This window comes from Lathamus discolor, chromosome 2 (genome assembly GCF_037157495.1).
Source record: "Lathamus discolor isolate bLatDis1 chromosome 2, bLatDis1.hap1, whole genome shotgun sequence".
Classification (NCBI taxonomy): domain Eukaryota; kingdom Metazoa; phylum Chordata; class Aves; order Psittaciformes; family Psittacidae; genus Lathamus; species Lathamus discolor.
Window position 1 is genome coordinate 31,139,444 of NC_088885.1, and position 144,179 is coordinate 31,283,622.

The 144,179-nt window shown below is 40.6% G+C and overlaps 1 protein-coding gene and 1 pseudogene across 1 annotated transcript; one reads left to right on the top strand and one right to left on the bottom strand.

Moving 5' to 3' along the window:
• Positions 1–28,831: 28,831 nt before the first annotated feature.
• LOC136009018 (large ribosomal subunit protein eL6-like) lies at positions 28,832–29,443 on the top strand (annotated as a pseudogene).
• A 32,714-nt stretch (positions 29,444–62,157) lies between these two features.
• MACC1 (MET transcriptional regulator MACC1) lies at positions 62,158–108,162 on the bottom strand. Its single transcript, XM_065669221.1, has 5 exons — positions 108,079–108,162; positions 77,682–77,796; positions 73,456–75,494; positions 70,980–71,168; positions 62,158–62,370 (listed from the first exon to the last, which is right to left on the bottom strand). Exons 1-5 carry the CDS (start codon positions 108,079–108,081, stop codon positions 62,158–62,160), a joined length of 2,559 nt encoding a protein of 852 aa, XP_065525293.1. The 5' UTR covers positions 108,082–108,162.
• Positions 108,163–144,179: the final 36,017 nt, after the last annotated feature.

Genomic DNA, 144,179 nt, shown 5'->3' on the forward strand with positions numbered 1-144,179 from the left:
GAGTAAACAGTTTCCTGCCACAGACTGGATTGTCAACTCTTTTAAAAAACAGATTAAAAATAAACAGCAATATGATGAGGAACGTGAATCATCCTGGTCAAGCTTTACACTGTGAGGAAACTTATTCAGGCAAATCTCTATTTAACAAAACGTTGGATTTAAAATAAGGCAAGTTTTTCCTTTTTTTTTTTTTTTTAAAAAAGGAAAATAACAGTTCCTCTGAACTGATTCTTTCATTAGAAGTTTTGATTCTTTCTGCTTCTGCCAGATATATTTTCAATTTTTTATTAAACAAATTGGCAGTCTGAACAAAGCATAGAACTGTATATTTAAAACAAAAAATTCAGAGATTTGTATGTACATAAAAGCTTTAAAAACATGGAGAACATAGCAAAAGAAAAAGTCAATTCTCTTTTTCCAAACAGATTTTAGCATATAGAGTAATTTAAAAGATCCATCACTTCTTTTAATAGTAAATTTCTTTTTCTAATAGCACTAATGGTCAGAGGTTTCGTTCTGTATAGGAAACGGGGAATTGCTCACTTCTTCCTTGGTTGCTTGGGGTTCTTCTTGGTTGCTTGGGGTTGCACAGAATATCTTGAAATATAAATATTGAAATCTCTAAGGTCATAACAAAGGTTGTCTGTAACTTCTCAAAAGGTGTGTTACTGGAGACCACCATCCTTTTTCACAGAGATAGCTCATAGATGAAGGCCAGCAGCAGTCTTATCCTTTAAAATATCCTGGAACACTTCACACTTGTAACAAGTGACATTAATCCTCTGTTAGTACAAGAAATACCACAACCATGTGGGAAACATTTACTGTCCCAAGCAGCAAAGTTTTGGAAACAGCATACCCAGTGTGTCTATAATGAGATTTATGTTAGTGGTAGGAAACATGGGTGTTAGATCACGAGATATTTACACAAACTTCATTTTACTGTATATTTAGCCTTGTTACAAAGTTATTTATAGGTATAATTTACTTAACCAGTGCTTCTGTGTTTGGCTTCTGTTTCAAAAATTCATCAAAAATTCATCATGTCTGTTCAATAATATGTATTTTGAAATGGAAAGCAACAAACTATAAATGATATAGAAGGGAAAAAAACCCACATGCTGCTATATATATTCACTTTTAATGGATAAGAAGCATGAAAGTGAGTGCATGTAAACTAAAATGAGCACTGGCTTGCAAGATAATAAACAGAAAGAGTTAAAAGATGTTTCTCTTTCACAATTTCCAAATTCACAATTACTGAAATTCAATGAAAGAGGATATTTCTATGACAGTCAACATTAGGAATCATAACTGAGGATCATTCTGCCATGCTGCAAATTGTACTTGTTTGATCCTTGTTTGATGTAAAGAGACAAAGTCCAAAGAAATTACATACAGCATCTGGGGAGGATCAGACCCTTGGATGTCATTGCTTCTGTACTGGTAGATAAAGATTCGCTGCAGAGGACCATTCCTGCATTTACAACCTGGCCCAAGGCAACAGCACAGAAATGGTGAATGGATTTGAATACACTATTTAGTGTAGATTTTTGTAGACCCTTACTACCTGAAGGAAAAGTATGCATTGAAACCAGCTCAAATACTGTTATGAGCAGTGAATGTGGTGGGCTTTCAGACTTACAGGTTTTGGTTTTATATCTAGGAAGTCTTGTGTAAGAGAGGCCAGCACTGAGCAAATGGGGAAATAGGATTTGGAAAAAAGCCTTGGATAACCTTTGATTCATCTTTACTATAAAACTCTGTTCATATCATTGTTTGTGACAGGAAGATTAATGTAATCCTTGTGGGATTTATCTGTTGGTGAGTCTTAATCACTTTTCCTGCAGACTACTGAAGGGCTCATGTCAGCAGCCAGAGTGCTGACAGTGACGTTGAAACTTCTTTAAAGTCTCCCTGGCAAGAGTCCTTATATTCCTTATGGAATATCCAGTTACTGTCAGAAGCACCAGTGAAAAATGAGAAAGTCCCCAGGCACTTTTTTAAGTAATCAGGTGAAGATTTCTCCCAGAGGAAGATGGATGAAATTAGAGACACACATTACTTTCCATTAGGAGTGCCATGGACTCAGGAGAGCCATAACAGACCTTTCCAATCAGCCTCCAAAACTGCAGCAAGTAACTCAATGTCAGAGAGCCTTATAAAATAGTGAAATGCACAGAAAGGATCTCTGTGAAAGCAACCAGCATTTGTAAACTTGGAAGAAATTAGGTTATTCTACTTTATCGATCCAGGTTCAAGACAACTGCAAAGGCAGTACATAAACCTTTCCCAAAACATTCAAGCTCAGCTGCAATGTAGAATTGAAAGCCACATTTTTTGTAAACTAGTTGTCAAAGCTATGAAATAAGACGCTTAAACTTGAGCTGGGACATCTCTTGGTAAAATTCCAGGGTGCTTGTCAACCTTGTTACATACCAGTGTGAAGCTGTGAGCTCTGTGGTCTGAAGAAGCTCTAAGCTAACATGTGAACTTGGATCTCTCTGCTTTGGTTTCTTTCTTGCTGTTTCAAAGCCACTTCTTATATTTGTTCCAAATGAAAGAACTATAACCGCTCTCTCTTTTGTCTTTCCTCCCAAACCTTTCTGAGGTGGGCACAGGCTCTGAGGAGCTGTGAAACCACACTTTAGCCAATTAGACAAATAGGTCCGATAGTTGTAGCAGCATTTCTAAGTCAGAAATCTGATAAAGGGATATTCTAATCTCTGGACAATTTTGAGGGTTTATCATGGCCTTTTGACTCAGAAGGCTGGTATTTACTGATTTAGAGAATAGAGGTGAAAATGGTCAGAAATGTCATCCTGTCATGGCTCAGTACAAAAGTTCAGTATGTTTTTTTTACAGTCCCTTTGGTTATGTACATGCATATAAAACTAGTTAACTAAAGATAAAGTAGGGCAAGTTATATATCTTAGATAATTAAATATACCCAAATGACATATACTGCTTGGTGGAAAATCGGTTCTGAAAGAGTTGTTTCATCCCAGCATTATTTAGACTGATCTTCAGGAAAAGTTATGAATAAAGTGCTAAACAAGACTTCTTACTGGGAGCTTAAATAAAAAAGCATCTAAGACACCAAGAGTTAATTACTGAGCTCAGGACTATGCTCCTTATCATCTGTAGTATTTCTGGGCTGCTGCTTTTGTTTTCTTTCTTTTCCTGGACCTTCTCTTGATGTTACTGTGTAGAGCATGTGCAGCAGTTTCAAAGTCCAGGAAAAGAAAAGCCTGTTCTTCAAGGAAAGACTGAACCTCTTTGTTATGGAATAAAAAATGTAGAGCTGCTTCCCCAACACTTTGACACTTCACACTTCCACGTATTTACCAATGTGCATGTTGATAAGCAGCAACAGTAATGAGAGTCCATCAGATTCTTGTTTCCTGCATGAATCAGTCCTTTTCTCTTCTGTAATATTTGCAATTAAATGCTGAATGTGTCAGTGTCTTAAGCAGCATGCAATCAGGCATGTTTTCTTCTGATTTGACTGATAGGTATTTTTATTATAATTAAATTGCAGACTCCTTCTCTCCCCATTCCCTTTAACATGCCAGAAAAATTATGGGTGAAGACAAATTATTTTTTATCTTCCCTTGTAAGCTAATTGTTCACAATGGTAGAAGGATGATTTATGTATTTCTGTAATGGTGGGCTTGCTGGGCTAAGTCAGAAAGCAATGCGAATATTAGTATACCAGTGAGAGGTTTCTGCCTGCAGCCCCCATGAATCAAACTCCAGCTCTGTTTCTGTGAGTGATTATGTGCACATTTTAAGATGCCTTTATTGGATTATAAAAATGTAAATATCTGCAGATTGGCTGTACACAATTCATTGTAGGGGGGAACAAAAATCCCTTTGCTTGGCTTTGTGTGTTTAATAAGAATAATTAATGAGCCTGACAATTTAATTCTGCATAATCATATTCCTATAAGCAGCTCTACAACTCCTCATTTATCAAATTCTGCAGGACAAGCAGAAATGGTACGAAAATAGGCATGAAACAAACCCTGGGCTCCTCTGAGTGCTGCCTGCACACGAACTTTCAAGAAAAAGCATGAAAATTAGACTCTTCCATCATAAAGCCAAAGATTTTGTGCTACCCATATTAAAGACTAGGTAGTAGATTGGACCCTTCACACATTTCAAATTAGTGGTGAGTGAAAATGAATAAGAGTAACAGGAGTTAGGGGATGCAAACGGATGATATAGCCAGTACCAGCCCCTAGGAAAAGTGTTATCTCTTTAAAGACACCATTCGCTTTCCTGCTGACATTTTTCCTGTTGAGAGAGACCAAACATTGCCCAGTCACAAAGTCTGGAGATTCTCTCTTAACATCAGCCAGATGCAGTTTTCTATTTATTGTTGTTAGATTTTTACAAAAGTGACTTAAGCACTTTGAAAGTTAATTGTGAATGGAAGACTGTGGGATATGTAGCCTAATGGGAATTGATGAGTGATTATTTATTATATCAGGGTTTAAGAGCAAGTTGCTTTATATTGTATTTAAAAATCTATAAGAACAAGTGCTGCATCACATGGTATATGAGCTATTTATATAGCACAAATTCTGATGTTATACATTTTCTGCCAAGGTACAATATTAAAACTCAAACCCCAAATTTATCAATTATATATAAATAATTTTCATTCTTACCAAAATTATCTATAGTATTTGGTTATCTTCTGAGGGACTACGTATTAAGCATGCAGAGTTTATGAAAGATACCTGGTCTGCTGTTTTTTTCCACATATTTCTACTCAGGTCTGGTGTCTCTGCCTGTTATTAGCAGTGACTCTCTTGAGCAAAGTGACAGATTCTGTTCGCTTTATGGTGTGTCAGATTTGAGGAATATGTCACCTATTTCTGGTAGCATTGTTTGTTTGAAGTGACAACCCTACAGACCCTGGGGCAACCTATTCTGACTCACAACTGTTCACAGTTGTTGTGGGGTTTGGGTTTTTTGTTTGGTTTGGTTTGTTTTCCCAAAAGAAGCATAGCAGTTTCATGATTCTAGGACATCAGATCATATCAAATGGTCTTTGTCTTGCCTTTTCTGTATTTTTATTCTCTTTATCCATACTAACCAGGGTCACAAGTATTTTAACAGGTTCTTGTTGCAAATTTCCTTTAAACAGAAACAGTAAGTGCTGTTTTGTGATAAAATCATGCTCAATACAGATCAGACTCTGACTCTGCATTCTATTTAAGATTCTTTTTAGAATTAGGTATGATTTAGAATTATGTATGATTAAAGAATCTTAATGAATCTTTAAGATTCTATTCTTCTGTCATTTTAATTTCTTACCAGAACATTGCACACGCATTATAGAGGGTGTGCTTATCCAAGATTCTATGCATGTTTTGCACTGAGATTCTAGGGCCCAGATTACCCACTCAATGGATATTAATGCATACCTACACTTCACACAGAGATGAACTATGTGGCTCCTTTTCTGAAGAAGCCTGGACAAGAGGTTAATCCTTCTTTATACTGTGGCAGTCTTGAACCTTACAGGTTTGTATGCACCCCAGTGATTGCAGGCTTCCCTCCTTTTTAATGTAAGTTATCCTCTCCACAGATCCATATATCACTGCACAAATTGCTGTAGTCTGGGAAGGACAGTGCTCAAACTGATATATTCTTGCACCAGGCTTGTACTTATGTCTATGCTGAAGGAAGATTTATTGTTGGAATTTAAGGAGAGAGTCAACAAGGCAGGTACAGGGTAGTTTATAGGAACCAGCATGTCATGCTGGATCAAATTTCAAAAACTGATAAGGATGAATGTCTGATGTTTCAGACAAAACCTTTTATTCAGACGCAAGTCCATATTGCTTCCAGAATCTGAGACAATAAACACCAAGCGTCTGGCTGTATTTTTCTACCTTCCTCAAAATAAATACATAAGACTTGCTTATGTCATGAGCACTAAGTGCATCGGCCTTCCCCTACGGTTTGGCTGCCTGGACTCAGCATGCACATAGATAATGGTGCCTGGTGTCCAGCCTTGAACTCTTTGAGAGTGGCCTGCCAAGAAGCCTCTGTAAGCACTTTTTCTCCCTGCTTTCATTCTGCTCAGGAATTGCTTTTAAGCTGTGTTGCAGCTTTATCTGTGGTTGTTCTCTTATCTCCCTTGCTCTGACCTGATTCACTGACTTGACTTTCTGGTTTGACCTCACACCTGCCTCATCACTGTGGGCTTGCTGGATGATGACTGGACTCTTGATGGCCTTTGTTAACATCTCAGAACAGTTCTCTGAGCTCAGGCACTGTGGGGCCATTCCTTGATCGTTGCTTCCTCCACTCATGGAGCAGCACCTGCCCTTGCTGCTCCTTGGTAATTAGAAAGAAAGACTGTCTGTGTGTACCCATGGGGACAGCTGGGTTGTGAACATTCAGGCATAATTTATTGGTCTGTATTGCTCATCATACTTCATCATCTCCAGTGACTGGCTATGACCTGTAGGATCAGGATTTCCCATTCATGTAACTGAGGGTTTCCTGTAGTATGTAGCATATGGGGAGGTACATCACTTACACAGTAGTAAAACGCCCATGAAGCAGACTCTGAAAGCCACATGAATGTTAGTAATGAGTAGCATGAAAACACGGACAGTCTGTAAGATAGCATCATCTACCTTCTCTATGAGAAATCCAGCAGCAGATTTGTAATTCTGAACTGGTTCTATAGAGTTAGTGGAGCCAGTGCTCCTGCTGCTGCCCTGGAGGATGAAACTGTAAGCACATGGTGGGAGAGCTCATGCTATAGCACAGATACCAGGATCTCTAATGCAGCCTTTTTTTTTTTTTTTTTTTTTTTTTAATCTTGGAATAATTATGATTCCTGCTAAATATTCCATCTGCGGTAAGCAGTATCCAGACTGGGAGAGTTTCACTCTTGCTGCAGGTTTAAGACCTACGGAGAGGACCATGATGGAAAACTGCTTTTTTTTGGAGATTTTTCTGGTCATATCTAGTAGGGCATGGATAATGACCTTGAGGTCATTGTCTGTGATTTGCACTTTGCAAACCTAGACAGCAGCAAGAGGCATCACAGCTGTGCAGCAAGTGGGAAGAAAAGTGGAAATGTATTGTACAGTCCTTTTCATGAATCTTGCCGCTGGCGTCATGACGTGCAGGGAGCACACACATGAAGTCAGAATGCTACAGGGCAAATATTGTTGAGGCACTTCACACAGGGTAGTTGTGTTGCTATACACTTTTGCCAACGTGAATAATGTCCATGACCTCTCTGATTCAAAGAATCCTGAGGTTTTTGCAATACAGAGGAATACCTGTACATGTTATTTGTTCCATAGGAGTGTGAAAACTCTCCAACAGAACTACCAAAGAACATGCCCAGATTGTCTAAACAAGGCAGTTTATCTGCCTCAGAAAATTATCATTGTTCTGAGTCTTACTGTTGTTTCTATAATTACTCCAAATTCACTTAATCGTGTATTATCTCCAGACTAAACCCTTTTTTCCTTTTTCTCAACCCAGAATTTGAAGCTGTTGGGTTTGGTTTTGGTTCAGACCACTTGCAAACTCTTCTCTAGCTTCATTTTCTCACTATACAAGCTAATTAAGAGAACATAAAGATAATTTTTATCTACAAATCACTGTTCCTTTCAGATATCATACTGCAGTTTCAGCATTAATCTTTCAAGGTTATGTAAAAACAGTTGCATATTAGTTCTCATGTCAGAATCATCTATTATTTACATTTGGAAGGCAGCGTCCTTATTTTCTTCCCTGTTCCTGTGGAAAGTGCCCTTGCAGGTCAAATGAAGCACTCTTTGAAATTTCTCAAGTTTTTGTTTTCACTGTGTAAGTCCTAAAGCTTTGTGGTTTGTAATAGTTCTGTTCACCTGCTTTCTCGTATATAGTTTTTTGGCTTACTTTTAGTTCTGGCCTATGGTCACTTAAGACTTGCAAGAGATGCTTTGTTGTGTTTCAATCCCAAGTCATGCATAAGAACAAGTTGTTGCTACTGCTACCTGGATCTGCATTTCATTCCCTGCTGTCACCTCCCAATTCTCTAGGAAAGTCTACAATTAAAGCTCTGCCTGTGATGAAATAGACTAGGATGAAAAAGAAGAAATGCATTATGTACATATACCTGTCACAGACTTCTTTAAAATCTACTACCAGGGAACACAATCAATTTACCTTTTCAGAGAAAGCAGGTTGGCTTTATTAGCAAAGAAAATAAAAATCTAACAGCAGTAAGTTTATTTCTTGGGGTGTTATGGTTTTTACCACAAGTCTATTCATCCTGTAACATGTGGGTCCTATTTCCCAAACCACTTTTATCCTTCCTAAACTGGATATAGTGAAATTCTCTCTGCAGCGAGTCATCAGGATCTGTTACTCCTTCCCTAGCAAGACCTACATATGCTAAAAAGGAACATTTCTAGGAAAATGTTACAGCCTGTTATGGTTTGGAAGAACTACTGTGTACTGTCTTTCTTGGGATGTCTGCCAGTTAGAGGATAATACTTCAAGAATGGGAATTGGGAACATTGTTGTGGAAACAGTTGGCACTAAAAGAGGAGCAATCAGTGAAATGGGGAACTAACAGCACAGTGAAGGGTCTTTAGCTGGTCATGATTCAAGAGCTGATGATAGACCTCAGTTCACATATTGCTGAAGTTCTGTAATTACATTGAAACTGTTGAGCTGTACCAACATCTAACTAGATCAGAAAATACTATATATTGTTTCCCTTGCAAGTATGCTAAATTAAATTCAAAACATTAAAACATTTTTCAAAGATTAGCAGAGACTTTGGAAAATCCTCATAATGGTTTTAAATAATTAACCACGAAGGCACATTTAACCAAAGCGCTATCTCAGGTAGACAAGAAATACAGCCAGCAGGAGAACACAATGCGTTCCATTTCCATAGAAATTTACTCAAAGGAAAAAGGAAGGTAAGCACTTGTTCCATATATAAGGCAGTAAAATACTCTTGAAAAAACATCATAAAGTCACCTGGTCTGCTATTAAAAAAAAAAAAAAGGAAAAGAAAAGAAAAATAGTAAAATGCAATAGCAATTTTCACATTCTGCACCTATAAAGATAAGCAGTGTGAATTTCTAGAGGCAAAGCAAGCAAAGGAGGAGTTTAAAGCTATACCTGTTAATACGTTTGTGTAGTATCAGGAACAGTCTGCTGAGTGAGCTAAAGCTGTCTTTGCCAAAGTCCTCTTTTTAGAATGATCACTGTATTCTGCAAGCTCATTTATAACTTCACTGGCTAAACCAAAACATCATCTAGCCTGACAAAAGCCAAAGCCGGATAATTATTTTTATGACCACATCTACAAACTTGAATGATGCCTTAATGACCTTTTTTATTCATCTGTTATTTCATACTGGTGATACTTGTTTTTGTTAAAATAAAAATAAAAATGCAAAGTCCCCAGCTCAAGAGTGGAAACAAAACATCCTTAGTAAAGAACACAACTACCGCTTGCAAAATACAAACAAGAGGTTTTTATGATTTTCTTGTAATCAGTGATATATTTGTTGCTCATATACTTAATCTCAATATTCATTTATCGGTTTGTTTTGACTGTGCGTTCATGCTTTTACATCATTTATGATGCTATTTTTGTCACCTGCCTGGAGTCTGAAATATCCTGAGGGAGTTAGAATGAAATCTTCTACAAACAAGGTCTGCCTCAGCTTAGTTATTGGTCAGAAACATTCAGAAATATAAATATAATTTTAATAAATTGTCATTATTGCAAATGCTAAATTCTATAAACAAGTGGTATAGGAGGTGATTAGTAAAACACAGTTTCAATGAATCACAGTCCTTCTGATATCATCTCTGTTACATTAAGTTTACAGTTATTAGAACACTGAGAGTATTTTTCTGTGATGTCACATTCTAAAGATAAATTCATCTTATGTACCTTGTTGAATGAAGGCCTCATTGTGAGATTTTATGAGAAATAGCCCTTCTCTCATGTCTTTGCTTAAGAAGCAAACAAGTAATTTCTGGTGATCTCATATCCATGGCAACAATAGTGTAAGCCTTCCTTCATCCCTTCTTTACATTAATGAAGTAAAGCAATTGTTTATGCTCTATTATCAGATCAACCTACTTTTTGGCAACAAGGGTCACATATGATAAACGCCATAATTTCAGCCATAAATGTTTAAACATACTACTTCAGCAGCTGAAGTTTTATTTGCCTCTCATTTTCCATGACATAGATGGTGAGTTTTTCATATGGAGCTATGCTAACATGAAACCACAGTAAATAATTTGATCCATAATCTTCCTGCAGAGATCTTTCCATTTCAGTTAGCTACACTGGGAGTGTATGAGATCCTAAGATTTATGTAGTAATTATCTTTTGCTGTTAGGGTCTGATCCAGCCTCCACTGAAGTTAATGTACATTTTATCATGCCTATAGCAACTGACTTAAAGTTTTATGGGTAAACTTATTAAAAATAATAATAATACTTAAAACTAAAGCATCATCTTGCTTTTGGATTAAAGTAGGAGATAATTATACTTGATGAAAAGGCAATAATGATGGGTTTGGCAGTCAAATGTGAGAACCATTTTGGAATAAGAATTCTATTTGAAAAAAAACACAAGAACATTGTTAGTCAAAGAGAAATCATGTTAGGTCAAAAGACCAAGTTGAGAGTTTTGCTAACTTATATTTCTGTTAGCTTTTGGAAGGCGTTGGGATTTGTGCTGAAACAGAGCTGTTTCTACCTGAAAAAAACGTTTATACAAATGTTTATAGTCACACTTTGTGACTGGACCTTTTCTTTTAGTTATGCAGCACTGCCACCATATTCAGTAGATATAAACAATGAATATAATATGTTAGCATGCACATTGTGTAGTAGATCTGGTGAAAGCATGGAGTATCCCTAGTGCAGTGACAAAAAACATTTTATTTCATATCTTCCTCAATGCTGAAATAAACTGCTGTGCAATTTCACGGCATTTGGCAAGCAAAAGTATAATCCTTACAATGCTGAGGATGCCTTAGCTATGATGTTCCCATTTTAGATTATCCAGAATGTGTGTGGCATATTTATTCGTCTGAATAACTAACCTACTGTTTTAATTACCTAATGCAATGCTCCCCCCAACCAAAAAAAAAACCCCAAATTAACTTCTCAGATGCAGATAATGAGAACAAATCAATAACACCATTGTGAAATAGTACTAGCTTCAGGAGACAGCTGCAAGAGTAAATAGGTTCATCTGTTTTGAAATCCTTCCTGAACATCATGACTCATCTTCTGGATCTATTTTAGGCTCTGTCGTATGTGTGTGTGGCTGAGGTCACACAAGCAAGCAATCCAAGCAGCTGAAGCAGTGTGAGCTGCCAAAAGGAATAGTTTATTAAGTGGATTTGCTGTATAGAAATGTCTTTTCATGGTCTGCCTGACCATAAAAGGATCTGAGCAATAATCTGCCTTGGCTGCAATGATTTAAATCTTCTTATTCAGAATCAGAGAGAGCTTCAAATTCCTTCTCTAGATAACGTCAAATCTAATTCCCTGGAATTACCAGGGAAACTGGGTAAAAGTAGTTAGGATGTCTTTTTATTTTATCTGGAAATCAGGTTTAGGAGAGGTCAGAGAAACAATATATATTTAAAATAGAAATATATTTCTAGGTTTAAATACTAGCTTTTTCTGTAGCAATGCCTCCAGAGATTAAAAAAGTCACTATTTGATCTCTAACTATTCATCCTAAACTGAGGAAAATTCAGTATGTATGTACTTGCTGATAAGTATGATCATGAGTGGGGTTTTGTAGCTTTTTAACTTTGAGGGCTGCAAAGAGTGCAAAATACTGATGCTCACTTGCTGGGGCATATGCATGGAGGTGTCGAGCTGGGGCTTGTTCAGAGTACATGATGTGAGTCAACTCTGGCTGGCAGAGAAGGCTGCTCAGCTGGGTGAGCAAACCTCTCTAGTAGGAGTGTTACCTGCTTGAAGGGAAGCAGATGTGTTGTGGAAGGAGAAAAAGGAGATGCCCACAATTTATTAATGAAGAAAATGTGTTTTCTCCAGTTTTAAGCTTTGCATTTGTCCTTTTGAGAGGCAAGAACAGTACAGGCAGCTGGATGAAATTATGATAGTTCTTGGAGTCAGACAGTGAGAAGAATAAAAATCCACTAATTTCAATAGAATACAGTCAGTGAGCCCTGGTCACTTCAGAGAAATTCTTGCTTTTAGATCTGACAGGTTTGGAATTCCAGGCACAGCACTGTGTTACAAATAAATGTGAAGAAAACAAAACTGGTGATCTGCACTATTCAACAAAAATTCTGAGGCAGCTAGTGTCTGACTCAGACCCTAATTTGCAAAGAAAGCTTGGTTGGCAGTGTGGTTTGGGGGTTTTGTTGCTGGTGATTGCCTATTTTATTTTATTTTTAACTTTTTACTTTTTTATTTTCCTCAAAGCTCCTAAGCCCTTCACGATACTAAGAACTCATGAAATTTCTAACCAGATTAGGATGGGTGTTTCTTGAAATCCTGAGATTTTGGGATCCGCATGGGGCAGTTTGTTGGACTGACCAAAATCTCATCTTTAGGTTTAATTCTATTCACTAGTGTCCTGGGAATAATGTATGAAGAAGGAAGTCACCTTATGGTGATGATCAGCAGGCCAAGTACCCCATCTGCTCTCTGACATGTTAGGCACTCTCAGCATTGCTTCCATGTCTTCCTACAATGGACATCCTGATCCTATCACAGCAAAGTTTTGAAAAAGCAGACATTAGTGGCAGTCAACAGTGAAATAGCCATCATAAACTTATTACAAGTCCTGGTGACAGGGGCATCTGGACACCTTAGAGCCAACAGCTAATGTAGACAATAGGGTATTTATCAAACAGTAGCATAAAGTCCCTGATGTTGCTTATTCTCTTACTGCACATGAGCAGTGTGCTTCATGGTGGATGGCTTTAAAATCTTTCAATAACTTTTCAGAATAACTGCTAAAGCAAGTGAAGAAACAGTCGTTATATTTTTCTAATCATCTATCCAAAGAAGAGGTCCTTCCAGTTCATGAGAGTAAACTGATGTTTACAAAAGATTTATGCCCCACATAATTTCCCATCTTTGCTACATGCAAGTGAATATATTGGTGCCATCTTCCAGATTTTGAATATTTGGCTCTTATACTACTCTTGTAAAAGACTCACATCTAGAATAGTTCTGGCAAGAAACTGATCAAGAAGTCTGAACAGACACCAAAACGTAGTAAATAATTAGAACAACGTATGTTATTATCAAACTAGAGACACTAAAACATACTCATGCTCATTCGTCTGGAGCAAAATGACCTCTGCAACATACTCAGCAGCATTCTAATAAGAGAAATGTGCAAAGTATCTAAATGGTTACTAATTTGTCTTACTTTTGTGGGGGTAGTACTAGGAATATACGCTAAAGGAACAAGGACATTTCTTTAACATTAAGCCAGCTGGGTAATACCTTTTTACCGATGGAAACTCATAAGCTGGTTTCTAGCAGATAGCATGATAGTACCTGTAGCCTGCAGAAGGAATGGATAACTTGCCTTGCAGTTGCTGTGATTCTCCAAGCTGTAGTCTTCAGAACAAAATAGCTGACAGGTATTGGTATATCCTGCTCTAAAACAAACACAAATACAGGAAAAAAGACAGAAAAAATAATACCTTTTTTTTTTCCAAGGTACAGAAATATAAACATTACTGTGCCTAAATTACAAGTTTACCAGTCCTGAGATGTACAGACCAACCTGAAGAATCATCTCTGTTGTCTGTGGCACATACATAAAAAGCCGGTAGGAGCTTCTTTTGCTTTGGCATTTAATGTTTTTTAAGCCAAACCACAGTGCTTGCCTACCTCCATGGCAAATCTTTGGCATTTTAATTAATGAAAATCATAGATTTGCAGTGGAAAACAAGATGCAATGGAAGCAAACTTGTTATTTGCTCTGCTACAGAACTCTGGGAGCTGCAGTACAAAGGAATCTTCTGAATGCTATATGAAAACTGAAAGTACAGATTTTTTTGCTGTAGTATTACCTGTCAGTTAATAGGTTCATTTTTCTCCCAAGGAAAAATAGATTTTCCTTCTGCAAAGATATTTTTCTGTTTCCTCACAGTGTTGCAGTACTATAAATTGCATATAAGGGACTTGGGTGGAATTTACAAATGACAATAGTCTTTTATTATGCCTTATGCACTTGTAAAACTAGAATGGCTACTGCAACTGAAGTAATATAGTAGTCATTTTCTATGCAATTTGATTTAGGGAAATCTAATATCTGATGAGAACTTACTGCATAATTGAGCATTAATATTCTTTTGTGCTCTTCTCTGGTTTAGGACCTCATTTCTAACACAAGGTTCATCGACATTCTCCCAGTCGTGCTCAAGGTTATTCATTATGGGATCATTACCACCTACCTTCACCTCATTTTTGGGGAATTTCCAGTCTCAAACAGTTACAGTGTCTAAAGAGCCCTTCAACAATTTTTAAGTTTTGCAAAAATCAAGATAATTGCTCTTCAGCAGTATAAAAAACTTCTAGGTACTAGCGAAGATACCCTGTCCATCCCACCGCTGCCCCACCTGAGGAGCTGCACGGTGCAGGTGTAGCTTTGTTCCATGCTGCTGCCCAAGACTGATGGTGAGTGAAGTTTCTAAGTTTACCACAGGCTTTTAAGGGTTCCTCTATACCACCCTTATGCTTTTGATGTGCGACTTTTATCCCAGTACACTTAAAGCTATTTCTTAAAATGGATTTGTGCTAAAAATAGGGACCATTGAACCCAAATGTGCCTGAACTCTATAGGTTTGATTTGCAGGGAACATGCCTTTCTGCACTGCTAACTTTGTGATTTTAAGCTGAAGTCTCCTGACATTTGCTGTGTAAGTTAATGACCTGTCTGTTGAAGAGTGGTGATTGTAAGACTGTCTGCTTTCATTTAGGTGAAATCTCTAGGCCTGTAACTGTGTGGCAAAGTTTGAAAACTTACTCTGAGTTCACTTTATGTTTTCAGAAACAAAGACAGAAGCCTTCCAATTAAAAAAAAATAATGTAGGGTTTCTTTTGGTTTGTTTGGGGTTTTTGTTGGGTTTTTTGTTGTTGTTGTTGTTGTTGTCAGGGGTCTCTTCTTTTGAGGTTATGGACTTCTTATTATCATTTTGGATTGTGGCACATTTTCTAAATTCAAATCCTTTGCACTTGACAAAACAGCATGTTGCCTCTACTGCCACTTTTGTCACTGTTTTCAAAGTTACCAACGCTTGAAAATTGCTTTGAAAATCTTTCATATTACTACTTCTTAAGTCAGGCTGTAAATGGTCAGAGTTGGCATTGGATATTGATTAGCCAGTTGACCAAGGGACCTTTACGTGAACATCAATAACATTAGACTTTCCAGAGATTGAATGAAATGAATATGCATTGGGTTTGTCAGATGAACTCTGCTCTTGACCAAAGATACCCTACCTAAATGATATAAGTAATTTTAAGCATAAAGAAACTAGGGTACAGATGTCTGACAGGAAAAAAAAAAAACACAGAAAGCTGTTGAAAGGAAAACTGAGAAAATCTGAGCAGTTTTTTTCAAGCAGTATCAATTTCAGAGGGCTGATTAGCACCAAGAATCCAGAACTCTTGGCACTGGCACCCTACTCCAATGCAAAGAGAGGCTGCAACGTTGTAATAAAACAATTTTCTGCTCCAAGGAAAACTGATATTTTTTTTTAAATCTGGAGATGTTTCACTGCTTCACAGAAATAAAGCAGTGGGATGTGCAGGATGCTGCACTATGTACGCACCCTCTGGCTATACTAACTTGTGACAGATTCCCTGTAATAATTTCCCACATCCTCCTTCTTCCTAAACACTAAAATTTGAATGCCACAAGTAACGAGCAGCTGCCTTCTGGATGGATAAAGGGGCAGAAAGGGCCTCAACCTGCTCTAAAGACATCAAAGAGCAAAGAGTCCAAGCTTGGAGGGAAATTCCCCTACCACAGTTTTGAACCAGCTTGAAGGTAGTGTTGGAGAGTGTTGGTGTGTTTGACTAACCCTTAGGGCACTTAACTAGCAGAGAAAAGACCTTGCTTAAGGTGCACGCTCCATGGGGATACATGCATGTATGATGCCACCACTGAATTTAAAAAAATAGTAATTTATTTTTAAAAACACCAACACAGATACAAGTAAGTTTTGCCCTCTTATATGAGTTTCTCACTCCCTAGGCGATAAGATTGGGATATTTCTTCTCTGATGTCCTTCTAGCCCTATGACCATTGCATTTCTAGAATATAGCTCAGATTTTCTTGTGTAACCTTATATTTGTGTTAATAGTATTCTTCCTGTTTAAAACCAAAGCTGAGGCTTTAGCACTTGTCCCTGTTCCAGCCAGACTGTCATGGCAGTTTACCCTGTATTGGCAACAAGTCTACACTACTAAAGGGTAGCAAGGGGACTATTCTATTTCAACCGCTGTCATTCTAAGCTTCTTCTGAATTTCTGTGCCTTCTTGCAGGCACTGGGAGCAGCAGGGTTTCTCAGCCTCACCAGTAGCTGGCTGGCGCTTCAAAATACCAAGAGGATGTTCAAACAGTATATTCGGCAAGTACAAACAGCCTCATTTGAGTATTGAATTACTCCTAGCTGGTAGCTGAACACTAACCAAGCCATGGCGATAAAGAAAAGACAACGAGATAATGCTTCATGGATTGCTCTTTCATCTTGCCAGACTTGATCATTAAAAGAAAAAAAAAAAAAAAATTAAGGAAGTATATGATGCAATGAAATGTAATCTAAACATTTCTTCACCACGAAGCTGCAGTCTTCACCAACTGCCCAATCACCACTCTTGAGCTCTGTTAGCCTGTTTGTCAAAGCAGCAGAAGTACATGCAAAGTGATCTTGTAGCACAAAACCACAACAGGATTTGTCATGTACTCACAAATCACTTACTTAGAAAAGGGTTTTCCCATGTTTCCTGTCTTGGAGTGCAGAGGGTCTAGCACTTTGATAGGATGTGTCAGTATGCTTTGTAGGTCACACCTATATAATTACATTAAAAATCAAACTGTATCGGAGGTTTTCACCTTTCCATTTCATACTTATTTTCAGCTTTTAATTTTGTATCTTTTTTTCCTGATATTTTCCATGTGGCTCCCCCCCCACACTTTTACCTCCTTTTTTTGTGTACAGTTCAATGTTTGATATTTAATAACACTTGCCCTCAAAGTGGTGTTAAGCTGGGATTGAAGAAAAATGTTTCCTCCCTGCTCTGAAATTGAAAATAGCCAGGAAACATGTACACTACTGTCATGGTTTAAACAAAGTCACCCATAAATACAACACCTCAGCACCAGCCAACCAATAACTCGCCCCACTCCCCCCAGCCGAGCACCAACCGATACCTCGTCCAACCCTGCAGTCCTCTAGCCCTTACGGTGTTATCAGCTCTCTTCCCAGGCTGGAAGTCAAAGCACAGAGCTTGTACCAGCTACTAATAAGGAGAAAAACGGCTACTGGTAAACCCAGGACAGTATGCACCCCTTATTCCATACCATTCACGTCATGCTCAGATCCCACATTTTCCATATACCACCACTCTTATCTCAGTGCACTCTTATTTTAGTGCATGAACCAGTCCCTATAAAGCTGCTGAGTCCATTTGGTCCATGATGTCAGGATCCATCTCTTGTAGCAGTCCCTCAGAGCAGGAGAGGCTGTGTGCAGTGTTCACACTTGTGAATAACCTAGGCAATAGTGACCATTGCTAAGTCCACCCCTCGATCATGAGTCCATCTCTATGTTGCATCTCTGCCCTGATGGCCTGAAGTGCCATGGGCCCACATGGCTCAAAATAATTCACCCTCCCCTTCAGCAGTTTCTGCAGCTTGTTGCTGGGGACTCCATACAGCTGCCTTCCATCTCTGACGCTTCCAAAGCACTGGAGGGGCCCAGTGGACTAGATGCTCACTCATACTGACCCACACACACTGCCACTCATGGCTGTCCAGCCTTGGGGGAAGATCTCCTGGTCCTCCCATATTGTCGTCTAACCCCAGACAAGAAGCAAACCTGACTCTGCTTAACTTCTGAGGTCAGACAAAATGGTGGTGGGTAGAACACCCTCTGTGTGTGTGCCAACATGCTGATCCCCATCACAATCAGCAGGCAGGTCCCGAGGGTACCCAAAGGCCATTCAAACCCTTCAGAACTCTCAAACGATGCTGCTGTACTTGTCCTGGGGCTGGTGCAGCTGCTGTGCTTGCCGGCTCTCCCACCACCAGCTTCTCTTTTCCTGGGTGCAGCTCTTCCTCCTCTGCCTTGCTGGGAAATGCTGCGTGGGCTCCTGCGTCCTCCTGGGGCTCGGCGGGCGGCTGCCGGGGGACGCTCTCGGCCGTCGCAGGTCTGGGCTCTGCCGCGGGGCTCGGCTCCTCCGCGGGGCTCGGCTCCTCGGCCGCCTCCTCCCGCTGCTCAGCAGCCGCCTTCTTCTCGGCCTCCGGCCCCGCTCCCGCCGCCGCCTGGTCCCCGGGGCCACTCTCCCGGGCCGCTTCGGCCGCCGCCGGCTCCCGGGGCCGCTCCCCCTCAGCTCCCCTCAGCCTCACGAAGACGGAGGCGAGGACAAGGGCCAGGATGGTGAAGAGCAGCGGGACGGCCAGGTACAAGTCCATGGCCACGTCCATCCCTGTCTGCTGCCGGAGCACACCCGTATTACAAGTCATTGCCATAAAGTACAGTGGAACAAGAACCTTAGCTCAAGCTCCACACTTGATAAACACTAACACCGCAAATACCAGCTCTAAGTAATGTACTAAATTCTGAAACTGTGAGATCAAGAGAAACAACTTTCAGAGCCAATAAATCAGCATTGTGACGACTATTAATCCGATCATCTCTGACGTTATCTCAACCCTTTGTGCCCCATGTGGGCGCCAAAAAGAACTGTCATGGTTTAAACAAAGTCACCCATAAATACAACACCTCAGCACCAGCCAACCAATAACTCATCCCACTCCCCCCAGCCGAGCACCGACCAATACCTCGTTCAACCCAGCAGTCCTCTACCCCTTCCGGGTAACTCCCCGTTACCACCCTGGGCATGACGTACTGTGGTATGGAATACCCCTTTGGCTAGCTTGGGTCAGGTGTCTTGTCTCTGCTTCCTTCCGGCCTCCCCTCGTCCCCGGCAGAGCATGAGACTCACAAAGTCCTTAGAATAAACATTACTTAGCAACAATTAAAAACAATCGGTGTTTTCAGCTCTCTTCCCAGGCTGGAGGTCAAAACACAGAGTTTGCACCAGCTACTATTAAGGAGGAAAATGGCTACTGGTAAACCCAGGACAACTACCTGTTACCAGAAAATAATTAATATGGTAGCAGACATAAATCTGAAGGTAGGACGCTACAGAGTGTCTTTGCAGGGGGTACTAAAGGACAACGTCTAAGGAAATTTCTCATTACACAGCTAAGAAGATAATGAAACATGAAATTTCAAGAAACACTGACATGGGAAAGGAAATACTTGTGAATGAAAAAGCAAATTGAAATACTGTATTGGTGGAAATGTAAGGAGAGGAAGAAGAGGGAGAATGGAGTCATATTTCAGGAAAAAATTTCATGACAGTCACATCTGTCACTCTTCCACTCCTGCCAAGTCTGACTGACCGGAATCAGTACTCATAGGAAGGGCTGCTGGCTGCACTTGTGGCATCATACCAGCACTGCACTTTCGTCTTCTTTCCCCTGGTCATATTTTTCTTGCTCAGTCTGGATGGCAGTCAGTGCAGTGTTGTGGAGAAATAAGAAGTAAGTTGTGCTTATTGTGCCAGAACAGGTTGACCAGAAATTTGAGGGGAAATTATGAGGGAGGAAAAGAAAGAAGGAGCTGGTGATACAAAAGGAACTGAAATACAAAGGGGCAAGGGGAATAGGAATATCAGCATTTCTTATTATTAATGAGAGGTGAGCAACAGGCTGATTTAAGACAGCTATATTTCTAAGAGTCACTTTTACAGCTACAAATTGAATAACAGGTATGAATCTACATCTGTCTTTAAAACATGCCTCTAATCCTGCAACACATACCGTGAAGTCTTGTTTCACCATTTGAATAAAAAAGGGTGGCTTTGGTAAATGGAGTAAGTGTCCCTCTTTCTGTGCCTCAGCTGATCCCAGTGCTATAACCAGAAAGGAGTATTTTTTTTCAGTGTATTATAAATGTTTGGCTTATTTACTCCTTCATTTTTAAAAGAGATCTTAGTATGCTCTGCATGAACAGATATGAGGGCTATAGGAAAATTAAGTGCTTTTCCAAGAGAAGTCATAAATACTAAATTCTGCAGTGAGCAGCCTTAATATTTGCAAAAAAGCATTGGTACCAGGAGGTGCTATTTTCTTTCACAAAGGCAATACATGTTACTGAAAGACTGATTCTGTGTAAAACTTCATTGTGAGATCATTTTTAAAACTCTTAGAGGAACTGAGGAGCAACGGTGTCTGAAATACAAAGTGTTCACAAAGACTGGAAAAGAAAACAGCCTACAGAAGACCCTGAAGCAATGCTGGTGTTGCCTTTGTAACCCGTGAGAGACACTGGCACTAGGGAGATCATTATGCAGGGACTGGTATCCAAGAGCTTTGCATCACACCATAAAGAAGCAGCAAAACAAAGCTATGGCCTGGACAAATCTTTAGGACCTCAGCATGGCCTGCATTGCCTCAGAAATAGCCAATCCCTGCTTTCCCAACCCCCTAAGATATCAATTACGGAATTCATTTGAACAATAAAACATAAGTGAAATTTCAGTCTCAGCTGCTACTTTATCTTGCATTTAAACTGAGTCCTCAAAAAGTCTAGCTTATGGCAGAGGTAGTGACACGGGAAGGATGGGGAAGTCTATAGCCTATAGTTTATAGTGCTCTAGCTTAGCATGAATAAAGTAGATATCTTGCACAAAAATGTTTCAAAAGTCTTTTAGTTACAATGACTGTTTTATTATGAGTTTTAAGCACATAATATTAATCCCTTCAGTTTTAGATTATCTAACTGTGCTGCTGCAGAAACAATAACTCTGGAAGATGGTTTGGCATAGAGGGTCTCTGAACAGCAATATCTTTCAGATTGCTCACCACCTCTCAGTGAGGCAGTGGCTGGTCCTCCCCAGTGCCCACAACCTGCTTCTGTCCAGGTCCACTCCAGGATGGGCTGCACCAGCACCACATCACCCAGCATGGAGCTCCTCTCAGAAAGGAGCATTTCCATTTGAATTAGCACTCTAGGGCAGGTTTTTAATTAGTGGCATTTCTTTGTAACTGATGCTGTCTGGCACTCTGAATGGTCTGTAAAAGCTCTGCTAAAGCAGTGGCAACTGCTGGGTAATGAGGGATCATTGCCAAGTCCTGTGGTATTTATACAGGAGCCCTGTTACAGGTTTCTCTTAGCCTAGGATGATATCAGCAAGTGATATATTTGGTTATTTTTGACAGCTCACAAGAAATACACTAAGTCCTTCTTCTGCAGGACTTCCAGGTTCCTCCTTCTCCCTATAGACTTTTTTTCTCCATGCTGGAGCACTCTGGTTGTTCATTTAACAGCAATATTGTGCCTGAGGGATAGGGCAGCAGCTTCTGTATCTCTTGACTTACGGAACCTTTCCCTTAGTATCCTATGCTAAGGTATTGACATAGCGTGCAGACTATCTTTGAACTGATATTTGTGATCAGTGCTTGTAAGAACAGGTCTTGTGCAATGAAGCAGATTTGGAGCAGGAAAGTTGCAATAAGAATACATAGCTTGTTTTCCAAAGCTCACCTCCTCCTTGTAGTGAAATCCTTCTGTAGAATGGCTAGGCTTGCACTTAGCGAACAGAATTAAAATGTGTACCACTGCATGCTTGCATTTTCTTTTTTTTTAAAGAGGATTTATGTTAACCTTGACAGAAGAGGGCTAACAATATGGGCCTCAAGCCCTGCGACTCACAGGCAGGCGCAATGTCAAAGCAAGAGCTCCCTGCCCCAGCTCCATAGGTGCTTGGACCCCAGCTCATGCCCAGGCATCTGGCAGTCTCACAGTAATCCTTCAGAGCCAGGGTGCAGGATTAGACTTATTTTTGTAACTCTGAAAATCAAAACTGCAGCTCCTGAAGTTAATCACCATAAATTTCATAACAGTTCACAGAAATTTTCTATGTGAAACATTGATGTCTATGGAGGTGTCACATTAAAGAACAAAGAAATTACTATTTAGACCTCCTTGATTAAAAATGCTCAACCAAAACACTTTGGAGCGCAAGATAATTAGAGCAAGTCAGACTGTACAGAATACAGTGACAGTATGTGAAAGGTTAACGTCAGGTAGTGAGACTGCTTCAGAAACATCTCAGCCAAAACTGACAGTTTTATAGCCTCCTAGAAAATATACCTTTACTTTGCTCAGCAGCACTTCAGAGCCTTCATATATCAATTGACACAGAGGAAAATGTGAACACTATTGTTTTCTCTAAACAAAGGCTGTTCCAACTAATTTTGTGGCCAAAATTTTTGTGGCCACAATTATAACATGTCAAAATCAATGTGTGCTTAATATCAGTGTGATGTTCACTTTTTTTCCTTTGGGGTCTACACACTGGCAAACAATTTAGTCCTTGTGAAGTTCCATGGTTTTGGAGCCTATAGATAAACTCTGTAATATAAAAATCCATATGATTAATGACCAGTACTTAAAAGAATTCTTCAGAAGCATTACTAAAGGTCGAATTCTTATATGACCCTATTCCATCTTGTTTTCTATGGAAGATGTTGGTGTATGTTGCTGGAGTCCCAGTGTGGAATACATGGGTCCACTTATGTCACTGCATATATCTTTCAAACTTTTCAGTGACAAAATCATTTTTCTGGAGGTAATTGTGGTTTCTGAAGAAGCTGTGCCAATTCCAACCAACAGTTCAACAGAGTGCAAGGCGCTTTCTTTTGTGTTATGCCTAAAATCGTATAACCGCCTCTAGCCAAAAGAAATAAAGCTTTTAATAGCTTTGAGGTGAAACTCATAATAGTAACTTTTTTAAATAGCATTTTTCATTTCAGGATTGCACAAAGCACTTTGATGGAATTGCTTTTAAGCCAGGAGAAATCATGATTTTGGTCTCCTGCGGAGCACAGACCTCTAGTTCTTCTATAGTGCCTTGTAACCTGTGGTTGCTGTAGTAACCTTGGGAGACCCCATTAAGCAGGTTATATCAGATTTATTTTGCAAATAGGGAAATTGGATATTCAGTTAACTGGCTGACTCTCAAAACCCACAGCAAGAAATACAATGCTCAAAATAAATAGCAATTAATCTAAGAATTGGTTTACCAGTTGCAAAACGCCTAGCTATTTTCAGCCATACATTTGATGGGGGAAAACCAAGCTCTGAGCATCATTCCTTCTTTAAGCCTCAAGGACTTTTATGAACTGTCTTTAACTGATATTTTAAGAACAGTGATACAATTGCTCTTAATAATTTGGGGGTTTCATTATAGTATTTGGAGTCACATGGAGGAGGAGAAAGCTTAGTTTCTCTTTTTCACATGCAGTTAACAAGCTGGTGGTAATGAAAACAAGTCATAAGGAGTGCTTTGGAGACATTTTATTATGTTTCATTGCCATGATAAAATAACCAAACAGTAATAAAAGAGAGGCAAATCAAAGAGCAGCAACAGAAAATGGAGCTTCAATGTTGTTTATATTCCACATTAATAAAGGGCAACTTACTTTTGGTTCATGATGCATTAATGAGCAGAGTTGTGTGGATAGGTTTAGACAGAACTGCAGGTACAAATGAGCTTTCCCTTTAAAACATTTTTTAATAGAAATTATAAGGTTTTTTTTCATCTACAATGGTGACTTTTTGAGATGCAGTGCAAGATATGTTGTTCAATGTTGGGGTCAATGAAACACATTTAGCGGATCCAACTTTTGGATAAACTAAACACAGTTACTGTACTGTTCACTAGCTATAGGAAAAATCACTAACACCAACTCAATTGCATTTAAGTTTTTAGACTTGGTTTTAGAGACTGTCACTAATAGCTATATAAAATATGTAAGAATCACAGCTTTGCCAAATTCTTATCGTAAGGCTTCATTTACAAGTTTCCCTACAGTCTTTCTAAAAGAGTTGCATGGGCGGGTGAGTTTTTCTCATCTATATTTCTTTAGTGAAGTTTATTTTTGCTGCTGCTACTTTATCAGTCAGGGGATTCAAAACACACAAATGTAGAAAGAAGTTTAGGGTTTGTAAGGAACATCATTCCCTAGAGAAAAGTTTCCACTCTTGGGAGAACTGTTGTTTTATTAACGTGTTGGGTTGTTTTTTTTTCTTTAAATCAGTGCCAAAATTATCCACTTCATTATGCAATAATTTCTATTTCTAAGAGTGCAATATAGCCTTATATATGTTTAAACTTCTGAGAAATGTTTGTTGTGCTTTGAGTCAGGTCCTGAGTATTGACAAAAAGACTCCAATCCTCTTAAAGGATGTCTTTTATTGTAGCACTAAGTGGATGAATGGAACATTCATACAGGGTCACCTCATTGTTCATCTAGTTTCTCATCATTCCTGAAGAGAGAGACTTTTCTAGCTTTGATGAAAAAGTGAAGGAAACAAAATGAGGAAATAAAATTACCTGTTTCTTCACCTAGGTGCACACCTAACAGCCACTTGAGATCAGCCTGCTGTCTTTTATTGTGGCAATATATATCGCTGCATCCTCCACCATAGGAACTGCTGGGGTTATTTCACCTGAATGGTGGAAATAATTAATAACTTCCTTTTCATATTACTGATATTTCTTTCCAGATGGTTCTATGCTATTGTTCAAGCTATAGTATCACACAATTGATTTTTAAGCATGAAGAGGTTCCTGTTTTCCCATTGATTCAATGATTTTAGGCTGCTTGAGAAAACTGTAGTTTGTTCTGATTTGATGTTCAGAGTATAGGTGTTCAAATTTTGCTTAGGTAGCACTGTATTGATTCTGGCTGCTAAGTGAATTATGATTATAGGCTTATGTTCTAACATTTGAATGTAGAGGGAAAAGGAGGAATTACTTTTTCTGTATTAATTTTCTTTTTTGCTCTAATTGCTAGGAAGCCATGAAACTTTGAGATCAGCTGTGTCAATGTGATTTCAGGGGAAAAATGTTGGCTACAAAGCATTCTGAGCATAAGATGCAACATTGAAACATGACTACTGAAGTCTTTCATCTAAAATCTCCATTCATCACTAGTACTCTCAGAAACCAAGCTACATGCTAACACCAATAAAGACTTTAATTTCAGCATAGCAGGAACACTACACTGGCAGCAACTTACTCATACTAACATGGTAAATTGTACATCGAGCACCTGAAAGAAAGAAAATAATTTGAAGTATGCTTTTATGGTTTACTGCAGTTGTAAAATGACAAATTTAACGAAGTAGAGCATGGGCTGAGAATAACCTCTGTACACAGCTGAAGAGGTGTTACTAATGTGCTGCAGTATCTGTGAAAATAATGTATTGCTTTAAGCAGTGTCTTTGGTAATCTAAGTGGAAATAAAAAATAGCAGTCTTGAAGAACAAGATGAATTTGGCATTTTGCACAAAAATGCAGGATTGTTGTTGTTATGTGGCATGCCAAAGGCCATCAATTGGTCTGTGTGGGACTGCCAATAACTAACTTATGCATGTATAATTGAGACTAGCTCACTATCTTCCAGTTCAAGAAGTCAACTAATAGATCAGAAATGGTAGGAGGTTACATATATAAGAAAAACTTACATGAAAGCAGGATGTCAGTAAAGAATGCTATAGAGCTTTTAAAGTTCTTTTTGCTTGTCTGTCCACACCAGTTCTAGTCACAGTCCACCCCACAACTGTATCATGCCATGTCATGCTAGCACTGCTAAGGGAGTTACACTGCATAAAGATGATTATCTGATCTACAATAAGATGAAGAAAGATATGTAATAGAATGATCCAAGATATTAAAGATGAAAATTAGGCAAAGATCAGGAAACTTGTTTAAAATGTGCAAGCTTCACTTAGTTATCAGCTGTGTAACTGAAGAACTAGTCTTCCTTGCCAGTCAATATATTTTACAGATTCATATATCAAGAAACCATAGGATTATGTTTAAAAAAATGGATTGGAAGAGATGTGAAAAGGTCATCTGCACAATTCCTCTGGTGGGACCAGCCAGGTTTGTTGCATTTTAGAAGTGGAGATTGCACATCCTCCTCAGCAGTATGTTCACACTTACTGGTAGGCTGCTCCTGACAAGAGTCCCACACATATTTTCCTGCAAGTCAAGTTCACCCAGGTGTTCTAACTGCTTCTGCTATAGTAATATATTCCAACACACTGTATTATAGTAAAACTGAGCAATTATCAGTAGGACACACATCAACTTTTTAATTATGTTCTCTTTTAACACAGTTGAGTATTTTGCTGGTAGGAACACTGATGTAAGTAGAAAGTGAGGAGACTGACAGTTTCCTTTAAATTAGCTTCTTTTTTTTTTTTTTTTTTCAATTGAGGTGAACTGAAAAATAGATCAGGAAAAAAATGTAGAATTTAATGGTTTGTGCTGCTATGGTGATGCTTAGGATAATTGCAGTACTCTAACTGCATTCTTTTGAAGTAAACAAGCAGAAGTAAAGTTTTCTAAAATAATTGTTGTTAGCAATAGTCGTATCTTCACTAAAAACAGTAGCTTCAATATCTACTTATCCAGCTGGAGTCACATGAAATCAAGCTAGACAGAATCTATCTAATATACTTTTTGACAACCACTCTACAAAATTTTGTGTAGAATCAGGATTGAAAAGCTTAATGGAACACACAAGTTTGACAACTAGTGATTTTTATAATGCAAAATGCTTTTTATATAATGCCCAAATATTTTATTTGTGATTTTTTTTCTAAACCCAATAAAATGCATCTGCAAGAATCAATTATTTACATGTGCATTTTGGCGTTACAAACTAATTTTACATTAAAATATTTAAACATTTATATATATTAATAATTTCTATTTAGAAATGTGACATTTTGATATACAGTACTATATAAATACTTCACCACTGTAGTGAATACTATAAATATGATGGTAAAGGTTCAATTTATCAAAGCATTTTAAGGATGAGCATAAATCTTTGATTTCAGTGGAAGTTAAGATTAATTGTACTCTGAATCTTCTTACTAAACTTGTAATTTCATTACTAATCATTTTGCAGTGAGGAAAATAAACCTACCATTGAACTTCACTGATGGAGTTTGTTAAGAGTAAAAATAAATAGTTTTTCTCCTACATCTTTTTACCATTACTATGCTACTTTTTTAGAAGAAAAGAAAAAGCTGTTGAAAGGAAAAAAATCCACTACATCCTAACTGTCAAACACTACGTATTCACTCTGAATGCCTGGTAACTGCTACAATAATGGAACAGACAGTACCTTTCCCTTTCCAGTACTAAAAGAACAGAACAGGAAAAGAAGGCTTTAGGCTGACAGGGAAACGGGAGAGACAACTTTGGTGCATTTCTTTGCTCCAGGCTTCCTATTTGGCCTCAGTAAATCAGTAATTTTCCAGTTGTAAAATAAGGAATGGGGAGTTAGATTTATCCTTGAAGTAGTGTGAAAGACATATTATGAATTAGATGCTGAAAAATTAGGATACCAGTGATCTGAAAGGTTTCAAAAAGATGGTCAGTATGATGCCTTCTAGAAACTTAATACTGGTTGATAATTTAACCTACCTGAAAACATTCTTGAAAATCTTTATTGGTTAGATGTTCAAGGGCAGGAATATTTTAAAACTTGAAAGATCAGTAGTTAGATTTTCATTGTAGCTTAAGCCACTGAAGAACACTAAATGAGACTTCATGTCACCAATACGGTGTTAGCAGAATGGCCCAAAACACTGACCCAGATCAAGCCTTTTAGCAGACTAAATATTTAAATTGCCCAAATTGAAAATATCTTCTGAAACACAGTCCTTTAGATTTGCCTCAAATCGGTGATCCAAAACCAGCTAGTTCAAGTCATTAGCCCATCTTGAAAATCTTGGTCTTCAGTTTAGAATGGATGAATCCACTGCATTCCAAGAGGTTTTCATAAACTCTCCTTCACAAGTATGGTCCATGCCAGTTCATATAAGCAATTTCTACAGCATAAGTTATAAGGATAGGTTTCAGCTTAGATGGAAATTCTGGTACAGTTAAAGATCTGAAAAATGAGTACAGAACAGAAGGGCTGGCTCAGTGTTAACCTTTGCGCAGTTAAATCAATATTGTAATACAGACCCTCAAGCTGAGACAGCACCCTGATCACCTTCTGCAGTGCATTGTGTAAATTCTTCCTTTACAGAAAAGGATTTAAAAATAGAAATGAGGTGCAGTGGTTACCTCGGGGTTGGCTTTTGGAAAGGTAGGATGTTACAGTCATTTGAGAAAAATCTTATCCTTTCCTTCCAAATGCATTGGGTGAGAGAGAGATATTGCATTAACTATGCAAACTGTATTACAGTGTTGCACTCGTAAAACTCTCACTTTTGGCAAGTGTAAAAGCCCAAAAGTAGGACAAGGCTTGGCTCATTGAAAGGAGACTGGGGAAGATGAAAGATGCTAAAGAGCTTTTTCTTTTGTCACAGGCTACGGTGTTATTTTTCATTTCATTAAAACACAGAAATGTATTGCATGGCTACCTGATTAATTGTCATAATTGTCATATGCCAGGAACGCACTGTACAAGGATAGAGAAGAAAGAGAGAAGCCCCACATGACCATCACAAAGCCGCTGGGTGAGGAACAGAGTGGAGGCAGCCGCATGGTGAAAATCCACAAAATGCACAGGTACTATCCCACTGAGGATGTTCCTCACAAACTTTTGAGTCATGGCAAGAAGCCCTTCAGCCAGCACAAGAGGCGGCTCAGGGCCTTCATCACCCCGTGGACTGTTCTGATCCTGCTGACCGGTCGTCACAGAGGCAAGCTTGTTGTCTTCTTGAAGCAGCTTGATACCAGCCATTAGCTTGTTACAGGACCCTTGGCTGTCAATCGTGTCCCTCTGCGTAGGACCCATCAGAAATGTGTTATTGCTACATCTACATAGGTGGATATCTCTGGAGTGAAAATTCCCAAGCATCTCACTGATGCATACTTCAAGAAGAAGAGGCTGCGGAAGCCCAAGCACCAGGAAGGCAAGATCTTTGACACTGAGAAGGAAAAATACAAGATAACAGAGCAGCGCAAGTCGGATCAGAAGGTGGTGGATTCCCAGATCCTGGTGTGAATCAAGAAGGTGCCTCAGTTCCGTGGGTACCTGCATTCTACATTCTGTCTCTCCAATGGAGTCTATCCTCAGAACTGATGTTCTAACTGCCCTGAAAGCACCACATTAAATTTGACGGAAAAAAAGGAGCGGGGGTGTTGATTTATTTTTTTCTTTAGTTACACCTGGGTCGGAGCAATCCCAGGCACAGCTACAGGTTGGGCAGAGAAGAGATTCAGAGCAGCCCTGCATAGGACTTGCGGACATTGGTCGATGAGAAAATGAACATGAGCCAGCTTCAGGGTGCGCTTGCAGCCCAGAAAGCCAACTGTATCCTGGGCTGCATCAAAAAGACCTCACTTGTGTGCAGTTCTGATGTCCTCAACATAAGAAGGACATGGGACTGCTGGAACAAGTCCAGAGAAGGGCCATGAGGATGATCAGGGGACTGGAGAACCTCCCATATGAAGACAGGCTGAGAAAGTTGGGGCTTGTCAGCTTGGAGAAGAGAAGGCTGCGTGGAGACCTCATAGCAGCCTTCCAGTATCTGAAGGGGGCCTATAGGGATGCTGGGGAGGGACTCTTCATTAGGGACTGTAGTGATAGGGCAACGGGTAATGGGTTAAAACTTTAACAGGGGAAGTTTAGATTGGATATAAGGAGAAAGCTCTTTACTGTGAGGGCGGTGAGGCACTGGAATGGGTTTCCCAGGGAAGTTGTGAATGCTCCATCCCTGCCGGTGTTAAACGCCAGGTTGGACAGAGCCTTGGATGACATGGTTTAATGTGATGTGTCCCTGCCCATGGCAGGGGGGTTGGAACTAGGTGATCTTAAGGTCATTTCCAGCTCTAACTATTCTATGATTCTATGATTCTATAATGAAACTATTACGATATGATCCATCATTTCAAAGACTAAAGTCAAAACTCTGAGAACTATGGAAATCATTATACTAATTTCCAATTTTTCCAGTCAGAAATATTTCTCTAAAGGCACCTAAAAGCTTAATATAATTTAATAATAATAATTAAAATATCATATTAAAAAAACCCCTAACTTCATTACCTTTCTGTGGTTTTGGGGGGCTTTTTGTTTGTGTGTGTGTGTGTGTGTGTGACTTCTGAGAATTCCATCCATAAGCACCATTAACGTAGAGTTAGGTTTCTAAAATTAAGTTTCTATTTTTGTCCAGATGTACGATCCTCTCTTGTGTGTTTAATTTTATTAAAGGTGCCTGTTATTATAACGATTAGTTATAATAAAACGCTTAACGAAGTGGGTACCCTGGTGACAGAGGATATAAAGAAGGCAGAGGTGCTGAATGCCTTCTTTGCCTCTGTCTTTACTCCTGCAGACTCTCCCCGAGGGCCCCGGATTTCTATAGCCCCAGAAGGAGTCAGGACAAAGGAGGAGTTTGCTTTGGTAGATGAGGATTGGGTTAGGGATCAGCTATGCAATCTGGACATCTGTAAATCGATGGGTCCGGATGGAATGCACCCACGGGTGCTGAGGGAGCTGGCGGAGGTCATTGCTAGGCCACTTTCCATCATCTTTGGTAAGTCGTGGGAAACGGGCGAGGTGCCTGAGGATTGGCGGATGGCAAAGGTCACACCAATCTATAAGAAGGGCAAGAAGGAGGACCCGGGTAATTATAGACCGGTCAGCCTTACCTCCATCCCTGGAAAGGTGATGGAACAACTTATTCTTGACTCCATCACTAGGCATATCAAGGATGAGGGGGTCATTAAGAACAGCCAACATGGTTTTATGAGGGGGAAGTCATGTATGACCAACCTTATAGCCTTCTATGAGGAAGTGACTAGGTGGAGGGATGATGGTAGAGCGGTAGATGTAGTTTTTCTTGATTTCAGTAAGGCATTTGATACTGTCTCCCACAGCATCCTCATAGATAAGCTAAGGAAGTGTGGGCTTGACGATCAAGTAGTGAGGTGGATCGAGAACTGGTTGAAAGGAAGAAGGCAGAGAGTTGTGGTCAATGGCGCAGAATCTAGCTGGAGGTCTGTGACTAGTGGAGTTCCTCAGGGGTCGGTGCTGGGACCGGTGCTGTTTAATATTTTCATCAATGACCTGGATGAGGGAACTGAGTGCACCCTTAGCAAGTTTGCTGATGACACAAAACTGGGAGGAGTGGCTGACACACCAGAGGACTGTGCTGCCATTCAGCGAGACCTGGACAGGCTGGAGAGTTGGGCGGGGAGAAACTTGATGAAATTTAACAAGGGCAAGTGTAGAGTCTTGCATCTGGGGAAGAACAACCCCATGTACCAGTACAGGTTGGGGGTTGACCTGCTGGAAAGTAGTGAAGGGGAAAGGGACCTGGGGGTCCTGGTGGATAGGAGGATGACCATGAGCCAGCAATGTGCTCTTGTGGCCAAGAAGGCAAATGGCATCTTAGGGTGCATTAGAAAGGGAGTGGTTAGTAGGTCAAGAGAGGTTCTCCTCCCCCTCTACTCAGCCTTGGTGAGGCCACATCTGGAATATTGTGTCCAGTTCTGGGCCCCTCAATTCAAGAAGGACAGGGAATTGCTTGAAGGAGTCCAGCGCAGAGCCACAAAGATGATTAAGGGAGTGGAACATCTCCCTTATGAGGAGAGGCTGAGGGAGCTGGGTCTCTTTAGCTTGGAGAAGAGGAGACTGAGGGGTGACCTCATCAATGTTTACAAATATGTAAAGGGTAGGTGTCAGGATGATGGAGCTAGGCTTTTTTCAGTGATATCCAGTGATAGGACAAGGGGCAATGGGTGTAAACTGGAGCATAGGAAGTTCCACGTTAACATCAGGAAGAACTTCTTTACTGTAAGAGTGACAGAGCACTGGAACAGGTTGCCCAGGGGGGTTGTGGAGTCTCCTACACTGGAGATATTCAAGGCCCGCCTGGACAAGTTCCTGTGTGATGTACTGTAGGTTACCCTGCTCTTGCAGGGGGGTTGGACTAGATGATCTTTTTAGGTCCCTTCCAACCCTTGGGATTCTGTGATTCTGTGATTCATCTCTTCTTACACATTCACTTCTGCTGCTTGAACTGATGCACTCCAGTAATTGCACGTCTCTCTTCAGTGTCCCTCTTCAGAGACAGAAACGTAGCTGATGGAGGAGATGGCAAAAGTCATCACACTAGTTAGTGTGTTCAAGAGCCCCTGCTAGTCTGATACTGCTTGCAGGGTAAAATAAAGCAGGACCTTAGGTCTTGCATTTCCATAGTAGCCTGGGGGCAAGGATACCCCAAAGCCATAGATTCTTTGTTGAGAATTACTGAAAAAGCTTAACAGCTTCTTAAAGAAGTAAAGAAAAGAAGAATCCTATGAGATTTACTCCTCACTTCTTGAGAGTCAACATAGCTTCCTGCAAATCAGAAGGTTTGATCCATAGTTTGTAGCTGCATTATAACAACATTGAAATCTGTCTTTTGTTAACAACTTAGGCCACTTGTGTCTTACACACTGGGAATTTCTCTCTTTCATTTGCCTTTGTTATAGAAAGTACTTCTCCATGCCTTAAGAAGCAGGTTGCTGTTGTAGAAGCATATGAACTGTTTTTCTGGTGGTGGTCCCGATGATCTGATCTAAGCTACAGGCACTTTTTCAATACCTGGTTTTGATTTATTCAATAACATTTCTTGTGGTTTAAACCCAACCGCAAAAGCTCGTTCACTCACTCCCCCCCGCCTTTTCTTTTTCTCTTTCTTTCCTTTCCTTCCCTCCCCACCCCCCACCCCCCCCCCCCCCACCACCCCCAACCCTCCCTGCTCCCGGAGGGATGGGGAAGAGAATCGAGAGAATGCAACTCCCACGGGTTGAGATAAGAACAGCCCAGTAACTAAGGTATAACACAAATCACTGCTGCTACCACCAATGATAATATTGGTAAGAGAAAATAACAAGAAAAAAGAATACGATACCACCACCGAACGAGTTTGACCCCCCCGAAGAGAGACCGTGCCCTTCCCGGTAACTCCCACTTACCTCCCGGGGCATGACGTACTGTGGCATGGAATACCTCTTTGGCTAGCTTGGGTCAGGTGTCCTGTCTCTGCTCCTCCTGGCCTCCCCACGTCCACGGCCGAGTATGAGAGTCACAAAGTCCTTAGCCAGAATAAACATTACTTAGCAACAATTAAAAACAATCGTTATCGGCACTCTTCCTAGGCTGGAAGTCAAAACACAGAGCTTGCACCAGTTACTAAGAAGGAGCAAAACAGCTACTGATAAACCCAGGACAACATTTAACTTTCATATGCACACATACACATATATATGTACATTGAATATGAGTCATTGATTAGTCCTCTAAAAATCACATTCATCATCCAGACTTCTCAATCATAAAGAATGCTGCAAGCTGTATTGAAACAGATACATATAAAGCTTTCAAAGGAGTTTCCTTTGAAGCACTGCCTTATTTGAAATTACGGATTTTTCTTATCAAAAACAAACGATTCTGAAGTAAATCTGACACGTGGAAGTGTATATAAGATATACAGTGTTTAATGTCTAATTCATTGCAGAAGCTGAATTTATTAATTTCTAATTTATTTCCTCTGAAATAAGAAGCTGATGAGGAGAGCAGCACAAAATGGGCACACTGAGCAGCAGGACTGGGCTTTTTGTCTTTGATGGTGCTAGAAGTGTATGCTTTCATTTCAACATGAATAGACAAAAGATATTCTCCAATGTCTCTTTTTCGAGAGGTCCCATAAAACATCCGTGGTTTAGTGCACTTACAAGGATATGACTGTAGTTTGAATATATTTTATAGCACAAAAAGAAGGCAAGGCTTCTTGCGCTTGAGGAGTTGACCACACAGTAATAGGCTAGGCTTTCCTTTCAGATGCAGCAAAATATCATGGGTAGCACCAAATTTGTGTTATTACTTAACGTACTAATACCAGCTCTTCAGTTTGTCTGACAAGGTGCCATACACATATAAATCAGCTCTACTTAGCTTTTGTAGGACCCTACCTGGAGTACTTCATTCAGCTTTGGGGCCCCCAACGTAAGAAAGGATGTGGACCTGTCAGAGTAAATCCAGAGGGAGCCACAAAGAGGGCTGCAGCACCTCTGCTGTGGAGACAGGCTGAGACAGGTGGGCTTGTTCAGCGGGGAGAAGGGAAAGCTACAGGAGGGATGGCTGCCCCATCCCTCACAGTGTTCAAGGCCACATTGGACAGGGCATGGAGCAACCTTGTCTAGTGGAAGATGTCCCTGCCCGTGGCAGGGGGTTGGAACCAAGTCATCTTCGAGATCCCTTCCAACCCAGACCATCAGTTTTGTGATGCTTCTCAGCTCTGCTCCAGTATTTTTAAAATGAGGAAGTTCAGAAAGAGACTTACTTTTCTGTTTTTGTTTAGTGACTGTCAGATTTAAAAGCTATCTAACTAAAAAAGTGAGAAGAATAAAGGAACAATTAAACCTTTATTTCAATTACACTGTAGATGCAACGACTCTTAGCTAGTATTATTGTATTAACATCTTTTATATTATTCCATTTTATGTGACATGTTTCATTTGCTAGAGTAATAAAAAAGAACAAGCTGTATATTGTTGTTGATAATGATGCTTATAGTCATCTTATTAAACTGGTCTAACAGAGAATACATGACAGACAAATTTCCATCATAATTCCATTGTCCCTTACTTACCTTTAACTTCAGTTTCTTTACTTTCTTTCCTGTCAGTAGTGTGCAAAAGTTTATCTTAAAGAGGGTAGTGGTCATTACTAAACTCTAGATATTTCTTACACATAATGCATACTCAAGCAGGGTTTGGGGGGTTTGGTTTGTTTTTTTTTTTTTTTTTTTTTTAATAATATTATGAGTTTGTAGCATTTTAGATCTGTGTTGCTCAGTCAGAGTAGTAAATTGTAAGTCAGTACTCTAAGAGGTGGAATCCAGCTTGGTCATTTGATGTAGGTTACTTGTGGTTTTCATTGAAAGAAGGAAACAGTTACTTGCTCAAAAGAGTCAAAATCGCTGCAGATATGAAGAGTGAAAACTCTAGTGAGGCCCTTTGGCTTAGTTACAACATAAAATAACATAGCCTCCAGTACTTAGAAAATTTCTGATGTGTGTCTAAACAATTTTACAACCTAGTTAGAATAAAGAATATACAAATAATATGTTTTCTCTTGTTTTCCATTTGAATTACCCTGGAAAGTCTGACCAGGGCCGTATGGCGTACTCACAGTTAGACATCCCTCAGTTGACTTGAGAATGAACAACTGTTACTGTTATGGCCTATAAAACTAAACTATCATTCAAAATCCATAAAGGGGCAGATTACACCATTCCCTAAACCAGGATATTAAAATTATGCCAAACTTGACATCTCTGAAAATATTTCCTAAGGGTTTTCTCTCTCTGCAAAGGCACCCGTCTGAAGAGAGAGAGAGAAGCATTTCTTCCTTTTATTGAGTGTTTGGCAAATTACATCACAAAGATTGAATTAAACATCTAAAGACAGTGAACATCCAACATAAAGCCCAGCTTTTGGCAAAAGGCTCTGAGGCCCAGGTGTCAAGAGAGCAACAAGTAGTACCAATATTTTCTGCTCACACTCCACACTAGACTTTATCACTCATGAGAACTATGTGCACTTCAGGCAACTGTGTAAACACCAATATTTTTTCATTACTATTTTAAACATTTTCAGTTAATTTTACAATATAAGAAGAGTGAAATGATCCCAGCACTTTAAGTTTACGATTAGTGATTATTTTGGAAATAGAAGAGCTGACCATCAAACAGAGTGTAGCTGAAAAATAATTAGTGTGCTTTCCCCTCAGGTGCATTGCTTTTAAATCCTATCAAGTTTACCCTGCTCTTGGCATTCTCCTGACATCAAATGGACATTTTGCAGTTACTTACCCAGGCTGTGTCATAGATGTATGTGTCCCAGAAGAAGCTAACCATGTAAAAGCAGCTTCGCAAAACCAGCAAGCCATTTATACGTGTCTCTATATACCTGCTGGCTTTTGCAATAAAATTACCATGGCAATTGCCACAGCTTCCAAGAGTGCTGCACAGCCGCCTTCTGGTTTGGACAGTGAAGGGGTGGCTAACTCCTTTTTGTCACTGATGTAAAATTAAAGCACACTTGAAACAAGATTTTAAAAAATATTTTAAAAGTGAGGGGTGCAAGGGGAGGTGAGGGTATGCTATGCCATTTGTATATATTTATTACCCCTTTAAAAACTAATCATGTGATCTTGATAAACAAACTTTTATATTCAGTTTTATATGCAGAAACTTTAAGAACTGGAATTTTTTTAAGGTAGCCTTGGGTACTGAATGAATCAGCCACAGATTTATGGTGCTGTCCTAAGAGGGCTGTAGCTCCTTCTTTAACCTTCCTAATTCAGTTAAATTCAGTGTTCTCACTTTGTGTATTGCAATGATGAGATGCTGCGGTGGGTTGACCCTGGCTAGATGCCAAGTACCTACCAGAGCCACTCTATCATTCCATGTCCTGAACTGGACAAGGAAGAGAAAATTTAACAAAAGACTCATGTGTTGAGATAAGGACAGGGAGAGATCATTCAGCAGTTACTGTCACAGGCAAAACAGACTCAACTTGGGGAAATTAATTTAACTTATTACTAAACAAATCAGAACAGGATAATGAGAAATAAAACCAAATATTAAAAAACCTTTCCCCATACCTCTCTTTTCTTCCTGATTTTCCCTACCTCTTCCGCCCCAGTGGCACAGGGGGATGAGGAATAGGGGTTGCAGTCAACTGATCGCATGTTATCTTTGCTGCTCCTTCCTCATTGAGGAAGAACTCCTTATACCTGTTCTAGCATGTGCTGTGCCATCCTTAAAAGAAAGAGATTGGTGATCAGGATAGCCCCTTTTCTTTTTCTCCTTTCCCCTGTAATTTTATCTAAGAAAATGACACTATGCTTATTTTTAATTCAGAATGGCCAGGCACCTCCTTGCCAAGAAAGATTCAGGGTGGGATTTCACAAGACATCTGAGCTATGCTCTGGCACTGAAGACAGCCAGTTAAACTCTATCAGTATAAAAGTAGGAAAACAAGGGATTGGTTTTCTTTCAGGTTAGTAAAATTCTTATTTTTGTCACAGAATTGCAAAGGAGTGAGAAGGGCCATCATACACCTGTGAGCACTGACCCTTTAAGGAGCAGTAACTCTTTTACCTAGTGAGCTGGAAATCTCCTCCTTGAGTTTATAGAATAAAGTTAAATCTATCCAAACCCCTTAAAGGTGCTGAAAAAGAAACTGGCAATAAAAGTCAACATGCCCACTGACACGTAATTTCTGATGAGATCTGTTTAATGACCAACTCTCTAACAGTAGGAATTTGGGGCATACCTCACTTTGGTAAGATATGACAGCAGACCAGTTTTATAAGGGGTATAGAAACAGGGACATTTCTGATTTATTAAGTATGTTAAGCACACTACGGTTTGTTTGTTTAGGGTTTTTTTTTTTATTTGCAGCTGTCTTGTATAAATAAGTGCAAACTGTGAATTTACATGAATCATAGACTAGATAGGGTTGTAAAGGACCTTAAGGTCATCTAGTTCCAAACCCCCGGGCAATGAGCAGGGATGCCTCACACTAGATCATGTTGCCCAAGGCTCTGTCCAACCTGGCCTTGAACACTGCAGGGATGTGTGCTTTCATTTGAATTTTACCTTGAATTGCCTCCAGTGAAGTGCAACTTCATGGTTAAGCAAATAACAGGAAGGTATTCCTTGTATAAGAGTGACAAATCTCTGCCCTGGAGCACTGTGGGTCCCTCCAGAGGATCTGTAAAGTGAGAGCATTATTCTATCTGCATGGGCCAGTTAAAGATCTAGTACCACAGCTGCCTGAAGGAAGTAGGAAGTTGTTTCTTCCAATAGAAGGTGGTGATCATGAAAAAAAAAATCAATTTGTGGTGAGATAGTAAGATGCATGTTTGGATTCTAGGTCTTCTCCAGAAATAGCTTGCAGCACTTAACAAAGCAAACAGTTCTGGAAAGCACTTGCATTTGTTGATCCTGATAATTTATAGTGACAGTTATGTGAGCTCCAACAGATGAGTAATAATAGCAGACAAACTGATAGTGCTGAGGTGAGTAGCTCGAGAGAGGAAGCCTTCAACAACAGAGCGGGGGAGATCAGCGTCCAGGAGCCTCAGTTCAGAGCACCAAGAACCAACGAGGGAGCCTCAAGTCCTCGACAGGCCCTGCCCAGGAGCCGGCAGCTCCGCTGACGCCAGCAGGGACTCACAGGGGGCGGAGCCAGGAGCAGCGGCACCAGCCCTGAGGGGGTAAAAACCTGCCCCGGGGAGCGCGAATGAGCAGGGCGGGTGGAGGCAGTTAGCGCGGGCAGGCGAGCGGGATGGTGGGCACTTGCCGTATGGGCAGGGCCCGCTCTGGGAGCTCTGCTCTGGCTGCCCCGGCGGTGCCCAGCGTAGGCACCCAGACAGAGCGGATGACAGGGGAGGCTGCAGAGCAGAGCAGGTGTAGAGGGTGCCTGCACTGGTCTCGTGGGGGAAAGGTGCACGATGGGCAGGGCTGCATTCGGTGCTCCCTGGTGGAGGTCCTCCTGCAGCAGGGGCTGAGCTGCGGGACACTGTCAATCGGCTAGAAGATGTCAGGGAAGCTGAGAGGAAGCGGGGCTGCTTGCTCCAGGCCCAAACTGTGCAGGGGCCTCAAGCGTCCCCTCTAGCTTGTGGAGGAAAGAAGGAGGCCACCAACCCGGGAAGCTGGGGACTAGTAACAAAAAAACAAAACAAAAAAACAAAACAAAAAACAAAAGAGGAAAAGGACAATTAAAAGCAAGGGGCTTAGTCCTAAATCTGATGTCCCCACCCAGAATCGCTTTGCAGTTCTGCAAGGGGCTAACAAGCCACATGAAAATCCTGCTGATGTGCTGGTAAAGAGGATCACTACTGGTGCCACCAGGAAAAAGCAGTGGGTCAGTGGTAGGGGACTATACTATGAAAGACACAGAGGCACCCAGCTGTCAGCCTGACCCAGTCTCACGGGAGGTGTGTTGCCTACCAGGGGCGCAGATCAGGCATGTCGCAGAGAGGCTGCCTGCTCTAGTAAGTCCCACTGACTATTACCCACTTCTAGTTGTCCATGTGGGTGCTAGGGATATAGATAGCAGTAGCCTGGAGAACATAAAGAAGGACTACAGAGCCCTGGGAGAGGTGGTTAGGGGCTCTGGAACTCAGATAGTCTTTTCATCAATTCTCCAGGATAAAGGGGAGGACCTTAAAAAGGCTAGGTGGATTTGCCCGGTTAATAAATAGTTAGAACAGTGGTGCCATAGTCAGAGGTTTGGGTATTTAGAACATGGGACTCAATTTGGGAGGCCAGATCTACTGAAGGCTTGTGGAGCTGGTCTGACAACGAAGGGGAAGAGTGGTTTTGGTGGGAGGCTTGCTAGGTTGGTCAAGAAAGCTTTAAACTAGATGTGTTGGGAGGGGGACATCATTCCATCCCAACACTCCCAGTCAGTTGCCAGCACCTATAATAAATGCTTGGAGCAATGCAGAGATATTTCAGCCACTCCAGCCAGTGAGCCAGCTTGATGTGGAGCTTGGCTCAGGTGCCTCTATACAAGTGCCGGTATGGGGAACAAACAAGAGGAATTAGAGATGTGTGCACATCTATGGGGATATGATATTGTCCTTGGTTCAGCAGTAGCAGTCATTTTTCTCCTTAGTAGCTGGTGCAGTGCTGTGTTTTGACTTTCAGCCTTGGAACAATGCTGATAAAACCAATGTTTTTAGTTGTTGCTAAGTCATATTTACTCTGACCAAGGAATTTCTGAGTCTCATGCTCTGTCAGGGAGGAGAGGAAGCTGGGAAGAAGCAGAGACAGGACACCTGACCCAAACTAGCCGAAGGGGTATTTCAAACCACAGCACGTCATGCCCAGTATATAAACTGGGGGCAGTTACCTGGCAGGGCTAGATTGCTGCTCAGGTCGGGGTGCATATCGATCGACAGGTGGTGAGTCGTTGTATTCTCTTCCTTTGTTATTTCCCTTATCATTATTATTACTGGTGGTAGCAGTAGTGGTTTTGTGTTATACCTTAGTTACTGGACTGTTCTTATCTCAACCTGTGGGAATTACATTCTTTCGATTCTCCTCCCCATCCCTCCAGGAGTTGGGGGGCGGAAGGGAAGGAAGCGAGCGAGCAGCTGTGTGGTTTGGAGTTACCAGCTGGGCTTAAACCATGACAGATATAATAGGTATCACAGAAATATGGTGGGATGGCTCCTGTGACTGGAGTGTTGGAATGGAAGGTTACAGGCTCTTTAGAAAAGACAGGCCTGGCAGATGGGGAGGGGGGTTGCTATTTTATGTTAGGGATAGGCTAGAGAGTATGGAACTCTATCTGGGAATAGGTAATCGGTTAACAGAGAGTTTGTGGGTCAGGGTCAAAGGGAGAACAGCTATAGGGGACATTACTGTGGGGATCTGTTGCAGACCGGCTGATCAGGAGGACTTTGTGGATGAAGCTGTCTATAGACAGATAGGAACAGCCTCATCCTCGCAGGCCCTTGTGCTCATGGGGGACTTCAACCATCCTGATACCTATTGGAGGGACGGTAGAGCTCGGCACGAACAATCCAGGGGGATCCTCTCTTGTGTGGAAGACAACTTCCTTCTGCAAGTAATAGAGGAGCCAATAGGAGAGGTGCCATGCTTGACCTCGTGCTCACCAACAGGGAAGGGCTGGTTGGAAATGTGATGCTCCAGGGCAGCTTTGGTTGTAGTGATCCTGAGATGGTCGAGTTTGAGATCTTCAGGACAGTGAGAAGAGCGTGCAGCAAGCTCACTGCTCTGGACTTCAAGAGAGCAGACTTTGGCCTCTTCAGGAACCTGCTTAGTAAGGTTCCATGGGATATAGTCCTCCCATAGGCTAGATCAACTAGATGATCTTAAGGTCTTTTCCAACCCTAACTATTCTATGGTTCTATGATTGTAAAATAAGGTAGTTGGGTTAGTATGAAGCCTCAGCTCAGGAAAATATGGACTGTTGTGTGTTCACCACCACAGGAGGAGTGAGTACAAGAGATGGCTGGGACAGTGACTAGGACTAGAACGCATGCGTTTCTGTTCCTTATTTCATGCCAATCATTTTGACTTGTCCTGTGGATTAGAAGTATTCATGTGTGAAGGGAGAACAAGGTCCATGGTACTCGAGCTACTGTTGCAGAATCAGACAGCTAATGGTATTAAAATAACAGTCATGATGAAAGGGTCTGTGACAGTCGTAAATTAGTGGACATCTGTGAACTTTCTGCATAGATGAAAAGCATATCTGTGCCCTTTACAGTTGAATTCTGTAGTTGCTTCAAGATCTTGACAAGTGCTTTTTCCTCTGACTTTATGCAATGCCTAGCATAACAGTATTGATGCTGCCTGTTTCTGGATCAGTTACTACAAATAGCACAGTAATAAATCCCTTTAAATATATTGGTCTAAATTATCTCCTGACCTTCAGTTGCATCCTATCAGCATCAGAATACAGATCTCCACAGTATGGATTTTTTACTGCATCAATATCCAAGATTTGCAAAGAGGAAGAATGAGGTGCAGATGTAGTAAGAGAAACAAAAGTCATAGACAGGGTTATAGTATTATGTGTTGCCTTTAAAGTATTCGTAATGACTCTTGATGTTAATGTGACAGTGAAGAGGGAAACAGTAAACCAGTCTTAAAACAAACAAGCAAACAAGCAAAAAATAACTATTATATTAGAAAAAAATTAAACACTGAGGTTTTTGCATGCCGTCACTTGAGTTTCCTGTGATCCTCTCCATTAATTAAGCAAATTACAAATAGGAACAGAGGCAAGATTGTATGCGCGAGACTGTGTTTACTGTATTGTCAGAAAAGTTTGATTTTCTTGAGGAGAATACTAGCCACAGAGGAATATTTTCCAGAACTGTATATGAACCAAACAAGGCTAGAAAAAGAAATCTATGGGTTTGTTTTTTCGAACTGCATTCATGCATGGAAACTGTGAGGCATCTTCCACTAAATGAAACGCAGAAAAAAGAAATAACTCCAGAATTATGAAGAGTCACTCTGGTTTTTATTAGTCTGTGACTTGAGACAATGGCTGACATTAGTGTTTATTTCTTTTTAAGTCAGTTATTTTGCAAAATTTTAGTGGGCCATAACTAATAACATCATACGGGAATTCTGTAACTAAACTCAAGAATTATTTTTCTGCCTGTTACTCTGTACTATGCTGGCTTCCTCTCAGGATTTGTGTAAGCAGTTTTGTGCTCGTTATAACCTTAGTCATGTGCTGCCAGTATTTCAATAAGTACCTCCCACAAAAATGTTCCTTTGTACTATATACCAAGTGCTGCATCCTTCCAGTGCTCAGAAAAGGAGGGAAAATAGGAAGAGAGGAAATGTGGAATTTTAAGTTTCTTTTCTAAAAAAAAAAAAAGTGGGAAAAAAAAAAAAAGAATCAAATTTGTGGTATAGGCCATTCAGTATATGGAAGTATAGGGAAACAGTGTAGCTTTGCGAGGGGCGGGGAGGGATATTTCCTCAGCATTCCATCCCTGGCAGTGTTCAAGGCGACGTTGGACCGAGCCTTGGGTGGCATGGTTTAGTGGGAGGTGTCCCTGCCCATGGCATGGGGATTGGAACTGGGTGATCTTAAGGTCCTTTCCAGCCCTAACTATTCTATGACTCTATGATTTGCAAGAGTACAATCCTAAAAGTGTAACACTTGGTGACATAAAACCAGGAGAATACAGGCAAATACAGCCATATAACTAAGATATTTTAGTAGGTACAGTGAAAACTGTTATTACTGCACATAATGAAAGGCCAGAGCATCCTTAGCTTATACATATCTTATTAATGAGTCCCTTCTGCCTTAATGAGAGAGAGAGCTAACAGCACTATTCTGAGTTAATGGGTATCCCTGAGGACGAAAATAACTGGGCTTGAGGGAAAAAAAATTTATGCAAAGCCAGTACCTTATTTAGAGGTTTGTAGGTGAGCCCATGTTCAAGACTTCTCATTTAGGTTAACTAGCCTGAGATGCTGTTTTCCTATATTCAGTTACATCCATTTCGAAATAACCAGTCTGCTAGAGACCTTATCTGAAACTATAGTTACAAGCAAGCTGTTCACTTTGGGAATGATCCAATTATATAATGAAAAATTAAATAATATTTCAATTAATAAAAAGTAGTCAAAATTCTCATTGCTGTCCATTTTGGAGATGCATCTGACATTAAATAGGAAAGACTCTTGGATTATTTAAATATTGTCTTTTCTTGAGATAAATTTGCTGATTGAGTGATACACAGACAGAGGGACTCCTTTATCAATGTCTTTGTCTCCTAAAAATATTTCCCAGCTTTTATTTTTATTGGCTGTATGTACATTGTCAAGATTAAAATAAAAGAATTACAGCAGTCAGGATTTCTAAAAAAAAATCCTGTCTCTGGTAAGTCAATAAAACCATCTCTTACACAGTTATTGCAGCTTACCACAATTTATGACCTACAGTTGCAATGAAGGCTAGCTCCTCTCTCCTAAGGCTCCATCCCACATCTGCGTGTGTCGTAAGGGTTTCACAAACCCCTCGCATAAGTGCAATAATGGTAAGGTGGAGTGTACTTTCTCCGTGTGCAGTGAAATGCATAGGTCCCATGTGCAGAGGATGCCCACAGTTTGGTTAGGTGATGGATATGTGTCTATTTACATGACAGAATATTCACTGTATACTTTCTACAAATGCCTCCTGTGAAGAACCTGTGAACTTGCTGCAGCCAAAAAGACAAGTACTTCTTAACAGAAGTGTGTATGTATATATATATGTATACATATAAGCCAGATAACTATAAAGGCAGCAATGCCTAATGCCTAAGGCCTAGAGTGTGGAAAAAAACTGGAGATATACTTTGAGTGACCTTGAAAAAATCATCTTCTAGCTCCACTTTGCTTCTTACGCTTTTTCTAACTTTCCATTATTGGAGATCACAGCACAGTAGATCTTCAGTGTCAAGCAAGCCATTGATGTAGTACAACTAAATAAAAACATCCAAGTAATAATAACCTCCTTCCCCTTTCCTCTTTTACCTTCCCCTTCTCTCCAGATGTACTTCATAGTAGACTAAACTAAACCGTGAAGAGGGCTTGAAATTTGTTGATTGACTGTTAGTATCTTGTAGTGGTTTTAATTACTGTGTCTTCCACATCCGGTATTTTGTTGTATTTTTCTTCTCTGGTGAAGTAATGTGACATGAATTTCCATGAGAATGCAGTAGTCTCACATAAACTTCATCAACATTGTTCCTTGACTAATACACCATGTTTCTGTACCAGCAGTGCTTACCTTTATGCAACCCAATCTCCAAAATCCTACTTGTAAAAAGTCTTTCCAAAGGACAAAAGCCATGTGAGGTTAAAGGCACTGCTTAAAACAGGAGACAGGATTTAACTGTGTGCTGCTACTAAATTTCTTGGCTTAATTCATTAAAGAAGTTATTTAAAAAAAAAAAAAAAAAAGCCCTGAGAGAAAGGGTTTTTGTCTAGGGTCAAAAAAGTATCCTTCACCTTTGGCTTCTGTCTGTTAGCAGGCAGGACTATCATGTTTATTTTTGTCTGGATATATTCTTCTCTCCTGCCTTCAAAGTTATGTGTGCGCAGATTTTTTGGCGGCAACAGCCTATGTCCAGGTTGCTTTCAACCTCATCAGGGCAGGGCCAGATCCTGAAATCTATCCCTGAGCAAAGAGCCAAATTGAGGACTGGGCTCAGCTGCTGTGGCACTAATGGGAGAGCACTGGACATGGCTCATGATTGGGTGATGGAGGGCAGCTCAGATGTGAGGTGTGTTTGGAGTCCATGCTGCCAGCCAGGCTGAGGAGAGGACACCTCTGGGGAGAGGGGCAAGAGGTTTTGAAGGGATGAGCAAGCTTGGGAAGGCAGGCTGGCAGCATGGGTTGCAAAGAGGTCTGTGCAACCAAGGCACTGATGTGAACTCTCCTAACCAGCACCTGCAATGGGAAATGGGCACAAGACAGATCCCACACAAATGTGCACCACTCACTCTCATTCTCCCCATCTCAGCTGCACCATGATTTTTGCTTTATGAAGCAAAACAGGCCTTTTACAGGCAAATAAAAAATGAGGAAAGGGCAAGGTCCATTTATTTAGTGATTCTACAGTGGTTTGATATCCTGACATGCAAGGTGTATGGACCGCCACTGAATTCATCTTGCTGCCTGGAGGCCTCCAGGTAAAGAGACTTGTTTGTATGTACAAAAGTGGGGCTCCTGACTTAAACCATTAACAATGGTAGCAGGCATATAGAGCCAGTTCAGATTTATGTTTCTATGGGACACTCCCCTAGCTGTAACAACTAAGGTCTGTAATATATTCAGCAATATGTCCCAACTCCTTCTTGCTTTGTGACATCTTCTTGCTGGGACTTCAGAGCTTTGGGATATTTATTTATTTTTTAGATTTGATAATCCTATTTAACTCTCCTGCAAATGGGACCCCAGGGAGAGCTATTCAGTTACACACAATTAGTTTTATAAGAAGCATTATTAAACCATCCATTAGCTTTTCTTTTTCTTTCAACTAACTCCTTTATTAATATCAATAGAGGCTTTTGTATGAAGAATAGGTAGTGGCATTATATGAAATGGTTTCAGACTAATAATAACATTTCCTACTTGTGAGTAGAGTTAAGAAATGAGCTTTCTCATGTGAGATTTCATTTAAAATCTGTCAGTCCTTTCCCTTCATCATCTTTTCCTCTCTTCGTGATTTTCCCTCAGATGCATGAAATTGGACTATGCTGGATCCTGAGAGAGAAGGAAGATCATGGGGCAGGGCCAGCCCTGAGGAGTCTGGCTAGGATCCCTGCTGAAAGTTTAGTATATGCTACCCCATCAGTGAGCCCATTGCTAGAGGCAGCTTGTCAGAGGATCACAGGTCAGCCCAAACAGCTGGTCTTGGCACTTGAGGCCAGGGAACAGGACACAGGCCAGGTTGTTGCTGAATGACTTGATGAGCTATCACCTTGGCTGGGGCAGAAGGGAGGTAGGGTGCTAGAAAAGAGCCTACAGGGACATGTGAGGGCTGCACAAGTCTTGTGTTTAGAAGAGTAAGGGTGAGAGTACATGCCTGCCTGTTCCAGCCCTGCAATCTCCAGGGGAGAGTGTGAGAAACAGCGTGGTGAGCACAGGATAATATTTCTCCCTTCTGGATTTTCAGGATCCAGCTCTGCGTTATGTGAAGCTGGTGGCTGTACAGAAACCACTACATCCACAAGGCATTTTTTCCCATAAATTTGACTAATTGCCTTTTGCACCGATTTATGCCTTTGTCTTCGACAATATCCTGTAACAACACATTCCCCAGTGCCTCCTTGTGTGAAAAGGAACTTTCGCTTATTTTTAAACTACTGCCTGATAACTCCATTTTTATGAGACATACCAAGCAGGCATTGCTTATTCACTTCCTCCCTGTCACTCTTGATTCCCTTTGTTCTCAGGGTATTGTGTTTGACAATGCTGTATTTTAGATCTTGTTCTGAATTTACCACAAATGTAATGTTTAAAGCTCTGAAGTTGTGGAATGGAGCTGCATGCACTTGTCTTTCTCTGCTCTCCTGGGACTATTGTGCTGCCCCCTACTCTGGCAGGCCAGTTCATTTATGTTTTAAAGCTTGGGATTTAGAATGGATATGTAAATTGACCTTCCAGTCTGTATAGTAACTCCTGCTGTTTAGTTTTAAAATAAAATCCTAATAATAAATTTAGGATTTAAGGTGTAAGGCTGTAGGCTCTATTCCTGGCCATTTTTTACTGAAAGGATCAAAAGTAACAATTTGAGTTGAGAAAACTGAAATGAATGCTCAGTTAAAACTGATCAGCAGTATTACTTTTTCTACTAAAAGTTCAGGAGCTTGTGCTAGTTTTGACTGACCTTTTCAAACAAAGGCTTACCTGTTCAAACTTACTTTCATGACTCTCCAAGAAAAAAGGAGAAAATTACAGAGCATATTCTTGTGAGAAAGCCTGGCTTCCCCAGAAAGCTGCACAGATAGCTGTCTTCTCAACAGTGAATTCATTCTATTACTAGAAACAACATAAGCAAATTCCTTTTGCTCATGAACATGCTAAAAGGAGTGTAAATTCATCTTTTTAACAGACAGAATTTTTAAATGAAGAAAAATACACATAAAGGCATTGCTCATTTCCCTGTACCATGACCTTTCACACCATGGCCATCTTCTTCTCTTCTTTGTCTTACAAAAGCAAAATAAAATCCATAAAAGATTCCAGGGGACAGTATCATTTTCCTTTTTTTTTAATTTTGCTTAAAAATTTATACTGTAAGTTAAAAATTTATACTGTAAGTTAAAAAAAAAGATAACATATACACATTGGAAACAAATATAAAAGGGCACTTTCTGTAGTAAGAATAATCACAGGTTATTTGAATAGCTATATCCCATACTGTCTGTAGAGATTTATTGGCAGCAGTACTATCAAGCACAATGGTTATCACCTACACTGCACTAACATTTTCTTTAAATATTGACAGTTATTCTAGGTCCTTTCCAGAGAATTTAATAAACTTGTTGGTGTCTCACTCTAATGTACAGAATACCATTTGCTACATTCTTTTCCTGGGTGTGTGGGTTGAAATCCAAACCCCTTAGTCTCCATTTTATTGTCTTTTCACAGGTAATTTTCATAGCTGTGACACAAACAGAAGAAAACAGCAAAGCTTTATATTCCTATTTGGTTCAGTTTTCCATAGCTAAGCAAGCTATCAGCTGATGAAAAACCAGGATTTAGCTGGGAACATGGTATTGCCATCTACAGTTCTAAGCAATAGTCTTTATTATTTAGTAAGTCATTGTCAACTGGGTAACTTACTGAGAAGTACTTTAGGAATAACTCTTTAGAGTCAACACAACAAAATAATGCTGCTCTTTTGGAACTGCTTATTGTTTGCTTTTCATATAGTTTAGGTTTACAAGAAGAATTCGTGATAATCAGTCATTTAAAAAAAAAAGAATCTTAAGAAACACTTGCCCATTTCTCTGGCCTCAGTAGGAAAAAGGATGACTGATGCCTCCTCCTCTTTTCATCCCTGGATGATTCCATGAAGAACACACCTCAACCTGCAGCTTGGTCTTGGCGTCCGACCTGCTGCCTGGAGACTGGCTTGGCTGTTTAAAAAAACCCTTCCTTTTCCTTCCTTAAACATTTGCTTTCCAGAAAAAATCAAGTGAAACCTAAGGAACTGAATCCTTCCCCAAACCCAGCTGGAGGACTGGAATTTATATAGGGGAATAATTTGCCTTTTCTCTCCTGTCTTAACTATTATTAATTCAGGAATACGTCACCACACTGTGCCATTAAATGGCATGGAGCTGAGATGCCTCCACACTAGCAACAGGAACAGCTTCCAACTGCATTGATAAAACAGCATTTCTAGCATGAATGACAACTAGATTTTCCTGGTCACTGCCCACTGTGGAAGCCTCCTGCCCCATTCAGTGCAATCACACCCAGGGAGCCACTTTTCCAGTTTTCATGGGAAGGTGGAATTGTAAAACAATGAAAAATCAAACAAGCTTTTTATTTGCTCATTCACTCAAGAAGCATACCTATTCAGGGGTTAGCAGGATGGTGAAAGGGTTTTTTTTTCTGCCTGCACATACAAAGGGAAATGGAACTGTCTGACACAGCTCATTTCCCCAGGCTACACAAAGAAATTGGAAACAGGGGGTCATTTAAGGCAAGGCCCAGGGGCAGGTATTTTAGCATGTCTTCTCCAGAGGAGTTGTTAATCTCATCCGGCTTTGAAGAAACCCAAGAAGGTATGTGTGCAGGCTCATGAGAAAGCTGTTCTCTCTTGACAGGGTGGGAGGAAAGGAGAAAAGGTCAAGAACAGAGCGTGTTTATGCAAGCCATGTGCTCCTAGCTGTGTGCTGCTGCTGAGGGCAGCTGCTTCCACTCTCAGCTGGCATTTGTGGTTTTGAATACTAGAACACTAAATAAAATATGAGGGGTTAATACCTTTTTTTAATATATATATCCAGTGTGGGCTGCTAAAGTAAACAGAATATTGCACGAGTGCACATTTCATTCATATGAGCAGAAACTTAAGGCAAAAATGGAGAGTGTAATTAGCAACCAAAGCACACAGTCAAAGACCCTGGAGTACAGCACAACTACAGACAGACATAAATGCCCTTTTAAAGAAATATTCTTGGAGGACCAGTTGCATAATTCTGCAAGCTGAGATGAATACTAAGTCAATATTTGCTATATCTACTGGACCAAATTCAACTCCTTGAAGACAGAAACAACTTTGCTGTTGTTTCACAGTGAAAGTTCCTGGCCATGAGAATAACAGGCAACAGCTTCTGCTCCCTGAGCTCTTATGTTGCTGAGTTCCTGCTCACTGACCACCTTCTCATGATTCATTCTCCTTCAGCCTTGAAGGCTTTGAGCAGCTTGTCCTTGCTGCTCAATTTGGTAGAATCACACAACGAGGAATGGGTGCTTCTGGTAGCTTTTTTCCCACTTTTAGCTAGTAGTAAAAACAGGAAAATACAGGACTGTGCTAATTAATTACTTATTAATAGGGCCTGTAATACATGTTTACTAAAGGTAAGAAATTAAGATGTGGGAAAAAAAACCGATGGAAGTCCTGTCTTCAGAAGCAGAAGTAAGCTGAGTTGCTTAGCTGTCACAGCCAGGTTTACAAAAGAGAATAGGGAAAAGGCAAGGGCTTAACAGGGCTTTAAGTAAGGGAGCATAATCTGATGTGCTGCATGAAGATCAGCTGGTAAGAGAACATGGTGAACCTGAAAGACTTGCTCCCTAATCTTCTCTGGTATTTCAGTTGTTAGGGAGCAGTTTTTAAAAGAGATATGGTGTGAGACCTGTTGTGCCACTGCAAAATCCTGTTCAGGTTTCACAGTATCTGCTATAAACAGTGTCTAAGGTGAAGGGAGGAGCAGTCTGGGGAACCTACAAAAAATACCCTGGGAGTATGCAGTAATATATTGTAAGTATAATTTTAAACAATTTGTTTTAATTTAATGCCTATTTTTAATACTTAGAATTTTAACTTTTGAATTAATCATTTTACCTTTAAAGAAGCCTGTTTTAAGAGGAACCAGTACGCACATTTGCTTCACCCAGCAGCACAAAAGAGAAAGACAACATACACTTTCTCTCCTTTTGGGGGCTTCACTGACTACAAGAAGGAAGAAACAGCTGGTCTCTGCACTGAAGTACCAAATAACAAGAGAAAGTTATTTTATATTTTCTCTGCAGCTCTTTTTAAACCTGCATGGGGCAAGACATAAACTAGGTGCTAGCAGCTGAAACGACTGGGAGCTTTGGTAATCTGACTCCTTTTTTTTCCTACCATTCTTCATCAGCAAAACCAAACATAAATAGAAAAGTAAGTCTCTTTCTGAACGTCCTCATTTTAAAAATACTGGAGCATAGCTGAGAAGCATCACAAAACTGATGGTCTGGGTTGGAAGGGATCTCAAAGATGACTTGGTTCCAACCCCCCTGCCACGGGCAGGGACATCTTCCAGTAGATAAGGTTGCTCCATGCCCTGTCCAACGTGGCCTTGAACACTGTGAGGGATGGGGCAGCCACAGCTTCTTCTCAGCAGGTTGTGCCAATGTCTCACCATTAAGGTCCCTCCTGTAGCTTTCTCTTCTCCCCGCTGAACAAGCCCACCTGTCTCAGCCTGTCTCCACAGCAGAGGTGCTGCAGCCCTCTTTGTGGCTCCCTCTGGATTTACTCTGACAGGTCCACATCCTTTCTTACGTTGGGGGCCCCAAAGCTGAATGAAGTACTCCAGGTAGGGTCCTACAAAAGCTAAGTAGAGCTGATTTATATGTGTATGGCACCTTGTCAGACAAACTGAAGAGCTGGTATTAGTACGTTAAGTAATAACACAAATTTGGTGCTACCCATGATATTTTGCTGCATCTGAAAGGAAAGCCTAGCCTATTACTGTGTGGTCAACTCCTCAAGCGCAAGAAGCCTTGCCTTCTTTTTGTGCTATAAAATATATTCAAACTACAGTCATATCCTTGTAAGTGCACTAAACCACGGATGTTTTATGGGACCTCTCGAAAAAGAGACATTGGAGAATATCTTTTGTCTATTCATGTTGAAATGAAAGCATACACTTCTAGCACCATCAAAGACAAAAAGCCCAGTCCTGCTGCTCAGTGTGCCCATTTTGTGCTGCTCTCCTCATCAGCTTCTTATTTCAGAGGAAATAAATTAGAAATTAATAAATTCAGCTTCTGCAATGAATTAGACATTAAACACTGTATATCTTATATACACTTCCACGTGTCAGATTTACTTCAGAATCGTTTGTTTTTGATAAGAAAAATCCGTAATTTCAAATAAGGCAGTGCTTCAAAGGAAACTCCTTTGAAAGCTTTATATGTATCTGTTTCAATACAGCTTGCAGCATTCTTTATGATTGAGAAGTCTGGATGATGAATGTGATTTTTAGAGGACTAATCAATGACTCATATTCAATGTACATATATATGTGTATGTGTGCATATGAAAGTTAAATGTTGTCCTGGGTTTATCAGTAGCTGTTTTGCTCCTTCTTAGTAACTGGTGCAAGCTCTGTGTTTTGACTTCCAGCCTAGGAAGAGTGCCGATAACGATTGTTTTTAATTGTTGCTAAGTAATGTTTATTCTGGCTAAGGACTTTGTGACTCTCATACTCGGCCGTGGACGTGGGGAGGCCAGGAGGAGCAGAGACAGGACACCTGACCCAAGCTAGCCAAAGAGGTATTCCATGCCACAGTACGTCATGCCCCGGGAGGTAAGTGGGAGTTACCGGGAAGGGCACGGTCTCTCTTCGGGGGGGTCAAACTCGTTCGGTGGTGGTATCGTATTCTTTTTTCTTGTTATTTTCTCTTACCAATATTATCATTGGTGGTAGCAGCAGTGATTTGTGTTATACCTTAGTTACAGGGCTGTTCTTATCTCAACCCGTGGGAGTTGCATTCTCTCGATTCTCTTCCCCATCCCTCCGGGAGCAGGGAGGGTTGGGGGTGGTGGGGGGGGGGGGGGGGTGGGGGGTGGGGAGGGAAGGAAAGAAAGAGAAAAAGAAAAGGCGGGGGGGAGTGAGTGAACGAGCTTTTGCGGTTGGGTTTAAACCACAAGAAATGTTATTGAATAAATCAAAACCAGGTATTGAAAAAGTGCCTGTAGCTTAGATCAGATCATCGGGACCACCACCAGAAAAACAGTTCATATGCTTCTACAACAGCAACCTGCTTCTTAAGGCATGGAGAAGTACTTTCTATAACAAAGGCAAATGAAAGAGAGAAATTCCCAGTGTGTAAGACACAAGTGGCCTAAGTTGTTAACAAAAGACAGATTTCAATGTTGTTATAATGCAGCTACAAACTATGGATCAAACCTTCTGATTTGCAGGAAGCTATGTTGACTCTCAAGAAGTGAGGAGTAAATCTCATAGGATTCTTCTTTTCTTTACTTCTTTAAGAAGCTGTTAAGCTTTTTCAGTAATTCTCAACAAAGAATCTATGGCTTTGGGGTATCCTTGCCCCCAGGCTACTATGGAAATGCAAGACCTAAGGTCCTGCTTTATTTTACCCTGCAAGCAGTATCAGACTAGCAGGGGCTCTTGAACACACTAACTAGTGTGATGACTTTTGCCATCTCCTCCATCAGCTACGTTTCTGTCTCTGAAGAGGGACACTGAAGAGAGACGTGCAATTACTGGAGTGCATCAGTTCAAGCAGCAGAAGTGAATGTGTAAGAAGAGATGAATCACAGAATCACAGAATCCCAAGGGTTGGAAGGGACCTAAAAAGATCATCTAGTCCAACCCCCCTGCAAGAGCAGGGTAACCTACAGTACATCACACAGGAACTTGTCCAGGCGGGCCTTGAATATCTCCAGTGTAGGAGACTCCACAACCCCCCTGGGCAACCTGTTCCAGTGCTCTGTCACTCTTACAGTAAAGAAGTTCTTCCTGATGTTAACGTGGAACTTCCTATGCTCCAGTTTACACCCATTGCCCCTTGTCCTATCACTGGATATCACTGAAAAAAGCCTAGCTCCATCATCCTGACACCTACCCTTTACATATTTGTAAACATTGATGAGGTCACCCCTCAGTCTCCTCTTCTCCAAGCTAAAGAGACCCAGCTCCCTCAGCCTCTCCTCATAAGGGAGATGTTCCACTCCCTTAATCATCTTTGTGGCTCTGCGCTGGACTCCTTCAAGCAATTCCCTGTCCTTCTTGAATTGAGGGGCCCAGAACTGGACACAATATTCCAGATGTGGCCTCACCAAGGCTGAGTAGAGGGGGAGGAGAACCTCTCTTGACCTACTAACCACTCCCTTTCTAATGCACCCTAAGATGCCATTTGCCTTCTTGGCCACAAGAGCACATTGCTGGCTCATGGTCATCCTCCTATCCACCAGGACCCCCAGGTCCCTTTCCCCTTCACTACTTTCCAGCAGGTCAACCCCCAACCTGTACTGGTACATGGGGTTGTTCTTCCCCAGATGCAAGACTCTACACTTGCCCTTGTTAAATTTCATCAAGTTTCTCCCCGCCCAACTCTCCAGCCTGTCCAGGTCTCGCTGAATGGCAGCACAGTCCTCTGGTGTGTCAGCCACTCCTCCCAGTTTTGTGTCATCAGCAAACTTGCTAAGGGTGCACTCAGTTCCCTCATCCAGGTCATTGATGAAAATATTAAACAGCACCGGTCCCAGCACCGACCCCTGAGGAACTCCACTAGTCACAGACCTCCAGCTAGATTCTGCGCCATTGACCACAACTCTCTGCCTTCTTCCTTTCAACCAGTTCTCGATCCACCTCACTACTTGATCGTCAAGCCCACACTTCCTTAGCTTATCTATGAGGATGCTGTGGGAGACAGTATCAAATGCCTTACTGAAATCAAGAAAAACTACATCTACCGCTCTACCATCATCCCTCCACCTAGTCACTTCCTCATAGAAGGCTATAAGGTTGGTCATACATGACTTCCCCCTCATAAAACCATGTTGGCTGTTCTTAATGACCCCCTCATCCTTGATATGCCTAGTGATGGAGTCAAGAATAAGTTGTTCCATCACCTTTCCAGGGATGGAGGTAAGGCTGACCGGTCTATAATTACCCGGGTCCTCCTTCTTGCCCTTCTTATAGATTGGTGTGACCTTTGCCATCCGCCAATCCTCAGGCACCTCGCCCGTTTCCCACGACTTACCAAAGATGATGGAAAGTGGCCTAGCAATGACCTCCGCCAGCTCCCTCAGCACCCGTGGGTGCATTCCATCCGGACCCATCGATTTACAGATGTCCAGATTGCATAGCTGATCCCTAACCCAATCCTCATCTACCAAAGCAAACTCCTCCTTTGTCCTGACTCCTTCTGGGGCTATAGAAATCCGGGGCCCTCGGGGAGAGTCTGCAGGAGTAAAGACAGAGGCAAAGAAGGCATTCAGCACCTCTGCCTTCTTTATATCCTCTGTCACCAGGGTACCCACTTCGTTAAGCGTTTTATTATAACTAATCGTTATAATAACAGGCACCTTTAATAAAATTAAACACACAAGAGAGGATCGTACATCTGGACAAAAATAGAAACTTAATTTTAGAAACCTAACTCTACGTTAATGGTGCTTATGGATGGAATTCTCAGAAGTCACACACACACACACACACACAAACAAAAAGCCCCCCAAAACCACAGAAAGGTAATGAAGTTAGGGGTTTTTTTAATATGATATTTTAATTATTATTATTAAATTATATTAAGCTTTTAGGTGCCTTTAGAGAAATATTTCTGACTGGAAAAATTGGAAATTAGTATAATGATTTCCATAGTTCTCAGAGTTTTGACTTTAGTCTTTGAAATGATGGATCATATCGTAATAGTTTCATTATAGAATCATAGAATCATAGAATAGTTAGAGCTGGAAATGACCTTAAGATCACCTAGTTCCAACCCCCCTGCCATGGGCAGGGACACATCACATTAAACCATGTCATCCAAGGCTCTGTCCAACCTGGCGTTTAACACCGGCAGGGATGGAGCATTCACAACTTCCCTGGGAAACCCATTCCAGTGCCTCACCGCCCTCACAGTAAAGAGCTTTCTCCTTATATCCAATCTAAACTTCCCCTGTTAAAGTTTTAACCCATTACCCGTTGCCCTATCACTACAGTCCCTAATGAAGAGTCCCTCCTCAGCATCCCTATAGGCCCCCTTCAGATACTGGAAGGCTGCTATGAGGTCTCCACGCAGCCTTCTCTTCTCCAAGCTGACAAGCCCCAACTTTCTCAGCCTGTCTTCATATGGGAGGTTCTCCAGTCCCCTGATCATCCTCATGGCCCTTCTCTGGACTTGTTCCAGCAGTCCCATGTCCTTCTTATGTTGAGGACACCAGAACTGCACAGAATACTCCAAATGAGGTCTCACGAGAGCAGAGTTGAGGGGCAGGATCATCTCCTTCGACCAGCTGGTCATGCTCTTTTTGATGCAGCCCAGCACACAGTTGGCTTTCTGGGCTGCGAGCACACACTCCTGGCTTGTGTTAATTTTCTCATCAACCAACATCCCCAAGTCCTTGATCAGCAAAACCAAATATTCTGTTGCAAATCAGGAGCAAGTCCCAGGGTAACTTGCACACAAACTAATAGAGTCATTCCCTCATACTATAGGGTCTTCTGATGAGTGACCCTCTGTTGCTGGAGCAAATGCTCTTTCCTCAGCCTCCTTCCTGAGTTATGTATGCTTTGGGAAGGCTTAGTGAAAGAAGTAAAGAAAGCAGGTTTGAGGAAAGGGGAGAGGAAGAGAAATGTTGAAGTTTACTGTTTTGTTTTAGAATCACAAAACCTCCCATCTTAGTAGAGATCAACTGAGATAACGGTGGAAGCACATGTTCTGGACTGAAATGCTACTATTCTGTGGTACTCCTGAAAGAATTTGTCTTTGTCTTGTCAACTTTAAGTGATGTCAGAATGCCAATTTTAATTTCAGCTGGTTGTCATGAGTATTTGCTGATGCACCACAAACAGATGGATTATGCACTGGTTAAGATCTCTACTGGCGCTACAAAGAAAAAGCGGCGGGTCGTAGTAATAGGGGACTCTACTTTGAAAGGGATGGAAGCACTCGTCTGTCGGCCTGACCCCGTCTCAAGGGAGGTGTGCTGCCTACCAGGGGCACGGATCAGGGATGTTACAGAGAGGCTCCCTGCTCTGGTACGTTCCACGGACTATTACCTGCTCCTGGTGATCCATGTGGGTGCTAGGGATATAGGTAGTAGTAGACTGGGACCATAAAGAAAGACTACAGAGCCCTGGGAGAGGTGGTTAGGGGCTCCGGTGCTCAGATAGTCTTTTTGTCAATTCTCCAGGACACAGGGGAGGACCAAGAAAAAGCTAGGAGGATTGGCCAGGTCAATAAATGGTTAAAAGGGTGGTGTCATAGTCAGGGGTTTGGGTGTCTTGAACATAAGACTGAAGTTAGTAGGCCAGATCTACTGGGGGCTGGTGGAGCTGCTCTGGTAAAGAAGGGGAAGAACAGTTTTGGTAGGAGGCTAGCCAGACTGGTCAAGGAGGCTTTAAACTAGATGTGTTGGGGGAGGGGGGCATCATTCCATCCCAACACACCCAGTCAGTTGCCAGCACCTATAATAAATGCTCGGAACAATGTAGATATATTCCAGCTGCTCCAGCCAATGAGCCGGCTTCAATTGGAGCTCGTCTCAGATGCCTCTATACAAACGCCTGTAGCATGGGGAACAAACAAGAGGAATTAGAGATGTGTACACATCTACGGGGGTATGATATAATAGGCATCACAGAAACATGGTGGGATGGCTCCTATGACTGGAGTGTTGGAATGGAAGGTTACAGGCTCTTCAGAAAGGACAGGCCTGGCAGGTGGGGAGGGGGAGTTGCCCTTTATGTTAGGGATAGGCTGGAGAGTATGGAACTCTGTCTGGGGGCAGGTGAGCAGTTTACAGAGAGTTTGTGGGTCAGGGTTAAAGGGAAAACAGCCGTGGGAGACATTACCGTGGGGATCTGTTACAGGCCGCCTGATCAAGGAGAACCTGCGGATGAAGCACTCTACAGACAGATAGGAAAAGCCTCACGCTCACAGGCCCTTGTTCTCATGGGGGATTTCAACCACCCTGACATCTGTTGGAACGGTGGCACTGCACGGCACAAGCAATCCAGGAGGTTCCTCGATTGTGTGGAAGACAACTTCCTTTTGCAAGTAATAGAGGAGCCGACAAGGAGAGAAGCCACGCTTGACCTTGTGCTCACCAACAGGGAAGGGCTTGTTGAGAATGTGATACTCCAGGGCAGCCTTGGATGCAGCGATCACGAGATGATTGAATTTGAGATCCCCAGGAGAGTGAGAAGAGCGTGTAGCAAGCTCACTGCCCTGGACTTCAAAAGAGCAGACTTTGGCCTCTTCAGGAGCCTGCTTAGTAAGGTTCCATGGGATATAGCCCTGGAGGGCAGGGGGGCCCAAGACTGTTGGTTTATATTCAAGGATCACCTGCTGCAAGCTCAGGAGTGCTGCATCCCAACTAGAAGGAAGTGCGGCAGGAGGGACAGGAGACCTCCTTGGATGGATAAGGAGCTGCAGAGGAAAATTCAAAGGTAAAAAAAGACTTATAAAAAATGGAAGCAAGGACAGGCGGCCTGGGTAGAGTACAGGGATGTTGTCCAGGAAGCTAGGGACCAGGTTAGGAAGGCTAAGGCCCAGTTAGTTAGAATTAAACCTAGCCAGGGATGTTAAGGATAATAGGAAGGGATTCTACAGGTATGTAGCAAACAAAAAACAGACTAGGGACAAAATAGGCCCCCTGAGGAAGCTCTCGGAGAACTGGCTACACAGGATTTGGAGAAGGCTGAGGTTCTGAATGACTTCTTTGCCTCGGTCTTCACTGGCAAAGGCTCTGACTGCACCACCCAGGTCTTAGAAGGCAGATGCAGGGACTGCGAGAATGAAGACCTTGGGCCCACTGTGGGAGAGGATCTGGTTCGAGACCATCTTAAAAATCTGAACGTGCACAAGTCCGTGGGACCTCATGGAATCCATCCGCGGGTCCTGAAGGAGCTGGCGAATGAAGTTGCTAAGCCACTGGCCATCGTATTTGAAAAATCATGGCAGTCAGGTGAAGTTCCCGACGACTGGAAAAAGGGAAATATAACCCCCATTTTCAAGAAGGGGAAAATGGAAGACCCGGGGAATTACAGACTAATATAAGTCTCACCTCTGTGCCTGGTAAAATCTTGGAGCACATTCTCCTGGACAACATGCTAAGGCACATGAAAAACAACAAGGTGCTTGGTGACAGCCAGCATGGCTTCACTAAGGGGAAATCCTGCCTGACCAATTTGGTGGCCTTCTATGATGGGGCTACAGAATTGATGGACAAGGGTAAAGCAGTTGACGTCATCTACCTGGACTTGTGCAAAGCGTTTGACACTGTCCCACACGACATCCTTCCCTCTAAATTGGATAGATATCAATTTGATGGATGGACCACTCAGGGGATAAAGAACTGGCTGGACGGCCGCACACAAAGAGTTGTGGTCAATGGCTCGATGTCTGGCTGGAGACTGGTAACAAGTGGTGTCCCTCAGGGATCGGTGTTGGGACCGGTCTTGTTCAACATCTTTGTCAGTGACATGGGCAGTGGGATTGAGTGCGCCCTCAGCAAGTTTGCCGATGACACCAAGCTGTGCGGTCTGGTTGATATGCTGGAGGGAAGGGATGCCATCCAGAGGGACCTTGATGTGCTTGTGAGGTGGGCTGATGCCAACCTTATGAAGTTCAACCACGACAAGTGCAAGGTCCTACACCTGGGTTGGAGCAATCAGAGGCACAGCTACAGACTGGGCAAAGAAGAGATTCAGAGCGGCCCTGCAGAGAAGGACTTGGGGGTGCTGGTCGATGAGAAAATTAACATGAGTCGGCAGTGTGCGCTTGCAGCCCAGAAAGCTAACCGTATCCTGGGCTGCATCAAAAGGAGTGTGACCAACAGGTCGAAGGAGGTGATCCTGCCCCTCTACTCTGCTCTTGTGAGACCTCACTTGGAGTATTGTGTGCAGTTCTGGTGTCCTCAACATAAAAAGGACATGGGACTGCTGGAACAAGTCCAGAGGAGGGCCACGAGGATGATCAGGGGACTGGGGCACCTCCTATATGAAGACAGGCTGAGGAAGTTGGGGCTTTTCAGCCTGGAGAAGAGAAGGCTGCGTGGGGAGCTCATAGCATCCTTCCAGTACCTGAAGGGGGCCTATAGGGATGCTGGGGAGGGACTCTTTGTCAGGGACTGTAGTGACAGGATAAGGGGTAATGGGTTAAAACTTAAACAGGGGAAGTTCAAATTGTATATAAGGAGGAAATTCTTTCCTGTTAGGGTGGTGAGACACTGGAATCGGTTGCCCAGGGAGGTTGTGAGTGCTCCACCCCTGTCAGTGTTCAAGGCCAGGTTGGATGAAGCCTTGTGTTGGATGGTTTAGTGAGAGGTGTCCCTGTCCATGGCAGGGGGGTTGGAACTAGATGATCTTGAAGTCCTTTCCAACCCTAACTAGTCTATGATTCTATGATTCTATGTTCCTCAACCAATGTTAATCAAAGGTGCTCAAAATAGCTTTAACCTCTTAGATCTACCACTTAACTAAAAATACATTTAATATGTTAAAAAACATAAATAAATTTGGTTAGCCTGAAGCTATTATTCAACCTGTACTTTCTGTATTTACAATAAGCTATATTCAATAATTGAAAGATTTTTATTGATAGCATCTAAGCAGTGTTCTTTTTAGAATATATGACTAATTAATTGCTGCATAAATAAACTATTTTTGAGAAAATAATAGCCATCATCCATATTATTCATACAATAAGGTACAAGAAAATGGTAAACAGAAACAGGTATGAACTGTCTACAGCCCTTATACATACAAAACCACTCTTCCCTATTTATCTATCTAGTAATATGAGTAGGATTAAGCAAATGATGAGAGGGATGGGCAGTGTACACCAAGAAGACTTCACAGAATCACAGAATCCCAAGGGTTGGAAGGGACCTGAAAAGATCATCTAGTCCAACCCCCCTGCAAGAGCAGGGTAACCTACAGTACATCACACAGGAACTTGTCCAGGCGGGCCTTGAATATCTCCAGTGTAGGAGACTCCACAACCCCCCTAGGCAGCCTGTTCCAGTGCTCTGTCACTCTTACAGTAAAGAAGTTCTTCCTGATGTTAACGTGGAACTTCCTATGTTCCAGTTTACACCCATTGCCCCTTGTCCTATCACTGGATATCACTGAAAAAAGCCTAGCTCCATCATCCTGACACCTACCCTTTACATATTTGTAAACATTGATGAGGTCACCCCTCAGTCTCCTCTTCTCCAAGCTAAAGAGACCCAGCTCCCTCAGCCTCTCCTCATAAGGGAGATGTTCCACTCCCTTAATCATCTTTGTGGCTCTGCGCTGGACTCCTTCAAGCAATTCCCTGTCCTTCTTGAACAGAGGGGCCCAGAACTGGACGCAATATTCCAGATGCGGCCTCACCAAGGCTGAGTAGAGGGGGAGGAGAACCTCTCTTGACCTACTAACCACACCCTTTCTAGTGCACCCTAAGATGCCATTTGCCTTCTTGGCCACAAGAGCACATTGCTGGCTCATGGTCATCCTCCTATCCACCAGGACCCCCAGGTCCCTTTCCCCTTCGCTACTTTCCAGCAGGTCAACCCCCAACCTGTACTGGTACATGGGGTTGTTCTTCCCCAGATGCAAGACTCTACACTTGCCCTTGTTAAATTTCATCAAGTTTCTCCCCGCCCAACTCTCCAGCCTGTCCAGGTCTCGCTGAATGGCAGCACAGTCCTCTGGTGTGTCAGCCACTCCTCCCAGTTTTGTGTCATCAGCAAACTTGCTGAGGGTGCACTCAGTTCCCTCATCCAGGTCATTGATGAAAATATTAAACAGCACCGGTCCCAGCACCGACCCCTGAGGAACTCCACTTCCTGAATTTCTACTCAGCCAAATCGAGACAGATTTGCTGGAATTAAAATAAATAAATTGATAAATAAAAAGACACAAACCTCTTGAGTTACATCAACAAACCAAACAAATCAAATCACCTTCGACCACCAAATTGTCTCTCTTCTAGTCTTCAAAAAAAGATGTTTTGGGAGGACTGAGCAGATATTTCCAGGTGCAAATAATTGTTGAATCCCTGTTTTGTGAGAGATGAGGTTGATTCTCTCCCAGTTGAGTGAAAAAGAATCCTAAAGTTTTTTCCAGGCTGACCTGCACCCATTGACATAGAGTCGAGGGGTTTGGGCACTAACTAAAATAATGTATTAGATGTTTAGATTTTAATACTTCACTGAAAATGATGTAAACCTAGGCCCCATAGGCTGAACTCATCCATGCATAGTTCTGTGTTTGAAAGTTATCTCCGCATAGAAGTCAGTGAAATCAGAAATAGCACCTTGTAGAAACTACCCTGTAGAATTCATGTCATTTTTGTTGACCTCACTAGTTTAATCCCCTCCTCTTTTCTTATTTACTCAGCAGCAAGATTTGGTGAACTGTACTCAAGAACTGTGGGGCTTGATCCAACATCAGCTCAGGTAAAGCAAACTGCATCCTGTTGTGCTCTGCAAGCATCACTGAAACACAGGTATCAGCAGTACAGTTTCCCAAAACATATCTTGGTAGTCTATTATTCTTCTTCCGTTTTGGAGAAAGCACTTGCCCTTAGCACCTCCATGCAGTTCACAAGAATCAGCATTCCAGTTAACTCTCGCCAACGTTTTGTTACTGGGCTTTTCATTTTATCCAAGGCTGATTGCAGGTCTTGTAAGACATCCCTGTAACTGTCTCCATAATGGGCAGCCCACGTGTAGAGGAAGTCATATGCAGGTTTCCACATCATCTGAAAATAAAAAGGAAAAAAATGAAGAGGTTTAGTTGCAGAAATTGAATTATTAAGAAAAAAAAAAAGGCAGCTAAATCTTTCCAATGGTAGAAAAATCATAGAAAAGAAAAAAGAAAATAGGTGTTTGACCCCTAGCCACACTGAAATGCTTTATCATAAAAGACATGGTGATATATAAACTCCAGTAACCTTATATACTTCATTTCTATTAAATTCTCAAATCCTTAGAGGGGTAAAGAAAGAGAAATTCTTCATTCAGATGATTATCACCAATCCAAAATATATCCCTGTCTGAAAGTATAACTCAAAGAACAGCAATAGAAAGAAAACCCCTAGGTCATTTTTGCAATGCATAGCCAACAGCAGGTTTCCCTTTTGGAGTCTGGCTGTGCTTTTGGTGGTTAATGCCTCCTTTTGTCTCACTAATCAGCATCCTACTGTCCCTCTACTTAACCTGGAACTTTTAAACTTGTTTCTTGCCTTTACAAAAAGGTTTTCCAGTAACAGCAGCTGGAAGCTGGGCCAAAGCCCAACTAGAGCTTTATCTGGCTACTAACATAAAAGACAATAAAAAAATGTTTTAGAAATACATTGTCAAGAAATGTAGAGCTAAGGAGAACCTCCATACTTTATTGGATGTTGGAGGTAACATAGTGACAAAAGATGAGGAAAAGGATGAGGTACTTATCTTTGTCTCAGTCTTTAGTAGTAAGACCAGTTGTTCTTGGGATACCCAGCTCCCTGAGATGGAAGACAGGGATGGGGAGGTGAATGAAGCCCCCATAATCTGAGAGGAAATTATTAGCGACCTGCTACAGCACTTGGACACACACAGGTCTGTGGGGCTAGATAGGATCTACCTAAGGGTACTGAAGCAGCTGGCCCAAGGACTCACTGAGCCACTTCCCATCATTTGTCAGCAGCCCTGGCTAACTGGGAGGTCCCAGTTGACTGTAGGTTAGCAAATGTGACACCCATCTACAAAAATGGTCAAAAGGAGGATCCAGAAAACTAAAGGCCTGTCAGTCTGACCTCAGTGTCAGGGAATGCCATCACGTGGCACATAGAAGCAGGAGAGCCAAAAGCTTTTATAATTAATCATTTAAAATCAGGACATTCAATTTAGAAAGAGTCCTGCAAGTAACAAAGGAAATTAAAAGGTAGGCTACCAGTCCTCCTTATTGCAAACTACAGTATATTTTATGCTAAACAAATATGGAGGAGATCCTTAGCAAGTGTAATTCGTTGTTGATCTAGTGACATTAATTATGACAGCATGATTCAAATACCAAGCAGGACTTAGATCTTTCAAAGTGCTGGTGTTCATGGTCTGCTCAGTTTACAAACAAAAAGATTGTTTTCCCAGATGCTGCTTTTCCAAATTTAACTTGGGCTATCCACTTTCTTGTTTCCCACTCATCACTGGCAATAAAGGTTTTGCAGACAGCAATCAAGTTAGGAATTGCAGGGATGACACATACAAAAAGCCACAAAAACTGTCCTAGAAGGCTCTGGCATTTGCTTTTTTAACACAAACACACTTATGCATTGTAATAAAAGCATATGGATGGATATGTGCACATTTATTTGTATATATACACACAGAAGTGATCAGGAAGTCCATATATTTTTAACATCTTATTCCTTTTTTAACGGAAAATCAGTTTTCATGGTTCTGAAGGATAATTCAGGAGGAAATTGGTTATTTCCTCAATATTATCCTATTAGTTTACAAATAATAAAAACCATAAAGCTCTGCTTCCTTGATATAAGCTTTATTTACCTCAACCTTTGTGGAACTGAGTAGCAGGAAGATTTCTTTGCTCATAGTTCTGAGATTTTCTCCACATTTGGGCTAAGAACTCGCAACATACCCTAAGATTAATTCTGCAATAGTTTCTGTAAACATCTCCCTCAGCTTCTGCTGCCTTTCTCTCCTATCTCCAAATGGAAAAACCCATAAAACTCATATCCTCATTAGCATGTCTCACAGTCTGATTCATCTAGGTTCTTCCTTCAGTTTAAGCCATCAAAAAGTGCTTTCAGTGAAGTTTCTCATTTAGGTCTACAGGAGGAAAGCGTATTATCATTTACCAAAAATGAATGGTGTCTAGCTCTCATTTTAAGCAAATCTAGATTAAGTTGTAACCATAAGGTTACAAAAGGAGGAAAGAAAAGTGATAGGTGGGAAGAAGGAGAGTGATGAGTTCTTTCCTTTTATTAAGCAATCTATTTTGAAAAATAAGTTTTTAATGTACTACTGTAAATGCTATATATTACAGCATATTCTAATGAACTAAAACAGCTCACCCTGGTTGCATTTATGCTGAGACTAGAAAGTTTCTGTGGTCTTATTTTTAGTTTGATAACCAAGTCAGCCAAACAAGAGAAGCTGGGATTTCCTCATATTCTGCTGTTTGCTATGCTTTTTCTCTGTCTCCTGCTTGCTTTCCTTATATTCCTGCTAGGCCAAGACATCTGAACAATCGGAGTACAGTGTGCTGTCTTTACTACAATGTGAAAGACAAGCAAATATGAAAATACGCTGTTGCTTTGCGTTATGCTAAAGGTCAGTCTGACATTGTAGTTGGACAATTGGCCAAAATATGTGTAAAATACAAATGCAGGTTTCTTCTACTCTGTCACAACTGATTTTTTTTTCTTTTCTTAAAAAAGAATTATTATAAAAAAGGGGAACTGATCATTAGTGAGGCATGATTATCTCAGCAATAATCTACATATTCACCACACTGAGCTAACAATACAAACAAGGTTTCTAAGGTCCTTCTCCACATCCACATATTCGTACGCATTGGGTGAACTGAATTGCATTGACCTTCCTGAATTATTTCAAAGATTTTCAGGCAAAATATTAAATCACTACAGCATCCTGGGCATGTCCCATCTCAGGTGTGTGCATGAGTTTTCCCTCTGCTCCCACTGCCTCTAATGAGTAGGTAGAATCATGAAACCATAGAATAGTTAGGGTTGGAAAGGACCTTAAGATCGTCTAGTTCCAACCCCCCTGCCATGGTAGGGACACCTCACACTAAACCATGTCATCCAAGGCTCTGTCCAACCTGGCGTTTAACACCGGCAGGGATGGAGCATTCACAACTTCCCTGGGAAACCCATTCCAGTGCCTCACCGCCCTCACAGTAAAGAACTTCCTCCTTATATCCAATCTAAACTTCCCCTGTTAAAGTTTTAACCCATTACCCGTTGCCCTATCACTACAGTCCCTAATGAAGAGTCCCTCTCTAGCATCACTATAGGCCCCCTTCAGATACTGGAAGGCTGCTATGAGGTCTCCACGCAGCCTTCTCTTCTCCAGGTTGAACAGCCCCAACTTTCTCAGCCTGTCTTCATATGGGAGGTGCTCCAGTCCCCTCATCATCCTTTTGGCCCTCCTGTGGACTTGTTCCAACAGTTCCATGTCCTTTTTATGTTGAGGACACCAGAACTGCACAGAATACTCCAGGTGAAGTCTCACAAGAGCAGAGTAGAGGGGCAGGATCACCGTCTTTGACCTGCTGGTCATGCTCCTTTTGGTGCAGCCCATGATATGGTTGGCTTTCTGGGCTGTGAGCACACACTGAAGCCGGCTCATGTTCATTTTCTCATCGACCAACATCCCCAAGCCCTTCTCTGCAGGGCTGCTCTGAATCTCTTCTCTGCCCAACCTGTAGCTGTGCCTGGGATTGCTCCAACCCAGGTGTAGAACCTTGCACTTGGCATGGTTGAACTTCATAAGGTTGGCATCAACCCACCTTACAAGCATGTGAAGGTCCCTCTGGATGGCATTCCTTCCCTCCAGCGTATCAACTGAACCACACAGCTTGGTATCATCAGCAAACCTGCTGAGGGCGCACTCAATCCCACTGTCCATGTCATTGACAAAAATTTTTAATAAGACTGCTCCCAACACTGATTCCTGAGGGACACCACTCGTTACTGGTCTCCAGCCAGACATTGAGCCATTGACCACAACTCTTTGTGTGTGGCCATCCAGACAGTTCTTTATCCACTGAGTGGTCCACCTATCAAATTGATGTCTCTCCAATTTAGAGACAAGGTAATAATGATACCTACATCCTCTATAAAGTGATTTGGAATTTACTGATGAAAAGCACTTAAAAAACTAGGCACCAATTGTATGCACCTCAAGTTGCCACTATGATCGCATAAGATATAAAAAAAAAATTAAAAGCAGAAACATTTTCCAACCAATCATAGAATCATAGAATCATAGACTAGTTAGGGTTGGAAAGGACTTCAAGATCATCTAGTTCCAACCCCCCTGCCATGGACAGGGACACCTCTCACTAAACCATCCAACACAAGGCTTCATCCAACCTGGCCTTGAACACTGACAGGGGTGGAGCACTCACAACCTCCCTGGGCAACCGATTCCAGTGTCTCACCACCCTAACAGGAAAGAATTTCCTCCTTATATACAATTTGAACTTCCCCTGTTTAAGTTTTAACCCATTACCCCTTATCCTGTCACTACAGTCCCTGACAAAGAGTCCCTCCCCAGCATCCCTATAGGCCCCCTTCAGGTACTGGAAGGATGCTATGAGCTCCCCACGCAGCCTTCTCTTCTCCAGGCTGAAAAGCCCCAACTTCCTCAGCCTGTCTTCATATAGGAGGTGCCCCAGTCCCCTGATCATCCTCGTGGCCCTCCTCTGGACTTGTTCCAGCAGTCCCATGTCCTTTTTATGTTGAGGACACCAGAACTGCACACAATACTCCAAGTGAGGTCTCACAAGAGCAGAGTAGAGGGGCAGGATCACCTCCTTCGACCTGTTGGTCACACTCCTTTTGATGCAGCCCAGGATACGGTTAGCTTTCTGGGCTGCAAGCGCACACTGCCGACTCATGTTAATTTTCTCATCGACCAGCACCCCCAAGTCCTTCTCTGCAGGGCCGCTCTGAATCTCTTCTTTGCCCAGTCTGTAGCTGTGCCTCTGATTGCTCCAACCCAGGTGTAGGACCTTGCACTTGTCGTGGTTGAACTTCATAAGGTTGGCATCAGCCCACCTCACAAGCACATCAAGGTCCCTCTGGATGGCATCCCTTCCCTCCAGCATATCAACCAGACCGCACAGCTTGGTGTCATCGGCAAACTTGCTGAGGGCGCACTCAATCCCACTGCCCATGTCACTGACAAAGATGTTGAACAAGACCGGTCCCAACACCGATCCCTGAGGGACACCACTTGTTACCAGTCTCCAGCCAGACATCGAGCCATTGACCACAACTCTTTGTGTGCGGCCGTCCAGCCAGTTCTTTATCCCCTGAGTGGTCCATCCATCAAATTGATATCTATCCAATTTAGAGGGAAGGATGTCGTGTGGGACAGTGTCAAACGCTTTGCACAAGTCCAGGTAGATGACGTCAACTGCTTTACCCTTGTCCATCAATTCTGTAGCCCCATCATAGAAGGCCACCAAATTGGTCAGGCAGGATTTCCCCTTAGTGAAGCCATGCTGGCTGTCACCAAGCACCTTGTTGTTTTTCATGTGCCTTAGCATGTTGTCCAGGAGAATGTGCTCCAAGATTTTACCAGGCACAGAGGTGAGACTTATATTAGTCTGTAATTCCCCGGGTCTTCCATTTTCCCCTTCTTGAAAATGGGGGTTATATTTCCCTTTTTCCAGTCGTCGGGAACTTCACCTGACTGCCATGATTTTTCAAATACGATGGCCAGTGGCTTAGCAACTTCATTCGCCAGCTCCTTCAGGACCCGCGGATGGATTCCATCAGGTCCCACGGACTTGTGCACGTTCAGATTTTTAAGATGGTCTCGAACCAGATCCTCTCCTACAGTGGGCCCAAGGTCTTCATTCTCGCAGTCCCTGCATCTGCCTTCTAAGACCTGGGTGGTGCAGTCAGAGCCTTTGCCAGTGAAGACCGAGGCAAAGAAGTCATTCAGAACCTCAGCCTTCTCCAAATCCTGTGTATCAATCCTCTTGATATTAAACAGTCCTTGATGGGTAATTAATTAGTGCTTTCAGATAATCCACAATAATTAATGAAATGAACTTATTACACCCCAGTCTGTGCTGGGTTTCCTGTTTTCACACCATCAACTACTATTACTGGTAAAGCTTTTCTATTAGAAAATTCCAGGCTGGCAAAAGATTGTTTTAATCAGGGTTCTTTTACACCTGTTAAGTAAAAGTGATGATCAGCAATTATCTTGAGATTAGTGAGGCTAAGGCTAACTTTGTAACAATGCTGGGGGCATCTCCACAAAGATAGAAATTTACACTGCATTAGCTACATTCATTTTGAATCCCTGCTGAACAACATGCACAAAGCTTTGTAAACTATATTGCTTTCTGTATGTAGAAGTTCAATTAACCAGGGCACTGAGAAGTTCAGAGGTCTGAAGAAAGCACTGAAATTCAGTATAAAGTCCTGAAATTTAAGGTTAGATTCAAAGGATAGTGAAGATGCTGAGCATTCACATGAGATACCAGTGTCAGAAACCTGATGTGGTTGGAACTCACACCTATGTGGGCAAACACTACTACAAAGCTCACAGGAAACCAATAAATTTCCCATGAGCACACCCTAAGCCTTGAGAAATGACATAATAAAGCAAAATTCTGATCTTTCATTGCTTGTTGAATGTTCTCTTAAAAAATGGAACATACTGTATTACTCTGGGTTTTATGATAAATTCAACTATTCTGTATTCTGGCAGCAGACACTGTTATTGAAAGGCAGAGTATTTTGTAGGTGTTTTATCATTAAAATAATACAAAGTAGTCTTAAAAATAAATTAATAGGGTTCATGAGGCAGAAGATGGGCTTCACAGAAGTAGACACCCATTTAAAACAAAGTAAAGATACATATTTTTAATAGATTTTTATATATATACAGTCATATATATATATAAAAAAATAAAAAGGTATGGCACCAGAAAAAGAGTTTTAAGATCGTTTTAGTTTCACTGTCTCTTAGCAAAGAAGAAAACATTTCCAAATACCATGGAGACCAGTAGAGTCACACATCATTCAGGTCTATAATTCCTTCTGTAGAAAGCTGGAGTTTTGTCAGACAAGCACAGAAAGCTTAGTAAGTACAACAAAATTCTAGGAAGTTAGACAAGTCACTGCATAACAGTTAAAAATAATAAATAAAAAAAAAACAGAACAAGTCAACAAAATGGAAAGAGAAGCATTCACTTTATGTTGGATTTGAGTGCAAAAACATGGTGTTTTTTTTCAGTAAAAGAGAGTAACAAACTAGGAATTGGTAGACCTGAAGTTTTCTGAGGAAAAAAAAAAAAGTAAGGAGGAAGGTGCAGCCAGGCACAAGCAATATACCCAGAATAAGTAAAATAAATAAATAAATAGACAAAATAGCTGAAAGGAAAGTAAGATCAGAGGAAGATGCACAAAATTATCTTGATTATTGTGAAAATGTGAATGGGAAATAGTGATTTCTTCAGAATGGAGAGGCGAAAGAGAAGGAATTCAGGCTGGATCATGTGTATTACCTGCAATGATCAGGGAATGATGGTACAGGCAGAGGGAGAGTTGAGCCTCAATGTAAGCATTAGAGGCAGGTCAGGGGCATCGTTCAACAACTCTTCTATAAGAGGATATTAGGATAATGCCCAGTCTGGGACCTAGAAGTTATTGGCACATAACTCCATGGGAAACAGTGGATCTATTGGATGTTTTGGTGTTAGAGAAATGCAGGAAGAAACTTGGTTACCCAGGGAACCTGCATCAGGAGCACAGGCTGGGCCTCAGCTCAGAGACATGGACAAGGACTCACCCTATCTTGTGATGTATCTGACATTGCATGGATGCCATGAGTACCTCTGGGCACCTCAGATGGCACTAGAGATCTATGAGGACAACCTGACTTCTATTTAGAACTCATACTTTTTGTATAAGCAGGATGCTGTACAAAGAAGAATAAATAGCATGACCTACCTGACAAACTATGAAATTAAAACATGGATTTGCCCTGTTTATATAATAGGACAGAAGTGGAATTAATGTCAGAGATTCCAACCTTTTGTCATACTATTCAAGCTAAATGATCACAAATATGACACAGGCACAGAAAAGTGTTAATGGTGGAGAGAAGCTTCCTTTCAGTGGAAAGAGCAAAAACTGTGCTAAGGGTGATTTGAAGCAGCTCCTGAAAGGAATGTATGGACTTCCTCATTGAGTCTGAAATTACAACAGTGGAGTGAGATTAACAAGTGAACAGGACAGTAAGAAGGGACTGAATGGGACCCTTGGTGTGGGAATAAAAAGCTGAAGCTCAAGAGAGAGACCAGGATCTCCACAGCCAATTTATTTGGCACAATAACACTGAACAACTGGCTGCAAAGGAATATCTAGACAATTGCAAGCAAAAGTTGGAAAGAATTCCTCATATTGAAGGACTTAAATGAGGAGATAAAAAAAAGTTAAATAAGGAGGCCAAACTGCAAACTTAAATTTAAAATTTAATTAAATGAAGAGGCCAACTGCAAAAAGAAAGAAGTGCACAAAGCAAAGAAGGAGAAAGATCTCTGGCTGTGTTTGTTCAGAGGAGAAAGTGTACACACACCATTACATCTGAACCTTACCTCCAGAGCTACTGCCCCATTTTTCCCTTGGTGGGGTACTTCATAAGCCTCAATTTGATGCTTTGTGAGTCGGGATAACTTCTCCGCAAGCTCATGCCAGTATTTGCCAAGCTTGACAGCTGAAGTCAAAATGATCGTGTCCTGGGTAAGACGTGCCACTAATCCCTGGCAATCTATTTTCAAAAGTGCCTGCAACAATAATTTTCTTTAATTTTTCTTCTTCATTAATTACAAAAAGAACATCATAATTTAATAGCACTATTCTGCATTTCTAAGCAGACAGGAGGACTTTTTATCTGTGTTCTTACAAATATGTAACTATTTTTCCTACAAAAAGGTGTTGCCAACAGTTTCAGAGGAAAACTGCCCACAAGGTAAAAAAAAAATTAAGTTGGCATTCAGCTGCTTCGTCATTCCAGTGTCAAATGGATCCTGCTAAGCTTGGAGGAAAAATATGCTTCTCCAACAAAAATATCTGGACATCAAATTTAGCTTTTGAAAGCATGGCATAAACTTAAAAATTAAGTTAGAACCCTATTACATTAAGGTGTGGTCTTTTGTCTGCTGTTTTCTTTGGAAAATGATTGATTACATTGGCCAGCACCTTCTGATTCATGTCTTCCATAGAACTGATAATTTGCAGACCATTAAGCAGAAGTGAAAGCATCAAACTCTTCCCTCCTCCACATCAAATGAGAAATTAATAACAAACAAATGAAAACCATTCCAGGAGTGAAACCCTGAAATACAGGTATGTTGCATTCTCCTTTCTTTATTAGTTTGGATAAGGGATAAGGAGGAAAATAGGTGGTGGGGAGTTTTTTCTTCTCTTCAAATTAACAGCAAAATATTCCACTGAAGATGTTGACTTTTTCAGTGAAAGATGAAGAACAAAGTCCAGAAGTTTTCCTTGGTTTTTAGATACTGATTTTTAATAAAACATCAAGCATTTCTGAAGAAATCAGACATTTGTGTGATTTAATTGTAAAACAGTTTTCCATAAAAGTCCTGATTGCAAGCAGTAGAACTTTGGTATGCAGAGTAGGCAAGAAGCAGACTATAGTGTACAGTGCCAAATTCCCCTATACTTTGGCAGAGTGGACACAAAGTTGTCCAAGAACCCTATAAAATGTAATAATAAGACATTAATCAAAAGAAATGACCAGTAAATTCTACCCAAAAGTGACATGGATGATATCTAGTTTTAAGTCTAACTTTATAAAGATAGGGACCTGCATTGGCACCTCAAAATCATACATATTTCAACAAAACAGGACATCATATTAATCTGTTTATTCCCCACTTTTGCTTATTCTATAATGAACTCTGTTTCACTGTATTCAATTAAAAGTCTGGATCATTTTCACCTTTAATTCCCCCCTCCCCTTTTCATACAGAGGTATGGCAGATTAAACTGCACTTCATATATGCTCAGTTTTATTCCACACAGTCTAATGCAGTCTTAAGAGTTCTAAGTAGCCACTGCTACCAAAATATTCTGATTCCTGCTGAAAGTGATTTCAGCACTTCAAAGGGTGCTGTGAAAGGTCTAGCTGTGAAAGTAAGTCCTCTAAAGGTTTACAGTTCCAGGTAGTCAAAAGGCTTAGATGAAAGGCTATAGTGTGAAATTTAAACACAAACTTTTATAATACTTTAGTTTCATATCATGAATTTAATTCTCTTGTCCCCATATAGGCTGGTAGACTTTTCAGTCAGAGCCAAGGACAGTGCTGAGTAATCATTAACTCCAGATTAATTTGCATACAGATCCATAAGTAAATTAAGATGTTGAACAATGCAACCTATTACCTGGAAGCATTTAGAATAAAACTACTTTTGATTGACATGTAACTGTTCTGAATCACATAGAAGTTGCTCATTGGCTTACAAATGAGGCCCATGAAAATATGTACTGAAATACTTGCAATACTGTCCTTAGGTTGCTACAACATTGACTATAAAATTATCATGTGTCAACAGAAAATCTTTAACACATGGGTCAAGATTTCCGTGCTTTAAATATGTGAAGATAACTTAGACATGCAACTTAGGCTACAAAAATGTATATAGGTAGCAGCATTTCCACACTATAAGGTTACTAAAAGCTTCTCAATGGGAATAAGAATTGCTCAGGGAAGAAATTTACCATGATGACTTTCATAACAAACCTATTTCAATCATGGCTATTTAAAAAACCCCACTAAAGTCAACTCAGTCAACCTACTAAATGAGCAAGGTTCCTAGAACATTTACAGAGCACTGTTTAGAACTAATTCATCGAAGTATTATTTATTCTTCATGACAGTCTGGGTTTTTTTTTTTTTCCATCTATAGGTGTCTACAACTTCTAGTAATATGTTCAGGTCTGTAAAGATTCCCACAAGGGTGCAGGACCATGTTTTTTTGTTCACACATTACTATTGAGTACTTTCTTCTCAATGCATTCCCAGTAACCATTAATTCATGCAATACTTACAACAATGAGCTCATAAAGAAATAGTCTTTTTTTTTTGTTAGCATGGCAGTCTTCCTTCATCCTCTTGACAACATGTGCAACTCTCTCTGATTCTTTGTCAGCATGTGCCTCATTAAAGTCATCCAAAGACATATGTGAATATCCTAGCACCTCAGCCAAAGCTCTCCAGTCATAAACACTCTCTGATACTGTAGACAGAACTACTGAGTAGATGTAAGTCAGTTTTTTGAACGGCAATGCAATTTGTTCAACAAGATTCCTGGTTGTAAGCTCACTATCAGCAGTGTCCATAGCTTGTTCTTTGGAAATCACTTTTATGTTTTTGCAATGTACAAGACCAATCCTTTTTCTGAGAACTCCTACATACCACTCTTTTACTTTAGTTTGTCCCACAGCTTTTATTTTATCTTCACCAAGAAGTGCTATTGTGTCCCCTTTAAAATATTCTAGCAAATAGTCAATCTTATTTTGACGTAACACAGTTTTCAAAGCAACTCCGTAAGTATTAACACTCAAGGCTTTATCTTGGAACTTTGGGTATTTAACTGTTGATACTAAAAGCCACGGCTCAGACTTGATTTCTTTGCAGTTTTGTAAGCGCTTTGGCCTATTGATAATTCCACCTAATTTTGGAGCTGGATCAGGAGTTGTGACATAGAACTGTGTTATTTGGTTACTTTTTGAGACTTTAATCTGAACGAGGAAAACAAAGAAATGCATCTCCTTACATCCAAGCATGGAAAACAGGAATTGCTGGCGGACCATTTCACCAGTTTTTAGGTCTTCCTCTTTAATTTTTTTTCTTTGTTCTTCCATCTTCACTTCAAAATCTGGATCACAGGATACCAAAGAAATGTTTAGATCTTGAGGCTTTTCAAGCAGAAATGTATGTTTTCCCCACAGCTGAAACACAACAGGAGGCATGTTTTTCCCTCCCTTTTTTATATCACAAATTGTGAGTTTTCCTGGAATGTAGTTATGACCAAAGACTGTAAAAACTGCTGTAAAAGATGGATGAATGTGTTTGGGACCATAAATTCCAACTGAGACTGTTCTATGAACATAGTCCCAGACATCAGTTGCTGGAGGGTGGATTTTGTTTGCTTGTACAGCAATCACTGCATACATCACATGACTTAGGTCCGTTAGCTTCACTTGTATGGTGTCTTGATAAGTGTAGCAATTCTCTACCTTCTTAAAAGGCCCCTCTTTGTTGAGACTAAAAAAGCACACAATGTCACTCATAACTTGGCTGAGTGGATCATTCTTCACTTTAGCTGCGACTTTCACCTCTAGGAAAATGGCTTCCCTTGTGTTGAGGTTACTCAGCGTAAGTTGTATCAGAGGGCTTACAGTGCTAGACATCTCATTGTTAAATGACAATGGAGGGTTAAGGATAGCCTTTAAACCGACTTCTTGGAATTCCCCAGGTAATACATGACCCGCAGGGACATGAATGTTGATATCTGAGTCAGGAAGCTGTACTGAACCCCCTTCATGATTCAGTTTACAAACTACATGGATGTCTGTAGCTTGTGTTTGTGCCCACCCAGGACTATGGCTCATGGCTTCTAAATCTAGACAAGACCGTGTGAGTTGTCGGTGACTCAACCAAGCCATCTTGTAGGCTTCACGGTCATTTTGAAGCCATGCGATGTCCGAAGCTATAGGGTTTTGAGGTGTTGTCTTGCGAGGATTAAATCTTCTGTTATCAACAATATCCAGGAAGTCAGAGACGCTCTTGGATCGTCCAGATCTTCTTGCTGAAGTCTTTCTTAGAAGACAGTCAATATCTAGCTCATCGCCTGAGGAAGCCAAAGAATCCATGTTGTTAGAAACTTTGGAGAATAAATAGGGTTTTGCTTTTAAGATGGAAAGGTATTTATTATTTTCATTTCTATTTGAAGCAGCTATGTCATGTACAAAAGGGTTGGAGGCTGACAGTTCATTCCAGAAGGGATTAGTCTTGGAAACAACATTGGTATGTCTGAATACATCAGACCAGTCAATATCCAAATCTGATTTCCTTTCATTGATATCTGTTTCAAAGAAAAAACAGAAGCATTTTCTAAAGCACAGAGACTTGAGACATTCCATTAATTTCCAGCTGATAGTCTGTTAAGCTAACAAGTGACTAAACTTATCCTCCTAAAATGCATATAGATAATTTATAGATTTCTCCTTCAAGTTTTTAAAGGGTATTGATATTGGTTTCTAAGTAGCATTAAGAATCTTTGCTAATATAAAGATGGCTAACAAATTAGTGGTGAAGGATGTAAAGAATCTTCTGCAAGGTGCTGATTGTTATGAACTCCTATGACTATTAATTGGCATCAAGTATGCTAAGGTCCCATGAGGTTTAAATCCTTTTATTCCAGTAATCTTTGGCCTCTCACAAAATGCCATGGATGTCTTTCCTTTCTGTCTAACTCTCTGCAAAGATTAAATAACTACTGTTTCATTTTTCAAACACTGCAGATAGTACAGACAAATGTATTATTCAGGATTCCTTTTCATGCTAGTGCACATGCATTTAATTGATAACAGCACTCTTAGAATTTATCTTGGTGTGTGTGGAATTTGTTATACTGGCTTTCCATGAAAAGAATTGTTATAATTTATGAGATCTTGTACAATTTGAAGTTTGGAGAGAAAAATTTTTGTGGCTACTAACTTTTCTGAGACTGTACTTTAATAGACAAGTGGGGGATGTGATATTTAAATATAATTTTAATAAAAATACTTATTAATTATGTCTATTTCTTCTGAAGGCAAGGTGTGCTTATATTTTATATTAGTAACTGTTCACAGAAGTTGATTTATAGGTTGATTAAGACTCATGCTTCTGGCAACTAATAGAGTATCTGCAGCTTTTTGTGCTAAGGGTTTCTATTACTTCAGTTTTCCATTATTTTACTACCTATATAAAGGTTAATCCATCCCTTCTTTGACATCCTTGTAAAGAATTTTAATTCAACATTTCTATTCTTTCAGCATATCTATATCCATCATTATTACACTTTCCATAGTAGCTTCTATCATCTGCAACGTTACTAATTACTGCTCAATTGCAAGGACAGTCCATTCATCCAAAAACAAACAAAAAAAAAAAGAATAGTATGGGGGTTTTTTTCTATTTCATTTGTCATAAATTGTGACAAAAAGCCAAAACCATTAATTTTTTCCACAGTTCTAGAAAAATCCCAATTTGGAAGAACCAAAGTGGAATTTACCTGCTCCCCAGTTGCCCATCAGCAAGGCATTGTTTTGAGAAGAGCCTTCCAGGTGAGCTGCAGGGGAGAGTGAGCCCAGGACACCCAGCCTTGGCCAGAACAACCAGATGGATCTGGGCTGCTCAGCACCAGCTGAAAAGTCCTTTTTGATTCACAGGCCAAAAGCTTTCCTAGTGCTGTGATGCTATTATAGTCAAATCATTATCAGCTATTGAAAATAAAATTAACTAGTCCCAAAAGAAATGTGAGGGGTTTAGCCTGTTTTTACCCACATCCTAAAGGGTATGTTTCTACAGCAATATTCTGAGCAGAAAACTCTGGCAGAGCCTGAGTCTTTAGGCCGGACACTTTCTCATGCCAAGGTAACAGCACAGATTACTGGGTGCAAGAGGTTAGAGAAGAAGCAATTCCTTCTCCCCAACTCACACAGCAAGTGCCAGGTTCACTGTTACTCCTATCTGCTGCTGGACGAAAAAGCTAGGAGAATGCCTGCCTTGTGGAGGCAAATGTTTTCTTAACTTTGGGGTTAAAACAGCAATGAGATTAGATCAACTTTGCTGAGTCTCTTTTTTTTAAACTGGCCTAACTCCAAAATTACCTTGCCTTCCTGGTTCTTAAATCCCAAAATTAATGTAGTTTGGCTAAGAACTTCCTCTTCTCTTTCCTGACTTAACATTTATTCATGCAAGCTTAATGACCCCAGCTCTTCCTGCCAACCTGTCTGATCCATGTTTGCTATGGCAGAGGACAGAGGACTTCTCTTATATGACAGCAAGTTTCTTCTAGGGGACCTTGTGACAATCCCCAGTGTTCTGACTTCAGGGACATCTATGATGGCCTGAGTAGTGCAAGACATAAGCAATAAAAAAATAACTTTAAGAAGTGTACAGGGGTTTACAGAGTACCTAAAGCTCCTAACATTATTTAGAGTTTTTCAGAAATAAAGACTTTAGGCCAAGAGCCTTGCTACAGAAAGTAGCAGAAGAAACATACTGTAGCTGCCTGAAGGTGTCCGGTCATCCACATCAATCAAAGTCCCCTCTGACCTGCTCCTTGGAATCTCTCCGCTGGTTAGGGAATCTGTTCCACTACTGGAAGCGTTTACCTCCTAGGAAACAGTTAAACATATAAAACATTAACAAGTTTGAAATTTGAAAAAGGGGAAACTGTTGAAGAATAATCGAGCTTTGCTCCTGTGATGTGACACAAATGGAAAAAAAAGTGAAGTTATGGTCTGCCCAAGAGCACCACAATCCTGAGCCTTACTATCTCATTTGCAGCAAAAACGCCAGATGTTACAGCTGTTGTACAGTATGGTACCCCAGTCCATAGTGAAGATCAATAACCCACATAATTCAACATCTTGCAATTGGAACTGAGCCAATTGTACAATAACTTCTGTCCAGGTCTCTTTTAAAAAAGAAACATCCTAATATCTGTTTTCAGATAAGTTTGAGTAGAATCATGACAGGTGCAGTGCTAGCTCTGTTCCTTCCTTTGCCAATTAATATAAAGGACATCCAATTATTCCTGCTTTATTATTCTTCTTTTGCTCTTCCCTGAGAGAACATCAGGTCAGATTTTCTTTTTAGTCTTTGATGTAAATGATGTAAAGTACCCTTCCTTAGGGCCCACACCAGCACAGCAACAGCCCAAAGAGGGGACATTCAGGTCTCTCCTCTTCCTTGTTCTGGCTACAAGAAGTTCTATTTGGTTTTGATGCAGTTTGCACACGGACTGAACCACATGAAAGCTGTAAAACAGATGCTGCAGTTGAGAGACAGTCAACAACGAAACTATTGCAAGGGCAGAGCAGAAGGAGAATCCCTCCAAGGCAGGCAACAGGAGGGTTAACCTCACAAGGTACTGTTGCCTGATGCAATTTTCAGCTGCCCAGAAAAGCGAGTTGCAGGTCTTCAAAGGGGCATCGAGTATCCTACATGCTGAAGCTACTTTGTCCCAGAAACAGAAGCTAAAGGAAATAAAATATTCTAGATCTTTTTGTGCAGGAATGCTTATCAAGTTAATGCTATAAACCAAGAGGCCGTTTAGTGAATGTTCCCAGAATCCTGTCACTGATCCTATACATAGTGGGGTATAAATGCTGATACACAATAAATACATTAAATATATGGTTGAAAAGAAAACCCCCAAACAAACAAGGAAAAAAAATGGTAAAAAAGCCAGAAGGTTTTTTTTTTTGTCCATTCACAGGATACAATAGCCAGTTTTGTTCAAGACTCTGAAATATTGCAGCCGGCTACTTCTGCAGCAACAATTGCAGCCTAAGCAGATCTCTTGCTGTGACTGTATGAAAAAGGAATTTTCAGTTACAGTTCTAGTAGGTGAGTTATGGGAAAAATGAAGCATACCTTATATCAAAGCATTACTGAATAGAAACTGGAAGTCAGCTGCCTTTCCATTGCAAAACACAATTGTTTAAGACATCTTTTATTTTTTTTCACTGCAAATGTAAATTGGTACTTTTTATTCTTCCTACAAGAGCTCTCTTCAGCTAATGGCAATCTGTTCAGCTACTGATTTGTGCTCAGGCAGGACGCAAGGCTGAGGTCAGCCCAATTGTCACCCAGCCACTCTGCTATCACAAGGCTATATGGACTTTCAAGTTCCTCTGTTACCAGGAATGTCAGATGTTGACTTTAGAACTCCTGATTTCAGACAGTAGTGAAAGCTAGCTTCCAAGACTAATATTTTGAGGCTTCTGCTATTAATACCCCCACCTGAACCAAACTGGGAATTAAAATGGCTCTTTAAACCCAACACCATATTTCCAAGATCTGACATCCCAAACCTGTTTAAAAATATCACTGTTCCTTCTGTCTCTGATAAAAGACAGTATCTTTGATAATGTGTACAGATTCCTTCAAAGGAAATAAATTTTGCTTTAGTGTTGGCAACAAATACACTGCTATTTTTAAAAGTAGAATTTCTCTTTGCACATTTATTGGGATTTTAGACAATGGATACCTTACACAGGTGTAAATAAGCCTCCTCAATTCCTGAAGCAGAAGCCTGAGATAAAAATCTTGCATGTTTATACAATTTGTTCAGTTTTTCAATATTTTGAGATGCAGCGTCTGACTGATAACTTATTGATCAATTGACATGAGAATCTAAGAACAGTTCTTTAAATAGTTAAAAGACCCACAATTGCTTCAGTAGCTGTATGAAGTGGGAAGCAGTAAGGATAAGGAAAGTGTACAAGAGTGCAAGTAGATGCACAGTTGCTAAATTCGGAAACCCATGGGGAAACGGGAGGGAGAGAAAGAAAAGCAATCTGTTTACACAGTGGGAGTATATTGACAGAGACATAACAACAAGATTACATATGGAAGTTTTATAAATACTAAGGATTTCTGCAAATAGAATAAGCTATTTCCTAAAAGTTCCCTCTGGGAACTCCTTAAAACCTTCACCATTAGCCTGGCAAAAGGACAGAAGAGGTGGATACTGGAAAGAAAAACCACTTTCAAAAATAAGTCATGCTTCCCCACCCCAAAAGCGTATGTGAGCTTGATAAGGGAGCCTTTGTGATTCAGGCACATTTTTGGGACAGCTGAGAAGAGGACAAGAGAAGGGGGAAGATATAATCAGTCCTGGGCAAAAGACGACCATGTCTGGTCAGCATGTTAAGGGATGTGGGAAATGCTGGGGACAAGCTGTACACACACCATCGGATACCAGTGTCGTGGTTTAAACCCAACCACAAAAGCTCATTCACTCACTCCCTGTCCCCCCGCCTTTTCTTTTTCTCCCTCTTTCTTTCCTCCTACCCACCCCCTCACCCCTCCAACCCTTCCTGCTCCCGGAGGGATGGGAGGAGAATCATGTAACTCCCATGGGTTGAGATAAGAACAGCCCAGTAACTAAGGTATAACACAAATCACTACTGCTACCACCAATGATAATATTGATAAGAGAAAATAACAAAAGAAGAGAATACGATACCACCACTGAACAAGTTCGACCCCCCCCCCCCCCCCCCGAAGACAGACCATGCCATTCCCGGTAACTCCCCGTTACCTGCCGGGGCATGACGTACTGTGGTATGGAATACCTCTTTGGCTAGTTTAGGTCAGGTGTCCTGTCTCTGCTTACTCCCGGCCTCCCCTCGTCCCTGGCAGAGCATGAGACTCACAAAGTCCTTGGCCAGAATAAACATTACTTAGCAACAATTAAAAACAATCGGTGTTATCAGCTCTCTTCCCAGGCTGGAAGTCAAAACACAGAGCTGGCACCAGTTACTAAGAAGGAGAAAAACGGCTACTGGTAAACCCAGGACAACCAGGCAATGTGCCTCCTGAACAGTTACATGATCTGGCACCAGGGCCACATCCCGTCTCTCCTGTGTTCCAGCCTAAGTGCTGGCAATGTATAAATCCCTAGTATCTTTGTATGAGATCAGAAAAATAAGAAAATCCAATGCTCCCCCTTTTCCATGGGTACATTCTGTGATAAAATAGAATCTCAAATTTTTCATAGGATAACCCTATTAATTAGGAACCTACCTGTACAAATCCAGAAGAACTATCATGCAGAGAAGACAGATCAATGCATATGGGATATAAAGCCATACTGATCAGTGGCAAAGGAGAAACCTTTGCTGAAAAAATTTGAGAATTACATATAGGAAGAATCAGAAGCTAAGCTTTTCATTTGCTATAGCTACCGAGTAAGAAAGATGTAAACTGACAAGTGCTTAATGGTGCAAAGAATGATTTGACTGACAGCATGTCAGCTCACAGTGTGAAGTGAGCAGAAAATGGAGATGTGAAGAGATTGGAAAGAGATCAACTACTGAAGTGACCAGGTGTCCTGGGTTTAGCAGTAGCCGTCATTTTTTCTCCTTAGTAGCTGGTGCAGCACTGTGTTTCTGACTTTCGGCCTGGGAACAGTGCTGATAACACTGATGTTTTTAGTTACTGCTCAAATGTTTTAGTCTGACCAGGGACTTTCTGAGTCTCATGCTCTGCCAGGGAGGAAGCAGAGACAGGACACCTGACCCAAACTGACCAAAGAGATATTCCATACCACAGCACATCATGCCCAGGATGTAACGGAGAGTTATCCAGGAGGGCTGGTGAACTGGGGGGTTGGACTAGGTATCGGTCGGTGCTCGGCTGGGCGAGGTGGGTCGACTTATTGGTCGGCTGGTGCTGAGGTGTTGTATTCTCTTCCCTTGTTATTTCTCTTATTATTGGTGGAAGCAGTAGTGATTTGTGTTATACCTTGGCTACTAAACTGTTCTTATCTCAGCCCATGGGAGTTGCATTCTTTTGATTCTTCTCCCCATCCCTCCTGGAGGAGGGGGAAGGCAAGGGAGGGGGGGGGGTAAGAAAAATGCATTAGAGGAAGAAGGAAGTCTCAGGTAGAAAGTTCAGTTTCACAGAAGTCAGGATACAGATTTTCTGCAAATGGAATTTTTGCTGTATATGATGCCTCCAGAAATCTCTTCCAGGTCTTTTAAAATTCAAGTGCACTGCTTTTTTTCTTTCCAGTCTCTTTACCAAAGAAAACATGTCCTGCTGTGCTTAAAATAGTGGTAAGGAAGAAGATAAAAAAAGCCCAAAAGCAAACACTTCCCCACTGCTTTTGCCCTCAAAAATGAGAGAGAACACATTACTCTCTGTTTTTAAGATATCAGCATCCTAGAGCAAAACACTAGCAATTTTTCTTTGATTCAATCTTAACCCTTCTTCAAAAGCAGGTTGTATTAAGAGCAGAGCTCTCCCATGGCAGTGCCTTCCCATGGTCTCTTACATGAACCTTACACAAACAGTACTACTCAGCCACACCGTTATTCACAATGATTCATGGCCTTTGTATCCAGACGATGAAGCTTATGTGTTTACAGAGGCAGGACAAGCAACAGAAGGAGGCGTTGGAGATATGCTTCATTCCTCAGGCTTGCTTTTAGCTATCATAGGGAAAAATAACTTGCTAGTTATATAGTGTGGGTTGTTAGACTTATTTTACATGTTTATTGCTGAAAAAAGAAACAAGGTATACTCACCAGAATGTTAAATATGGTGATCTGACCAAATACTGAATATACTGAATTATTTAAATTCTGTTACATAGACATAAGAAAAGGAATTCTAAAGAAAAAACAATACACAAAAGAGAAATGGTTTCAGAAGGCACTACACATCACCATCAAATCTAAAACACTGCCTCTTCTCTGCAGATTAATATGGTCCTAGGTAAACATTACAGTAATAGGTCATATTTTAACAGTCCTTTGGTACTTGTGACCTGGAACAGCTTTATACAGCTCAGAGTTTGGACCTGATTTTAACAATATGGTTACAGGGCTGAACTGTGGCACTGTAGCTAATAGTAGTACAGGATAGCAAACAAAACCTTCAGTTGAAGTGATGAAGACTTTAACTTATTCTCTTAGCCTGGTGCATATGAGGCTGTCAAGAAATGGAGCTGTATCTCATTTAGAACAGAAACAGAAATGGCTTTTAATGTTCACCTTTGAGAGATCTCAACCCTTACTAATGCTCGGCAGCAACCTTAATGCTTTAGTATGTCCCTATTACTTATAACTTTGCCTATAATGATAGAAAAGAATTTTCAATTGATACATCTGCTGGTTTCCTCTGCTGTTAAAATAGCTGTCAAGTTTGGTAGATATTTTTGAAATGTTCTGAAAATTTATCACCCTGTGGGAACTGCAGAGCCATTCACACTCCTTCCTGAACCCAGGGTGTAAGCTTTCTGCAGACCCAACATAGGTCTACACTGCTGCTTGTAACTGACAGAACTGCTTCTGGTAATACTGCATCTGAGCTAGCATAGGCAGAGCTAGTAGTCTCAGCATAACAAAAACAGGGTTTGAAGTGGGTCATCCTCTCAGTAGATTTCCACAAGTTCACAAGTAGGTTTTTACAGTCCTGGGTGGCCCAGAACTGACTGTTTTACAGCCCAGTTGGAGCTGTATGCAAGCAAAAATTACTATATCATAAACACTCCCTCTGCAAGGCAAGTATCCTTCCTTCCATTCCAAGTATCTGTGCTTCTAAAATTGCTTGCTGTAAGCATAAGGGCTAGAACTTTTTTTCTTTTTTTTTTCCCCCCAACTGCAAACTTTACATTTGGGAATATTGCTTTCCAGAATCCTCAAAGAATGTGTAGTTAAGTCTTGATGTCTTTGAGGTTTCAGCTACCAATCTGAAATACTCCATGCTTCCTCTTTGGCCTCAGGAAAAAAATTATGTTGCCTTCTACTTACATTAGTATGCAACTTTTTAAAGAATAGAAGATGGAAAGTAAAGCTATCACTAACAAATGAATTAAAGGATCCAACTTCTTACTGTTGAATTGTAATATTTCCTCTTTTTGCTGAACAGAGAAAACTGCAAGTGTATTAGCTTATTTTTTCTATTAACTCATTTCCTAACTACCTTGCAAAAGCCTCTGATTTCTTCTTCTCTATTTAATTAGACTTTAACTTGCAACCAAGCTGCATGCAGAAATTACACTGGGTCTTTAACCGAGCAGCTTACCTGTTAGTGTTGAGTAGAGATAAAGCCCTTAGACATCTGCATACTAGCATGGCTTAGAGCCTACTCCCACCTATGCACAGTCTTTATTATGTTCTTCCCCAGAAAAGGCTCATGTCTCTCTCTGTTAATGCCAAAAGTCAGCTTTGCAGACTGACAGACAGGAACTGTGGCCTTTGAGGGCAGGAAACAGTGGTACGAGACAGAAGTAGAAGTAGCTTTAGCAGCATTGAATGATTTACAATCTCAGAGGTAAATTCAAGGATAATAAAAGATTTTTTTTTTTAAGAAGCAGAAATCCTTTGTATGCCTCAGAGTCACAGTGACATGACCAAAAACCCCAAAAGAAGCTTTCTCTGTCCCGAAGACTTCATTTTGGCAACATCTGACTAACACTCTTCCAGTTACCTATAGAAAATAGCATATCTACTTATCCACCCAGAAAGCAAGTAAAGCATCCAGTTTCTAGACAATCAAACCCAGGTCAAGTAATGAAGTAGTTTTTCATTAGGAACTGACAATCAGGCATTTAGGAGTCACATGTTTATAGAAATAAAATTTAAAGGCTGAACACAGGTGAGCTAAAAATCCTTCTCAATTTTCAACATTTAAATCTCATCTGATCCAGTGATGTGAGTACAAAAGCTGTGCTTTCTTCACAGCACCAGGGCAAAGCAGAATGCACCAAGTAATCCTCCTGGAGAGAAGGGCCTGTGTTTTACTTGCTCACAGCTCTTAAAGTTCTTACAATTATAACTGTAATTAATGTTAAGAAGAGATCTTAAGTGTCTGTTTGAGCTGGATAAGTTGCAAATATGCAGGACGTTTTTTCTGCTCTTCCAGACTAAAAATGCTATAATAAAACATTGCAGCTGCAGTATGCCAGGACCCAGTCTTGAGCATCCAACTGTGGAACTAAATTGCCTGTCAGCATGCTGCCTGGATACTGATGCTTTATTCTGGACAGATGTAGATTGAAGACATATTATTAAAACACGCAACGAGAACCTTGAAGGCAATTGAAACTGATACCCAGGCATATAAAAGGTGCCTTAACTCTCCTGGTGTTCTGGTTTCAGTGAGTTGTGGTTTTTGATAAGATAGGGGATGAGAAAGGGCTCTTTCCATAAGCACAACAGACTTTTGCTCCAGTGGAAAGGAAAAACACATCAGAAAGCCTGCATTGTCAGGTGGACTTTTTACATAGAACCACTTTGGTTTGGTAGTGGTTAACTTTGCAGGGGGGAAGGAAGGACACAAAAAATAAAAAGCCATAAGCACACAAGCACTGAAAAATAAGTTAACGTGGCAAGCCACACCCAGAGTTTGCTATCAATGTTTAAATTGTGTCATACATGCTTTCAAGATATATGAACTAGCCAAGAAGAAATCCCAGTTGTGGAGGGTATGAATGGGGTAGCGGGGAGAGAGGACTCAAGTCAGTCACTTGTTCCATTTCTCCATGAAATATAGAGAGGTCAATACCGAGGGGGTAGAAATGAGAGAAGAGGGTGACACATAAGCAGCTCAACATGGAGAAAAATGAAACAGGCAGCCATCTGTGTTGGGGGAAAGAATTCCATTAAGTATGGTAGAAGAAAGTAAATCCAGTCAGCAAGGACTCCTCTGGTTGTCATTAGAGGTTAGTTTGAAAAGTTAATAACTGTAAGTATAATTATTCTCCAGTGCATCCACAAATTATATTGCTCTACTTGACTGACCACATAACAGACACAGGGAATATGTAACAGCATAAATAGTATGTTTGGTAGATTTATTTACAAAGAAAGATTGATACCTATTTTTTGTATATTGATCTGTTTTGACTGAAAAACTTTTTAATAGTCCCTGGCAATTTAGGAACATAGTGAAGAGAGAATCAGAAAGGGGGTCTTAATCACAGGGACAGTTTCCAAGGTATGCTGCAAAAGTGCGCTTTTTCTCTGTTGGTTTTTAGTGGCAATTATAGGCCCCAAAGTTTGGTCTGAACTTTCCTCCAGCAGTGAGACATCATTGCATTTAAAATATTTTTGCCTGTATTGTTAATAATAGGCTGAGATATCTATTAAACTGCACCTGCCAATATTTTAAATGTATTTTTGACACTGTAATTTTGAAGGGAAGAAGAGAGGTGAACACATAAGAATGTATTCTGTTCTCTAAAAGCCAAACCCAGAGCCTCTCATTATATTGCAGACTCCCCCTTTACAGAAAAATTACACATGCTGTTGTCAAGCAAAAATCTCTTTATTTCTACCAAATGGGATTCATGTTTAAGTGGATAGTCTCTCTACTAATGAAGGACATTTGAAACTCTGAATTGTACTCTTAACTACTTCTTATTAATAGTATCATTAACAGAATACTTTTACTGAAATAATATGATTGTCAGGTTGATTCTAAAATGGTAATGATCCAGCAACACAAATTAAGTTGGAGGGAGATAAACTGCCATGCAATATCAGATCCCATTGAATAATCTGTCTCTGATCACAGAAGACTAGGTATTCAAGAAGAAGGAAATTCCGTTTATGAAAACAAAGAAGAGCTGCTTCCAGTATCGCTGGTAGTTTTATAACCAAAATAGGGATGATTCTATCTTAAATAAAACAGACATCAGTTTACGATAACACTGGATATCATTCTAAGGGAACAGTGAAGTTCAAGACTTGAGGAAACAAGTTCCCAACAGATTGCATACCCTCATGTGTCTAAATTTAGATCTTAAATCTAGCTGCCTTACAGGTTCATTGATTGAGACATCTGTTCACACCTGTTCAGGGGAGGGCATCTATGCTTTTGCTCCTTACTGTTTGCTATGATATGCAGTATAACGTGTCCAATCTCATCCATTTTTATGCAGTAGTGACAAAGTCACTCTTTGAAGATTTTCTCTTTTCAGAAGTGAAAGAATTTGTGAAACAGTTGTGCTACATCTCCTCTTCCTCTAGTCCCTATATTCTTTAACCACCTTCATTCTCTCCACTGCACCAGCATCCAACTGTCTTTCCAGCAGCAGTCCTCCATCTGTGAGGCATATTATTAGCCTGGATGCAATACCTAGTTTTTCCATCCAGGAAAACCACACTATTATATTGCAATGGATAGTATTACCCACTGGAAGCTTATTAAAGCTGTGTATTCCCTTCTCCTGTCTCGCTGTAGGGCTCATAAGCAGATACCATTTCTGAGTCTCTCACCAGCCAATTGTCCAACCTCCAAAACTCAATCAATAAACTGCTTATACAACATATCAGAGAAATTCCCCATGTTTGCCCAGGCATTCCTATGCTGACTTCAATCTCCCATTGTCTCTTTTCATGCCTAAAAGCAGTAGAGCATCTTCAGCTTGCTCTTCCTAGCAGCCCTACCATTCAGGCTACTGCAGGCACCCTACCTCCTCACTGGTTCCAGCCTTCCTTCTGAGCCAACATCACTGACTTCTGAGGCAAAAAATTGATGAAGATGGGTGCCTACCCAGTTATCCTGGGTTCAGCAGTAGCAGCCATTTTTCTCCTTCTTAGTAGCTGGTGCAGTGCTGTGTTTTTGACCTTCAGCCTGGGAACAGCGCTGATAACACCAATGTTTTTAGTTATTGCTAAGTCATGTTTACTCTGACCAAGGCCTTTGTGAGTCTTATGCTCTGCCAGGGAGGATGGGAAGCCAGGAGGAAGCAGAGACAGGACACCTGACCCAAACTGACCAAAGTGATATTCCATACCACAGCATGTCATGCCCAGGATGTAGAACTGGGGGCAGTTGGTAGGGCTGGGTGTCGGTTGGTGGGTGGTGAATGGTTGTATTCTCTTCCCTTGTTATTTCCCGTATCATTATTATCATTGGTGGTAGCAATAGTGGTTTTGTGTTATACTTTAGTTACTGGACTATTCTTATCTCAACCCCTGGGAGTTACATTCTTTCGATTCTTCTCCCCATCCCCCTGGGAGCAGGGGCGGGGCAGCGGGGGGAGTGCGACAGAGACTGCATGGTTCTGATTTACAGCTGGGCTTGAACCATGACAGTTCTTTTTGGCTCCCAATGTGTGGCACAAAGGGTTGAGATAACCACAGATCTGACCAGAGTGTGTCTAATCATATTTGTGATAAGCATTCATTAATTCAGATTAATAGTCACCCGTCACAATGCTGATTTATTGGCTCTCAAAGTTGTTGCTCTTGATCTCACAGTTTCAGCAGGTCGTACCTTATTTACAGCTTGTATTTGCTGTGTTAGTGTTTATCAGGTGGGGGCCTTGGGCTAAGATTCTTGTTTCACTGTACTTTATGGTAATGACTAGTAATACAATAGACTCACTGATCATGAAACTGATCTGGCTTGCGTTCCCAGTGTGGTCACCACCTCTATTCTTTGGGAGGTATATAATAGAATTGTATAGCAATTACACATCCTTTTTCCCCTCTTTGGGTGGTCAGCCTATGAGGGAGACATTCCCACACACCCCTGCAACAAGTACAGCAACTACTCAAACTCCGACCGCAGCGCACAGCGCAGCTACTCGAACTCCAAGAACAGCAGCTACACCAACCCCAATGACAAGTACAGCAGCTACTCAAACTCCAACCACAGCAGACAGCACAGCTACTCCAGCTCCAAGCACAGCAGCTACACCAGCCCCAGTGACAAGTACAGCAGCATCATTTGAGAGTTCTGAAGGTTTTGAATGGCCTTTGAATACTTTCGAGACCTGCCTCCTGATTGTGTTGGGGATCAGCATGTTGGCACACATACAGAGTGTGTTTTATCCATGACCATTTCTTCTGATCTCAAAAGTTAAGTGGAGTTGGATTTGGGTCTTGTCTAGGATTAGACAAAGATATAGAAGGACCACCAAGAGATCTTCCCTGAGGCTGGACAGTCATGAGTGGCAGGGTGTGTGGGACTGTATAGGCAAGTATCTAGTCCACTGGGCCCCTCCAGTGCTTTGGAAGAATCGGAGATGGAAGGCAGCTGTATGGAGTCCCCAGCAACAAGTTGAAGAAACTGCTGAAGGGAACAGTGAACTATTTTGAGCCATGTGGGCCCATGACACTTCAGGCCATCAGGGCAGAGATGCAACATAGAGATGGACTCATGATCGAGGGGTGGACGTAGCAATGGACACTATTGCCTAGGTTATTCACGAGTGTGAACACTGCACACAGCCTCTCCTGCTGTGGAAGACTGTTACAAGAGGTGGAACCCAACATCATGGACCAAATGGACTCAGCAGCTTTATAGGGATTGGTCCATGCACTAAGGAATGATCTCTGTCTCTCTGTGTGGATATATATATATATTTATATACATATATATGTATATATATGAGATAAGAGTGATGGTATATTGAAAATGTGAGATCTGAACATGACTTGAATGGCATGGAATAAAGGGTGGATACTGTCCTGGGTTAAGCAGTAGCATTTTTCTCCTTCTTAGTAGCTGATGCAGTGCTGTGTTTTTGACTTTCAGCCTGGGAACAGCGCTGATAACACCAATGTTTTTACTTACTGTGAAAATGTTTAGTCTGACCAAGGACTGTCTGAGTCTCATGCTCTGCCAGGAAGGATGGGAAGCCAGGAGGAGGCAGCCAGGGCACCTGACACAAACTGACTAAAGAGGTATTCCATACCACAGCACTTCATGCCTAGGATGTAGAACTGGGGGCAGTTACCCAGCAGGGTGAGATCACTGCTCAGTTGGGCTGGGTATCAGTCGGTGGGTGGTGAGCAGTTGTATTCTCTTCCCTTGTTATTTCGCTTATCATTATTATTATTGGTGGTAGCAGCAGTGGTTTGTGTTATACCTTAGCTACTGGACTGTTCTTATCTCAGCCCGTGGGAGTTACATTCTTTTATTTCTCCTCCCCATCCCTCCGGGAGTAGGGGGGCAGAAAGGGGGGAGTGCAACAGAGACTGCATGGTTCTGATTTACGGCTAGGCTTAAACCACACCACCAGTCTAGAAGTCTTCCCCACTCAGCTCTATAACACCTTTTCATGCCATTTGCCATGAAGAAAACATTTAATGTTATTTGTTCCTTGCATTTTATTTGGCAGTGCTGAGAAGAGAAAGAAGGCATAAAGCTGTTTTTCTTTCTTTCTTATTTCCTTCTCTGACAACACACAGCTGCATTGACTATGATGCTGTGTTAGAGATGTAGAGGGAGTTAGCATAGGAAAGAAAACAAGGGGGTCAGTAGCTCAAGATCTATAATAAGGAAGACTCTCCAGTCAAGTTATATGTCAAAGAGCGGGAAAACAAAACCAACCACTAAATTATCATCAATTTCATCCTTTTATACACAAAAAAATTGTCAGTTTAGTTGGAGAAATTTTTTCATCTGTCCCAACAAATCTGGTTGATACTCTCAAATAAAAATACTGGCTGGAGTGATGCTGTTACAAACTTCTCAAAGCTGGACTAAACCTAAACTTATCAGATCCTCAAAGAGTGCCTCTCAGATAACCCTGCAGAAATTCTTCAGTAAAATTATTTTGAAATGTAGTAGATTATACTCCATCAGTTCAAAATGTGTGCCCAGTTTTTTATTTCATTCGTTCTGCCTCATCAAGATTTACTAGTTTTCACCACAGCTGAAGTTATGGAATTTCTAGCATAAGTCAAGGGCTGCAGATCAGTAACTTCTAAATATAATCACTGCATTTCAATATGTTATCTCCAGCTTCCCTCTGGTCTTGTCCCCATTGTGTTACTACCACCACCACCCCTACCAGAAAAAGAGTCCCCCCAACTCCAGTCAGACCTGCACTCCTTCAAGAATTTTTACATTCAGTAAATTCATGGCAGTCTCTGCAAGACCTGTCAACCTTTCACTAGTGAAGATTCTGGTGTTAACCCTTTGGTGTAACTCACCCTTCACAGACACTGAGCGTGCTCACCTTCCAATTTCATGTAGTCCTAGCACATCAGTATTTTTTTACTATTAAGTCTCTGAAAATGCTACAGTTCTTTGACCTCATTGGTTTCCTACTTATGTGGGCATCATTTATCATCCAAAACCCCATCTGCAGCCTTATGATCCTCCATTCACAAGAAAGAATAATCATCTGGTGTATGAAGTGAAATGCTACATAGGCTATTGTCAGACCACAGAAGTAAGTTATAGAAAAATTATTTGGGACCACTAGGATATTTAAACATCATGCAAGACCACATTAATTTCACAACTATTACTATGAAATGAAGTTTTCATGCACTACCTAGAGTTGAGGCTTTTCTGACACCTGGTCTTGCAGGAGTGGAGGCTCATTCCCTCTCTCTCCTGGAGGAAACTGCTAACTGTTCTATATATATATCTATCTATATAGATATATAGATATATATAGAATTAGATGATCTTAAGGTCCTTTCCAACCCTAACTATTCTATAATTCTATGATTCTATATTGGCTACAGCAGATTGAAAGGAGCAGAGAACCATTTCAAATATCAATAAACAACCGAGGATGCAAAGTTCCTACAGGTACCACAACAGGCCATTTCTTTTGGGATAAAGGCCTCTGAAGCTGGAGTTCCTCTAGCTGACCAGTTTCAGTTCAATGAATAGCAGAGTAACATTTGCTTCAGATAGAAAGAAAACAGGAACAAAATTACAAGTGAAATAAGCTGAACTCTAGTCCACACTTGCAACAGCTTTTTAGTACTTCAACTTTCCTAATTGGGAACCTGAAGGCACCTTCCATGTGTTAGCTCAGAGAATTCGGCCTATTCAGCAACACCTCCCAAATGCCAACCCTAAAGAAACACTTTTTCTTGTTTGACCTTCATAACTGTACTGTCCTTGCTCCATTTGTCCTGAAATGTGGGAAGAAGCATTCACAGCTTCTCCAAAAGGTCACTGACTCAGATGATCAAAGCATTACCCTACCCATCTCACCTCCTCAGCAGCAAATCTTGAGTTTTGCACCTTTAACTAGCTGCTAATTCTCAGGATAAGAGTTTAAAATGTGTGCTGTGTTATGTGAAATACTGCAGAATCATACACACAAAATCCTACTGTTTGCATTTTTTTCCTAACCAAATGTGTTATTTATGGGGTTTCTATAGAGATCAACATACACAACACATTTACAGTGCAGTTGAAAGACTGTTTAGATCAAGCAGCTCACTCCTGCCATTACACACATATCCTTGCCATCACTGTCAGAGGTTCATTGATGAAAGTATTCAAGTGTCATAATGTGTAGATGTAATTTTAACCTTTAGCTTATAAATGCCAGATCAAACACAGACCTTAGAGTGTGATGGCAAGCTACTTTGCTTAAGATGTTTTTCCTTGGCTGTAGTGAGACAGGAGACTCCTGTTATATCTCTTTTTCTACAGACATATGCAAACCTGGCTGTGCAATTTATTGGGTAAAATTTCCAGGCTCCCTTTTATGGCAATTATTCCTCTAAGTTTCAGGTCATTAATGATGACAAGAAGATATCTGCAGAACATAGGATTCTCCAACAAAGAGAGAAAAGCATGAGGCATTAAAAACAGTGCTCAACTTAAGTATGCTCTGCTTCCAAAGCTTCATCTAAACTTTAATTTGTCAACTATTCCTGGATATGCATGGTCCAAATGCTGTCCAGTATGAAGTTGACTTAGGTCAACTCCTGACTGATCAAAATACAGGGTTGTATTTCTATACGTTGCTTGTCTGTAAGAAACAGAAAGATGTACAACTTTGCTCAAAACTTAGAATCATAGACTAGTTAGGGTTGGAAAGGACCTTAAGATCATCTAGTTCCAACCCCCCTGCCATGGGCAGGGACACATCACGCTAAACCATGTCACCCAAGGCTCTGTCCAACCTGGCCATGAACAACACCAGAGATAGAGCATTCACAACTTCCTTGGGCAACCCATTCCAGTGCCTCACCACTGTCACAGTGAAGAACCTCTTCCTTATATCCAATCTAAACTTCTCCTGTTTAAGTTTTAACCCATTACCCCTTCTCCTATCACTACAGTCCCTAGTGAAGAGTCCCTCCCCAGCATCCCTATAGGCCCCCTTCAGATACTGGAAGGCTGCTATGAGGTCTCCACGCAGCCTTCTCTTCTACAGGCTGAACAGCCCCAACTTTCTCAGCCTGTCTTCATATGGGAGGTGCTCCAGTCCCCTCATCATCCTTTTGGCCCTCCTGTGGACTTGTTCCAACAGTTCCATGTCCTTTTTATGTTGAGGACACCAGAACTGCACAGAATACTCCAGGTGAGGTCTCACAAGAGCAGAGTCGAGGGGCAGGATCACCTCCTTCGACCTGCTGGTCATGTTCCTTTTGATGCAGCCCAGGATATGGTTGGCTTTCTGGGCTGCGAGCGCACACTGCCGGCTCATGTTAATTTTCTCATCGACCAGCACCCCCAAGTCCTTCTCCGCAGGGCTGCTCTGAATCCCTTCTCTGCCCAACCTGTAGCTGTGCCTGGGATTGCTCCAACCCAGGTGTAGGACCTTGCACTTGTCGTGGTTGAACTTCATAAGGTTGGCATCAGCCCACCTCACAAGCACATCAAGGTCCCTCTGGATAGCATTCCCTCCCTCCAGCATATCAACCAAACCACAGAGCTTGGTGTCATCGGCAAACTTGCTGAGGGCGCACTCAATCCCACTGCCCATGTCACCGACAAAGATGTTGAACAAGACCGGTCCCAACACCGATCCCTGAGGGACACCACTTGTTACCAGTCTCCAGCCAGACATTGAGCCATTGACCACAACTCTTTGTGTGTGGCCATCCAGCCAGTTCTTTATCCACCGAGTGGTCCATCCATCAAATTGATATCTCTCCAATTTAGAGAGAAGGATGTCGTGTGGGACAGTGTCAGACGCATTGCACAAGTCCAGGTAGATGACATCAACTGCTTTACCCTTATCCATCAGTTCTGTAGCCCCATCATAGAAGGCCACCAAATTGGTCAGGCAGGATTTCCCCTTAGTGAAGCCATGCTGGCTGTCACCAAGCACCTTGTTGTTTTTCATGTGCCTTAGCATGCCTTCCAGGAGAATGTGCTCCAAGATTTTGCCAGGCACAGAGGTGAGACTGACTGGTCTGTAATTCCCCGGGTCTTCCATTTTCCCCTTCTTGAAAATGGGGGTTATATTTCCCTTTTTCCAGTCATCAGGAACTTCACCTGACTGCCATGATTTTTCAAATATGATGGCCAGTGGCTTAGCAACTTCATTCGCCAGCTCCTTCAGGACCCGCGGATGGATTCCATCAGGTCCCACGGACTTGTGCACGTTCAGATTTTTAAGATGGTCTCGAACCAGATTCTCTCCTACAGTGGGCCCAAGGTCTTCATTCTCACAGTCCCTGCGTCTACCTTCTAAGAACTGGGTGGTGCAGTCAGAGCCTTTGCCAGTGAAGACCGAGGCAAAGAAGTCATTCAGAACCTCAGCCTTCTCCAAATCCTGTGTAGCCAGTTCTCCCGAGAGCTTCCTCAGGGGGCCTGTGTTGTCCCTAGTCTGTTTTTTGTTTGCTATGTACTTGTAGAATCCCTTCCTGTTATCCTCAACATCCCTGGCCAAGTTTAATTCTAACTGGGCCTTAGCCTTCCTAACCTGGTCCCTAGCTTCCTGGACAACATCCCTGTACTCTACCCAGGCCTCCTGTCTGTGCTTCCATTTTTTATAAGCCTCTTTTTTCCTTTGAATTTTCTTCAGCAGTTCCTTATCCATCCAAGGAGGTCTCCTGGCCCAAGCATCGTGTTGTTTTTCATGTGCCTGAGCATGCCTTCCAGGAGAATCTGCTCCAAGATTTTGCCAGGCACGGAGGTGAGACTGACTGGTCTGTAATTCCCATGGTCACCCATTTTCGCCTTCTCGAAAATGGGGGTTATATTACCCTTTTCCAGTCGTCAGGAACTTCACCTGACTGCCATAATCTGTCAAATATGATGGACAGTGGCTTAGCACCTTCATTTGCTCAGGACCCGTGGATGGATTTCATCAGGTCCCATGGACCTGTGTACGTTCAGGTTCTTAATAAGGTCTCGAACCAGATCCTCTCCTACAGTGGGCCTAGGGCCTTCATTCCCACAGTCCCTGCGTCTGCCTTCCAAGACTTGGGTGGTATGGTCAGAGCATTTGCCAGTGAAGACCGAGGCAAAGAAGTCATTCAGAACCTCAGCCTTCTCCAAATCCTGTGTAGCCAGTTCTCCTGATAGCTTCTGAAGGGGGCCTACTTTCTCCATAGTCTGTCTTTTATTCGCTACGTACCTATAGAATCCCTTCCTGTTATCCTTAACATCCCTAGCCAAGTTTAATTCTAACTGGGCCTTAGCCTTCCTAACCTGGTCCCTAGCTTCCCAGACAACATCCATGTATTCTTCCCAGGCTGCCTGTCCTTGTACCACCTTTTATATGCCTCTTTTTTCCTTTGAATTTTCCTCAGCCCCTCCTTATCCATCCAAGGAGGTCTCCTGGTCCTCCTGCTGCATTTCCTTCTAGTTGGGATGCAACACTCCTGAGTTTGCAGTAGGTGATCCTTGAATATCATCCAACAGTCTTAGGCCCTCCTGCCCTCAAGGGTAATATCCCACGGAACCTTACTAAGCAGGTTCCTGAAAAGGCCAAAGTCTGCTCTCTTGAAGTCCAGGGCAGTGAGCTTGCTGCACGCTCTTCTCACTCTCCTGAGGATCCCAAATTCGACCATCTCATGATTGCTGCAACCAAGGCTGCCCTGGAGCATCACATTTCCAACAAGCCCTTCCCTGTTGGTGAGCACAAGGTCAAGCATGTCACCTCTCCTTGTCGGCTCCTCTATTACTTGCAGAAGGAAGTTGTCTTCCACACAATCGAGGAACCTCCTGGATTGTTTGTGCTGAGCCATACCTTCGCTCCAACAGATATAAGGGTGGTTGAAGTCTCCTGTGAGAAAAAGGGCCTGCAAGCATGAGGCTGTTCCTATCTGTCTGTATAGTGCTTCATCCCCAGATTCCTCTTGGTCAGGTGGTCTGTAACAGATTGTCCTGGGTTCAGCGGTAGCAGTCATTTTTCTCCTTCTTAGTAGCCGGTGCAACACTGTGTTTTGACTTTAGGCCTGGGAACAGAGCTGGTAACTCAAATGTTTACTCTGACCAAGGACTTTCTGAGCCTCATGCTCTGCCAGGGACGAGGGGAGGCCGGGAGGAAGCAGAGACAGGACACCTGACCCAAGCTAGCCAAAGAGGTTTTTCATACCACAGCACGTCATGCCCAGGATGTAACAGAGAGTTACCCCAGAAGGGCTAGTTCACGGCGGGGTTGGATGAGGTATCGGTTGGTGATCGGGTTGGGGGGGGTGAGTTATCAGTTGGCTGGTGTTGAGGTGTTGTATTCTTTCCCCTTGTTATTTCCTTTACCATTATTATTATTGGTGGCAGCAGTAGTGGTTTGTGTTATACCTTAGTTACTGGACTGTTCTTATCTCAGCCTGTGGGAGTTGCATTCTTTTCGATTCTCCTCTCCGTCCCTCTGGGAGTAGGGGGAGGGCAAGAAGGGGGGGAGTGAGAGAGTGACTGTGTGATTTATGCGTGACTTTGTTTAAACCACGACAGTTCATTTTGGTGCCCAACGTGGGGCACGAAGGTTTGAGATAACTACAGATCTGACCGGATTAATAGTCACTCTTCACAATGCTGATTTATTGGCTCTCAAAGTTGTTCCTCTTGATCTCACAGTTTCAGAATGATGTACATTACTTAGAGCCGGTATTTGCTGTGTTAGTGTTTATCAAGTGTGGGGCTTGGGCTAAGGTTCTTGTTTCACTGTGCTTTATGGCAATGACTTGTAATATGGGCGGGCTTCTGCAGCAGAGTGGGATGGACATGGCCATGGACTTGTACTTGGCCGTCCCACTGCTCTTCACTGTCCTGGCCCATGTCCTCGCCTCTGTCTTCGTGAGGCTGCAGGGAGGTGAGGGGGAGCAGCCCCAGGAGCCAGCAGCGGCCGAAGCAGCCCGGGAGAGCGGCCCCGGGGACCAGGCGGCGGAGGGAGCGGGGCCGGAGGCCGAGAAGAAGGCGGCTGCTGAGCAGCGGGAGGAGGCAGCGGAGGAGCCGAGCCCTGCGGAGGCCAAGAGCATCCCCCGGAAGCCACCCGCCGAGCCCCAGGAAGATGCAGGAGTCCACGCAGCATTTCCCAGCAAGGCAGAGGAGGAAGAGCTGCACCCAGGGAAAGAGAAGCTGGTGGTGGGAGAGCCGGCAAGCACAGAAGCTACACCAGCCCCAGGGACAAGTACAGCAGCATCGTTTGAGGGTTCTGAAGGTTTCGAATGGCCTTTGGGTACCCTTGGGACCTTCCTGCTGATTGTGATGGGGATCAGCATGTTGGCACACATACAGAGTGTGTTTTATCCATGACCATTTCTTCTGATCTCAAAAGTTAAGCAGAGTCAGGTTTGCTTCTTGTCTGGGGTTAGACAACAATATGGGAGGACCAAGAGATTTTCCCCAAGGCTGGACAGCCATGAGTGGCACGGTGTGTGGGACAGTATGAGCGAGCATCTAGTCCACTGGGCCCCTCCAGTGCTTTGGAAGCATCGGAGATGGAAGGCAGCTGTATGGAGTCCCCAGCAACAAGTTGAAGAAACTGCTGAAGGGAACAGTGAACTATTTTGAGCCATGTGGGCCCATGACACTTCAGGCCATCAGGGCAGAGATGCAACATAGAGATGGACTCATGATCGAGGGGTGGACTTAGCAATGGACACTATTGCCTAGGTTATTCACGAGTGTGAACACTGCACACAGCCTCTCCTGCTGTGAAAGACTGTTACAAGAGATGGATCCTGACATCATGGATCAGATGGACTCAGCAGCTTTATAGGGACTGGTCCATGCACTAAGATAAGAGTGCACAGAGATAAGAGTGATGGTATGTTGAAAATGTGGGATCTGAGCATGACGTGAATGGTATGGAATAAGGGCTGGATACTGTCCTGGGTTCAGCAGTAGCAATCATTTTTCTCTCTCTTAGTAGCTGGTACAACACTGTGTTTTGACTAGGCCTGGGAACAGAGCTGGTAACTCAAATGTTTGGTCTGACCAAGGACTTTCTGAGCCTCATGCTCTGCCAGGGAGGAGGGGAAGCCGGAAGGAAGCAGAGACAGGACACCTGACCCACACTAGCCAAAGAGGTATTTCATACCACAGCATGTCATGCCCAGGATGTAATCCCAGAAGGGCTAGTTCATGGCAGGGTTGGACAAGGTATCAGCTGGTGCTCGGGTGGGGGGGGGTTGGGGGGGGGGGAGTTATCGGTTAGCTGGTGTTGAGGTGTTGTATTCCTTCCCCTTGTTATTTTCTTTATCAGTATTACTATTGGTGGTAGCAGTAATGATTTGTGTTATACCTTAATTACTAAACTGTTCTTATCACAACCCGTGGGAGTGGCATTCTTTTCGATTTGAGGGCAAGAAGGGGGTGTGTGAGAGAGCGACTGTGTGATTTATGGGTGACTTTGTTTAAACCAAGACACAGATTCCCACAATAATGTCCCCCATAGCTGTTCTCCTTTTAACCCTGACCCACAAACTCTCTGTTGACTTCTCACCTGTCCTCAGACAGAGTTCCATACTCTCCAGCCTATCCCTAACATAAAGGGCAACTCCCCCTCCCCGCCTGCCAGGCCTGTCCTTTCTAAAGAGCCTGTAACCCTCCATTCCAACACTCCAGTCATAGGAGCCATCCCACCATGTTTCTGTGATGCCTATTATATCATACCCCCGTAGATGTGTACACATCTCTAATTCCTCTTGTTTGTTCCCCATGCTATGGGCGTTTGTATAGAGGCATCTGAGCCGAGCTCCAAATGAAGCCGGCTCATTGGCTAGAGCGGCTGGAACGTCTCTAGATTGCTCCGAGCATTTATTACAGGTGCGGGCAACTGACTGGGTGTGTTGAGAAGGAATGATGCCCCCCTCCCCCAAAAAATCTAGTTTAAAGCCTCCTTGACCAGTCTGGCAAGCCTCCCCCCAAAAACGCTCTTCCTCGACCAGCTCCACCAGCCTTCAGTAGACCTGGCCTACTAAATTCAGTCCCATGTTCTAGATACCCAAACCCCTGACTATGGCACCACTGTTCTATTTATTAACCTGACCAATCTTCCTAGCCTTTTTGGGGTCCTCCTCTGTATCCTGGAGAATTGACAAAAGACAATCCGAGCTTCAGAGCCACTAACCACCTCTCCAAGGGCTCTGTAGTCCTTCTTTATGTTCTCCATATACTACCTATATCCCTAGCACCTACATGGATCACTAGAAGTGGGTAATAGTCCATGGGACTTACTAGAGCAGGCAGCCTCTGTGCAGCGTCCCTGATCCGTTCTCGTGGTAGGCAACACACCTCCCATGAGACTGACAAATGAGTGCTTCTGTTTCTTTCAAAGTAAAGTCCCCTACTACTACAACCTGCCACTTTTTCCTGGCAGCACCAGTAGAGATCTTCTTTACCAGTGCACCAGCCTGTTGTTTCTGGTGCGAGGGTGTTTCCTCATTAGCCCCCTGCAGAACTGCAAAGTGGTTCTTCGTGGGGACAACAGATTTAGGAGGAAGCCCCTTGCTTTTAATCGTCCTCTTCCTCTTTTTTTTTTTTTTTTTTTTGTTGGGTTGTTTTGTAGCTTTTTTGGTGTTTTTTTTTTTGTTTGTTTGTTTTTTGTTTGTTTGTTTGTGTGTGTTTTGTTTTTGTTTTTGTTTTTTGTTACTAGACCCCAGCTTCCTGGGTTAACAGCCTCTTTTTTTCCTCCATGAACTACAGGGGACGCTTGAGGCCCCTGCAGTTTGGGCCTGGAGCAAGCAGCCCCGCTTCCTCTCAGCTTCCCTGACATCTTCTAGCCGATTGACAGTGTCCCGCAGCTCAGCCCCTGCTGCAGGAGGGCCTCCACCAGGGAGCACCGAGTGCAGCCCTGCCCATCGTGCTTTCCCCAACGAGACCAGTGCAGGCACTCCCTACACTCCGAGCTCTGCACTGCAGCCTCCCCTCTCATCTGCTCTGTCTGGGTGCCTACGCTGGGCACCGCCGGGCAGCCAGAGCAGAGCTCCCAGAGCGGGCCCTGCCCATACGGCAAGTGCCCACCATCCCGCTCGCCTGCCCGCGCGAACTGCCTCCACCCGCCCTGGTCGCCGCGCTCCCCGGGGCAGGTTTTTACCCCCTCAGGGCTGGTGCCGCTGCTGCTGGCTCCGCCCCCTGTGAGCCCCTGCTCGCGTCAGCGGAGCTGCCGGCTCCTGGGCAGGGCCTGTCGACCTGAGGCTCCCTCAGTAGCTCTGGCTGCTCTGAGTTGAGACTCCTGGACGCTGTTCTCCCCCCGCCCTGGTGTTGCAGGCGTCCTCTCTCGAGCTACTCACCTCGGCAATTCTTGAATAATCCTGATCTAAAAAACTTCTATAACATAGTGTTTTTCTGTTAGCTATTTGCATAGCTATGTCACATGAACCAGAAGTGAGAAGTATCAGTTAGCAAATCATCAGTAAGGACGCATAAAGATACTTGTCTAATTTGGTGCAAGTTCTAATCTTCAGAACTTCAGATTTCACTCAACTTCTCACCCAACAGAAATGACTGTATGCCCAGTCTTGACAAATGTAGCCAAACAGTTTGTTCTGTTGTGAAAGTCAGTTCAGATACTTTTATTTTACAGTGCAAATTCATCACACATTGCTGATTTTAGCAAGATTTTACAATAGTAAGTTCATGTCTGTCGTCATCATTCAGTATGCTGAATCACTATCGTCCACACAAATAATTCCATTTTAAAGTTCTTTGGAGATCAGTGTTACAAAAAAAATAAGGCTTAACCCATAACCCATTTCTGAACTTTTTGCCTGGATGGAAATAGGGTGAGCTTTCACTCCACCTTCTCGATATTAAGAGAGAGGTTATTTGCCTCCTAAGAAACATGGTTTTTCAGCCTCCCACATCTGTCTGTCCCAAGAAGCAAGGGGTTTGAGACAGGCAGATTTCAGCACCACAGGGACAGAAGCTCAAAACCTGGCAGGTCCTAAAATTGCCAGACTCTTTAAGAATCACTAAATATGATTTATTCACAGATTTCAAGCCCAAAGAAACAAAGCTATTATCTTTATTCTTCCTATGCAGAATCAAGGCCATAGATTTCATCTACCTGTTATTATGCCAAGTTTAATAATTTTTATTGAATTTTTAATTTAAAAAATCCAATTTTGAAACCCAAAGCTGATGTTTATATTCTCTGGGACCCAAACCAGGGTTTCCTTTTCTTTTTCGTTTCTATCCTGGTAGAACTTGCTGGAATAGCATCCCTCTGCTAAGCTTTTTACAAATACATAGCAAGCACAGCCTGGTCACAATGAACTGACTGATGCACAAGGCAAAGAAAGGAAAGGGTGGGATAAAAATGGATATAGACAAGCTTACAGATGGAAAGACTAAAACACAAAGAGACCGATAGTCACATTCCAGCATCTGCCATAAGAACTGTGTAAACTTGTGCTAATCCCTTAAAAATATGACTCCAAACAACTTGTTCCGGACCACTCAGGAAATCAGTGACAAGAGCAATGGATATGCAAGTGCCATGGGAAGAAAACTGCCACCAAGAAAAAGGGCTTTAAAAGTAACTGTATAAATATCACAAGAACCCCAGAGAGTCCTAAGCTGTTCACACTCTGAAAAGGCAATTCGCTGGAGAGCAAGGCAGGTAGGTATTCATAACACCTCCTGGATGCCTTTGGCATTGTTAGGTTTGGCCTCCCATTCCAGCTATGAGCAGAAACCACATATCAAAATCAAATATAAGTAAATTGTGGCTATGTATGACAGGTAGCAGAAAATTACTGATGTATACACACGCACCTAACACTATTTCCTCTCTGCGGTGCTTCCATTTATCCAGTAAAACAACTCACCAGTAGCCAAACTTAGAAGTCTATGATTATATATTACTTAAAAAATAAATAAATAAAAATAACAGTGATGGTGAATGCAACTTCCATGAAGTTCAGTAAGCTCCAACTTCAAGCAAATTGTCCTTCTCTTTCTCTGCCATATACTATATGAGGAAAAGTCTAGGGAAATTCTCACTTTTCTGGGGAGCAGATCAGTGGTGCATACAGTATGTACTGCTTGTGTGGTTTATGACTGCAGTACAATCATCACCAGTAAAAATACACCAGGGAATTCCAAGGTGCAAAGATCCTTGTTACATATTTTCCAGATTAGTAGCACTTTTCTGCTCAGCCTTATTAGTGTCCACCTAAGAGTGCAAGCTAGGCAAGTAACTGTGGGTGGAATCCAGCTGGCAGAGCATAAATACCTGCACTCTGGCAGGCAAAAAGGTAACTCTCAGAGTCATTAAAGGCACCTCTTGCTCTCCACTGGTGAGATAAAGAAATTATTTATGCATGCATTAAGCACTTACAACTAGAATCATACACACATACATCAGAGATCAAACACTTTCGAGTGTTCCAATAAAAATTAAAAAACCCCACATCTCACTGGGGAAACCATGGTAGCTTCCCAGCTTCCCACACTCTCTTCAAAACTGTAAAGCGTTTAGTTTGGAGGCTTTTAAGCATGATTCAATCAGTGTAACCCATGTTCTGTATACCATCTAGTTGTAGGACTAGTGAACTGTGCTCCTTGTCAGTTTGTCCTATATATGGAAAGTGAGGGGACAGGTTCTATGAGGAAGGAACTAGGTGGATGGATGATGATAGAGCAGTAAATGTGGTTTTTCTTGATTTCAGTAGGGCATTTGATACTGTCTCCCACAGCATCCTCATAGATAAGCTAAGGAAGTGTGGGTTTGATGAGGTAGTGAGGTGAATCAAGAGCTGGTTGAAGGGAAGAAGGCAGAGAGTTGTGGTCAATGGCGCAGAATCTAGCTGTAGGTCTGTGACTAGTGGAGTCCCTCAGGGGTCGGTGCTGGGACCGGTGCTGTTTAATATTTTCATCAATGACCTGGATGAGGGAACTGAGTGCACCATCAGCAAGTTTGCTGATGACACAAAACTGGGAGGAGTGGCTGACACACCAGAGGACTGTGCTGCCATTCAGCGAGACCTGGACAGGCTGGAGAGTTGGGCGGGGAGAAACTTGATGAAATTTAACAAGGGCAAGTGTAGAGTCTTGCATCTGGGGAAGAACAACCCCATGTACCAGTACAGGTTGGGGGTTGACCTGCTGGAAAGTAGCGAAGGGGAAAGGGACCTGGGGGTCCTGGTGGATAGGAGGATGACCATGAGCCAGCAATGTGCTCTTGCGGCCAAGAAGGCAAATGGCATCTTAGGGTTCATTAGAAAGGGTGTGGTTAGTAGGTCAAGAGAGGTTCTCCTCCCCCTCTATTCTGCCTTGGTGAGGCCGCATCTGGAATATTGCGTCCAGTTCTGGGCCCCTCTGTTCAAGAAGGACAGGGAATTGCTTGAAGGAGTCCAGCGCAGAGCCACAAAGATGATTAAGGGAGTGGAACATCTCCCTTATGAGGAGAGGCTGAGGGAGCTGGGTCTCTTTAGCTTGGAGAAGAGGAGACTGAGGGGTGACCTCATCAGTGTTTATAAATATGTAAAGGGTGGGTGCCAGGATGATGGAGCTAGGTTTTTTTCAGTGATGTCCAGTGATAGGACAAGGGGCAATGGGTGTAAACTGGAGGATAGGAGGTTCCATGTGAACATCAGGAAAAACTTTTTTACTGTGAGAGTGACAGAGCACTGGAACAGGTTGCCTAGGGGGTTGTGGAGTCTCCTATGTTGGAGATATTCAAGGCCCGCCTGGACAAGTTCCTGTGTGATGTACTGTAGGTTACCCTGCTCTTGTGGGGGGGTTGGACTAGATGATCTTTTCAGGTCCCTTCCAACCCTTGGGATTCTGTGAGTTTATCTTTCCTTTTCTGACTCTTTAAGACAGATATTAAGAACACTTCAATCAGAAGCTCCTTCTGCTGAGAACTGTTAGTTTTCTTGGAAAATAATGAGACTTCACAAATATATTTGTGATATTATCCATTTCAATTCATGCTTGTATATAACTTATTGGAAATAAATAATCTCAGCCCAGACCTGAAGAACTAGAGACCACATCAAAGAGCAGAAGAAATTTCAAATAAGAAGAAAAAAAGAAAAAGAAAAAAAATATCTGAGTAGAAGAAAATGAAGAAAAAAAAAATCACTGAGCAGAAGAACAAATTGGCATTACTCATGCTCACAGCACTATAATTTCACACAGAGCAACAGGTGACAATTTGTGCTGCAGGAATTAGGGCAACACTATGAATAACTTGAGAATTCTTATCTCTTTGCTGCATCACACCCCTCCCACCTTTACAGAGATCCTGTTAAATTAAGGCTAGTGGATCAGAGGGAGTGAACTCATAAAAAGGTTATTATCACTTCACAGGCTTTTTTTCAGGGCTCAGAGTTGGCATTGCATGTGATCACATCTGAATCAAAACAAACCACAAAAAGGTCTTGCAAGCTGCTCATCCCCCCAGTTATTCAGACAAAGCCATTTCCTTTTAATTACACAGCTTAGTACATATAGAAATACAGCTTATTCTCTATGTAAATACATATCCAAAGTTCAGTCCCAATTAGATCATAGCACAAAAGTTAGGCTGTAGGATTTGCCACTGATGGGTCACAAGCTTCAAGTCTACTAGTGAAACTCTGGGGGTTTTTTACAGAAGTAGGCTCAGGTGGGAACTTGAATGACTCCTCTTCAAGTTGTAGCAAAAATGTTTTATGATGCAGCCTCTTGCAGCCAGTGAGAAAGGAGCTGATTTCTTTGGCACGACTGCAAGATGACTGGCATAATGGACAAGCAAGGGTATTGACAGTTCTTATTAAAGACACAACCAGAATTAATACTATTACATCTAACTAGAAGTCAACACAGATTAAAATATAAGCCAATACATTTTAGAATCAATTTAAATACTTGTGAACTCCCATTTAATGCAAGGAAGTAGCATATGCCTCCATGGAGAGAGAGGCTGAGATTAAAGAATTAATTCAGAGCAAGTCTGGGATAGAACCATGGTTAAATCTCCGAAGTTTTTAAGGTATTAGACAAGAGACAAGACCATCTGGCATTGCGCTTGAGGCTAAGCCTGCTCTTGAGGTTGCCATCTGACTGGGTGGCTGTCTGCTCCAGAAAGCAGCAATCCTACATCTCCTTTGCATCAACACTGGTGCTTATCTGGTCTCATGGGGAGCTAGCCCAGGCATGATGAGTCAGTGTTCACCTGTGCTAGCCTGTGAGAAGTAATGGCAAAGTATGAGCTATGGGACTACCCCATTCAGCAGCAGCTAGCCATTAGAGCAGCTTAAATGTAGTGCAAGAACTTACCCAAAGTAAAATGGCAGCTCCCAACCTCACAAGTATATTGTAAAGAGGAGTACAATAATTAAGTACTCTGAGTACCCAGTGAAGGCAGACTTCTTTTAACCATTCAAAAAAATCCTTTTCCCATTGAGAAAGCTGAAGAAAATGGCAAAGGGATTTGACTATTTATATTTTGGACCCAAGCAATTGTCATCCATAGTCTTCTATAAATACAGATCCCAAGCAGAAGACCTAGAAGACCTCTTCTGGGCTTCCAGGATACTCACTGGGTTTCAAGAGCATTTCAGCCTGCAGAGCCACCCACACAGCAAGGGGAAAGTAACATCTGGGGGTATGTAATTCATCTTTCAGCTAAATAATCGGCTAACTTCCTAAGCAGGCTGGCTTACAAGGTGAAGAAGCTGAAAACCTAGAAGGTCAAATTAGACTAAACTTTTTGTGACAGCAACAGAGTCTAGGAACATCAGGAAAGGGATTTTTTTTTTTTTTAAATAGCTCCTTTTTGCCTCTCCAATCATGTTCTGTTTCCCGCTGTGGGATCGGTGAGGCACTTAGGATCCTATGCAGTATTTTTCAGAAGGGGAGAGCCTATAGTTCTAGACAGAGCTATGCTTATTCTTTTACATTTTTTTTTTTTTTGCAAGGGCACACCATAGTTTATGGTGCAGAAGTTTGATGTACCGCAGCTTCCACTACTGTAGAGCTCAGTTCTTCTGACAAGGAGGGCATCCTTTAGAGACCATCACATTAGGTTGACTAACTGGCTATTCTGTCCAAAAAGCTATCCTTTTGGCTTTTACAGCAACATGATTTATACTTTTGGACTGTATGTGCTTTGGGTGGTTCTTCCACCTATTTTGTATTCATATTTCAGGAGTTAATTTCCCTGCAGGACATATGCGAAAGTTTACAGTACCATAAACGTGTAGTTTCTCAAGGAGCTTTGTTTATCTGTGTGAAAAATGGAGAGGAAAGACATCCAACTTCAGAGGTAGTGAGTTTCAGAGTTTTTTCTTCCCTTGGATGCCCTTCATAGAAATCTCTCAGAGACAGTACACCAGACACAAATATTCCTGGGCCACAGGCTGAAACTCATTATGATGAAGAGTTAAAAGGAAGTTGAATAGCAAAGAAATGTGCAATTGAATACAACTAGCCATTCTCATAATAAGGGGAGAAAGAGGGGGAAGAAAAATAACGTTTCAAACCAAACATTTGAATGCGCAATAATCCTTCTATTGCAACATATAATTAGCCCGTTGAACATATTCCCACAGGATATATTGCACTATATAGTTTAGTGACTACGACTGTAGGTATTCCTTGTTTCTAATGTACTCAAGCTAAACACTATTCTATGGCTTCTAGCATGCCAATAACCAGCTTGTACTTGTGTTGTAAATCCCATTGTGTATCTCCCACCCAACTCAGACACTGTGCAATTGGTTTCAGTATGTAAGTTCAGCACTGGAACATTTCTTATTAACCACTATCAAATATATATTTTTGGGATAGGGAAAGTGTTGCTAGTGTGGCAATTTGTGCTTCCTAAAGTCTACCTAGTATGAATGATCCCCTCCCTCCCTTACTCAGGAGGATGCCTATTGTCATTCTGTAGTAAAGCCAGTCAAAAATTATTCTCAAGCTGTTAAGATTTTCAGCTATCTCCTTAAAAAAAAAAAAAAGAAGAGAAATCTATATCAAAGAAGAGGTGTTATTAGCTAAGAGTGGTAATAACTGGTGGAAAGAGAACAAGAACTGTTTCTTTCTTGTCTTTCATTAACTGTTTGTATTTATAAACAGACTAGCCAGCTCTGCTTGCCGTTTTTCAGACATAAAGGGAGTTGATTCAGGGTCTGTCAGCATGATAGGCCTTGCCTCCATCTAGACTGGATATCTTTTCAAAGATTCTTTTAATAGAGAATGAATATTTTAAAATTCACAAGCATATGCATTCTTTAAACTCTATTTTTCTGATTTCTAATGGCTGCCTTGTTAGCAGGGAGGACTATTCAGCATCCTATTGCTCACAAAGTTAAGACCAGTTCAAATGCTGCATGCAGAGGAATATTTAAATTCATATAGTGATTCAATAAAACCCAACCAACAAACAAACAAGCAAACCCCAACAAAACCAAGCCCCACACATGCACACACATAGACCTACAGCAGCTTATTTCACAAAACAAAAAGGACAGAGAAAGCCAGCTTAATATTTGTTGCTTTAATATTGTAAGAGGTTCACTATTATTTACGGTCTCAAGAAAGGCAAGCACCAGCACTTAACAAGCACCATGCCTTTCTGCCAAACTGAATCTCATATCCCAAACCACCCTTAGGTACAATATCATGCGATCCAAAACGTGCATGGGTTCCGCACCTTCTCCAGAGACACCTGGCAATAGCTATGGCCAAAAGAGGGGACTGGACTGCAGCATTAGTCCTAGGTAAAAAGCTACTCTAATATTTCAGACCTTCCAAAGTATTTTAAACAAAACCAGCAAAAGATACTTGAAATTAAAAAATAAAAATAAAAAAAATTGCAACAAACTCACCATTCCAGAAACTAAGAGCTATCTCCTAGATCCAAACTATGTCGTTGCTCAAGACATCAGCACTGTTGAAGGAGCACTTATTCTTGCTCTGGCTTTGAAAAACTCCGATGTGCTCAGGGTTCAGGTAGGTGCTGTGAGCATACCTGGTGAACCTCCCTCTTAGGGGTGCTGAGCAATGCCTGCTGGAATGTGCAGTCTAGCAGATGCCTGGCAACACTTGTTCAAACAGACAGGAGGGAACGATGGAACTACATTACCCATAATTGCCTTCATCTGGTTTATGATTACACCTGAAACCAGAAGAGGTGGTGTGCGAGTTTCGCCTTAGGGAGAAGAGAAGCATGCAGAGGAAAGAAGAAGGAAGTGTGTGCTGCTGGAAGAGAGAGTTCGGGTTTCCTACTTTCAAATGCCATGTTGCAGATATATTGAATTGCTGGGAGGTGAGACAAAGGATGTTTTCCTGATAGAGGTCGAGGTTAGAAATAATTAGATTTATGAGTAATGAATACAGTGACCAAAACTGTGTGAACCTGTATGACCGGTTTGGCCGCCACTGTGCATGTGAGAGAATCAGACATCTGGATATGAGGAAGCAAGTGAAGGAGGGGTGGCAACAGCCTGAGAAGTCATCTACAGAGGAGGGAAAGCAGAGACATTTGGGTAGGGGAACAGGAAGAAATTCCTTTTCAGACCCATGAGCTTGAGGAAATAGCAGGTCTTTCCAGACAGTATATTATAGAGGCTTTTTTTCTCAGTGATTTCAGCATTTTGTAGGATAAAGTTGGTAAAGATTAGAGAGACAAAGATTATAACATCAGAGAGATAAGATAAATGGTCTGTGCTAAAAATGTCATGGGGTGTTGGAAAACAATTTGCCTGTGTTTTGTTACTTGCTTCCTGTGTGTTTTGTGGCACTTAGGATCCACAGCTGAACCCCTCCTTTGATGAAAAGAAGCTTCACAGGCTTTCTAAGCCTGCCTCCAAAAAGCTGAAGTATATTTCAACCAGAATAAAGAAAAAAATGGAGAAAGGCAGACTCAGTGTTCTTTGTAGGGGAGATAGAATCAGTATTGGTGGGCAATTTCCACCTAATAAGCTACCTGCCATATAAGTGGTTTTGTTTGACCGCAGCTTGTAGCAAAGTGGGGTGAAACTCAGCAAACAGTTTCATCTGGAAAAAAAAATGAAGCGCCAACACCATTTCAACTAAATGGTCAATATGTTGCAGCAGTTCTCCTTCAGAGAGCTAAAGGCTTTCCTTCCTTGCCCTCATCCAGAAAACAGCCTTCCCACCTGACGATATGTGACAAAGGTGAAAAAAGAGATGGCATATCTTCAAATGCTTAACCATCTAGATATACTGTCGAGAGAGGTCTATCCTGATGTCAGAAGCAGGAGAATAGAGAAACACAGCAGGGTTATTCAGTTTCTACTACCAGTTACAGAAAAATTAAGTCTACTCCCGCTACTTCTCTAAAGGTGTAATTTAGAAATTCAAGACCTGGAAAGAGAACATGTAGGACAGATAAAGCCCTGTCAGGCACCAGGAGAAGAAGGGAAACATTTCCAGATACATTTACTGGCTTACTTGGAGCTATTAAGTAAGCTGGTGTTTATCTTTTTGTCATGGGTTTCTTTTTCGGTTTTTGTTTGTTAGTTTGTTTTGGTTTTGAGGTAGATACTGCCTATCATGTGCCTCTACTAACAGTAATAGCCCAAACCAGTTGAAATTTCTATACTAATATGATATAATAAATTAAGATTGGGGTGTCTTACATTCTGAATTTCAGCTCCTTTTCTGTCATCTCAGACTACTCCTTAAAATTTTCATTTAAATAAGATACCTTTCCCCAGATTTCATTTCTCTGAATGGACCATTAGCTCATAGCAGAAATGTTTGTTGCCAGTAGACCTATTTTCAGAGCCAGGTGGTTTTTTTACAATACATTCTTTTGATTAAAAGAATAATTAAAAAAATATCAGTAGTATTTTACCTTAAACAGAAAGACTTTATGTTTAGGCTGATGATTTTTAACACACCCTTTGTAGGGATGAATTAGACCTCAATCAATTTGATATGCTTCTCAACTGTTTCTCAGCTAGAAAATAACTATAGAGGATACTTGTACTCGTAGCTTGGTGGGACCCTGCTGATTCACATAATAGCATCTGTAGGATTTCAATTCACATCTGGGCCTCAGGAAGGGTCTTGAGTATTAATAGAGTCTATCTGGGTTTTCTGTACAAGTGTGACCAGTTATTAGTTCCCACATTTCTATTAAAGTCTGCAGCTTCTCTCTTGTTGAGTAACGGAGTTTACCCTGTAGGCATCTAAAATGGGTGTCTGAAAGCGCTGCATGCTCTGCTACGTTTCTAAAACCAGATCTGACCAGTCAGCTTCCATTTCCAGACTCCATTAAAACCCATACTCCGCAACAGCTTCTCTTTGAACATCATGTGATGAGACACTGTGGTTTTCTGCAGTTTGTCTCATTTTCAAAGCAAAGTTCTTCAGAAAGCAAACTGACTGTTAGGCCTTAGGAATGCTAAGTAGTATGTGGACAGTTAATTTTGTGTGTTGAATTAACTGCACTGTTTTCATACAGGGGAAACCCACATGTTATACATACAGAAAAAAGCAATAGCAGATGCTTACAGGTTCATTTGGCAATATTTTGCACATTTTTTATGCTCAGTCCACTTTTTCGATATATTAGTCATTTCAACAAGTGGAACTTAGAAAAGAATATTTTGGGACAGAAGTGGGACCTATGAGGTAAATTTTGAGATTAAAAGTTTGGAAGCTGGGAACGTGTGTAGGAAACCCTGGATGAAAGCTGGACATAATGGGTCAGTGTGTGTGAATGCAGCAACTACTGTAGTGACAGCAGAAAAGCTGGTCTACAGCAGCTAAGGCTGCCACTCACTTTGGAAGTGGGAAAATGCCACCAAACCACATCTTTTGGCTTTTGCAACATTACTGGTAGTGGTGGCAGGATCCTGGAAAGCTTGGGAACTGTCCTGGGTTCAGCAGTAGCAGTAATTTTTTCTCCTTCTTAGTAGCTGGTGCAGTGCTGTGTTTTTGTCTTTCGGCCTGGGAACAGCGCTGATAACACCAATGATTTTAGTTACTGCTCAAATGTTTGGTCTGGCCAATGACTTTGTGAGCCTCATGCTCTGCCAGGGAGGAGGGGAAGTCGGCAGGAAGCAGGGACAGGACACCTGACCCAAACTGACCAAAGAGGTATTCCATACCACAGCACATCATGCCCAGGACGTAAACTGAGAGTTACCTAGAAGGGCTGGTTCACTGCTCGGTCAGGCTGGGTATCAGTCGGCAAGTGGTATTGTATTCTCTTCCCTTGTTATTTCCCTTATCATTATTATTTGTGGTAGCAGTAGTGATTTGTGTTATACCTTAGTTACTGGACTGCTCTTATCTCAACCTGTGGGAGTTACATTATTTTGATTCTTGCCATGGTTTAAACCATGGCTCGGTTTAAACCACGGCTCAGTTTAAACCACGACAATTCTCCTCCCCATCCCTCAGGGAGTGGAGGGGGGAGGGAAGAAGGGGAGGAGTGAGAGAGAGACTGCGTGGCTAATTTATGGCTGAGCTTAAACCACAACAGGAACGTAAACAGTCACATTCTGGATTGATATAACATAACATATATGGGAAGTCGCAGCCATGTCTTCACTTCTTATTTGACTGCAGTATGCACTTTCCATTTCAGTGATTTTTTCTTTTTTTGTTTGTTCATTTAAATAACTACATTTTTTAACAGTGAGACCTAGCAATGTTTGCAGAGGCAAAGGGGTCACTTATGTTTACAGACAGAACCTGTTTTATTTGCCTGCAACAGACAATAGCTGGGGCAGAAAGTCGCATAACTTTTTGGACCTGATCTCAGTTTTGCTGCAGTTCTCATCAGAAGAATTATAAACACCAAGGCTTTAGTGTACATTACATATTGTTCTCATCCTGCTTGTTTCAGTTTTTCTCAAAGCTCATGAGAAAACAAATATGATACTGCTGCCCATCAAACCATTAGAAGAGAGGCACCATAAACCCTAGGCTATGTAACAGTCACCTGTACAATTATTTCCAGTGAAAATTAGCTGTATCCACCAAAATTTATGCATGCATGTGTGAGGGGAAATAAAAGTACAATGTGAGGCCATTCTGGTTATAAAGAAACCACACAGAAGTGGTCACATACATATGTTTTTTCTCCCCCACACTCTCCACCATGGAAAAACTTTCATGGCAGAGAATATCCTGGCTGAAGATGTTTACATATGGGGTAGCAGCTCGCACATACCTTCGAATGAAATAACATTTAATAACCAAAAGTGGTGTGGGGGTGAAAACTGGGTTTCTGCCACGTCTATGCTAGAAAATATTTAATAGCATAGTTATGCTGGCAAAAGCAGTTTGACTGGTTTTACTGATTCCAGAACCCTGCGTGTAATCTATACCAGCAAAAGCACATCATCTGCCAGATCTGTGTCCACATTAGGGCTGTTGCCAGTATCAAATGCTGCCAAAAACACACATTCTTAAGGGACATTACTTCAATTAACAGAAGTTTCTAATGCAAAACAGGCTTTGCAAACACTAAGAACTACTCCACCCAGGCAGGCAAAACCACCTTTCCTGATAAGTAGTGAACCAAAGCAATTGGAAGCTTATACCTGGTTGCTGAAGGGTTAGATGCAGTGCTGGGCAATGTTAAACATCAGAAAAACAACTCAAAGCATATTGTATCCTCAGCACTTAAACTCTAACACTTTAGTCCAGGTGAAGACTTGGTTTTTTTTTTTTAAATAAATCTGTGGCATCGCATTTTAATGAACACAGAGAACCTGTGGCAACAGTACCACAGTATGGGAAACTACAGCCAAAGTCAGCAGCAAAAATATATACTGAAACTGCTGAAGGCAATAGACCAAATTGAGACAACACTGTGCAGCACAGAAGTTAGCGAGAAGATGTAATATTGAGCAGCAGAAGCTGTATCTGTATTTATTATATCTACTTATGCTCTGAAAAAAAATTTAAATTTGAGGCAGTTCTCCATGGTGGGCTGGACCAAGAACTTAAATTTGTTTTAGAAAAAAAGATGGGGGGAAATACCACCCAGAAAGTCCTACTGAAAATACAGTTGTTCTGATTTACATGTGTCAACAACTCAAGGAAAATCATTGGTTTCCTCAAATATTTATCTTAGTGAAGGAATGAGTATACCATACCCTTATTCTGAACACTATATTTAAAAGAGGTTTATCTTTTCCTAGTGAAAACTTTAAAGAGGATCATTCAATCATACAATTAATATGGGTAAGTAGCTGGCAAATTGGACTGAAGAATATTAGGACAGGAACTTTCCTGAATGGTGAGCATATGGTTGCCAAAGGAGACTTGGAGTAAGGGCTCAGAAAGTATTAGTGAAATATCTCTCTTGAAATAGCCAGTGGGCTGCAACTTCTGCGTTAGGGAAGGACTCTCAAGATGTCTATTGTAACATGAGAATATTTGTTTCCTTTCTATAACTAAGCTGTTTAACTTGATAAATTGATAGACTACTTTATGCAAAGTGTGCTCATTAAACAAATTTCTTCTTGTGGTTACACCATTTTCACTCTGTTGCTATCAAACCTCTCTCTCCCACAGACGAGTCTGCTGCAGTCTGCAGGGAATGTTCACGTACTCTATTCCCACAGAGAAAAGACACCATGTGACCTCAAAACAAGGAAAACAAATCTGTCTTGAGCATGCAAGCCTACCACCTCCGTCAATAAGACACAGGCAAAGACCCCAAGTAAAGTTTTGCAGGGAATCGTCCTACAGTGATGCCTCCAGGTCCAAGGCAGAAGTAGCAGTAGGTGACAGGGCCACATAGCACTTACACCTGTGCCATTAGACTGGGCAAAAGAATAACATCTTTCAGGTTAGGAAAACCCTATTTTTGTCCTATTTCCTCATTAAATCCCACAGACTCATTAAGAAGGATTAGTTCACTCACATTGCACATCACCAAGGAAAATGTTCCATATGACAGTAAAGAAAATTCTGCAGGTGGGAGCAACAAGACAAAATAATGGGGCTCAGGAAAAGAATGTTCATGTCTTAGAGTAATGAGCAGTAAAGCAAGAAAAATAATGTTCCATCTCAGAAGCTTTTCTTATATTGTGTTTCTATAAATTATTAGTACACTGTATCAGCCACACTTGGGCGGAAAATAATTGATTAGTAGAGGTGAAGCAAGGTCTTTTTAGTTGTTGTTTTTAGCCAGATTTCTTCAGGAAACAAGGTCTATACAGTCATGCCAAGTCTGCCCAAGACTGACTGATACCCGATAGCACCAATTTGTGGATCCATTAACCAGTTCAGCTTAATGCAGGGACAGAAATTTCAAAAATGGTAGAATGCTGCAAAGGTTTATGAAAAGGCTCATCCAAGTAAAATAGAAAGTTGAGCATCTCTGTGAAGAAAAGGTTGCTATTGTATTAAACCTCAGAGAATCACACAGGAAACAACAAATGAAATAGGGGCTTCTATCAAAGCACAAAATCCAGAGGAGGTTTCCTTTTTTAACAGTTTAAAATCCAGTTCAAAACACAAATTCATAAGAAGTTCAGTTCTGGGATTTCCTCTAGCTCACAGGAATACATTATTTTCCTTAGGGTTAATCAATGTCCACACACACACACAAAAAGATATCTAGATGCAAAAAGAAGGTACTAATATGCATTCATACAACATACACATAAAGATTCAGAATCTGAGCTCATTGCAGATCTCAAGCAGCCCTGCTGAATTAGGTGGTAGGTGGATAGCTTTGACCATATAGGTTGTCAACATGGACCAGTTTTTCAGCAATGAGTATGTTAAGCACTTGAAAATCTGGCCACTGTTGCCTCACTGGGAATCAGGAGATACCAGATACTCTTGAAAGTCAAGCTTTTTAGGTGCCTATATTGAAAGCAGGTGCTTCTGAAAATCAGATTTGAGCTGCCAGGGAAGAGCTTAAAAGTATATTCTTGCACCATTACAAACTTAAAACTGATTGTCTCCATATTAGATTGGGATTCAACACTAGCATAAATAATAGGAGTTTCGTGTCCTTACATGAAACTTTAAAGCTGAAAGTATTTACTAGCTGTGTTTTTTTCCTTTTACTTCAAATCGATAAAAATGCAATTTTGGAAAGGCTTAAACTTTGTGTGTGTGTTATACTGTCTTACCCACTTGAAGAATTATTTTTCAAATATCTATCAATTACAGTATACTTTTTACCTAAAAACCAACTATTCATCACTTTAACACAGACTGTATCTCCACCAATATAGGAGCTAATAACCCCTGAAAAACTAGGGCCCAAATTCAGTGGTTTTTTCGTTCTAAAGTGAGAGTTGTTTGTTTCTGTTGGGTTTTTTTTTCCTCCTGTTAAGAACATTTCCTTAGTTCAGTAATATTTATCCTATTTTAAGTTTAGTAATTCTTTAGTCTGTGTTTAATAATACACCCAAATGTAACTGATTTGCTGAACTCTGGTCTAAAAAGTAGCTAAATAGCAAATTAACAGTGAAGCTGTGAATGGAGCTGAAGGCTAACTTCTAGCCTCTTCTTGTAATCACCTGGCACCCTTACTCACAGCATATTGCTGCTCACTATGATGTTTCCATGAAATGGAGTCTATTACAATAAGCCAGAAGACTGCATATTTCTGCAATAACTGAAGGAATAATCTAGATCTACTACATTTTTGCCCTATCATACCTGATACCTTATGTCTAATACCTTAGCTATTCATTACTCACATTGACTGTGTGGTGTTATCAGATAAAGAAATACAAAGATTTCCTTTCAAATGTTGCATACAACTAGAAATATGAGCCAGGGTTTGGATAATGTCTGTAGCATGAAAAACAATTCAGGTGTAAAACTACCATAGAATTGCATAACAGACATGGACTGATAAAGTTGTATTCCTCAATTACTTACACACCATTTTCGTAGATTAAAAATGTACAAGTTTTGGTTGCATTTTTCATCTATTTTCACAGAATCACAGAATCTTTAGAGTTGGAGGGGACGTCTGGAGATCATCCAGTCCAACCCACCTGCCAAGGTAGGGGTACCTAGGGCAGGTTACACAGGCACACGTCCAAACAGGTTTTGAATGTGTCTAGAAAGGGAGATCCCACAATCCTCCTGGCCAGCCTCTCCCAGTGCTCTGCCACCCTCAATTGTAAGGAATTTCTTCCTCATGTTGAGGTGAAACTCCCTTGTGTTTTAGCTTACGGTCACTACTCCTCATCCTATCACTGGGCACTAACAAAAAGAGCCTGGCACCATACTCCTGGCACCCACCTTTGGGATATTTATATGTATTAATGAGATCCCCTCTTAGCCTTCTTTCCTCTAGGCTAAACAGTCCCAGCTCTTACAGTCTCTACTCATAAGAGAGATGCTCTAGACCCTTGATCATTCTTGTAGCCCTCCGCTGGACTGTCTACAGTAGATCTTTGTGTTTCTTATACTGAGGAGCTTTCTTGTATTGTTCACCAGGATCAAGTAGAGAAAGAGAATCGCGTTCCAGTGCAACCCAGGATATCATTGGTCTCCTGGCCACAAGGGCACACTGCCAGCTCATACTCAACTTGTCATCCACCAATACTTCCATGTCCTTCTCAGCAGAACTGCTTTCTAGTAGGTCAGCCCCTAATCTGTACTTGTACTTGGGGCTCTTCCTCTCCAGGTGCAGTACCTTACACTTGCCCACATTCAGCTTGATGATAATTTGATCATACTTACTTTTATAGTGACTCCAATCAGTTAACTTCTACTATGCCTTTGTTACAGATCTGAGATACAGAACTGCATCTCTAAGCTCTCACTGTGTACTCACTGTCTGGAAAAAGGCACTCTGTTTCTCACTATCAGGTACTTCAAGCAGGGGAAAGATTTTAAAACAATGCAAAGCAAAGCCAAGGTGAATTAAAAAAAAAAACAAACCACACCACTGATAAAGAAACTGTTCAGCTGCATAATCACTCAGGTGTTCAATTAGGTTTCTGAGTCATCAAAATATCAGTTAAACTTGTTGATGTAATTCTGGTGCATATTTAACTGTGTATTTATGTGTTTTGCTCATTAGGAATAGCATTATCATATTTACATTGCATATGTATATGTTTTTGTCTGAGCTGGAATCTAAGCTCTAGAGTACTTACCTCTCAGCTCCACAAGAAACTGATTCTAGCCAGACACTGTCACCAACCTGATAATACCATCTCACTTCTTAATAACTGAGATACAATTTTCCAAATGCTTTAAAAGCACCCACCTGATCTGCAAAGCACTATTTCTGGAACCAAAATCTTCTTCATATAGCAAGAAATTTCTGGTGCACAATGAGCACACCACACTTTCTCCCAGTACAGACTGGCACCACTCCTTTCAGGAAAGGCCTGGCATTATCAGCCTTGCAAGGTAAACACAAGACCCAGATTTAATTCCCAAGTGACCTCACATGGCTAATCAGAAGCACACCTAACGTCTCTGAGACCTTCCTAAGTGGTCTTTAAAGTTTTATACTAAAAGGGAAGATAATTTCTGACTACCTCAGGAGCAATAGGGCCAGAACCCAAGAGCATTTCAGTTGAAAAGCCACTCCCAGACTGGCCAGGAATAGGTGCTGTCATCTGTGGGTCCTGGTACTTAAAAGAGATCCACTTATTTGATAATACTGTAAATTGCCTCTGATTAGCATAATGGCTGTAATTAATGCTGGTGCTACCAGAGCTTTGTGTGCTTATACAGCAGCTCTCCACCTACAAGCAGCTGAGCACTCCCTGTATGTACCAACATTTTTGCATTGAGACTGCTAATATTGGAATAATAGTAATGCAAGAAGACAATATTCTGACCTCATTGTCTTTTAATATAATGCTTCTCTTTGTTTTCTAAGACTTTCAAAAGTTCTGACTAAAAATTATTTGCCACCTTAGAGAAAACCTGCAAGGTGTGATAAGATTTAAGTACAGCAAATGCTGAGAATGCAGTTATAAATAAGAAATAATGCCAGATCTTCAGCTGCTGTTAATCAAAACAACTCTGCTGAAGCAAAGGGAGTAATTCCAGTTTACATTTTCTGAGGATCCAATTTGTACATTTACCACCAAAGCTGTTAAACATAGAACATTGCTTCAGCACACTATGTCCCTGTTAACAGAAAGCGGTGGAAACAGGAACATATTTTGTTTCAAGGCCTTTATGGGACCTGTTCTGGAAGACAGGTTCCTGCAATGCACTGAATATTTTCAGTGCTGACTGGCTAAAGGGAGTGCTTACTCAGAAATTTTACAAGGTTCATTCCTTCATTCCTGCTGCCTTCATTTTGAATGTAAGGATTTATCTTCCTTGACACCTGCAGTAGCAGGATAAGATCAAATAATGAACTGCTTTAAACTTCTTCAAACTGCATGGGTGATTTCAGGAAATATTTTCTAGCAAAATAACACAGCCAATGCTTAACCTGGCTTCTTCCAGTGTCATAACTATTCCCTTTGGCTTTTAAAACTAATGCAGTGAGGAAGCTGTGATTATTCAGGGGTAATGAAATTGCAGTTTTGCACCAAAGCTAATTGTGGTGTTACCAGCTGCAACTTTGCTGACTTCAGACAACTTTGAGTTGAGACCAGCAGTGACACTGCCCTGTGGGTGGAAGTTCAAGTAGGAACAGCAAATAAAAACGTCTGTAAAGCCATCTCAAAATGTAACAACAAAAAACCCCTAAACAGTTCCATCTCAGTAAACACACACACAAAAGTTAATTAATCTATAAAGTAAGATGATTTTGAATAGCAGTTTGGATCACAGAGGATCCAAGATGATCCCCTCTACAATTGCTGAAAGCCAAGTTCAGAGGCATATATAAATTGAGTAGTGATGTTGGTACGCTTCAGTAAAACTTCCAGAGTATGGTAAGTAAGAACTGCTCATAAATATTTACCTATTTCAAAAAAACTACATTTTTGCTACTCTCTTCATGGGCTTAGTTCACTGGAATTTTGGACTTAATTCCTATATAAATACTTTTTGAAATAGGGGCTCATTATCTCACTTTATTAATAATGGACAAGTTTAGTCATAGTAAATACTATTCATTACAATGTTAATCTTTTAAATATGAGGGAAAAGAACAACTTACAGATCTGTAAAATATTCAGAGAGTGATCTTCCCGACAAGCACCTTGAAGTGAATTCTTCAGCAACATCTTCAAGTTGTAAGTCATTATTTTTTCCCCCTCATAAATATGTAAAATCATATACAAGTTCAGTCATGATTGTTAAATTGTGGATCAAGGCCACAGTTCATTATAATGAACACAGTACTTAAATATGCCCACAAAGAGCATTCCTTATTGATGCCACCAAGCCTGTTCTTACTGCATTCACTGGTGTTGAAAACAGATTGTATTGGTTGCTGATTGAACAAGTGTACGTATTTCTGATCTTACTCGAACAATCTCATTGTGCTGATACTGTCTCACAAGATATGAAGTACCTGTCACACTTCACACACTGAGAGACTGAAGCTCATACACATGACTCCAGTCTCTTACTCTTCTGCAGCTTGGGCCACATCTCCTGCACTGGCTATGCAGTGCCTTTGATGTGGTTCTTTTACTGCTGTTTATTTGCTTTGCTATCAGCTGCACTTGGAGTGTTTGCTTACGGAGAAAGGGAGTGTGCTGGATTGCCCCATATGGAATGACTTCTTCCAGGACTCATTTCCCTGGTTAAAATAGCGTTACTTTGATGCCAAACCCTTTGACTCAGGTCTCAACCTCAAGTCCCCCTTTCCATCATCCAGAATCTTCCTCATGCATTGAAGTAGATGGATCTTAAAAAGAAACATAATAAATTAATAATAAATAAATAAATAATAAGTAAATAATAAAGCTGGGAAATCAGTTTCAATTATAACCACCCATCCAAAGCATGTCTGCTTAACATGTTTCTATTAAGGCTGACATCATTATAAGTGTGCAGATCTTATATAATTGGTGCCTTGTCTGTTCAGTGTTTGATTGAGTGCTGGATATTGGGAAATCTATTTAGGAGCCAATCCAAAGTCATAAAATACTGTGATGAATCTGAGTGTCTAGTTTTATTTGTCAGCCATGCTTTATCTGGAGCTTTCTTCTTCCCTGGAATCTCAGGCATCTCCAAGAATTTCTAATTTCACATTTTGGTGGATTTGTCCTAGAATATAGCCTTGGCAAATCATTTCTGCCAAAATATCTGTGGCAGTTCAGAAATTACACTCTTCACAGGTTTTTATCCTTGCTTCTCCTCCAAGGATTCTGTAGCTAAAGTTCTTTTAACATATCCAGTGAATGCTCCTCATTGCATACATATCTAAAATTGTATCATGAAAAACCTCCTAGTGCAGCCCCATTTTGCCATTTGAATTACAAGGTGTTAATCTCTGCTTGATATCTTATTTGTAGATTTCAGCAACGTGAGTGAACAAAAATAAGACTTGCCTTCTTTTGCAACAACTAGCATTGGAAAGAAGGTCTACCCTCCCTGGAATTTTTCTATATAATTAGTATGAAAGAAGGTGATTTTTAAAACTCACGATACTTTGCAATCAGTTCAAACAATCATTTTAGAGTCTTTCTTTGCATGTCTCCCAATTTTCCTATTGCAACATGTTCTCATCAGTTCAGAAATTAAAACCAGTGCTCCTCCAAATGCATGCTATCCTTTTGGTCAAATTCCTTATGATGTCATGATTACTCTTTTTTATTTGGCCAGAAAAATAACGTCTTATTTATATCATTGACATTAAATTTGATAGTTTGGTAAACAACTACAGGGATATCACATACAATAGCAGTATTTATACAATCTGAAGCCTTGCCAAATTCCAAGCATGGGCATTGTAAGACCTTGCCAACTCCATTTTGATACCTATGCTAAACTTTCCATGGTATTGGTGTCCTTGCAGAAGTTTCCATGACAGTTGTCGAGCCTCAAGACTGAATAAAATATTGTAACTTTACCACTCCAACTACTTCTCCACATTGAGTAATCTTTTGGACGCTGTATGAACCTTCTTTCATTATCCATCTATGCTTGAATAAAATCAGTTGCTTTTTCCTGGGGAAGTCTGCTGTTTCATCAGCCATAACTGGATACTGTTTACAAGAAACCGCAACAAAAATAGCCCTCGCAGGCTCAAGATCCATGATTTCTGTTGTCTCATTTTGAGTAACTGGAATTGTGCATTTGTTTTGATCCTTTTCCAGCTGTTATAAAATACCAGGATCACATCTGCTTGCAAAAAGCAGTTGAATCAAGTTGTACCCAGCTTCTGAGAGGCAGGCATGGCTTCAGCTTGCTCAGTACAGTGACCTCATGGTGCAAATCTTTGTCTTGTAAGATGATTAATACTATTTATGATTTTGTACCATTTAAATTAAATCTTTTGCCCTTTTTCCTTCTTTCTCCTGTGAATACTGAAAACTTACCAAGTCACCGTCATTCTTTGTGATTCCTTATAGAGTAAGAGCTTTGATGCCTCAAACTTCATTTCTGATTAGGGGACCAAGGCTAAGTAAATGTTTCTTCTGTGTAGGTAATCAGAACTTATTCACAATTAAAAGCTGCATAACCACAGAGATGGAGTTCATTGTCACAGACTTTAAAAAAAAAACCCTGAAAAATCTTCAAATTACAGTGAGCAGAGGAAGTGTTTCATTTCTCAGAGTTGCACAGAAGGAAATGCTGCAGTGTCCTCTGAAGCAATGTTTCAGCTGTTTTCCTGGGATTGAGCACTGTTTATTCTTGTTTCGGATGCTGATAAGTATAGGCCATTATTACACCAAGAAAAATATTTCACTTTTTGTTAGAAACAGAATTCCATTTTCTATTCAAAGCTTTTAAAATATGTTTCACTTTGAATATATTTAATTTTATCTTCTGAAAAGCATCATACTTTCTAATTATTTTGTTAAACCATTACTTATTACATTTCTTAAAATATATAGGACCCCTGACAAATCAAATTGTTCAGTTAAATTCAGGTTTACTTGTTAACTGTTCTTTTAAAGTAATCTGAAATACAGCAGAATGATGAAGGGAGAGTAAGAACATTAAGGTTCATACTTATCCACAGAAGAACACAGAAAAAGTACCTTTGTCTGCTTCTGAAATAACTATTTGTAACCAGTTTGTTAAAATAGAATTTTAGAGAAATTCTCTAAATTTCTCTATCTAGAGGGGTGGGGGGAAGAAAAAGGTTTAAAATATTTTGTTCCTTTTTTTTCCCCCAAAAAAAGACTGGCAAATTCACAAAAAAATACTTTTATTTTAAAATATTTTCTGTAGCAAAAAGTAATTAAGCAGAGTTTTTGACTAAAACCTTTTGATCACTTTTCACACAAGGACCACAAGGTCCACCTTTACTTCAGTGCCTTATATGAAGTTCCCAAATGACATAGGCCAAACTTTCACTAAGTATCAGCTTTTCTGTAATTACCACTTGCCCTCACTTCTTTCTTTTTTTCTTTTTTTTCTTAAGCAGAAGAAGAGATATGTCTGATAAAAGAAAAAAAAACTTACTATTTATTTACTGTTGGAGATGTACTGCCAAATGCTTCAGGTTCATTTTCATGAGAAAGAGCAATATTACCGGAATTGAAATATGTCCTTGTGGCTCTAAACATCAGCAAAATACTGATGAATCAGAGAGAAAGAAGTATGCTGCCAAATCATAATTTCAACAGAATATATTTTTGTTTATTTTAACTGAATACTTTGCTAGAGATAAAACACTATTTTACCAAATCAGAGGACTAAGAAATATATTTCCATTAAATAAACAGAAATGAATTGTCCTTTCTTCATTCCATCACCAAGAACAGCTTGTTCCTAAAAAGTAAAAAGCCCAGAGGCATGTTTCAGGGGCTTTGGTCAACATAGAAAATCTGGTTACATCCATGAAGTATGAAAGGTGTACTTTTCTCCCTATGCCTTTCCTTCCTCTTCTGATTTCTTTTAAAATTATCCTATACTCAGTCAGTGTTCATCATGAAGACCAGCGGTAGCCTGCTTATAAAGGATCAGAAAACTTTACATTGTTCTATAAGTTCAGAAGTTAATAGAGGCTTAGGTTTTGATTTTGAGTATTTGGATTTTACTGCCATGTTTCTTAAGAAAACAAATGGTAATTTCAGCATGCAGAATGACTTTATGTATAACTTCAGAACTTTCTTGATATCTTTTCTAATTATTACATTTTCTGTAAAGACCTTACCCCAGTTACTCATCGGTCATTGAATTCATGCTTTTCTGGTGTCAGATATTTAAACAAAATAGTCTTTAAAATTACATTTCTACAGTAACAGACACTATTTTTAAAAATTTACTATTCTGTAACAGGTGTCACATGAAAAGTTGAACAAAAAGTGTGATGAAGTGATTTTTATCCACATCAACTTACTTTCAGATGATTTGAATCAAGAAATTGTCAAATGTGATCTGTATATAAACATCTGAAATCAGGGTTAACAGACATCTTGAAAACAAAAAATCCTCTAACATCTTTTACAAACATTTCCACTGAAAAAACACCCATGAGTCATATTTTAAAAGCCTTGCAATAAAAAGCTGCTATAACAGGGCTCTATTCCACACGCACACACAAAATCCATTGCAAACTCACATTAGTTTGATAGCAGAATAATTCTATTCCAGAAGATCTTCTTTTGCCAACTCTTTTTTTAGTATTTTGTTGTTGTTGTTGTTTCCCTATGGAAACAGCAGATCTTTCCCCATGAAATACAGGCTGGAAACACAGTGTACTTAAGCACCGGAGAAGCATATGCATTTTCATAGAGCCTCCTTGTAACAGGATAATATAATTCGAAATAAAAGCATATTTTGCTTTTATTTATATTCCAGTCAATGAACTCACATTTTAAATGAGGGATTTATCCTTATCATTAGATGTTGAATTAAATATTATTGGTGAGAAAAACAGAAGTGAAAAGGTTTATAAACCATTTTCTAAAACTTAGAATTTTCAAAACCTAATGAAGCTTTATTTTAGTTTACATAAATTTCTTTTAAAACTTACTTTCTGGATCACTAATTAATATACTAAAAATCTTGAGTCAGTCTATCACTGGCTTACTAGTTACAACGAGTCAGAAAATCAAGCAAGCAGATGTAAATCAGGCATGTTTGTGCCTTGCAGCTTTTGTTCCAGGAACAGAGCTTTTTAAGAGAGCAGCAGAAGGATGCTGCACACTACAATTGTTGTCAGGTGATGACCTTCAGAGTACTCAATGCCACCTTTGATAAACCATACAATTTGCTATACAGATTACTACTGAGGTTCTATCAGAAATAGTGCCAACAGAAAGTGAAGAAAGTATTACAGAAAAATATTAGCCTGGCATTCTTGGATGGGAAGCCTACTGAGAGTTATGAGATAGGTCTTTGGCAGATCCATTCAAGTGCAATCTTTTTCAGAGACATTATTCAGAGTGTTTTATCCGGGAGGGCAAAACAGATGATGACAACTGTCCCTTCTACCTTTACAATCTACGAAAATCAAGGATCCCATAAACTCCAGAAGAGTATTTAAGACACTGATATGGCCGAGCCTGTGAAGAAGAGAATTTATAGAGCCAAGACTGGCCTAATGTGCTACAGCAACAAAGAGCAGGTCAGGGATGCTTTGTACCGAGAGAACTGTACTAACACAGCCGAAGGGTTTGGGAGAAAGGGCCAAAAGATGAAAGATGTAGAATGGCTTGGTAGTGCCATGTGATAACTTCAAATGACTAAGGCATCAAGAAAATGCTTGGTTTGGGGCCTTCTCTTGACAATGTAGTTTTCATGGAATGATTACAGTAAGACAGATTTTAAAATGTATTTTCCTTTTTTAAAAAGACCTGAGAACTCACTGTAAAGCCCATCGGGCTGAAGAGAACAATACACAGCTCTTACAAATACTTGAAGGCTAATTTTTTTGCATCAGTATCATGTTGAACATAATTTATCATTAGCTACTTGTCATGATATAAGCCTAGCCAGCAACCCAGAACCATGCAGCCACTCGCTCACTCCCTCCTCTTCCTCCCCCCACACCCAGAGGGATGGGGAGGAGAATTGAAAGAATGTAGCTCCCACAGGTTGAGATAAGAGCAGTCCAGTAACTCAGGAATAACACAAACCACTATTGCTATCACCAATAATAATAATGATGAGGGAAATAACAAGGGAAGAGAATACAACCGCTCACCACCTGCTGACCGATACGCAGCCTGACCAGAGCAGTGATCTAGCCTTGCCAGGTAATTGCCCCCATTTTATATACTGGGCATGATGTGCTGAGGTATGGAATACCTCTTTGGCTAGTTTGGGTCAGGTGTCCTGTCCCTGCTTCCTCCCGGCTTCCCCTCCTCCCTGGCAGAGCATGAGACTCAGAAAGTCCTTGGTCAGAGTAAACATTACTGAGCAGCAACTAAAAACATCGGTGTTATCAGCACTGTTCCTAGGTTGAAAGTCAATAACAGCACTGCACCAGCTACTAAGAAGGAGAAAAATGACTGCTACTGCTGAACCCAGGACACTCCCCTATGTTATCTTTCTTTCCCAAGCAGTGTGAATGCAGCCTGCACACAAGACGGTTTCTGCGCAAGTCATAACATGGCTGTGGGCAAAGTGTGTGCTCTGAGGGCTTGTGGCAGCACTGGCTGGCTGAAGTAACCTCACCAGCTTCAGTAGCCAAGGACGACAAGAACAGAGTTTCTGTTGCCATGATGCCCTTTCATATTAAATGGAAATAATCCATGGGTTTCATAAATGATGTCACTCAATTATCCAGCTAAAATGTTGCTAAACACCTTTAAGTTATCAGAGTTTATGCAACCTTTTGCTTCTTTTTCAGTCATTGTCTTTGATGTTCAGACTGCACGTTGTCTTAAGGGAGAAAGAAAAACTTTATTCTTGTTCCAGAGCAGCTTTTCTGTTTTCTTTTTTAATACTGACTGAAAATAAATCTGTGAGGTTTATACTTGATAGCTGCCAGAAACACTGCAAAAAGGTGCTAACGTTGTTCCAGAAAGCCTACAAAACTGGGGGATATCTGTTTCAGATCTGCGTCTGCTCTGGTGTCTAATAATAATTATATTCCAGAAGAAACCCAGAGAAAAAAACAGGGGGAGAATGAAGACACTAGGGGTTGCCTGGTATGCTCTTTACTTGAGGAGCTGTAGCAGGATCTTATAGATATTTGAGACCTGTTAATCCCATGGGGCATCAGGATCTGGAAATAAGTTGCGTCCTGGAACAGAGGTAAAAGTACTTCAAAATCCTGTAACTGTGCACAAAAAAAAATCTTAACTACAATATTTCCTAACTTCTGAGCCCTCGATTTTGCAACATGCACTTTCAGTAGAGGAGTGGGCATGCAGACCACCTCTTTACAGTCTTGATTAGGTGGAGAGAACACAATTTTCTTGTGTTCAGTGGGATATTTGCCAGACCTCTGTGGGATGTTAATTGTAACACCTTTTCCTTATGTTAATGACTGTTGGGAGGAAATTATTGCTTTCAGGCTACAAGTTTTTCAAGCTCAGGAAAATAGTTAAGATAGCCTTAATGCATGTTTGGTTCCTGGTTATCCAGTAACTAAGGGTGACAAAAGCTTTCTAATGCTGTTCATAAAAAGTGACTGTTATCAATCTTACAAGTCTCTCATGGAAACCCATCAGTCTTAGCAGCAAAATCTGACTTGTGTATACATATATTTCAATGTTCAGTATGACCAGCTATTGGCCACCAGTGGTCTGCAGACCACAGTTCTGGAATCTGTGCTTTAAAATGCTGGCTAAAACTGCAAAGCATTGGGATGCCTCTAACCATTATTGTCAGTAAATAAAAAAAAAAAAAAAAAAAAAAGAAAAAGAAAAAGAAAAAAAAAGTTTTTTTTAAAAAAGGGTCATCGTGGGCTTTGTAGGGTCAGTTTGTCACTTGGAAATAGGAAGTACTGGTCTTGAAAGCTGATTGTAACAAGTTAGGTGTTCCATTGAAATACCCCTTTTTCAACTTGATTAGCACTTGGAAACTTCTCCATTTACAGGAAAAGGATTCCACTCCTATCCTTGTTTTGCAGTCTTTCATCCTACTATCACACATGTTTTCAAGAGGTCTGTGCTAAAAAAAGTCACAGTTGTCAGAGTTGCTCCAGGTTTTGAAGGCAGATCTCTCACTGAAGTATAATACTACTATTTTGTATTAGGGGGACTCTGTATTATACTCTTCACTGTTTAAAGATCAGACTATAGATAAAGTAAACTTGCTATGAAACCACTTTGTATGAGATTCTTACTTTCCTTTCAAAACTGCATCAAAGGAAGTAATATACAAAAGGATTTTCAGAAATTAATTAAATTCCAGGTTACTGTTGTCATTGGTGTGCAAAATAGTGCAGGGCTGCTTTACCTTGGAGAGAAGCTTTTGCTGCTCAAGCTGCCTGGCATCCAAAACAGGAGAGACTGTTCCCAGCCATCTGGCTGGCTACTCAGTCTGCAGCACAGAGCAAGGAGAAAAGTACATTATAATCAGGAGAATGAATATGAATAAGCTTAAAAATATGCCTGCCCAATATGTGTCTGTCAATACAATATATAATTCACAGGCTGCCCCTCCAAAGTGCAGCCTAGATATAAAATGAAAGTGAAAGATACCACAGTCATTTGTACACTGCACAGCTCATTGCGCAACTACTATTACTCCTTTAGCTCAGCGGATTCAAAAGTGATAATAAACTCTCACAGGATTTAAAGGACCATGTTTTAGAACAGAATCAAGGTTACACACTTAGAAATGTAATCTTGTATATTGGGAATATTGCTAGTTTAGAGCAGAATAGGAAGTGAATATGATATTCACCTGGTGAATTAGTGTTTGTCTTATAGGTAATGTACAGAATAACAAAGATTGTTGTGTAATTTTTAGCTCAGAAGTAGTACTGACCTGGGTTAAGGACAAAGGTAGCAAATAATGGTGTCATTCTGGTCCTGAGAAAGAAAATTTGTCAAGCAAAGGTTTGGTGATAGTTCTGCATAATTTTCATTTTGCCAGCCTCCTAGTAAGAATGGACAGGCTTTACACACTTAATTTTTGTTTTGAAGATCTGTATTCCCTAGATTAATACAACCTTATGAATAGCTCATAAGTTTATAGTGAAAAATCTTCTAGTCATTCTTTTTTCTTAGCTTTTGCATTTTCAAAACCATGAATTTAGCCTTTGTGTTTGTTGTTTCCCATGTCTGATTTGAATTTCAGAAAGAAAAAATGTGAAGTCTATTTTTCTTTCTTAAGAATAGACTCAAACCCATGTATATGAAAAACACTGTGTCTAAAACCTAAGGAAGCTTTGGGATGGGGATGTTTTGAAAAATTGATCTTTAATCAAGTGACTTGTCTAATTCTCAGAAAGGGGTCAAGAAAGATCTGGGTAGAAAACTTGGTTTATTTGGAGAAAAAGGTGCAATTCAAATATGTGAGTTACAACCTAGAACAAATTATGATTGGGAGAGTGATTTTTGGCAGAATAAAAAATGCTCATACATTTCTGAGGACCAGCACAAGGAGTGAAACACTTAATAACACTTGTAGGTGAACATTCCTGTAAAACACTGTGTACTTTCACTTCACAGAAAAAAAATAGTGGGATCTGAATGCAGGTTCAAACCTCTACACAACTTTTTCTAAAGGATATAATTCTTTTGCCTTTTTTTTTTTTTTTGTTTGTTTGTTTTACCTCCTTTTCCCCAAGGGGATTTCAGGAATCACTTCTAGCAGTATATTACCTAGCATATTACATAGTGTGTGAAGGACACTAGCCTTGAACCTGAGACCTTTCCTTTAGATTTCCCATGTGACCTTAAGTTATATTGTTTAACATAAGCTAAAACTATTTGAAGGTCAGACCTTAATCTTGCTTCTCTATCTACCATTTTTTTGGCATATAAAGTGGAGATAACAAGACTTTTCTACTTTACATGTCACACGAAAATACAAATTGAAAAATTTAATGCAATCAGATACTGAAGGCTTTTTTTAATAACACTGCTATGAAGCGTTATACATGTAGTCTGCATATTTGTTCTTGCTGGGACAAATTATTAAATTATACAAACTATAATTATAGACTTGTTAGTCTCTGTCTTTGAAAGCAAGATACTGCCTGTAAATTGAGTTAAGATGCCAACTTGGAATTTAATATATGATAACTACTAAAAATTTAAGCTATTTTTAATTGTCATGACAAACCTGTTTAATCAGATCATTTTGAAAGAGCTAAAAAACAATATAGGTCATTGTTAATGGAAGATTGAGAATATGCATGCAAACATGAAAGAGTTCATATATCTCCCTTTTATCATGGTCCCAACAGAACAAATTATTTTCTGCTGGACAGGTTATGGAAAACAGATGTTTCAGATGTGTGCAACTGGGAGTGATTTTCCCCTGAAATTAATCTATATATGGAAAAGTACTATGCACAGACTTTCACATACTTATATGTGAACATAGAAAAGTACACATAGGTATGTGTATCCATCTTATACTGATTGAGAAAAGCTAGTAAAAAGCAAAAAAAAAGGCAACAAAAAAACAACTGTGAAAGATTAAAAATTGACAGGCAAATTAAAAAAATGCCATTTCACAGTTCTGGGAAATTGAGCTTTAGCTTATTATTTTGAGTTCGACAGTAATGACTCTGTAACAGAAATAATCAGTAGTTCTGTTTCTTGGGATATTGCCTAGGACAGAATAATTCTGGAATCCACATTTTGTGGCAGCATTTTCTCGCTTTTATTTAGTTTAAATTTATAATTCATTTGGAGTTCACATACTGAAAGAACAGGGCCATATACACATGCACAAACATATGATGTGTATTTAATAATTAACTCAGTAAGTGGAAGATGAGCTGCTATTGACACCCCTCCCCCCCCCCCCCCCCCCCCATAGCTGTGAGACATAATGCAGATGGTTTATTATTTTTTCTTGGTGACTTTGATAAAGGACACACACGATCTTGCCTGAGGAGCCCATCCCTGAATGGCAAAAGGGTAAAAATAAGGATTTCTGATTGTAAGAATACAACAGGCATACTCTTACAGATACACACACCACTTTAGCACTTCAGCAGCATTGTATGAGGAAATAAAATCCTGTTGTACTGCTCAAATTGTCAACTCTTTGACTCTAAACAGTGGTTTTAAGTCTCTATTTCAGCAATCGCTGATGTGTCTTTATCAAATACCAAATTTCTGTATTTGTGTATGAAATAAACTGCAAAATATAATGACAAGCACCAATTTATTGAACAGATGCAGGTGAGGAAGAAGACCTAGATCAAAAAAATAAAACCAGTAGCAGAATGACCTATCATTATATGAACTTTCAGCTGCATGATTAGTCAGTAGAGTCTAAAATGATATTTCATTTAGGCTGTAAGGAATATTAACTCCAGCATATCAAACAGAATTTCCTCTGATGTGTTCTGATGTAGATGATAAATATCTAAAAGTCTATCTTAAATTTAACATTCCTGTATCATTTGTCCAGGGTCATTTCATTTGCAAATGACCATGGAAGAGTATATAGAGGAAGGAAGTACAGTGGTAAGATTAATCAAGAAAATAGCAGAGGAGGCCTCTAGAAACATGTGCATGGGAGCTGAAGACAAGCTTATTGTGAGGGGGTTTGCTGTGAAGAAATGAGAGCTTGTACTGAAGCATCACTTTTTGTTGATTCAAACATGCCTTGAAAAAGAAATATTATTATATTAATTGGGAATAGTAAAGCTATTGGAGCTGCAGAGAGAACACAATTTGCAGTAGGAGAAAGAATGTGAAAAGGTATTGGAGGTGTTTCCCAAGGGTAAAAATGAGTCATGGAAGGCTAAAAATCACCAAAATACAGAGAAACACTGGGGCTAAGCAGAAGCCAACTCAGAGTCAACTTTTCTACATACTTGACATTTTGGTTGATATTTGATGTCTTTTTTCTGTCTCATATTTTTCATTAATTATAATTTTAGTTGGTGTCACACTGAACCTTTTTATCAGTTGACTCAATGGAGAGAACCATTTATCTCTGATTTTGACCTTTCTAACCTTTCAACCTCTCTAACCAGAAGAACTGTGTTAATTATGCAAAACTTGAAATATCGAAAAGGTCACAAAAACCTACAGAAGAGTGAGATGTAAATTGCAAATCTTGGGACAGACATTTATGCATGTCAACCTATCTGGTATTCATTCAAATGCCAAGCTTATTTTAGCCTTCTTCAGGCATGCACTTTATAGACTTCCACGTCACCCTTCAGCTAAGTTCTCCAGCTCTTTTCTGGTCATTGCTACTCGCAGTTTTCTTTCCAGTAGTCTGATTTTTCAGCCTTTTTCTAGGCTATGCAGCAGGCCATGCAATAGGGAAGAAACCACAGCGTAAAGCTGCTAGAAAGTGATGTGAAATCTGGAAAGGTTCCTCTGCAAATGGGGCAACAGAAAAGGCCCAAAATATGCCCCCATGTAGTGCAGTCTGGGAAAATAGGAATGGAGATAAAGGCGTGGGTCTACCACCCAGTATGTGAGACTTGACAGGTCTGCCCTGTGTCTGCCACGGGTTCTCCTTTCTTGGCTCCCTGTTCCATTTAAAGTCAGATGGGGAGTGCCACCTACTGGGTGACCTTCTGGAAAAAGGTCTTTAGGTTGATTTAAAATAACTGTCACGGGAATTTATACAGAACAAAAACACAGCATGGGCCTAAAATTAATAATTCGACTAATCAGACTTGGTGAGAAGGACAAATTGCACTTAAAGAAGCTTCCCTACAGTTTCATTACCAGCTCGTGCTGCTTTTCTGGCATGCTGGTCAAAAATCTGTAAAGCTGATCATAACTTTTCAACAGACTGCATGAAGAACCTCCCTGACTGCTAAAACTATCACAGACTTTAAGGTTTGATTCTAAGGTGTGATACTGTTGTCTTTGTACATAAAGGAAAAGAAAGAACTGTCCATCAGCTCTTGACAAGGTCTTACACCTACACATATCAAAATCAAACCTAAAATATTCTTAGTCCTCCTGCAGATCCTGAAGGAATTTTCTATGGTTCACTGAGTATAACTGTGAATAGCCGATGGGATGGATCAAAATCTTCCAAGCAGTGTTTCAAATGTGCAGGTGTCACTCTGCCAGTCCTGACTCCAGGATTCCTGAAGTGGGGAGACTCCCAGCATAGGCCAAGGCAGACTTTTGTCTTGGCTGGGGACATCAGAGAAGATTAATTTTGCAAATTGCTTTAGGTTTTCTTAGCTATTTAGTCTCTTAGATATGCCTCAGAAAGCTGGCCTAATGAAGTTTAAGGAAGAATTTTATGTCCAGAAAATGTCCAAGCTGCATATTGAAACTGTGTTTCTATTACTTTCACTGTTACAGGAAGTGTTCTAAACTTAGGTGCATATAAAAAAATGTGGTGCTTTATAACCAGATTTGGGCAGCTGTAACATACATGATATCTCATGTTATTTGTCAGGAAAAGTCAAAACAAAATGCCAGAAATATGTAATATTGTAAAGAAAGATTAAGAATTGGAGACAGAGCTGAACTAAAAGAGTGATAGAGTCCCAGACATTCAGCACCTGACAACAGATCTCAATGGGCTGCCCAGGAAACACAGCAAGGTCTGTAGTGAATGTCTTGGCTTCAGAACCAGAAAGGAGGCTGCCCAGAGAAAGTCAGTAAGGGTGCAGCACCTGACTTCTGCCAAAATACACATTGGAAATGTGGAGGTGATTGCTTAATTAAATACAACAACAGTGACATAATTTCCCAATCTGACTACTTCCTGATAAGATAAAATGGTCTAAACCATGATCCTGTGAGAGCTGACTGGAGTAAATCAATCAACTTCTGTGTGAAAATTCTAGCAAAGAACACAAAGTGACTGTAGCAAAGGGTAAAGTAGTAGAAAAATCACATATACTGGCATTAGTTTAAGATAATAGTCAATGGCCAAATAACACAAAGATTTCAGTTCAGTGGCTATCTGTGGCCAAATAAAAGAAGGAGAATATCTTGCTGAGAGGATCTTAGAGGGACTACCTACAAGAAGATGGAGTGGAATTAAGAAAGTGGAGCCAGGCTGTTCATGGTAATGCTTGAGGGAAGGATGAGAGATAATGGACAAAGAAAGAAATAATGATGCAGACTAGATATAGGGAAAAACTTTTACCATGAGGACAGAGAGCTGAAACAGGTTGCCTGGTTGTGAGGAGGGTGTGCTGTCTCCATCTTTTGTTTTTGAGACCACAATAAATCCCAGAGCAACCTGGTCTACCCTCATAGCTGCTGTGAGCAGGAAGTTGGACTAAGATGCATCCTGAGGTTCCTTTCCAGCTGAATTTTCTGTAAGTCTATAATTATGTTATACTGTGAAAGTAAATAACTGAAATAATGATTTAGACTGATATAAATCTGCATGAGAAGAAAATAGTTTTAAAATTGAGTGGCAGAAGAGCTGTATGTTATGACAAAACCAAAAACTGTCCAGTAAAATTCAGTTATATAAAGATCATACAAGCATTTAAATAACTCAGCTGATGTATAAATATCAGACAAGAAGTGAAATATCTCAGCTGATGGGTAATGACTGAATAACAATTTTAGCTTAAATGTTAGTGGTCAGGATGAATAGAATGAGAAGTTAGAAAATCCCTGTAACAGAAATGCACTAAATAAACTGCAATGTCAAGTGAACTAGATGATGATTAAGCAAGTCACAATGTACATGTCAAGTTAGTGACCAGTAAGGAGGGCAGAAGAATGACTGCTGCATAGAATGAAAATGGGATTTCTTGGGAGAGTTCTGCATAAAAGGGTAGATATGCAGATAATTATAATCAGAATTTCACCCTGGGGTTTTGTTCTAAAAGGCTGAAAATCTTGAGACGCACTCTAGGACTGTCTTTTTGTGAGTAGTCTTGCCCTCAGTGTTATGCTGATAAATGCTATGTGAACATGCAGCTCTAGGCTGAAAACAACAGATGATGATGCAAAGGGAAAATACAAAAACAAAACACAGATATGAAGTTGCTCCATTTTACCTGCTATTATGAATATTTTAAAAGGGTTTCATTGCCATGCTAGTACTAATACATAGTATTTCCATTTTCAGCAGATTAGTTTTCTTGAACAGAGTAACTTCACATCAGAAAATGCCCACTGCCCTTCACACCTTACTGCATTTCTGCACAAAGAGCCTGTATATACAAAATACAGCATTTCATCACAGCTCCAGCTTCCATACTACACTGATTACTGAGCCTCTTCCCAGCACCAAATCTGAATTTATCTTTCCAGATTGTCTGGAAGCCTATTTTGCAGAAGCATACATGAACGCTTCAGATTTCTGCAATAGTTCTTGATCTAGATGCTTTGGGGTTGTACTAATATAAGGGAATATGACCTTTTCCCTGTCAAAACTTTGTGAATCAGGTATTCAGTAATTATATTGACAACTTGCTCTTCCCAAAAATTTATTTCTGCAGGACATCATTAGCTCATCTTTTATATCACAGCTAAGGGTATCGTGCCCAGTTGTCCTTAGTGACAGCTTTCCATTAGATAAAAAGAAAGGCAAAAAAAGCAACAATACCTACCCCCCCCCCAAAAAAAAAAAGTGCAGTTGAAGAACGAGAAAAGAGCTCTTCAGTTTTCTTGTGTAGTTTCCATATGTTTGTTCCTCAGCAGCAGAATAATGAGTCTTCTCTTGGAATACAGAAGTTATGGACTTGTGGTAAAGAACTGTGGTTTTCCCCTTGGTTTAGCAAAAGAAAGATTTTTATTAATGTCAAAGTTTCAAGATAGTACTGATCCTGCTGGACAGAGCAATCATAACATATCAAACTGTTAAAACCTAAAAGAGACAAGAAGGAAAAGTTATAGCTGAGGTAGGTAGGGAACAGAAAAGCTGAATACAGAAAATGGGAGAAAGATGTGAAAGTTCTAGGAAGAACAACTGGTTATTTATGATGGGTCATCTCCTGTCAGAAACCTGCATAACATGAAAAGAGTATACTTTATTGCTCCTGATTCTCATATTTTTACATTCCAAACAGATATTTGCATATAGGTTATCTAATTTTGAAACACCTGTTGATAATGTCTTCTGCTTGATTAGAAGTGATACAGCTGGAACAATATTCTCAGTGGCTTCAGTCTCAAATGGCTTTTGTGACATAACAAATACTGTTTGATTTGAGCCAAATCTGTTTTGACACTGGACCCCTGCCTTGAACTACTACTTCATTATACAGGTTTAGATATTCTACATTGGGTTTGGTTTTTGGGGGGTTTTGTTTGTTTGCTTGTTTGTTTGGTATTTTTTTGAAAGAAAGGTCCTCTAAGTATTCTAATTTTTTAGTATTAGTTTAAATTCTGATCTTTTTGTAGTTCTATTTTTTTTTTATTGTTTTTATCACTCTAACAAAATCTCATTCTTAAAAGTGATACCACTTAATTTCTTCAGAGTTATCTAGTGCTTGGGGCTCTGGAGACAAAGAATAAAGGTACTTACGTTGATTTCATTACTCTGAAATGTCTGAAATGCCATGCTATGGCATAAAATGTGCCACAGTCAATTCAGGGCTTCAGTATTTGCATCTATGAAAGAGCCTTTATAAAATACTTGAACATCTAACGTAATCCAATTTCAACAAGCTTAAGAGTAGAACGTCCCTCTTGGGGTTTCTTTCATTGTAAAATCATGCTTCAGTTACATTTTTCATTTTTTATATTTGCTTACATCTTGTTTGACTCAATTTTATTCACTTCCATTATTCCAAGCTGGACCAAAATTTGCCTGTAGTTCACTTTTATTTTTATGTAATTTTTAAAATTCCACCCCTAAACTTATAGTTAAATTTGGATTTTCCCAATAGAAATATGTGCACCTGCAAAAATCAAATTTTCCTTTAAAGCGTAATATGGATTCCCCCAAACCAGTATTTGATATCATTTTTTGATGGAAAAAATCCAGACAAGCGTTACTACCACCAGATGTCACTAAGCCGTAATTTCCTTTTCAAAGACTCTACTTAATTGTTTCCCATTTTGTGAGACATTTGTATTTCATTAGTGTCATGGTTTAAACCCAGCTGTAACTCGTTCTGAACAATGCAGTGCTCTCTCACTCCACCCCTTCAACACTGCCCCCCCCCCCCCCCCCCCCCCGCCGCCCCAGCTCCCAGAGGGGTGGGAAGGAGAATCTAAAGAATGAAACTTCCACAGGCTGAGATAAGAACAGTCCAGTAACTAAGGTATAACACAAAACCACTACTGCTACCACCAGTAATAATAATCATAAGGGAAATAACAATGGGAGAGGATACAACCGCTAACCGCCCGCCAACTGATACCCAGCCCAACTGAGCAGTGATCTCACCCTGCCCTGTAACTCCACCAGTTTATATAGTGGACATGACGTGCTGTGGCATGGGATACCTCTTTGGCTAATTTGGGTCAAGTATCCTGTCCCTGCTTCCTCCCGGCTTCCGATCCTCCCTGGCAGAGCATGAGACTCAGAAGGTCCTTGGTCAGAGTAAACTTTACTGAGCAGCAACTAAAAACATTGGTGTTATCAGCGCTGTTCCCAGACTGAAAGTCAGAAACACAGCACTGCACCAGCTACTAAGAAGGAGAAAAATGACTGCTACTGCTGAACCCAGGACAATTAGTTTAGGTTTCATCTCCAGATATGACTTTGTCTTCTTCAGTCGCTACGGAATCGCCTACATTGTGTGCAAGCCATTGTGATGTAAGCTTGTGTACATTGTACAGGGGAGCTTTTTTTGTCATTGGGTAAACTCAGTGTGGGGGTAGGTGAAGCCTTTTTGTGGGTTTGTTTTTTTTAAAGAGTTCTGTTTCACGTACTCCAAGTAACATAAAAACCTCCATTTGCAGTAGCTTAACAAGCTTTTTTAAACTAAAATACTAAAAACTCTCTCCCCATTGAGAGCATGTAAAGAGACTATTCATACCTGGCTTTCTGAGAAACTTGCTTTAGGTTTCATATGACCAAAGTATGTATGAGTTGCAACTTTTTAGAGGCAGCAGGAAATAAATATGCCAGAGCAGAAAGGCAGACATCCCTATGATTCTCATGTCAAGTTTTTAACAAAAGAGAGATTGGCCCCTAAAGTCTGTTTCAAAGGAGGTGCACCAGCTTCTAGTCGTCTTTACACATCTGCCTCAGAGGAACACAAGGCTATATATGCCAAAAAAAGCCTCTACCTTGAGACTATTGAGGGAAGGTAAGGTACTGTCCTGTCCTGATGAAATAGCTCAAGAATGCCAGCTGTGCCACTGTGCAAATCCCTGGCAGATATTTCATGCACTCTGGCAGCACCCAGGTTCAGCTATGGAGACCTCACCTCTGACTAGGAAGCCAGTGCCACCAGTGACAGCAGGGTAACCAAGGGCTCACTCTGTGCAATGCAAGAGAGGTTCCAGCATTACCTCTTACCTCTGTTCTTGGCCTCTGGGCTTCCAGTTAACCTATGTTGTCAACACTCATTTTCACGCTATGCTTTGCCGCAACAAAAAATTTTACATGATCCAAAATACATGGTGGTGCCACAGCTTATTTAGAAATAAGCATCTGGTTTCAATGTCTCTCTTGCTAACATTGAAAGTGCATTTGTTTTCAGTAGAGTATCACAGGCTGCCTGAGTGCAATCATTTTAATGCATTGCCTCTGCCTGATGAACTTTGCCACTGTCCACTGATTTGTTTTCTGTGTAGTGTGGAGTGTGCATTCATTGCTTGATGAGATTTTAATGTAGCTGTGACTCTTACTAGTGCCCAAAGGTTAGATTTGCCATGTTTCTTTTTGATCCATTTTTCCTGTCCGTGGCATATAAGTACCTTTCTCAATAAAACCAAAACTTTCAAGCTAATTCTTTTTCACAGCACTAATGCTTTCCCTTCCTGTTTAAGCTTTTAGTTATACCCTGGTTACAGAAACTTGGTTACCCTTTACAATTCTCCAAAACTTCTGTTAATTCCTCCTCTGTTTCCAAGGACAAAACTAGTTATGTCACACACATAAATTAGCCTGTTCAGACAGCACTGGGAACATTTGTAGTTCTTGGAAATTAAGTTTTCCCTATTACTAACCTTCACAAGCATATATATATTTTTTTAAACCTGACATTACTAATGAGGGAGTAACTAAAAATGAGCATTTAATAGTCCAGCTGGTGTTTAGGTAAAGAATGGGTTTAAATAATATTTCTGAACTCCTAAGGCCATTATTTTAACAATCTGCTCCAGAACTAAAAGAGGAGGTGACAGTCCAACTTAATCAAACACTAGTGACCATAAAAAACTAAAAAATGTCAGTGTGTTCCAAAAATGTATTTTTAGAAGTGAAAATGCAAGAGATCTGGGGAATTCACATTCAACCTTTAAGCTTTCAAGGAACTGGAGTTCATTGAAAAAGAAGTATTTGTGCATATACAGAAGAACTCTGGAGGAGGGAATTTGGTGCCTACTTCTCATTTGATCCAAAAGTTATTTGGAAGGGCTTCCAAATATTTTAGTTCTCTAATGACATTAATTATGAGCATAGATGGACCTCAATATTAGGTAATACATATGAGATAGAGAACACAGTCAAGTTTACTCAAAAACCTGGCTGCTGTTCACAGCTGTAGAGAAACATTTAAAAATCTGTGCCTTATTGTCTCTAAAACATCCCTGAAGAGAAGTGCACTTGCTTTAATAGCATCCAGATGTAATGTTAGGAATAACGTATATGTGAAAGACATATATCTGACTTATAACCTGAATATTTTGTTCTTCATGTTGTGGTGCTACACAGTGATGCAATGCTATAAAAGGCCATGTATATTGAATTCCACAAACTACTTGCAGAAAATGAGAGAACTATGAAAATAATGCTCACAAGAAAAAAAAATAGCTTTTTGAAACAATGTACTAGGATACTTACTATTTCATAGAGAGCTAGAAAAATGTGTTAATACAATGAGATATTTAATCTTAAATAGAAGGAATCATTTTGGACAGCATATGCAGGTAAAACAGTGCTCTTTAATAAATACAGCACTGACACTGGCATGAGTTTTCCGCTTGAAGAATTGCTAGCTAGGGGACCTGTTACCCAAAAGCTTAATAAAGTTTTTATTCTTATGCCAAGTGGCCAGTGCATGGGTTTCAGAGCAGAAGCACTTATCCTTTCTCTCTCAGAAGTTTGACATGGGCTTAGCATATTTCATAACAATGAAGAAAAAAGAATACATTTTTACATATTTGTTATGAATACTGAACTCACAGCATGTAAGATCTCTTTACATCAGCAAAGTCCTCACACTGCTTTTGGCTGAAAAGTTTTATCTACTTTATTGCTGATTTACCCTTTTCTTTTAATAGCACTTAGGCAGTAACAAAAAAGGTTCTGTATTGTCCTTTATGACGAAAAAAAAAAAAAAAAAGAAAAGAAATACTGCAAGAATGACTAATCTTCTAAAAGCTGTTCCTAAACCAACAGATTGTTTAGGATTAGGGATATTTTACTGTACTTTTTATAGAGAAAACAAGAATACCAGGACAGTGTTTGATACAGTTTAAGCAGTGTACTTATGCCTCAAATTGCATTCCTCTGGGGAATCTATCTGTATCTATATTTTGTCTTTGCTCTGGTCCATCTCCATAGCAACATGTTTGTTCCTATGGGGAATCTGGATGAATAATTTCAAATTGAGCCTGAAATTTTTAAAACAAGATTTCTGTTCTCTATAAAATAATTACAGACAAAAGCACTTTTAAAAACCCTCAGAAAATAAACATAATTTTGTCCTTGTTTCTTTTACCATACCCTAGATATCATTAGCTATGAACAAGCCTTTGATCTCTCTTTCCCATGTTGTTCAGACTGGGAGCAGGCTTATCCATGTGACTTCAGCATCTGTTATAAAATCTGTTGGAGAATTTTTCATTTCAATTTGAATGGCTCACTGTATTCACTAATTATGTAGTTACATACACACATTCCAAGTTTTCCCTCAGAACCTGGGATCTTTGCTTTAAAAAACCCAACAAACGAAAATCTCATAAGGAGAGTGGTGAAAAGAACAGGGCAAGATGACTTTCAAAATAATATGGGCCATTTTAGAAGTGGTCTTTAGACAGTATAACTTCCTGATTGTATCTGTAGCTGTTCTTTGATTTCAGGGAAAGATTCTATGGCTGAGAACTCTATATGGCTACAAGATAACAGTGTTAAAAAATAGGTTTCTTTAAAAGATTATTGCTCTTTAGCATTGATGCTAATTAATCAGTTGTTTCTTCATGCCTTAAAATGTATGCACCAAGAGAAATCTAAAAAAAAAAAATAAAAGAGAAGATATTTCCATCAGAACCTATGGGAAATGAAAATTAAGAAAGAGAAAATTATCCCTAATTATATAGTATGGTTTTTATCATGAGTTTTCATAGATTGGTACGTCTTTTAACTAGTAGTAAAATGATCCAGCTAGATTTTCATTCAAATTATTCCAGGAATTCCTATGGAATTGCCAATTTTTTCTGAATAATATGAGCTGTCCTGCATTGCACAATAGCGCTAAGACTGAAAATCCTGTATATAGACTGGCATAAAAGGAAGGACCCTTTTGTTTAATTGCTCAGATAGTGTCAGCCTATTGAATGCAGCCCAGATAATACTACTCATCCAACTCACCAGAATTACTGCTGTGAAGTTTGAACAATTCTGCAATATTTTAACGCAGACACAGCATCTGCATCATCTGGAAGTAATGAAGCTTTCATTCTCTATGCCAGCTATTCAAGTCTTATATCTGATACTCAAAATTTTTCACATATGGTCCATTCCAACCTGTTCCTTTTCTGCTTCCCCTGGATTTGTATTTTTTTTAGGCATTTCCCATACACTTACTTTAAGATCTTTAAATAGGTGGAATATTGGGGTGAAAGTAATGAATACTTTTATTCTGCCCCCAAATTCTTTCCCAGTGATGCCAAATGCACATTAGACCTGGCACACCCATACTTTGAAAAGAATCGTAAGTTTAAGAAGCAAAATATGGACCTGTTCTATATAACAGTGAGTCACTTCTGCATTTTAATCATATACTACAGACAATAAAAGAGAAATGAAGTGTCAATGATTTAATTGGCAGTAATAGGCAAAGGCTGTGTGGAGACAGCAATATCTCTTTTAACTATGAAAACATGTTCATTTATGGGATAGGTGCCCTGCCATCAGCCAATGGAGACAACTTTAAAATTCTACATGGCTTAAATAAATAGCACATACAATTATGGAAGTGGTTTCTAAATATCATTCAGAACAATATCCTTGACATAACAATAACTGAGAAATAGCTACTGAAGAAAGATGGTATCATTCATTTTGAGTAAAAGTATCGAAAGAAAGAAATACATTCCTATTCCACAAAATGAAAAAATAAATATGAAGAAATTCAGCAGTATCTATGATGATTTATTGTTAATCTAAATTATTAATTCAGATCATTATTTAGATTATTTAGACAACCTTTTCTAGATCAACTAGAGAAAAAAAAAAAAAAAGAAAGAAGAAACATAGGAAACTGTGGCAGCTTTATCTGGCACCAAGATTGGATTTCTGCAAGAAAAAATCCCATGTAGCATATGTGGCTTTTATCATTGTAATGTGCGTACTGAACTAGTCAACCATCTTCAGATTTCAACTTGCAATACACTAGATTTCAGGGGGAACTAGAGGGAAAATCAGCTCCTGACTGAATCAAATATCCAAAATTGTGTTGCTCAGTTCTGAGGTACATTGAATTCCAGGCCATTTTTGAAAATTCGGGTTCAGAGTGTAGCAAACTATATTCATTTGAAGAGTCAACTCTTATTTGTAAATCAGTACTTCTGCTTGAAAAATCTATGGACACCTGCAGAAGGAAAGAAGAGCATGTTCATCAGAATTAAATGTACTGAAGACAAATTAAATTATTACTCAGATTCATGCAGTTTTAGTGGTTTCTGTCCTAAAAATCAAGCTGATAAATATATCCTGCAGTATAACATCTGTGTACCATCTCACAGTGAAAATTACGGGCATTCATCAACTCTGTGGAATACAAATTAAAAAAACAAGACAGTGAAGTACTGAAAGACTGTTTTTATGCCACATGAATAAATGGGAGAATTAACAAGGAAGTCAGGAATAAAAAACACTGAAATGGGAGAAGAAAAAACAAGAGTAATTTCAATAAATTCAAGTGATCAGCAAATCTCGTATGCAGTTTTTTAAAAGCTCATGGATAGATACTTCAGTGAGTTATTAAAAGACTAAAAAAATTTTCCTGACAAAGGAATATTTGGAGACTAGCCATCTAATAGCAAACAGACATGGATAAATAAGCTCTACTCTTTAAATCCAAAGACTCTCTCTAAGCGTGTGGAGACACCATAGGAAGCCCCTGAGAATATTGTATGTGTCTTGGATCACATAACAACTAAATGACTTTTAACTGTGGTTATACTGGAATATGTGTCTTTCTAAAGGTTGTATGAGAATACATCAGATAAAAGTTGAACAGTTAGTGAACTGAGCAAAAAAAGAACCTTATTACTATTTATTAGTCTTTGGTACTGTATATATTTTATATAGCCTCATCTCATTCTAAACAAACACTACACTTTCCTCATGAAGGACACAGTCGGGTGTCATGTTAGAACAGGTTGTTTTATATATATCTATGTTAAACAAAGCTAGGCCAGATAAATATGCTTTGCACTTGGAAGAAAATAAGGAAAAACCTAAGTGCTTTAAAACTTGTAGAATGCAATTACTGTTCTTCGCATACAAAAGTTTTACTTTTAAAAATTAAAAATAGTTTTACAGAACTGGAATAAGGGCATAAGATACTATACCATGCAAGAGACAGACTGACATTCACACCCACCAAATAGTAAACCAGAAGTTAAGGCACAGGCCCAGAATTTGAAGCTTGTTAATACAGAGTGTGCGTTAACACATTAGCTTTTCCATCTTGGGTTTGGGAACCTATCCCCAGGACGATGCATCTAAGCCTCTGTATTGCCAGAAAATATTCTGGTTTCAAAAGAGGAAAAAAAATATACATGACTTTTTGCTGGCTTTATGGATAATGAATTAAGAGCATGTTATCAACTACTAGGATAGGACTAGCTAACTTGGGATAATATTAACACTAACTTGGGATAATGCTAACAATCAGAAATAGTGCTTTCTGTGAAGCATCCATAAGGAATTGAAAACAACACAGACACTACTAGATGAATTAGCCGAATCTAAATTTGCATGAACTAGACAAAAACCCTTCAGACTTCTCTTTAAAACTTCTTCACTCCTTCTTGGTTGGCTTTAGCAGAGTCTTCTGCTATGAAACGTTCTTGTCCAACATTCAAAATCATCTTGTTAGCAGCATGGTCTTAAGGGATGAGCATTAAATATAACATTTACATTTCACTCTAAACATAGAAACACACATTCACATAACATAAAATCCTTCACATGCACCCTTATATATACACAAAGAGAGATTTTACATGACAGATGCAAAAAAAAAGACATAACGATGTATTAACAAAATAACAAAGTTACCTAAATACAAATTATGCCCCTGCCAACATTCCGTAAATTCTATCCATTGCATTGGGTAGGCTATGGATCATGCATAACAGTGCTTACTGAGCAGCCCTTTCTGAAAAGGCTTACCTGGAAATGTAAATGTAATTTCTGCTTTTTCTACTTCATCACCTGCTCTGTGGCTCTGGTCTTCTGTCATGTTTCTGTTTAGACAGTAAAAACACTTCTGCTTTGGTGCTTCTCCCCATTTAATGCTGTTGCATAGCAGGGTATGGGTGTTGCATAATTGGAAAGCTTTGGCCACTTAAAATGTGGCTGT

Bases quoted from the DNA above. Each gene is read 5' to 3' on its own strand.
- MACC1 (XM_065669221.1), bottom strand. The intron at 71,169-73,455 runs GTAAGTATTGCA...TTATTGTTGCAG, and splicing joins TTCTTTATGAGCTCATTGTT to GCACTTTTGAAAATAGATTG. The intron at 62,371-70,979 runs GTAAGGTTCAGA...TTTTATTTTCAG, and splicing joins ATGGGGCAGTAGCTCTGGAG to ATGATGTGGAAACCTGCATA.